At 41.6% G+C, this 127,423-nt stretch overlaps 3 protein-coding genes across 7 annotated transcripts; all 3 read right to left on the bottom strand.

Annotated features, from left to right (window-relative positions):
• Positions 1–5,273: 5,273 nt before the first annotated feature.
• Positions 5,274–25,959, bottom strand: ELK4 (ETS transcription factor ELK4). Its single transcript, XM_072997279.2, has 5 exons — positions 25,819–25,959; positions 17,736–17,951; positions 13,870–14,766; positions 11,946–12,062; positions 5,274–9,630 (listed from the first exon to the last, which is right to left on the bottom strand). Exons 2-5 carry the CDS (start codon positions 17,940–17,942, stop codon positions 9,532–9,534), a joined length of 1,320 nt encoding a protein of 439 aa, XP_072853380.2. The 5' UTR covers positions 17,943–17,951; positions 25,819–25,959; the 3' UTR covers positions 5,274–9,531.
• Positions 25,960–32,903: 6,944 nt separating this feature from the next.
• LOC110081134 (Krueppel-like factor 15) lies at positions 32,904–48,473 on the bottom strand. Of its 3 annotated transcripts, XM_072997277.2 has the most exons (4): positions 48,304–48,473; positions 47,353–47,606; positions 40,786–41,814; positions 32,904–33,642 (listed from the first exon to the last, which is right to left on the bottom strand). In XM_072997277.2, exons 3-4 carry the CDS (start codon positions 41,709–41,711, stop codon positions 33,471–33,473), a joined length of 1,098 nt encoding a protein of 365 aa, XP_072853378.2. In that variant the 5' UTR covers positions 41,712–41,814; positions 47,353–47,606; positions 48,304–48,473; the 3' UTR covers positions 32,904–33,470. The 3 variants fall into 3 exon arrangements, with proteins under 3 accessions (XP_072853378.2, XP_072853377.2, XP_020653253.3); XM_072997276.2 differs by lacking the exon at positions 47,353–47,606 and having other exon boundaries at positions 48,257–48,473; XM_020797594.3 differs by lacking the exon at positions 47,353–47,606.
• Positions 48,474–58,858: 10,385 nt separating this feature from the next.
• Positions 58,859–119,177, bottom strand: SLC45A3 (solute carrier family 45 member 3). Of its 3 annotated transcripts, XM_020797642.3 has the most exons (6): positions 101,310–101,399; positions 93,611–100,661; positions 74,080–74,490; positions 73,063–73,887; positions 70,578–70,843; positions 58,859–64,582 (listed from the first exon to the last, which is right to left on the bottom strand). In XM_020797642.3, the coding sequence occupies exons 3-6, from the start codon at positions 74,297–74,299 to the stop codon at positions 64,151–64,153; spliced, it is 1,743 nt and encodes a 580-aa protein (XP_020653301.1). In that variant the 5' UTR covers positions 74,300–74,490; positions 93,611–100,661; positions 101,310–101,399; the 3' UTR covers positions 58,859–64,150. The 3 variants fall into 3 exon arrangements, with proteins under 3 accessions (XP_020653301.1, XP_020653285.1, XP_020653274.1); XM_020797626.3 differs by lacking the exons at positions 93,611–100,661; positions 101,310–101,399 and adding an exon at positions 118,991–119,177; XM_020797615.3 differs by lacking the exons at positions 93,611–100,661; positions 101,310–101,399 and adding an exon at positions 80,826–87,436.
• Between the last annotated feature and the right edge of the window lie 8,246 nt (positions 119,178–127,423).

The raw sequence follows: 127,423 nt of genomic DNA, 5'->3' as shown, positions 1-127,423 counted from the left end.
TTCACTCACACATAAAGCAGAAGACAGGCTGAATATTGCATGTGTGAGCAGGGTTCTGAGAATCCTTGGTGATTACATAAATGCTGCAATTTGAAATATTCACAGTCAAAGGCTTATAAAATTGTACTGCAATGTTGTTTTCTTCCCACTGTAGAAAAGGATGACTTTCAAGATTGACAAATTTTGTTAAAAATATTTATTTAAAAAAATACACCTGTTTTGGAAGTCAGGTTGCACATACTTATTAACATGATTTGCTACAATATTCAAAGCCAATTTGCATTATTATACAAAGCAAAACCCTCTGTCAGTTCTTAAAATAAAATACTTCCCCCAACCCTTTTTTAAAAAGATTGCCACACCTTTTTTTTGCACAAAAGTCTAAGCAATAGAAAAAAAAGTCACCTGATTTCTCAGGAAAGACCTTCATTATGTTTAGATGAGTAACAGGCACTACACCAACCAAGTCAAGCCACAAAATGGTATCGCTATGCAGTCCCTGAACACCTGAATAACAACTTGATACAATTTTTGGTCAAATCCAAGGCAAGTTCCCTTAATAAAATCATTTCCATTTTTTCCTTAGCTTTCTAATCAACATCTTGACATTATGAAGGTCTCCCTTAAGTTTTGCCCAGAGGTGCTTATAGTCAAAAGAATAACACTGAAAAGTTACTTAAAGCTTTGGCTATTTATGCAACTGCATTTCAGACCACAATTATTTTTACACAATGGTGTTAACATAATGGATATATAAAAGATACAAAGCTTCCTCTTTCTATTTTAAAGAAACATGATTCCAAGAAGCTACTTTTCCCCAGCAAATGTCATACAACTATTATAGCAAGAAGCTCCATGTTTGCCAATTATAAAAAAGTCTTGATTAGTCAGGCAGCCAAATCCTTTTTTTTAAAAAAAAAGCAAATGCTGTATTCTCAGAGAGAGAGAGAGAGAGAGAGAGAGTCTGTTTTCTCTCTTAGTTGCACTAACATGGATATCTGCAGCTGCAAAGACATTGCAGAACACCCATGGCAAACACAAGGCCTGTTCAACCCTCTGCACTGGCATCGGTCCTTGCCCAGATGGGAGGGTGGGGAGGAGTTACAGCTGATTTTCTTTTGTCTTTGAAAAACAGGGTGAAGACAAAGAGGAGACTAGAACAAGAAATTCTTTTCTCTTTTGCAAACCCAGTATGCTACTTACTCTTTGTAATAAATGCAGCCTGACAACCCAAGCATAACTCTTTGTACGAACTGCTCTATATCAGCTACCCTGGAGCAGGATCATAGCCCCAGTGAACAACCACCTTAAAAACAAAGCAGAGATCCTTCTAGGAACAGGAACCAGCCATTAAGAAAAGGAAAGAAATCTTTCCAATTTGAATCGCTGTAAAGCCACTTGAGGTCCATTGCAAGGGCTCTACCTATTGGTATCTATATATTCACTACTCAAAATATTAATTCTGTGGTATTTCAAAACAATAGACTTAACTGTGTTTGATTCTGCTCCTTAAATTTGGCAGTTTCTGAGAACTGCTACACTAATTCTTTTAAGATTTTTAGTACTGTATACATCATGAGATAAAATCGGTGTTCTAGTTTCCCTCACTCCACCGCCATTCACAACCTCTAGCTTTCTCTTACATATTTTTACCCAATGCATGAACATGTAACTACATAATACAGAGAACAAAAGGATTGAGTATGCTACTGTACCTATCACAAGCAATGTGATGTACATAAGGCCATCTGGTAACACTGCAATAAAAATACAAATGACATTTTAAAAAATTACTTAGGACAATTTATATATATATATATATATATATACAGTTTATAAAATACTCGTTTAAAAAATCTAGCATATATTTTAAAATGGTGCAATTGAACAGCAAGACTGATGCTCAACAACTTTAAGCACAGTTCTGAAACAGTCTACCAAAGGAGGGGGGAAACTCACAGCTCAAAACATCTAGTATAAACTGTATATTTACCTCAGGATCCCTTCCTCTACTAATTATACAAGCACACTTTCTAAAGAGCCCCAGATATGAAGACAGCTCAAAAGAAAAAGCTTCCAGTTAATAAACTAGTGCTCAATATATGTTAATGAAATTCATTGCCCCAATATGTTCTGATCGATATTGGCTGAAATGCCTTCAAAAGAGAACAAATCTATTTGTGGAAGAGGTCTAATTCTGAGGTAACAATTTCAGATATTTATTTCTTTTCTGATCCTGTGAAAGAAAGGTGGATCAAATTTAAATTTGGTTGACTATTCAACTAAAAGTATGTTTCCTCATTTACTTTAAGTGCTAGATACTGTGTGATCTACAACAGCAAATTTCAAAAAGCTTACTTTTCAAGCTCGAAAGACCTATTGCAAGTCAAGCAAAGACCTATTGCAGGGTAAAGAACCTTTGACCTTACAGATGTTTAGAACTGAACGTCCCACAATTCCTTATGACTGTCCATGCTAAATGAGGCTGAAGGCAATTACAGGTCAACTCATCTGGAATACCAAAGGTTCTCTTCAGACCCACTGGGATCGTGAACGACAAATGGACAACCCTTTCAGTGACAGAGATGCTAAAATTATAGGTGCAATCATATCAATAACATTAAACATGAACTTAGATTCAGATTATTAGTTTAAGATACTTTGCGAGTAAGTGACATCATATCAAATAGTTTTAAATTTGGTCTTGATACTATATAATGTGGTATAAAAGACAAGAGCCCTATAAATTCTGAAAGTGCAAGGAGTTTTAAAAGCTCAGTTTACAAAGTAGGCTTTGTTTACTATACATAATACACATAATAAGCACACACTCCAGATATGTATCTGGATCCTTTATCAATCGAACAAAACATTGCCTCTTGTGCTAAATTGTTCAAAAACTGAATTAGATTTATCAATTTGATTAACGTTTTTCTATAGTCCTAAAAAAAGAGTGCCTGGGGATGTCCAAGACACAATGCATCATGAAATTAGTTCCATAATCTGAAGGAACTAGGTTGAGTTTGACAAAACTTTAGAGTCTGGATTTTGGCCAGGCTGAATGGAAGATCCTAGAAAATTCACTTTTCCAAGTTCTAGCTTCAGAACTTTTAGAATGCACAGGCAAACCTTTATGCTTTGATAGTATAAGAAAATTTCTTTCAAGACATTATTATTTACTCATTACATTTATTACATTTCTATCCATTCTTTCCACTAAAAGAGAACACTAAAGGCAGCTTACAAACTTTTTGGAAAAAAAATTGGTAAAATCACATTTAGCTAAAAAATAATAAAATGATAAACTAGGAGGGAAGATGTATTCAAAGAAAAAAAAAGATCATTTCCACAGGCTGACATAAGAATACCTAAATAACTACAGTATTTAAATTCTAGTCAAATAGATGTAAATAATGACACACTGATTTACATTTTGACTGTATTTCTCTAGCCAATGAAGGATTATATCCTTGACTCGAAGCAGTTTCTGAAGCAATGGTTCTTAGGTAAAAATTTGAATAGTGAAACACATCATGGGACTGCTCGGCTAACAGGAAAAACTCATTCTGTATAGAAAGGATGGCATTCTTGACTATTCATGGAAATTCTCCCATGCTCCCCCCCTTTCTGCAGCTCTCAGAGGTCTCCCCTGCATGAAAGAGATCCCCAGGGATCCTTGAAAACTGGGAGTGGAACAGAAAACTTTTATTTCTCCTCAACCAGCTGCGGCTGATGATGTCATCAAGTGTACGCAGCATAAAGCTGTGCAAGAAGATTCCACCTGCAGGCTATCAGCTAACAGAGCCCATAACCACTGCATATGAAAAGGGGTAGACAAAATATATAGGAGATTGGAGGCAACAGAAACGTCCTCTGAATGTGCGAACATCCTCCCCTTTCAGTCTTTCAAGACTATAACATTACGCACACTTACTTAGACCTACTAAAATCAGTGGGACTTCTGAGTAAACTCACCACTCAAGCTTCCCCAAAAATGTTATTTTCTCCACTGCCTTCCTTCTCTGGTACAAGATTTACTTAAGACCAAGCAACAGGGGAAGTTTATTTATATAGGAAACTTTGAATGCAGAGTTTGTGTTTTGTTGTACGATTTGCCCAGCCCAGAACTAAAGAAAATATTACATTAATAAAACACAGTAGATAGTGACGCTAGTTCAAATGCTCAACCTTCACATTAGTTATGCTGTAGTTCAGGAGCTGAGATTAATGAGTGCAATCTCCAAACCCCTCAGTCTGCATGGCAACCATCTGCCACCACCACTTCTGCTCCACCACTGCAAGCATGGCAGAATTTGGGGTTGTCAGTTTCTCTGCCCTGGGTCCTTCCTTCAGCACCACCACTGGATGGCTCTGCTACAGCTGGTGTATACTAATCAGGATTTGAAACCAACTTCACACTGTGCTTTTGGATCCTGGTTTGCAAACTGACATTAAGCCAACATTTCTTCTTTCATGCAAAAATGCTAAGTGATTTAAATAAATCAGTGCATAAGCACTGATTTTGTCATTCACAGCTGACTAATCAGAATTATGATTCAGAAAGCCAGGAACTGAGCATTCCAGTCAGGCAACTGACAGTTGTTGATATTTTACTTCAGGTTTCATTTTTGCAAGTTCTGTCCTGAATCCTCATGTCCTTCTTCAGGACCACATTGTACTCACATTGTGAGGACCCTGAATGTAAACAGAAGTTCAGAAGAAGTGGTGAAAGAGAGAGCAGAAAGTCTCACAACCTTCTTCAAAGAGAAAATTTAGCCAAACAGGCATCTGTTAATATTCACTTTTAAAAAGTAGAACTTAAACACAAGACATTTCTCTTGTACAAGGTTGAAAAGTGTTACATGGACATGTTTTCATGTGATTACATATGAAAATGCAATAAAATAGCAACTCAATGTAATTCAGCAAGACTAATGAATGATTTAGAAAACCCCAAAGACTGTCAGTTCTCTAAACGAGGTAACAAATGGCTGGACACCAAGGACCTAGGTATAGAAATCTCAACAAAGCACTTGATTATTTAAGCCGGAAAATTGACAAAGAAAGCATCGGACATTTACACACGGTCAGAATCTATCTTTGCCTGCTTAAAAAAAAGCAAAGCATGCTGCTTATATACCGCCCCATAGTGCTTCAAGCAATCTCTTGGAGGTTTACAAGTTAATTATGCAGGCTACACCCATCCCCAGCAAGCTGGGTACTCCTTTTACTGACCTCAGAAGGATAGAAGGCTGAGTCAACCTTGAGCAGGCTACCTGGGATTGAGCCCCGGGTCGTGAGCACAGTTTTGGCTGCAGTACAGCAGTTTAACCACTGTGCCACGAGGCTCTGGAGAGCATACAAATGTTGGGATATAGCAAGATCCAACATTCTAGCCATTGAGGGTTAAGGTGCTGAAAGACCTCACCTGTCCCTTTTATTCAGTGAGGCTCTCCTATAACGCTTTGCCTCTCACACTTCACTGGTGCTGACTGACTGAGCAAGGCAGAGACTGTATGTGCTTGCCTACGTTGGTGGGCGACAGCCTGAGCTGCCGCTGACCTACTTGCTTTTACTGTTTGGTATGTTTTGTTATGTAGCTTTAGTAGTTTTATTGTTTTCTTAGGATGTCCTGTTTACCTTTTCCTAAGAGAAATAGATAGAGATTATTACTTAAATTTTGTCTCATTGTCTCAAATTTTTCAACAACAAAAACAATTACTATGTAAAGCTGATGTTTCCAACTTTAAGTATGTTGCAAATAAGAAAATAGAGGAAAGTTAATAAAGTATGTCCACATTTGGAGCTGTCTGAAATACAAAGTAGCAGTTACCTGGTTTTGAAACTTTGCAGCACTTACAACTGAAATCTAATACTGCTCTCCTTGGTGAGAGTATAGCTACATTCATTTTCTGCTCATGGGGCTAGCACTTCAATAAAATGGGCTATTGGCTAGTAAATATTTTTAGAAGTCTAAACAAATGGGTTCAATGACACATTCATTATTTTTTAAAAAAATCTTAGAAGTACAGTATGACCCCCTCCCCTCCCCAATTCATGGAGCAGTATCCACAGTTTCATGTGTCTATGGTCTGAAAATATTAAAAATATTAAAACACACACACACCCCAATGTATTTCCATGATGTAATTACCAGAACTGCCAACTAGAGGGAATCAGAGACAATGCTATAGAGAGAGTTCACTATTTCTATGGACTTCGGCATCTATGGGGATCAGGGACTTGGAACCAATTCCCTGTGGATACTGCAGTCCTAATGTACAAAGCTCCCATAGAAGCTCTTTAGGCAACAGTTGCACAATGTAACAAGATCTTCTGAAAACCACACAAAATTCTTTAGTTGTAGAGGCACAGTACAACTCTGCCAAAACAATACCATACAATATCCTTAGGGTGAAGTGAGCTCCCAGCAGTTCCTGATTCTAAAGGGATAGCATCCACCAAGGAAAATGTTTACTGTGATTGACAAGGGATGAAGCAGAAGGACACAGATAAAGCGTATGTGTCAAATCCACACAAAATTATAAAGCCCCCATAGAATGAAGCCAGGCAGCTCTGTAAACTTGCTGGGGGAAAAAGCAATAGTAATACTTTAACCCATAGTGATCAACTAACAATCCATGGTGCATTTTCTTTGAAAAAGGTGGTGCTGCATTATGAAACCAGGTTAAACCAAACTGATACCAAGACGATCCATGTTTCAATTCACCTAAATATATGTACTGCACAAGTGCATCGCAAGTCACATACAGAAGTACAATATTTCAATAAAGAATGCCTGTCCTTTTCCAGTAAGGGAAAAGCAGTTTAATTACCACTTTTTTTAGTACTTAAGAACAAATGTAAAGCAAAAAGCAGACGCGTCCTTAAAAACTGCTGTTAATTTGGCCCTGGAGGCAGCAGACAACCATTAGGTAAACATGAGAATATCCAAGGACTACCTCACCTACCACCTACAGCTGTTTTTCTGCATGTTTACACTAGAAATAATCTATGAAATATTGCACATTCAATTTAGGCGCAACAGGCCTGAGCCTTCCAAAATATCTATCTGATCATGTCTTGGAAAAGGAGCCATCAACATACTGCAAGCAATAGAGCTCACTTGTTTGTTGTCTTTCTTTGGGCTATCTGCTACATTATCTACCCTTTTCTCTCATCAGATTTTTTTAAAGGAGTGCTTTTGGAAGGGCAGCTCAGTAACTTTTGGGGGGCGGGCACTGTTCTCAAGAGAAGTTGTAGAGCTGTATCACAGTTTATAGATTTCAAGGCAGGCAAAATTCCTATCTAGGACATCTTCTCTTGTCAGATACTCAGCCTTGCAGAAGTGTCACAAGTGCACACTTGGAAATGAACCTAGACATGAGGAATTCCCATATGATAGCATATGAGAATCCACTTGTCTTAAAGATGGGATACACGTGGCGCACAGGACTGAAAGTGCTCTTAAATCTACTATTCATCATTTCAAAAAGTTGTGGTTTTTTTTTCAACGTCTCTGCCGCTGAAAATTCTACCAGCCAACACCAGTACAACTGTCAGGGGAGATGTGAATCACATTCTCACTGCAGAAGGTTAATGCTCTCACCACCACCAATAGCCACACGGCATTATCTGGCAAAACTCCTGTGCTTCATCTTAACTTTAGGGAGGGGGGAAGGCTACAAAAGTAAGGGGTGGGCCAAGTGCAGGAGTGAGCAAAACCCTCCAGATGTTCTTGTAATGCAATCCTCAGCATTCCTGAACACTGAAAATGGCTGGGTAAAGTGGAGAAGCACGCTCTACATCTGGATGGCCACACTTAAATCACTCTTTCTACAAGTTCTAAGGTGCTTTTAAAGACATGACAGATGGACGCAGCACCTGCCAAGTGAGAAAGTAACTGTTATATCGCTACAGAAATACTCTAGCTTTTGCATACATCTCTTTCTACTGAGGGGGAACTTCTAGTGGTACACACAGTTATCCAAATTTAACATTATACTTTCCACTTCTTATCATAGATGGCTTGCTACAATGGCTTGCTGATGTACTTCTACATCAGCAAGCCAGCATAGCAAAGCCAACGATTTCCAAAGACTAACAGAATTGCTATATTATGTTGAAGAGATCATTCAGTGCTACCACAAAGTGAAATGCAGCCTGAAATATGATTTTAGCTCTTTCAGACTTCAAGTAGCTGAAGCCAACCTGCCTTTTCCACTCATGCTTTCTTCATCAATGGCAATACTTCCTAGCCGTTACACGATATGTCAGGAGCATCTACACATTCAAACAGTTAGTTCAGTTCTCACTTAGACTAAAAGAAATGGATAATCAAAGACACCCTGGGCCCTGAAAGGCATCTTCTTTGGATATCTCACTTGTTGGGGGAGGGGGAAAGACTAAAATATAAACACTTACTTCCCACAAAACATAATCAAGCAGCACGACAATGTCACACCCAGTACATCCAATGTCATAACACAGCCACTACAAGGTTCCTCAATTACCATTGTTTGCTCATTAAAGTTCTTCTCTATTAGATTTCAGGGGAACTTTTTTTCTAACTAATAATCTTTCACTTAAAGCTTTCAAATATTTATACAAGATTAAAGCAATTCAGTTCTACAACCAGTTCATCTCTGTATTGTCCAATCTTACAGAACAGCACAAGGTTCTTGGGAAATCAAATGACATTTTTGCTGAATGATATATAGCTAAAATATCTATATTGATAATCAATTACTTCAAAAGACTGCCTCATTCTTTTCTGTTATCTGACAGCAACTCACATCTTACTTGTGGCAACCCCAACAGGTAAGATTTTAATCTAATACAGGGTATCCAGAGTATGTGAGATGTTTAAGGACTGGTTTTACCATTGCCATCCATCCCCCAGTGACTTTCCACAGCCGAGCCAAGGACTCAAACTCAGGTTTCTTGAATCCTATTCTGACGTTCACCCCACTACACCATGCTGGCTCTCAATTCTCTTCTATGCTACCATAATATGCACATATAAAGTTTCTCCTTACAGAGACATACAGTTTTCTTGCTATATTCCTGTATTAGATTAAAAGAAAACTTAAAGAAAAACATTTTCCAAGTATTTCTTGGAATGGCAGCTTCCAGTAATGATTAAGAATAAAAAACAAAAGGTGGAGGCATGGACAGTAATCCATCGAAAGGGACGTTGTGTCAGTCATATCCATTACTGCAGATTCAATCGTAGCATTTCCAGAAAATTAGATTCCCTTTACTAACAAAAAGCTTCTTATGCCAAAACCAGCAAGGGAGAGGAGAGACTATGGAGAGCAGTCTCCAATTAAGGCATTTCTGAACAAATTCCCTTATGCCTTGAAGGGATTTTTTTGCAAAGGCATCTGAGCGAGGAATGGCAAAAATCAAGTCAGATTATATTGCCTCTGTGGAATTACAAACCACTCCTTAAAAACTGGGTTACATCACTTCTTTTTAATGACACTTCTTCTTATTTCTTAATCCGTCTTCTTCTCAGAACGTCATACACTATGTCTTCTGCAAGTCTGGGGAGAAAGGCCCAGGAGTAGAGGGCCCATCCATTCCTGACACAGTAAATGGTCCATGAGTATTCAGCACCGATGGAAACTGTAAAAACAGAAACAGGTGTTAAGGCTGCAGTTATGTAAAAGCAATGCATGTATTCTTGTTTACTTTTTGAAACAATTTCTGCTGGATATTCACTAAAAGGCACCAAGCAATTCTAAAGATCTTGAGGGTACTTTGTCTGAGCTTCTGCAGAGCAAAATATTGACCAAAAATATCACATGACAAATTATAAGAAGGAAACAGTTTTGTCTTGCAGCTTAGTACAGTGGTGCCTCACTTGACGATGGTAATTCATTCCAGCGAAATCGCTGTAGAGCGAAAACATCGTCAAATGAAACGAAACAACCCACTGAAATGCACTGAAAACCGTTCAATGCGTTCCAATGAGCTGAATACCTGCTCGTCCAGTGAAGATCCTCCATTTGGCAGCCATTTTCGGTGCCTGTAAAGTGAGGAATCGGTCCTAGAAAACAGCAGGGAGCCATTTTCTTCAGCCCGCAGCCATTTTGAAACCCGAAAATCAGTTCCCGAAGCAGGGAACCAATTGTTGCTAAGTGAAATTACCCCATTTAAACCATCGTTTTGTGATCGCAAAAGCGATCGCAAAAAGTCAACGTAATGTGGATTCATCGTAGAGCGGGGTAATCGTCCAGCGGGGCACGACTGTATTTATATTGTTAAGTGGCCTAATAAAGCAAAGATGGAAGTTACCAAACCTTAACAATACTTCATTTTCCCCAATTTTTTTCATTTAAAAGATGTTTTCTAAAGACCACTTTAAAATGAGATAAGAACTAACAAACAAAAAAACTAAAAATCTATACATACATTTCAATAAGACACAACCAAAGGTCCAAAAAGATATACATTGAACTTGATGTCTATGTTGCATGGTATTGTGATCATATGACACCCCCCCCCAATGCTGAAAACCTGCACTGGTTACCAATTACTTACTGGGCCCCATTCACTGTGTTGGTTTTAACCTTTGACGTCCTAAATGGCTTTGTGGCCTGGCTAATTAAGGCTCTGCCTATTATTTATATGAGCCTGTCCAGACATTAAGATCTTCAGGAGAGACCGTCTTAAAAACACCAACAATTTCAGAGGCCCATCTAACAATCACACAGAAGAGGGGTTCCTTCTATGTAACTCCAAGACGGTGGAATTCATTCCTTTTGCAGCTGTGATCAGTTTCCTCTATGAATCATTTTAAGAAAAGAGTAAAAACACATCTTCTTAGACTGACATGTTCATCCTGCCCTACTGCGCTGTTTTTAATGGTAACCTTTTTGATTTTAATGGTTTTAATGCATTTTAATGCATTTCAATGTTTTATATAGTGAGCTTGATTTTAAGATTTTATACTTGAATTTGGTCTTACTTATTTTTATTCTTGTATAAAGTTTGTAAGCTGCAAGCACTGCCTCATTAATGATCAGCAATTTGCCACTAAGAATTATGCAAGTTCCCTTATCCAACTGTAAATTAGCAAAAGGATTCTGGCCAATGGGTCTACTCTAGTTGGAACTAGCAAGTTGATTTAACCTGTGGCAAATGCTGATATAAGCTTCCAAAATGCAGATTACACGAGCATTTAGCATAACCCTGCATTTGGGAAGTCTGCACAGAACTCTACTGTATTCTTAACCCATTGTTAAAATAACTCCTTCACCTGGAATACATTGTGAGGCTATTATGTCAAAGTGCACAATTACTGCTTATCTGACAAGCCCAACACACTTGGGCTTCACCTACTGACAAAATTATGTGTGATAGATCACAGAGAAACTACTCTGTTAATGTTCATGTTTTATTAAATAATTTTCATTACAACAAAGACAGATGTCACTTTCAAGTCCATTATGAGTTGGAAAGCTTTGAGGAAATCCTGAAAGAGACCCAGGGAACCTTCAGATCTTAATTATGCAGATTATTGTTAGCCTTCCTACCCAAACCTGGATATATATCACAAACAATGATTTGCAGTTATGATTTACTGTACAGGAAGTACTTGCATTTTTTATTCAGATGTCAGAATATCTATGCTCTATATTATGTGTAGAATGGAAAGCAAAAGATCATGTTCAAGAAGTGGGAAAGAAGTCTGTGCCGTATTTCTGGTTCTCCAAACAGTTTGAACAGTCATCCAAATCACGGAGAATTTTTCAGTGAATACAACAGTTCATGATTCAAAGGAAACAATAAGTAATAACTCGAGTTGAGTGTATTTGTGTGGAATTCTCTTGAGTTATAATCCAAAAACACACATCTATAAGCATATTCTATCATATTTTCAAAAGGTCCTGTAGGCTCTTTACCATAACCCTCTGCCATTCTTTTCCAGCACTTACCTGGAACAGGGTATTAGCACCTTGCAGTCTTGCTGGACTGAGAGGAGCAACTGGACTAAGAGTGCTCCAGAAATGGATACTGGACAGCAAGGGGCTTGGAGTCAGCCAAATAGGTGTCTGCAAGACATACAGAACAATATAAAAAAGCCCGTTTCTGAGATCATTCATTATGTAAAGCTTCTACTAACCTCAACATACCTAAGAAGTATTTGTATCAGCACAACTCAAATGGACTCAGACAACCAAATGGAGCTTGTCAAGAATGAAAATAACCAACATTACGAAGCTTTCAACTAATGTCAGCAATACAGAACTTGAGAGAATAGATTTCCAACAAATATTTGCATTTCTAAAATCGACATTTTGTTCATGCTGCAAACAAAAAGAATAATCTCCTACTATAGCCACAGTCCACAAAGACATATAGATCCTGAAATGTCCTAGACCCCTTTATTCTACATACTATAGAAACAGACTTTAGAGAATTATCAGAAGCCACCAAATGCAACAAGGGGAAATACAGAATTTAGATGGTCTTCCATCTAAGAATCTTATGGCACCTGAAAGCTTATTATGGAAACAGTGGCCTAGAAAGGCTCTCTTTAATTGAGAATTTACTGAAGCTACGCCTCAAAAAGCTGGTCTTAAAATAAAACTGGACAAATTTTACATTATGTTGAAAAAAATATAGCTCAAAACTGGAAGTGGCTCTGCATGGCTATTATTTGCTCTTAAATTATTAGATTCTAAGGCCTACATCAGGAAAGGAAACAGTGCTTGTGGAGCACATTGCCACATTATATTTTACACAACCTCCTCAAAGCTGCTATTAATTCTCCTAGGAACAACGTTCCCTTAATGCGTCCAACTACTTACTTGGAAACAGGTTGGGAAATTGCATGTATCCCATCTCCATTCTCTCTTGTGTGCAGTGGGGACTGAACCAAAATGTTTGCAGCAACAATATGTAGTTTCTGTTTTAATCTTTGATATGAACCTAAGCTTTAAACTGATCTTTAAGAGCCTGCGATAAGCAGAGATTCAGATTATGCCTTATTGTTGTTGCATACCTAACAATTAACTTTGGCCAGATAAGACAAGATGAATTGCCCTTTCACATGGGTAAGGTCCTGACATCCTAAGTAATCATAATCATTTAATTACAGTTAAGGAACTATGAGCAATGGATTGGACCAAAGGATCTGTCTTCTATGAATGGAAGGGCTCCAATTTACTGAAGCCACCTCTGTCCAATTTTCAGGGACTGCTCCTCTCCCCTGCCACTATAGCACAGCTGTGGTCCCCTAACTCTCTATGTAGAATTTTCAGAGCACTGTAATGACTGCTGTAGGAGAGGGCATAGAGAAACCTGTGTCCACCAGCCAATTTGCACACACTTGCATGAAGATGCAACCCAATAAGGCCAGGAGTTTAATGGGGCATTGGGTTGACAGAAAAGTCCATCTGCAGATCTCAGAAAAACTTATTTCCTCCACTCAACAGCTGGACTCTCTCCTTTTCAGCCTTCTGAAGCAGGGAAAGGTCTACTCTGGAGGCTTTTCTACCCCTCTGGACCAGATACTGATGGTGTGCAGGATGTGAGGGTGTGGGCAGATCCACCACCTTGGAGACTGTCTGACTGTCTTCTTCCATTAACATAAAGACCAACTAAGATTCTGACCTGTGGCCTTTATTGAGAATAAATAAGGAGCTTGGATTTCTCAAAGGACTTTCATCCTGCCTCCCTCTAAAGTTAAAGCAAATTTAGGCTTTAGATTAGATTTCAATTCATCTTCTATTTTGCTCTCAATTTTCAAAAATATTCATCAGTCTTCTTCAAGAGGGCACCAATCAGCAGATTTTTTCCCCATGTTCTGTACACATACAGGTTTTCATTAAAACAGTTAATAGGAGACAGAATTACCTGTGAGAAAAGTGCTGGTGTAAGAGAAGCAGTAGGGAGAGAAGGGCTTATTATTCCCAATGGACTTGGGTCACTGCCAGTAATTAGCAGAGTGGGAGCAATTTCCAGCCCTTTGGGCTTTCTAGTTCGGCTATGACGGAGCTCCTTTTCTAGTGTGGCAGAACCCTGCTCCTTCACCTCCAGGACTGGATTCTCTGACTGCTGTGACTGCTGGCACGAATCAGTGTCTGTATCTGTATCTATAACCTGATCAGGGTTAGAATTCAAAGGTGGCAAAGGAGACTTAGAAGGAACCTGAAGAGTAGGAGAGACCGAGGTTGAAGGAGGCGTAGGGGTGAAACTGGTGGTCAAATTTGGCAAGGATGCTGTTGTTTCAGTGGGAGCCACTTTTGGTGCTACTAAAGACTCCAAGGCTTGAAGACCTTCATCTGAACCAGAAGGAAGGGTAGAGGCAGCTGAAACACCAGATGTTGGTTGAGTGGTAGAAGGCAGGGGAGATATTGCGGGCTTTTTGGAGGACACAGTCACAAATTTTATAACTGATGGTGTTGGATCCTGAGAGGTTTTTTTCTCTGCCAACTTCTCAATGGGGTTCTCCATCTTGATTGGTTTAAAAAGTTTTATACAAGAGGAGGAATTCAAAGAATTCAAAGTGAATGAAGAATAGAGGCCTGAGTGGATATAATCATTGCGACTAGAGGACTTTGCACAAGACTGATGCTTCTCCTTCCCACCACTCTCTGAGTCCTTGGCACTGCTGGTAGCATCTGTAAAGTGTGCCTGGGTTTCATCATCACCTTCAGTTCTGCCGACTGATAGTGGATCCATATTTAGAATCTCTGGATAAGATACAAACTTGTAAACAAACTTTTGACCATTTACTTTTTTGATGATATTCTGTGAAAACATAAAATAAAACAGAGTGAAAAGACATCAAACATCCCTCCCATTTGAATCCTTGGCATATTATGATCAAGTCTGTCGAGCTAAAGTAGCCCAACTTCAGTAACCAAATTATTTACATTTGAGAGGGAAGACTATGTGAAGCCTTGCAATAAGTTAGGTCTTATTGAAATCAACGTAGAAGTTAGTCTTGGCTAATTAAGTCCCGCTGAATTTCAACAGGAGACTAACTTAATCTGGAACCAAACTAACATTTATCTCCTACTCATCCTTTTGGAAGCTCAGGGATCACCCATCTATGATTAAATGATGTTACAGTTTCCCAATTAGGACACCCTCTCTACAGCCACTCAGCCACACTACTCTTGCTCATCCTGCTCCCTTTCTTACAGTCAAAATCTGCAAAACTCTCAAGGAGGGAAGAGGACTGGTTTCTTTCAAATTAAGAGTCACCATTTAAGAATTAAATTCCTTTTGGAGCTGCTCTGATGTGACCTTTGATAAAAGATAAGCACAGAAGCATCAGTTCCTCTCTCAATCCTTTTCTCTGAAGTATTCAGTAATAGGAGGTAAGCTGAAGATGTGAACTGTCCTTTTATTTGGGGACACAAACTGACCTTTGTTTATTTGGTCAGCTTCCCAGACATTTACAACAGAAGCATTGAAGTACGAGTATCCAGCAATTCCATATTCCCCAGTTTCTCAGTTTTATCTAGCCTGCAGCATTTGGCAATTCTGAAACATTCTCAGCTTAAGGAAGTCATCAGCATTTCCCCTTGTCTAGCCTATCCACAATCAAATAATGTAATGATGATTCCATCAATACACCAACTTGAACATAAGGGGCACAGTTTCGGTCAGTTACCTACATGTTTTATGACCTTGATTCGTAAGGCATAAAGTTTAAGTTCAGATTTTGAAAACAGGCACAAGACTTTCATCAGTGTGTGCTCGATGTTATCACACCAAGGTTAAATATTCCAAACAGGGAACAGGTAGATAACATTTTGATATAGCTGAAGGGAAACGAGCTGCAAAAACATTCAGCGGAACAGCACAGTCACGTCAATGCCTCTAAGCAATATTATGTAGCACTCATTTTCTTCTGTAGTTATTAAAATGGCAAACACGTCAATCTGTGTAGTATAAAGTTACAGGTGGTGCTTAATAACCAAGCCAATGTTATCCCAGGTTAAGTTCTAACCTGCATGTAAGTAGAGTTGACACTAGTTCTGGATTTTTCTTTCTTATTCTATGAAAATAGCACAAGGACAAGTGTAAAATAAGCCATGTATCAAGTGCACATGAAATATCTTTGTCTGCTATTCTGGGGCAGCAGAATAGAAAAATTCTGGTGTGGCTTTCATTTCCAAAACAATGCAGAGAAAAAAGTAATGGGCACACAGAGGAAGGATAGCTTTGCATGACATTCACTCTTCTGAAAAAGTAATATGAATATACTTGAAATAATTGTGGTAAAGGAACGCTGAAAGGTAGTGACCTATTCAACTTCAAACCTACATTAGACTTTTATAACAGAGGTCGTCAACCCCCAGTCCACGGCTGGGTGCTGGTCTGTGGCCTGAGCCATGGACCGGCACCTCCCGCACCCCCGTACACACTCCCCTCCCCACAATTGCTTTGCGTGCGCATGCCAGCGCCAGCGTGAGGGCTCCCCCACCCCTTCACGCATGCGCTCGAGCATCTACGCAAAGGTTTGGGTGGGCGGGCAAGCGCTCTTGCGCATGCATGAAGGGGTGGGGATTGTTTACAATAGGATGGTAGGTTCTCCCTCAACAATTCAGGACTATGTTACTTGGGTGGCAAGTCAAAGCAGTGATATGTCCTTTACTAAAAAAGGAAAAGAACACACCTTTCTCCTGCTGCCCCCTCTCCTTTTTAAACAAACCAGCATAATTTCACTTTGGTGGCAAATCAATGCAGTGTTGTGTCATTTACCAATAAAGAAAAACAACAGCTTTTCCCTGCTCCCCATAGAGGAGAGATAGGAGAAGATGCAGGGGGGTACAGAGGGTAAGATGGAGGAAACAATATGAATGCTATATATAAGGTATGGTATACTTTCCTGTCCCCAAACCACCTGATCCCTGTCTGTAGATGCAAGATCATTCTAAAGTTCTGACTTCACTTTCAAACATCCCTGTTTAGCTTGATACAGTCTGGGACACCTTCACTGTCTAGAAGCACCCCGAGTTGCTTGACTACTTTATTCTATGTCATGAGATAACTGTACTCATACACAAGGCTGGTCCAACATTAGGCCAATTGAAGCAGTGACCTAAGACGATAGCAAGCTACTGCAGGAGAGAGCACCATCTTATTATTTGCATCAGACAGCAAAATGTCTTGGGCCAACCAATGGTGTGGCCAGGGGTCACAGACTTGTGGCTTGTGAATTCTGAGCAGCAAGAATCATGTCATTATTTGCTAACCCCCGACGCCACCCCTTAGGTGTCCTTCTCTCTGAGCTTTGCTGCCATCCTCTTACTAGCTGGGAGACTAATGGATCTTCCCAGGAATAGTAAGCTATCTCTGTTGTAGCGCAAGGTATCTGACGGTGGCCTGGTATCAAATGGACAATTTAGAGTAATCAATCTTACAAAAAAATCTGCTCTTCAGTTGCTGCCATGCTCTAGTTCAGTGGCCTGCATGTTTCAACTCTTGTTATGGGGTGGGATTGCGCTGGGGACTGTAACAATGAGCATCTGCACTTTCAAATGTTCCTACAGTACTAGGGCCAAGCCCTCTCATTCAATACATTGCAACAAAGGCACACAAGCAACATTTTTCTAAACTTCATCCCATTCCACTCAATAAACTCTCCTGGCAAGATGATGAATATATTTGCCCCTGAAGTTAATGTGAATAGCAAAGATGTTTATTCAATAGAGGCTAGACACGAAAAACGTTACAAGTAAGAGGCAAACAAAAGGCCAAGTTACCTTCACGTAGTAATATCGGAGAGCACGACTGAGCTTATCATAGTTCATACTGGGCTTATTCTTACGGATTCCCCAGAGGCGGGCCACCTCTTCTGCCTGCAGAAGCTTGAACTCTCCATCATTGGAGGTCCAAGAAATGATTCCCTTGTTCCGAGGCTCCTGGAGGAGTTGCAAAAGGAACTGCCACAAGGTGATTGCACTGTCCATAGCACTGAGCTGAAATTCAGAAGAAAGGAAGACGGACAGTCAAAGGTCATGCATGCCACTTTGGGGAACACAGACCCATTTAACCTGGCTGGAGGTGAGCAGCAGAGAAAGTACATTCATGGTCATTGTCACTAGACGGGAAAAATAAGTAGCTGACACAAACACTTAGGAGGACCACACATTTTCTATATTCTGTTTCTCCTCAAGGGGCCATATATAGCCTCATTTAGCTAAATCAGGTCAGTTTGTGGAGTCACAATGACTCATTACCTTTCTCTGCAAAAAGCCCCTACAAGCATCACTTCTGCCATGAAAGAAACTATGTCACTCTAGCAGCCAAATAAAACTTCTTCATCTATTCAAGGGAAACACAGCATGCACAAAAACACAACTGCAATGCAGCCACAGTTACATTTTGCCTTTTTTTTCCTTTTCAGAGAAAAAGAACATCACTCTTGATACTGGGAGGGAAAAGTTTTTCTATTTGCGGATTGGCTTCCATGTTGCTTCTCACACTGAAATCCCATTTTTTGATGGAATCTGAATGACAAAATACACCCTTACAGATGAGAGAATGAAAGGAGCTCAGACTAAAGACTACTTCACATATTATGGACTGTCAGAAAGCCTTTGTTTGCAACCGAGTATATATTTCACAACCCAAGAGAAGTCCTGAACCACTCACTGGATGCAATTGGACCAGACCCCTCCGGGCACCACTTGATTTATCTTTTATCCCCATCTTGAATGATTGTTCACTGTTGTGAAACGGTTGTTATATGTTAGTGTTTTTATTCTATTTGATGTGAGCCGCCCAGAGCAGACATCAGACGGGTGGGATATAAGTCAAATAGATAGATAGATAGATAGATAGATAGATAGATAGATAGATAGATAGATAGATAGATAGATAGATAGATAGATAGATAGATAGATAGATAGATAGATAGATAGATAGATAGATAGATAGATAGATAGATAGATAGACAGACAGACAGACAGACAGACAGACAGACAGATAGATAGATAGATAGATAGATAGATAGATAGATAGATAGATAGATAGATAGATAGATAGATAGATAGATAGATAATGAATGAATGAATGAATGAATGAATGAATGAATGAATGAATGAATGAATGAATAAATAAATAAATAAATAAATAAATAAATAAATAAATAAATAAATAAATAAATAAATAAATAAATAAATGTGAAGCAACTGAGGCTCTCTACAGACAAAACAGGCCTCCTGGTAATCAGCAGGTGACCCACCCTGAATTTGGGAGTCCAGCCTGTTGGGGCAGCAGTCTCTCTGAATTATTTGAATTATGGATGCAGTGCTGCTGTTGGGAGATTGTGTGGCATCTGTAGCCAGGAATTTCAGTGCCCAGCAGCCATGCTATTTGCTGTAGAAGGAGGTTCTCTCTCAGGGATAGTTCCTTTAATTACTTCTCCCTTGTACAGACGCTCTCTATTGCGCTGTCCTTGAATTATGTTCTGCAAACTGCAACTAATACAAAGCACACCTTACTGTATTAAATCAATGATAGCATGATATATACAGTCTAAATAGTATGGCACCAAGATAAGTTTCTTTGTACAAACAGCAGCTCCAAAACCTGCAAGACAAGCTGCATTGCCCTGCGCGGGGGCGCATTCACACACACACTGAGAACAAATACAGTTCATGAAATGGTATCTAAACAAACAAACTACAGACCCAAAAAGATTTGAAACATTTGGTTTCCTATTAGCTAAAGCTGAAACCTCTTACATTCCAGGAGCTGCTACCGCAGACACTGGGCAGTTACATGCAAGAGAACTGACAGTACTTCTGGAGGTGTCTTTTAATGTTTCTACTGCAGCTGCACACATGGTTGAATAGTTTTGCTCTTTTCTTCTTATTGAAATAGGTTTGAATGTCCACCTGGTAGTTGCAGAACAAATGTCAAACACCTCCAGCTACATACATGGAACAAGGAGAAGTGTTCTTTCTCACTCGCTCAAATATTCACAATATTCATGGTCTATGGCTAAGATTTTCCATATACACACTGAAGTCTGAAGTTAAATGTGCCATAATTCATCAATTCAACCAAAAATTTTATCCACCCAACTGACAAATGCCCATGCGGTACAATCCAGTGCATCAGAATCAGCATCCATGAACCACTTTACACATGCCAATGGGTTTTCTTAGTTTTTACTTTCTTTTTCATCAGACAGTAGACAACATGAAAATACTTAACAATATCAGCACAAGCCTTAAGGCAGGAAGAGAAGCACTGCTTCCCACCCCAACTGCCATAATGCCATCCCCACATTCACCATGACAACCACAATGGGCAGCACCTCCTTTCCCTTTACTACCCCCCCCAACACCTCAGCATGCCCATTGTTGGGGTGGGCTTCTGTATAATGCCCGGCCCCAAGCTTGTATAGCATAACTCTGCTCTCTACCTCAGGGCTGGCCTTGATGCTGTGGGGCCAGGCATTATGCAGACAGCTGGCAGAGAAGTTGACACACTACCAGGATAGGGAGTCAACAGGAAGATGCTGAAGGTGAGAGCAGCAGGCTCAAGCAGTGGGGAGTGGGAAACGAGCTGGACTGTCATTTTGTTGTTGATACATTCCATTCATTAAGCTGTTTCTGACTCAAGGTGACTCAATGAATTCATAACCTACAAAAGGTGCTACCATTAAAAGCCCTGTTCAGTTCTTGAAATGAAAGGCATTGGCTTCCTTTGCTGAGTTAAAGTATCTCATGTTCTGCCTCCTTCTTTTCCTATTACACTTCGCCCTTGAATTCCACAGGTCTGAACAACATGGTTTTGTTTATACATTTTAATGGATAAATAAATATTCCAATAAATAATCAATAAACAAATATTAAATACATACTGTTCCTCCTGGTCACCCAGAAAAACAGTTCAACACTGAAGGTATCAAAGTGGTCTACTGGTCCAAAACATAACATCTCTAATTCAGCCTCTAAATAAGGGACCTTTAAGGTTCATTACAAATGGTACCTTATGGTAAGGATCATCAACACTATTGAACAGAACTCTGATAGATAGAACTGCTCCCTCTCCCTCTCCCTCCCTCCCTCCGTGTGTGTGTGTGCGCGCACACACACACATGTGCATGCATGCACATGCGTGTGTGTGCATCAACTGTTTTTGCTTGCTTTTTTACTGTTTTTCAGGACATATTAGTTATACATAGAATTTGAACTACATGGAAGTCTAGCTACCCCAACACCGGTGTTGCTGAACTTTCAACTTTCCCTCCTCTTGGATGCACAACTTAAAGAGGTGTGTGTGTACTGGCAACATCCTGCATTACAAGACTAGAGTCCTACCAGGTACATCCAAGGTGAACTGATCACAGCTGAGATACCATAATAAGATGTATCCATCCCCTTCAAAAATTATTGGTTGCATCAGCAAAAGAGCATTGACCATTTCTGTAGTGGTGAGAGCAGTGAAACTCTTAAAGGGCAATTACTGGCAATAATGACAGTGGAAGATAATACTGTTGGAGGATCTGCTATAGACAATAGCCGTAATGATTCAAAGGACCCTTGTCAGTATTATGCTAAAGAAAGCAATGATCAACCATTTCTGAATATTCTGTATGTCAAACATCTCATGATGATGCAATCCAAAATGAAACAATAGTGACATCTTGAAGCTAGTTTAGTAGCTAATCCACAGCCAGTGAAGTACTTTAAAGAATATGGTTATATGTTGCATGATGGAACACACACACCCCAAAGCAGCTTAGCTACTACATCTTACACTACTTGCACTCTCTGAATCTGGTTCTAGGATAGCCAAACGTTAACCACATTGCAACAGCCCAATCATAATATTCTATTTATAGCGTACTCAACATCCCCCAACATATAACAGAAAAACGGAAATCAAGAAGCTACAAATCGGGGGGGGGGGGGGGGGTTGAAACCACAACATACTGCTATCCTTCCACAGTGCTATAGTTCAGAACTGAGGCAAGTACACTCAACCTTCCAATATAATATATTACATCTCCCAGAGCTTTGTGTAAGAAACGGAAGTAACTAGGTATATAGAATGAAGATATGGCTGCAAGTATCTAACAATTCTGATTCCCCTTACACATTAATTTATGACAGCAATGGGGAATCTCTTTCAGCCAGTGGCTTGAATTCAATTTCAGAGAAATTATCAGGCAATGTTCCAGTGCTGGCCAGGGTAAAACAATGAGAACAAAACTACCAGCATATTTTAGATTAAAGCTGCTACTGCTAATAACTGTCCCCAGCGAGGCATTTCCATGTGAAGTGGTGGATACAAAAGCTGAGGAACTGCCAAAAATGCTATCTTCAGGAAACCCAAGCACCAGGGTAGGAACCCAGAATATCGACTTTCACCCTTGGACCTGTGGTTCACAACCTTGGCTTAATGGATGTAAATGATGTAATGAATATTTACAAATGATGTTGGTGTCTCAATGAATGAATTGAGACATTCTATTAAAAAGAGAGGGCATTGCAAGATTTCTTCCATTTCTACATGAGAATCAAAAGATGGTACCTTTTTCATAAGCAACTGCATTTGTCAAAAAACCAACCAACAAAATATTTTTGTATTAAAATCCTCATATACAAAGTCTTTTGAACTAAACACATGGTCTCATGTGCAAAAGTTAACTGTACCAAAAAAAAAACACAAGAAAATTTATGAAATTTCTTACAAAAAATTCTGAAATCCAAAAGCAGCAGAGAAATTCTTGTAATTTCACCAGGAGAAAGCTTTTGTTTTCACTACTGTCTGTGAGAATCAGATTAAGATTTACACCTCTACTCATGGGTTTAAATGGTGGGTTGCAGCATCATGCATCCTCTAATCCAGTGGTTCTTAACCTTTTTGAAAAAAACGCCCCCTTGAGCCATTGAGGAAGATATCATCGACCCTCCCCACGGTGATGAGATCTTATCTTATCTTATCTTATCTTATCTTATCTTATCTTATCTTATCTATCTATCTATCTATCTATCTATCTATCTATCTATCTATCTATCTATCTATCTATCTATCTATCTATCTATTTATTTATTTATGACACTTAAATCTAATGACCCCTGAAAACAAAATTCAATTCCAAGAAAATGAAATGCCCCCCAAAAGTAACATTTAATGATTTAGTTGCAAGCGAATTTTAAGACGGAAAAAGAAATATAAAAAGGGCATAAAAACAAACCACAATGCAGGAACTAAAAATTTCAAGACAAAAACTCTGAAACTAAATTAAGATTGGAGGAAAATATATATTCATGGACACTGTAAAAAGGCTGCAGCCATCTTCACAGGTTTGGCTTGCTCCAGCGCCCCCCTACCGCCCCCCTTCTGCTCCAGCGCCCCCACACCGCCCCTTTTCATTCTACTGCCCCCCTGAAAAATGAAATCGCCCCCTGGGGGGCATTATCGCCCACGTTAAGAACCACTGCTCTAATCCCATTTCCTCTCCCTGCAAACAATAAGCATCACAGCTATCCAGCACACTGAAGGCTGAAGACCCAGAGTATCCCCTTAGTACCAGAAGCATTTTCATCCTCTTTGAGTGGCTCCTTTTCAGTCCCATATTAGTCAGCCTAGGGCCATTCACTCTTCTACTATAGGGAAAATGTTTATACATGTCCCTATACAGCAGTTCAGAAAGCTTTGTTTTAAACAGGATAAAATGTTTATATATGCTTTTATACAAACAAATGCTATGATCTTATAATCATTTCCAATGAAAAAATAAAGAGAAAGAGTACATGCAGAGTTGATTACAAATTGCAACCTTATCCTTTCAAGAGATAAAAGTCCTGAATAGAACTGCAGATTTCAGAGTTTTAGGAATTGCTTTTATCAAAGCTCTTGGCATGCATGTGGATGTGTGCAGACACACAAACACCTACACACACCCCACACATATAAACAGATTTCCCCATCTATTTTGTACCAAAAATGAAATTCTAACTGTTTTCATATACATAATTCATACACTGAAAGAATGTACCACTTTCCTTACTGCTTTAGAACAAATCTCTCAGATGAATGTCTGTGGAGATCTTTAACACATACATACATGCAAGAATTTCTTCTTTCTAGTAATCTGAATCTTTTCAACAATTTTTTTCCAAAAGGTGTGGGCCAGGGATATTCTATTTGAAAAAAAAAGGCTCTATAATAAGAAACCCAAGTGCTGGCAGCTGGCAAACATGAACTCCTCTGCCAGTTTTGGAGCTTTTAAAAATATACATTTGTTTATTTTTCCAGTTAGCTCCAACCAGCCACAAAAACATCCTGCTATGTGTCTCTTTGCTCCAGTTGCCACCCACTACTGGTGTTTCATCTCTTGGCCATGACAGCAGCAAATACAACATAGCACAAAAGCTGAAGAGAAATGTATATAGCAAGCAAAAAAGAGGGCAGGATATTTTAATGCAGTGACAACAGTGAGAAAGAGGGTGACAGCAGATAAAATGCAGCCCCAAAGAAACAAGCACAACAGAAGAGAATCAGGGAAGAGAAACCTCTCTTAGATACATTAAATAAAAGCTGTAACAGATCGTATATCAAAAGCAAGTCTGGGGTTGATGGTAAAAGCCATATGAAAACACTAGCAGTTCTTGAAAAAATTTAGTGAAGCAGAAAAGAGTACACACTCTGTGGGGCAGAAAGCTTAGAAGTAAAAAAAAAAAAAAGCATGGGGAATGGTTTGTGCAGTTTGTGCAACCATTACAAAAGATCTGCCTACTTTTTCTTTACAGTTTGTGTGTTGATCATTAAAATGTGGCTGCTTCAGGCAATACAACTGAGTTAGCCCCCATGACTTCTTGCCGTTACAAAACATACAGGCAACACAGAGGTTTTGTCCTTCCCAACGGAATCTACAAAAGTACACAGCTTGCTGTCATTGATGCAAATGCAACTTTAGGTGCTTCGGAAGAAACTATTCCAAAGGGAGAACAACATAGTGACATGAATCCCAAGGCAGCCCTGATAGAAAGTCCTGAAGGGGAGGCAGCTAAGATTTTTTTTAAATCATTCCTTAAGAGTTACATTTTAAAATGTCAAAGCAAAAAGGAAGGGAGCTGGGAACTTAAATTCCACAGGTTGCAAGTTCAAGAGGTTAGAAAAATACAATAGGAGAGGAGGAAGAACTAGTGAGAGTCCTGCCAGGAACAAACTTAGGGACTCTGACCAAGGCATTTCGAAACGCTTCTCCAGCCACTCTCACACACTTTCTCTCCCTACATCGCTGTTCTTTACAGCTTAAGTGACTAGAGTAGCCTTGATGACGATCCCTCCTGCCGCAAAACTACGAGTGTCTCTGTCGCAGTCTATGAAGTAATAATAGAACAATGATTAACCAAGTGAGGCAGATGGGTCAAAGCACACGCATCTGTCAAGACAAGGAGGAAAGCCGAAGGAGAAACACATAAGAGCAGCAGACGGGGGGGGGGGGGGGGGGCGAAACGGCCAGGGCTCACATCGAACCAGGAAGCACTGGCGGGTGGGTGGAGGTGGGGTTGGGGGGAGAGAAGGAAAGCTAAGCTAGGATTAAACCTCGGCCGGGTCTCAGGCCTAAAACCTTTGAGGACAGCGCCCTGTGTCTTAAAAGATGCATGGCATAAAGACAGTCTCCTGCGCACGTGCAGAGTGCGCTTCTGCAACCCTCTCGGGGCAAAGCATCGCTGGTCCCGGCTCAGAGTCCAAGGAATACACGTCGCCCTGGACGGTCCTGGCCAGATCCGGGGGTGGGGGTGTGTGAGGGGTGTGGCAAGCGGGGTGGGGCAGGCAAGGAGGAGAAAGTCCCGCGGCCGCTCTCACACCCACCTAGGCGGAGCGCTCCCGCACCAAGCGACGGCAGGTGCTGGACTCCCTGCCGAGTCTCGGCCTTTCATGGCCGGCCGCCCCCGAGGACAATCCAAGTGCGCGTCCCCATCTCCTTCGCGGCCAGACCCGAAACGAGGCGCCGCGTTGCAAGAGGCTTCTTCGAAGACCAGCCACTTACTCCGTAACAGGCAGAGGACCCGGTCCCATTACGGCCACCGTACGCTACACTTCCGCCACCCCCTCCGGGAAAGAGACGGGAGAAACTTGCAGAACGAACCAATCATAGCCAACGTAGTGAAAAAGTAGACCAATGGATAGCTTCGTCCCGCCTCCCGTCCGCAGGGGACTCTGGAGACTGGAGTTTTTAACTAAACGGGAAGGGGGCTGTCGCGGCAGACCAATAAGAAGCGGAGCACGTGGTTCTGTAGCAAGCAGGGCTTCTAAAGTCATTTGTAATATTGGTTATATTGACTCAAAGGGAGTCGTCAGCGCTGGTTGAGCACGCCTGTGATTGTGACGCGTGGTTGAAGGCCTCGTTTATTTTCTAACTGTTTTCTTAGCTTGTACTTACCGACGCCGCGATCGGCAGTCCTGAAAGCGAACCATTAATGGAACAAAACCTGTACAAAGCCAGCAGTTTTTAAGTTCAGGAAAATCCCTTTTAGGAGAGATATTGGATAATGATTAGGCTTCTTCACTGTTTAATCTTTTATGGTCTTTAATGTTCTGTGAAAAGCGTCTTTCTCTACAATATGGCATGTATATATTTGACTGTCAAAACGAAAGCTTGTAAGACAAACATTGCTGGATTTTTATTTTTTTGTAAAGTAAGATGTAGGCTCTCAAACAGCTGGCTGGTTCTTAGCCTTTTTGAAAGAATCGCCCCCTTGAGCCACTGAGGAAGTTATCATTGCCCCCCCTCCCAGCGGCGCCGCAGCAGTGCCACCACCAGTGGTGCGGCAGTAGTAAAATCCAATCAAAACAGTAATGAATAGCAAGCTATCTAAAAATCACACATAGGTAGCTGGTTGACTGAGGGAAGGCTTGCCTGAAAAGAAAGATCTTTGCCTGGTCACGGAAGGAGAGCAATGAATGGGGCCAGCTTGTCCTCCAGTGGCAGGGAGTTCCAGAGGCTAGGATGCAGTTTCAATGTTTTTAGATAGAAATAAAGAAAGCAGACCGCCGAAGAATTGATGCCTTTGAATTGTGGTGCTGGAGGAGGCTCTTGAGAATCCCCTGGACTGCAAGGAGAACAAACCTATCAGTTCTAAAGGAAATCAACCCTGAATGCTCACTTGAAGGACAGATCCTGAAGCTGAGGCTCCAGTACTTTGGCCATCTCATGAGAAGAAAAGAGTCCTTGGAAAAAACCTTGATGTTAGGAAGGTGTGATGGCAAGAGGAGAAGGGGACGACCGAGGATGAGATGGCTGGACAGTGTCTGCGAAGCAACCAACATGAACCTGACACAACTCCGGGAGGCAGTGGAAGACAGGAGGGCCTGGCGTGCTCTGGTCCATGGGGTCACGAAGAGTCGGACACGACTAAACGACTAAACACACAAAGGAAGGGACATCTTGGTGCCACTCAGTCCTCATACAAAGAGAGCCTAGAGAAGTAGTGACCCTTTCCGCAAACTTTAATATTGAAGGAAATGGGAATTCCTTGCAGGAAGATGAACGGGGGCAGGGGGGACCGGCTGTTGCTTGAAGGCAGTAGGAGGTCGACAATGAGAAATGGGGTGAGGAAATGGGCTTCTTCTTGCTGACATGGGCAGGAAGAGGAGCTGATCCGCGCAATTCGTGGGATCTAGAATGGGGGAGTTGTAGACGGGAAGCTTCCCAAGAGGAAGCTTCTTCATGAGATAGGGGCAGTGTGGCTTAAAAGTGGGACTGGCTCCAATTTCTGGGCTTCGGGTTTCTCCCCTTGAGCTGGGAAGGTCCTCATTTTCCCAGGAGAGTCATGGGGGCATTGGGAAGGGGAGGGGCAGAAGTCCAGGGAAAAGCCTGGACGGAGCAAGAAGAGCACACAGCTCATGCGAGCGCATGCACACCACCATTGCGGATTGCAGAACTGAGGTGGGATCTTTTCCTGGCCAACTGTACTGTGGCTCAGGGGATGGGTGGGAGAGATGAAGACCCTTTTCCTTGGTTTTTCAGGGTCCCACATTCTCCTCACCAAAGAGCGGTGGATGCAGCAGCATTTGGGGACTCCGATGGGAATCGGGAGGAGGAGTGAGAAAGGATCTGCAAGTCATCAAACTTTCACTACACTTTTTTATGAGCACAGGGTCTCTCCTGGGTCCTCCACTGGTGTCAAAGACCAGCTCTTTTTTCCTTTTTGCTGTAGAGACAGGATGGTGGCAGATGGCAGTGAGGGCTCAGAAGGAAAGCTCTCTCTTCCCCCCCCCACGTGGCGGTGGCAGGGGGTGGTGGCAGGAGGGGGGCGGTGTGAAGGGGGGCAGCAGCGGGAGGGGGCAGCAGGAGGGGCCATGGCGCAGCTGCAGAAGCGGCAGGAGGGGAGCAGCAGTGGCGGGAGGGGACAGCAGTGGGAGCTAGAGGGACACAGTGAGAAAGGGACTTGGAGTGCACAGACACGCGCACACAGCGAAGCCAGCCTCAGTGTGCATCAAATGCCCAAAGAGAAAAGAATGAAAGAACCAACCAAAGCAAGAGGCAGCTCGACAGCCAGCGATGGCTCACTCCATCGCCCCTCTACCGCTCCCCATTGCCCCCCTACCGCCCACCTTCTGTTCCTTCACCCCCCTCGTGTTGCCCCTTTTCTTTCCATCGCCCCCTGAAAAACAAAATCGCCCCCTGGGGGACTATATCACCCAGGTTAAGAACCACTGATCTATTCTACACTGTGCCTCCTGGGAGACAAGCCAACCTGTCTAACCTTGGGCAAACGGCATAGTCCTAGAATGTCCCCAGAAGAAGGGAGTGGTAAGCTACTTCCAAGTACAGTGGTGCCTCGCTTGACGACATAAATTCGTTCCAGCAAAATCGTTGTAGAGTGAAAACGTCAAATGAAATTTAAAAAACCATCGAAACGCATTGAAAACCATTCAATGTGTTCCAATGGGCTGAATACCTGCTCATCCAGCAAAGATCCTCCATACGGCAGCCATTTTCTGGTGCCTGTTAAGCAAAAAATCAGTCCTAAAAACAGCAGGGGGCCATTTTCTTTAGCCGGTGGCCATTTTGAAACCCAACGATCAGCTGTTTGCTGATTGTCATAAAGTGGAAATCGGTTCCCGAAGCAGGGAACTGATCATCGTCAAACGAAAAAAAAAACATTTAAACCATCGTTTTGCGATCGCAAAAACTTCAGTGTTAAGTGGATTTGTCATAGAGCGGGGTAAATGTCCAGCGGGGTACAACTGTACCTAAAAAATGCATGAAAATCCACAACAGAAACTGGATAGGGGATCTGTGTCCATGTTGGTTTTGCTGGACCTCTCAGCAGCTTTCAGTACTATCAACCACAGTATTCCCCTGTCCCATCTCTCTGGAATGGGACCTGGGGGCATTATTTTACAGTGGCTCCAGCCTTCCCTGGAGGAGACACCTCAGAAGGTGGTGCTGGAGGACTCCTGTTCAGAAACCTTGGCCGCTGACCTGTAGAGTCCCTCAGGGTTCTGTTTTGTCTCCTATGTTATTTAACATCTACATGAAACCACTGGGAGAGATTATCCAGAGTTTTGGGGTTCAGTGTCGCCAGTAAGCAGAGGACACCCAACCTTGCCACGTAAACCTGAGGAAGCTACTTCAGCTCTAGATCAGTATTTGGTATCAGTAATAGACTGGATGAGGTTGAATTAATTGAAACTCAATCCAGACAAGACAGAGGCATTCCTGGGCAGTCAAACGGCAAATCAAGGAATAGGGATGCAGCCAGTACTGGATAGGATTACACTCCCATTGAAAAAAACAGATGAACAGCTGGGGGGTGCTCCTGGATTCATTCCAGAACCTGGACACCCAGGTCTCAGGGGTGGCCAGGAGTGCATTTGCACAATTAAAACTAGGGCACCAGCTATGTCCATTTCTCAAGTTATCTGATCTGGCCACTGTTATGCACACCTTAAATTACTTTCCAGCTGGATTACTGTAATGTGCTCTATGTGGTGTTATCAATGGAAAGTGTTCAACGGGTCCAAAATGCAGCATCCAGATTGACTGGAGCTAGTCACAGGGATCTCATAACCCAGTTACAGCAGCTCCACTGGCTGCTGATCAGTTACTGGGTACAATTTAAAGTGCTGGTTTTAACCTACAAAGCCCTGAATGACCTGGTCCCAATTGATCTTAAAGACCATATCTCCCATTGTGAGCTGGCTTGGGTGTTAAGATAATCAGGAGAGGCTGTTCTCTCAGTCCCACCACCTTCACAGGTGCATCTGATGGGGACACATGAGAGACCCTTCTCTGTTGCTGCTCCCAGACTCTGGAACTCCCTCCCACAGGAGGTCAGACAGGCCCCATCTGTCACGGTCCAGGATATCCCAGGCAGTCCTGTACCAGGGGCAAGGGCACCAGGACCCAGTCCACCACGCAGAGTATCAAGTCCTATGCCACTCACTGTGGAGTTGACCGTGACTAAACAGAGGCAGGAACATCCCTGTAGAATTCTGCCAGCTTTGATGGCTGATGCAGTATATTCTTCTTTAGTGTGACATATGCAAATATCTTGCTCTGCATGGCTGGGCATGAATCCTGACTTTCTGCACCTGTGAACACCAAGTTCTTTCTTGGGCTTTAAATAGCTAAAATTGCCATTATATAGTTTTCTGTGGGAGGTAGCTTCTAATCCTCCAGTATAGGCACATTCTGTGGGAGGGATAATGAGGACAGCAGTTCCTCATACTGTACATTCATTGACAGGCCTAGCTGGAGACCCATCAGATGAAACAGTGCAGGATTATGAAGCTAGAGCATAAATAGAATTCCTCTGTATAATATGGAGACAGCATGAATCACTCCAACTGGCACGTACTGAAGAAAGAAGGTGCCCACAGGGCAAGGCGGCTTGAATATCCAAGGCAAGCAACAACAAGACGTATGCTCCAGAACACATCTCTGAATCACAATCTTACTAGTAAACATGTGTACATACAGCCTGCTAGTCTTACACTTGGTAAACTTTTGTTCTTCTGGCACAAACTTGGCTGGCACATCAGGACAGGCTGGAGGCAGAGAAGAAACGAACAAACACGCAAGAGCTTGCCTCTGGGCACAATTTGCCTCACCACTGCACAGCATGTTTTTGCTGTGCAAGTGCAGCTACACAAAGACAACATCTACTTTGCCCAGGTAAAGACTTCTCCTTGTCATACAACAGGGTGTGTACCAGAGGTTAGATAGCTACTTGTAAAATACATAATTGGTGGCAATTATGGAACCAAGCGTTGTTCCCCTAAGTTGTAATTGTTAAAAAGAGTAACTCATTTCGCATTTCTCTGCATTATATAATATACAGTATACACTTCTGAAGTTACTTTTGAGGAGTCAAAGCATCCGAATGCCACAAGCTACTTGCCTGTGCTGTAAAACATTCTCTCCTCCATTCCACCTCACTGTTGCCTCAATACCCACAACAGGAGAGGAGGAAGCAACGGTGCCATGTGAGGCTCCTCTACCACCCCATCTATGGAGTCCCATTCTCATAGTTTTTAAAAAAGTACCTCAGAAGTTACAATTGCACTGCAAAATGAGTGATGTCCCCCCCACTGAGCTACAGTAAATATAAATGTAGTTATATCTTTGTTACCAGCAAAATGAACTAATCACAAGTAAACAGCTACTTACAAACTCGGCCTTAAATCTTCAAGTGCATGTTTACAGCAATCATTTCCATTAAAGATAGCAAAAAGTAAAAAGTATAGCCTATGTTAGGGGTAGGGGAAAAATAGCGTATATACAGTAATGAATTTTTTGACTTTGAAGATGTTATATGATCATTGTTTTATCTTAATTAAGTTCATGTGGAATGTGGCATAAGGCAGTGTAGTGCAACAGCTGCAACACTGGAATTGGGAAGCCTGAGTTCAGGCCCCCACTGAGCCATGAAACTCACCTTGTGGTCTTCTTATGACTCAGCATAGGTTTACTGAATTTCATGGATACAAGGAAAGAAAGAAATAATAAATAAACTAAGCCCATACCCCTGAACATTGGGACCATTTTTAATCCCATAGGCTCAGATGGGCTGACAACTATGAAGTAAACTGCAATGAAAGACACATGAGCCACTTGGCAAGGTGCAGAATGCTAGAGGATGTACCCAGACCTTTGCCTCTTCCATGTGTGTACAACTATATGCATTGTCTACACAGTTGGGTTTCTTCTGACTTGCTGCCTATCGGCTTCCATAGCTTCGCTGCTTCCCTGCCTAGCAAAATACCTTGGCCCTGAGGACCCACATTAACTCTATAGCTTTCCAGGAAGCAGCCATGGTATCGATGTAGACATGTGACAAAGAACAAATAGTGACACCCCTTCTTCCCCACCCCCAAGCATTGCTACTGTATGTAGCATTGAGGATGGCTTCAGGCAGCATGAGGGCTAAGCACTGCACTCTGCCATTGTGAATATGACAATGATCAGTAGATTTTTGCCATGTAACTTTTTTTAAAAAAATAATATGAGGGCAGGTTGTAATTAGATGTAATTCTGGAATTCTCTCAGCCAGAGCTCATAATTTAGCTCATAATTTAGTGATAGGCACAAACTGTTGGTTTGGTTTCCAGCCACTCAGTGGCAGAACCGAGAGAAGGTGGGGCAGGGAAGACAGGGTGCTGTTTCTGAGTGGGCACCCACCAAAGGAGGCGGAGCTTTGAAGTGTCAAACACATTATCACCTGCTAAATGAATCAGCGTAATCCACTGAAATGATGATTCATGCCCATTTCTAACAAGAGCCTAAACTCTCAGTTCAGAAAACAAGCATTTAAATTGGGGCAACAGTCAACACAACAAATCACAGTGATTGAAAATGAAACAGATTTTCCCAAAGACAACTGATAACAATGTAAATTATGCCCAATGCTATGAATGTCATGTTTAGTAATCAATGCCGTGGAAGGTTTAGGAAAATGAAGATTGTATTTTAAAAGAGAGAGCATGAAATAAACACAGAAATATATTTTCCTGAGTTTAGAATCTCCGTTTCTGATCTTAAGACTTGCTTTCACAATTTTAATGAATGTTTATCTGATGGTATTAGTTGAACAGGCTCATTTCAATTTTATAATCAATGACTGAGTGATCATTAGATAGCATGCTGAAAAAGTAGCCCACCTATTTCACTTTTACCTCATACATGCATTATATAGAAACTTTAAAATAATCTAAGATCCATTCTTATCCCAAAATATGGTTATAAAACTTAGAATCTCACTCTGCCATTCCCAGAATATTTAAGCTGTCACCCCCAAATGTAATTACAACTTCTATAATAGTTCAAGAGCAATAAAGTCCTCATGTTGGGGCCAAGCCCTGATTGGAAGGAATCTTCAAGTAATGTTCTTTACAATTATTTTAAACAACTCTATTCTTTATTTCGTCCTCTTCCAAAAGGAGGACCATATTTTATCATTCCATTTGTCTTCTGATGTGACTGGAATTCTCTGAGCAAAGCATCAAAGAGCAAGTTAACTGTCACTTGTCCGACGACGTCCCAAGCTGAATGACCCTTTGTGGATCTTCATATGTTTGGATAAGTGGTCACTGCGGGCAAATTTCTTTTCACACACTTGACACTGGTACGGCTTGAGTCCAGAATGGGAGCGCTTGTGGCGAGAAAGCTCATCTGAACGGGAGAACCTGCCAGACAGAAGACAAGATGTTTACTGCCCATTTGAACTAATCAAGAGAGCTTGCTTTTTCAGTCAGTGTTACCACAGCAAAACTGTAGCTGAGAGAGAACATTCTTGAACATAGAAGAAATGAGCTAGCTCATTATGCTCCAGTCTGAATCTCAAGAATGCAATGTGTCTGCATTCATTTCTGAAACTACATTTCCCATCCATATTTTGAGATCACATATAGAGAAGACCAGACAACAGCTGTAGACATGAGCCTTAGTAATGTGGGAGTGGACAGCTGCAATTCTAAGGGCCTTTTCACACAGTTTGTGCAGTTTTATAGGTGGTGGAGTAGGTGAGCCAGTCTTCAGTTCAAACATATGCACACCTGACCCATGTATGTGAATAGTACCAAGGAGAAAAGGAAAGACAGCACTTCAGAAGTTCAAAAAGATGCATGTGTTCTTGTATACCTCTGACATTCTATTGCCCTCTGGATTATTGTCCATGGCTAACTTTTTCCCCTTTTTATATATGAACCTGGACATGTACACAAGAAAACAGAAGCTGCTGCTCTTCGCACACTTCCCACAGTGTCTTCTGACAAAGGAAACTCCAATACTATGAGAAATATTAACAAAGTCATTGGGTTTTTGTAAAATCCTGTTTTTCTTTATAGAATGAGGAAAACAGATGCAGAAAGAAGCATCAATTGTCCAATGTTACATAACATTTCAAGAACAGAACAGACATGACCTCACGGTCAATCTCAGTGCCACAGCTAAAAAAGGAGAGAGCTCAACCAGATACTTAGCTTCTTAATTCTAAAGGAGCCCTTGTTCAACCCAAACAGATTTGTGAGAGGAAAGACACAGAACTGATTTCAAAAGCCCTCAGCAAGCAAACAGAGACTGGCCCACTGTTTCTCTCACACTGTAGCTATCTCAGGAGGGAGTAGAAAGGAGATAAAGGGGCACAGGAGGGAGGGGGAGAGAGAGAGAGAAGAAGAAGAAGAAGAAGAAGATGGAAGGATTGACAGAAAGAGGGGGGAAAAGAAAGGGGTCCAAGGGGGAGAGTGAAGAGGGGGGCATAAAGAAAGAGAGGAAAAGAAATGTGTGTCAGAAAGAGAAAGAAAAAAACATCACGGGAGGAAGACAGAAAGAAAAAGGTGGCAATAGAAATGAAAGAGGATGCAGACAGAGAGAGTGAAAGAAAAGAGGATGGGAGAAAGAGGGAGACTGAAAAGAAAAAAGGGAAGGACCCTTCCTCTACTGTCTCTGCCCACTGCTGCCCTGAGATCTGACTGGGAGACTGGAACGACATATTGCAGATCGCCTACAGTAAACTTTGTGAGCTGTCTGTAAACTGAAGCAAAACCACTCCAATCACACACCTGTTTTACTATGCCAAAAAGAGGAGCCACTGGCTCTCCCCCCCCCCCCGACAAGAAAAACGCTTTCCCAGACCCAAAATAGCTGGGAAACCTCCCAGCACTGGCCACTCAGCAACATTGCTTTTGCTGAGGGGGGCAGGAATAAGCTTCAGCAGCTCCATTTTCGCTACAAACATGGAGCATATGAAGACTCTGCTGCTGTTCATCCTTCACAAAATGGGATCGTTCAGTGGACAGCTGGACCATGGCAGCCAGAGAGTGCGTCTTGGTGGCGGCGGCATCAGCAGGGGGCTCCCTCGCTGTCAAAGACACCTCCCCTCCTCCTGCTGCCGCTGCGCTCTCAGTCACCACAAGCAAGCCCGCTGGAAGACAAAGAGGCCTCTCCCTCAGCTAAAGCCCTGCTTCGCTTTAAAATGGTGCTCAAGGTACAATATTTTAAAGTGAAGCAAGACAGATGTCAAGGGAAGGGACAGAAGCGGTTTCATATTGAAACCAATTTTGCACAAGCGGGTAGTTCCAGGTGGATCTTTTGGAGGTTATTAATTTATAGAAGTACCATAACTCAGAAGAGATTTGATGGCATATAACTGCAATGGCCTTTAATAAGAAACAACTCAATTAAAAAAAATAAAACAGTAGTCAATATTGAATTGCTCTTAATTGCTATAATTTTTAATTAGCAATTCGTGTCATACTTTCATCCCTAGTTAGAAGACCAGCCCTTGCCGCTCCAGGCCTGCAGAGACTCTTCAAGAGGGCTTGCTTGTCCTAAGCAGAATCCCTTCTTTCCCTCTTCTGCTTCTTCAGTGGGTTTTTGCAGCAAAAGGAGTTACAAATCTGTTGTTTCATCCTATGCTTCTTTTTGTGGTACAAAAATTAAATATAACAACACATTAAATATAACACATAACAATTTTCAAGCTTCAAAACTGATTGCAGTGTAATATCTTCATTAGGCCAACTGAAAGGTTTTCGAAAAAGGGCAAGCTTTATTCCCAGGTTTCTTCAACAGGCAAAATGTTATTAAAAAAAAAAGCCTGGAAGGGGGATGTTATTGATGGAAGTAAAATGGCTGACTTGAGGCCAAAATCATAGCAAATGCCAGCAGATTGGGGAGTGAGCCCTGGCAGCCTGCAGTTTGTTCAGGAGGCACCTCATCCCATCACCACACAAGGTGAAAGGTTCTTTGCACATCTTCAAGCCTCAAAACATGCCTGAGGTTCCACTCTCCGAGGAAAACACGAAAGCTGGCACACTTGGACAAAACCAGCAAATGTAAAATCACAGCCACAAACTTTGCCACATTCTAGTTTCCCTTCTCCGTTTTGGCAGAAGAGAAAATTTTTATTTATTTTATTTATTTATTTATTTATTGGACTTATATACCGCCCCATAGCGCTACAAGCACTCTCCGGGCGGTTTACAATTTTTAATTATACAGGCTACACATTGCCCCCCCCCCCCAGCAAACTGGGTACTCATTTTACCGACCTCGGAAGGATGGAAGGCTGAGTCAACCTTGAGCCGGCTACCTAGGATTTGAACTCCAGGTCGTGAGCACAGTTTTAGCTGCAGTACAGCGTTTTAACCACTGTGCCAAACAGCTATTTAGACAAGCTTCCCAGATGCATTCTGGAACCAAGAAGCAAGATATGAAAGCAACATCCCTATTATGCCTATTAACCACTGACATAGCCAGGATTTTGTCTAACCCTTCTAAGACAGTGCCATGATCATAACTGGTAAAACTCAATTCCATACATTAACTGTATATCATTAAGCAGCATCTTTTCCACCTTCTTCTTCAAGTTGGAACTGATTTATAGTGGCCCTAATAGGGCTGTCAAAGGGAGTGAGATATCTAAGGAGTGCTTTTACCAATTCCATTCCCACAGTGAGTTTTGATGTATAAGGATGGATTTGAATTCAAGCCTCCTGAGTCCTAGTCTGTCACCCTATCCACTACATCCACCTCTGTTTTTTAGATTACAACTCCCAAAATCCCCCAGCCCCTAAGGCCAGTGGCTACCTGGGACATTCGGGAAACCAAGATGGTTGGGGTTTTTTAAATAAATATTTCCTAGTCTCATTGTGCCCTTTCTGTGATCTTAATAGATGGAGAATCTATTCTCTCTCTTTACATTCATCTTAATAATAATAACAGCAGCAGCAGCAACAAGCTGTCAAGTTGATTCCAAATTATGGTGACCTTCCAAGGTTTTCTAGGGATTAAGTGCTAAGAAGTACCACCTTGCTCAAGTTCACACAGGCTGGCTCTTCTCTTGGAAAGTAAGGTAAAGATTTGAACGCCTAAACTCTGGCTCCTCAGCCAGACACCTAACTCATGGTGTGACTACACAGCAAAGGAAATGAGAATTCACTTGCATTCACTTGCTGTGGAGTCACACTAGGGAATTCCTGTCTGTGTGATTTAAGAGGCCACACAGAAAACAGGAGAGAGCTGGGGAGGGGGGCTGTTTTCGTTTTGTTTTTGTTTTTTGCTGTTTGCTTGCAGTTCTGTGTAGCGCCATGCAGGTGGCACCATTACAATGAACTGCCTCACAAACAACAAAAAGGCTTCCTACTTCAATTTCCTCCCATAGTTATAAGTTATACTTATAACTATAGTTATAAGTATACTTAAGTCAAGTTATACTTAACTTTTAAAAAATCTCACCATGGGAGACAAGCTCTGCTTCTTGACCTATCATACATAAACAAACCTCAGGACTGTTGCCCTCAGAGAATAACTGTAAAAAAAATAAGAAGTGTCTTGGAAAATAAGCTTTTCTCCCTATAACTTTGTGTGTGTGTGTGTGTGTGTGTGTGTGTGTGTGTGTGTGTGTGTGTGTGTGTGTGTGCGTGCGTGCGTGCGTGCGTGCGTGCGGTTTATGTGGCAGGAGATGAGGAGGAAGGTGCTCTGTGTATGTGTGCTCCTGTGCTCCATTAGGCTTTCCTTTCTGCATCAGTTCAAAGCGATCACACACTTTGAATTAAAGGGAAATTTTTGACTTTTAAAAAGTAGAAGTCTCTTTGTTAGGGAGGAAAAGCTATGGATTATGGATGCAGAACTGTAGGCTGATTCACGTTTTGCATTTCGTCATGTAATTAAAGGGGAAAAAATATGAATCCGCCTATCCCAACCCATTGTATTTCTCGTTTTTTCCCCAATTAGTTAAGCTATCCAGCCAGCTGCTCATCCTTCTTATACATTTATAAACCTAAATCATCTCCTGCCTCCATGAATTCTATTTTATGAAGCTAAAAAGCACCAGACACTTCAACCTTTCCTCGAAGGAAAGACAGATCCTCAAACCTGTTGATCATTTTAGTAGCTTTTTTCTGTGCATACTTTCCATTTACACATTATCATTTCCAAGATGGGTAGCTCAAACTATCCATCACATTTCAAATGCAACCATACCGTACATTTATGTAAAGGCTGTACATGTTATTTCCAAATCCCTTTCCTAAAGATCACTGGGAAGGAGTTTGCTTTTATTTCTCCACACTAGTGAACTATCTCCAGCACTTCTTAAGATTAGGCCTAAACTGCATATCTGGTCAGGAAATTTTTCCCCTACAGAGTGCATCACTTCAGTACCATAAAGCACACCCTTTGCTAATGAGCTACAGTTGCTCTCAAAGGATCACACACACACACACACTCCCCCCATCTGTTCTCACAGGAAAAGGCTACAGTCTGGACATTATTCCTTGTGGATCCAGGATTCCAGGCAGCTTGAGAGCAGCACGCTCGCAGAAGTCTTCTCTGGAGTCTTTGAGGCAGATAAGATCCAAGGCCTACCCATCTCCTATTTTTCATACTCTTGAAGCATGAATACGCACATCCTACTGTCTAAATCAGAGATTTCACTAGGCTCTTTCCTCTTATCATAAGCAGACACTGAGACTAACAGAGCACAGCTCTGAGAAAGGGTTGCAAAGCTCCCTGGAAACCTGGGCGAATGTGCACTCATCAGCTGCAATCTCTCCACATTTCAAAAGTTTCCACTGATACAATGACCAGCTGGCAGCTTTTAAATTTTGAATAAAACCATCTGCTTGAGAAAGAGATAACATGCACAGTGTGTTATCCCATGAATGCAATTCCTTATGGTTTTGCAACTTCATCCCATAAGATATATCCTGTAGTTTTGTGGAGAGGGGAAAGGAGGGCATAAAAATAATAGTTACATGAAATCATGCCCTAGCCTGTTCTAAAATTAATGGCCAAGCAGGCTTTTATTATAGCCAGCTAAACATATGCAACGTTGTACAGGGCAAAGTTTCAAAATACCCCAAATTCTTCATCAGGCAAAATGCAACAAAGTCCCCATTAGGGGTGGTGAAGGAAAGAAAGGCTGACCTAATGCTGAAATCATGGTTTGCTACATACAGAGCCCATATGTGGAAAATCGATTATATCCCAGGGCACAGAAACTTGTAGCATAGCAGCCAAACTACTAAAAGAAAGAATTCTTGGAAAAGCAGAAACACTGTGGTAAAATTATTCAAGAAGCTATTGAAAAAAAATATATTGGCTACAACTGCATGGAGTGGGGAAGACCAGAGTATCTTTATTTGTCTAGCAAGGTAACGCAGAGCTCATACATCTTTAAAGTCATGGTGGGCAGCATGTGCCCTTCGAATGAAATACAGTCCCACAGAACTCCTGAAGCCCATCTGGATGCCAATGCACAAACCCAAAATAGGTGGCCACTAGAGGGCACAACAGGATTTTTTCAATAAAAAAAAATTTTCTCTGAAGAAATAAAAATGGGAGGGGAGGATTACAAGAGAAAAAATGCGCGCCTACTCCAAGGTCCATGCCTGTTTTCATCCTACCATTATATGATCTGTTTAGCTTAATCAGGCTACAGTCCTAAGCATACTTGCTATGTGTTCTCAAGTCAGAACTGACTTATAGTGACCATCCTTCCATCCTTCCGAGGTCGGTAAAATGAGTACCCAGCTTGCTGGGGGGGCAATGTGTAGCCTGTATAATTAAATTGTAAACCGCCCGGAGAGTGCTTGTAGCGCTATGGGGCGGTATATAAGTCCAATAAATAAATAAATAAATAAATAAATAAATAAATAAATAAATAAATAAATAAATAAATAAATAAATAAATAAATAAATAAATAAATAAATAAATAAAGGAGGTTTTAAGGTAAGTGAGATATTTAAGGAGTGGTTCTACCAGTTCTACACCCCCAGTGAGTTTCCATGGCTGAGCAAGGATTTGAACCCAGACCTCCTGAGTCCCAATCCATTACTCTACACACTGCATCACACTGGGTATCCCCCAAGCACATTTACTTAGCAATAAACTCCACTGAATGCAGGGAGGATTGACATGTGAAAAACTACAGGTTGATTGTTGCTTGGGAGACATTGTTGGTTGGGAGAAAAGCTAAAGTGATTCAGGAAAGCTGAACTAATTTCAGAAGCTTCATTTAAGCACATAATTGTGTTAAAAGTAAGATCGCCCCAGGTCTGAGCTATTAATCATACTGGATGGAGTATTCTGGGAATTGGAGTCTAAAAATGTAATTCAGGAATACAAGAAACTGCCTCTCCAGAAGTTCAAGTAGGAGTTTTGAAGATGCTAGGGATTGGACCTGGGACATCAGCAACAGGCACTCAGCTACTCAGCTTCATCCTTTTCCAAGCTTCTGATAACTAAGCAATCACACAGAATCAAATGACCACACGAAAAAAAAAACCTTATTTTTAAAAGGCACCTTTCATTGTTGCACACTTACCTCCACCCACAGTCAGGCCAATTGCAGGTGTAAGGTTTTTCTCCAGTGTGGCGTCGGAAGTGTGCTTTCAGGTGAGAACTCTTGGTGTACATCTTGGTGCAACCGGGATGTGTGCACTTGTGGACTCGGATGACAGATGCAGAGGCTTTGGAGATTTTGGCTTCCACAGTTTTTGTGATTCCAAACTGGCCCCCAGGCCTCAGTGCTAAGGGCAGAGGGGCAATTCGGACATACTTTTGGTCTGTACTTTTCACAGGACTTTGAACAACCTGTGGAAGAGCAGTCAAGTTCTGGCCCTCCATTTTGATGATCAAGTGGGCCACCCTGACTCCACCAATAACGCTTTGAGCAGATGAGGGACTTTCACTCACTTGAATGGGCTGGATCTGAAGCATTACAGGGACAGTCCCCATGCCTCCTACCATGTTTATTCCATCAGCAACTACTCCAGCCTGAGCAGAGCTTGAAAGATCTTCCTCTGGAGGAGTTCCAGGAACACATTGTTCTCCAGGGTTGCTCAAGTTGATTTCAGATTTTATCTTCAGCTGACTTCCCACCTGCTGTTTCTCATCCTTGAGAGTTGTCTTCTCATTTAGAAATTCTTCAATCTCCTCCAGTGTAGGGATGAAGTCCCTAGAGAGTTCTGTACAAGAATAAGGTAGCTTGAGGTAAGCTTCATAAACCATAGTCTGTGGTTTCTCCCTTTCCTTTTTCACCTTAGATGATGAGATATCCGTCTCTGGTGCACTAATTAGGTTGGATATAACTGCCGGATTAGACACTTGCTCCTCATTGTAGTCCTGCAGCAGATTTAAGGGTGGCATCTCTGGCTCAAGAACATCTGAAGAACTGTCTAGCTGAATAGAAGCTGGGGCAGTCAGTGGTCCTGAAGGAGAAACCAGTTTGCTATGATTTACTGAGACCATTGGTGGGTCTCCCCCCTCATAAAAAGGTGTAGTGATGGATGTATATAAAGCTATTTAAGCAGTTGAGCTGAAAATGATGTTGCTTGGAAAGCTACAGAGCCACCTGCCAAAAGATAACCACAAGCAGGTACCTCGGTTAAAAACAACAACTCAGGGAACACAGAAGACTTGGGTAGGTCTATATTCAGCGGAAGCAAAGGACAGCAGTTTATACAAACAAATTTAGTAGAAATACTCTACTTTATAAATAAATAAAGTAAATAAATAAATTATAAATAACTAAATATAGTATAAAGAGTATATAAATAAATTTAATATAAACAATTTCAACATCCAACAACACTTTACAATCAAGGCCTTCTCTTAAAAGATAACATCCTGCACAAACAGTTGCAATCTATATTGGTAGAAGGATTGCCTGCAGCAATAGAATAACAAATTTTCAAAGTGTCAAGGCATTGGTTAACCCCAAATAGAAAGTCCAAGGTTATAAAACTACAGAATCCAAAAGAGCCTTGCCTGAGAAACATAGCATTTGTCCATTTACTGTAATAGTTTCCCTATCTCTCATGGCTAAGAAATTTCAAGTGCCAAGACATGATTGTCTCTCCAAAAAGTGTATTCTATAGTACAAGTAGTGCCTCGCTTAGCGAGTGCACCGTATAGCGATGTTACCGTATAGCGATCCCTTTTTCGGGATCGCTATACGGAAACATACCCGATCTTCGCAATGGGGAAAACCCGCATTGCAAAGATCGGGTATTGCGGCGGCCATTTTGGAGCCGCCGAACAGCTGTTCGGCGGCTCCAAAATGGCCGCCGGAAGCCCGGAAATGGCTGCCGGCAGCCGTTTTCACGCCCTGCCCTCGCTTAGCGAGGGCGCAAAAATGGCTGCCGGCAAGGGGAATCCTCGCTGAACAGGTAAGTAAGCAAGGTATTGGAACGCATTAAACTAAGTTTAATGCGTTTCAATACGTTTTCCCTACCCGTTTAGCGACGATTCCGCATAGCGAGGGTTAATCCGGAACGGATTAACCTCGCTATGCGGGGCACCACTTGTATATTCTAAATAAAGTTTGCCATGCATTATTCAAAATGTGTACACTGCAAACTTATATCAGTGTAAATTTATTTGTTTTAGATTTCTGTCCCTATTTATTTTAATAATACATTTAAAAGGGCAAGAAAGCAGGCCACATAGAACCACAGGAGGTCCACCGCCTTTTATGAGTGTTTTAGATACATGGAATTCTTTCAGATCTTCCATAACCCTCCTCTCTGTTACTACCTCCCCAAAATGTTGGATGCCCAACTAGAAATTCAAGGAAGCATTCCTCCATAAACACGCCCAGCCTTTAAGGGCAACATTTAAAGTATTGCATGGCCTGCCCACAGCAACATGCAGGTCAAAGATCTAGGATTGCTCAGTACATTTCACAACACCATTCACAACAGTTGGAGAGCATCTCTTTTTGTTCTCATATTAAACCAACACCCACTCAAGTGTTGTAGGGTAAATGGAAAGGATGGGAGAAACCAGCCTCATTCTTGTTTTTGTCCCCCTCTGGGTATAAGGAGCATCTAATGAAATTAAGCATTGGGCTTGTTAAACCTGAAGAATCTCACATTCCTTGCACGTTTTCCCCGACAAGTCTACAGCTTACATTATAGATGACATGGAACTAGAAACCATGATTAGTCTCATTGCATTTCTTATATTTTACAAATTTCAACTGACACTATTTTCCCTTGCAAAAAAATTTGTTTTAAATTATGTGCTGTCTACCTTTTAGTCCTTTAAAAGGCAATTGTTAAAAAATGCACATTATTATATTTTCAGGGGAGAGTACAGTCATATTAGTCAGCAGGAACAACGAAGTGTTGTGCCACTTTGCTTACATAACAATCTCAACATATCTCGATGTGGGGGTGCTCACTACCTTGGTACATGCGCTCGTAATCTCAAGGTTAGACCACTGAAATGCGCTCTACGTGGTGCTACCTTTGAAGTTGATGTGGAAACTCCAAGTGGTGCAGAATGTGGCAGCCAGACTCCTTAGTGGAGCAAGAAAATACCATATTTCTCCTATTCTGGCCACATTGCACTGGCTGCCCATTCGGTTCCGCATTGACTTCAAAGTCTTGATGCTTACGTATAAAGCCCTAAACTGTTTAGGGCCTCGATACTTGGCGGAACGCCTACTCCCACCAAGATCTACCTGTGTCACTCGTGCGAGCCAGGAGGTGAGGTTGAGGAGCCTGACACCGAGGGAGGCCTGGAAGGAAAAAACAAGAAACCGGGCCTTCTCAGCAGTGGCTCCTCTCCTCTGGAACAATCTGCCTCTGGAGATTTGTGCGGCCCCTTTGCTGGGTATTTTTTAAAACCAATTACAGTAAAAACATGGATGTTCAGGCAGGCCTTCCCTCCAGTTAATATTTGATTCTTTGATTTGATTCTTTCCTCTTCTCTTTTTCTTTTTTGGCTTTTGATGTTATGAGAAGTGACAATAGTCATTGAGAAGTAACAATTCCAATTTAACAGCCTTTGGAAGGTAATTTCCCAACATGAATGAGCAATTCACACATATATGTTAAGAAAAGAAAAATATTTGTACATTTCCCACCACCCGCTAGGAAGTCTTGTGTTCTGCTTGTGTTTTCTATGAGTGTCATAACATACAATTTCTCTTTAATGACAATATAAGTAGTGCTATGCTGGATCAGGCCAGAGACCTATATGGTGCAGCCTTCTATTCCCACAATTACCAATCCAATGTGGTTGGCCAGGTGCATTCTGAACCATGACTGCTGAAATCTGCCAGAGCTAGGTTGAGAATATCGTCCTCAGATGTAATCACTGCCACTCAAAGTGAAAGAGAATGTTTCTTTTGTCTGTAAGGAGGTAGTTTTGAGACCTCTTTTAGGAACATTCCCTCTCCCAAACAAATGTTGATCAAGCAAAGTTAGTTATTATCCAATGTGGAATCTTTCATTTTAAAACAAAGTGTTGGAGCCAGTGGTAGCATCTCAAAGTCAGGTGGTTTCTGAATGGCTATTTTTATTTCAATCATTTCCAGTCTACAGTGGTTTGATGCAGAAGCAGCCCTGATCAGCCTAGTGGAGGACTTATGCCAAGGAATGGTGGGTGGGTGGAGTTCTATTTGTTTTGGGTTGCTTGATGACTTTTGATAACATTGGCATGGTATCCTGTTGGATTCCCTGGTTGAATTGGGAGGCTTCAAGCCTACCTGAAGGTATATTATGAGAAAGTGATGACATGGCATTTGTGCTCTATATGCAGCTATTGGTATGTGGGCTTGATATTTCCCCTAATGCTATTTAATATCTGCATGTAATTGCTGATAAGTCATCTGGAGGCTTGGCCCACAATGTGAGTGTAGCGTTCACCCTGCTCATTAATATTTATGTAGAGATTTGCATGCACCAGTGGGAGTTGGTGAGGGGTGGAGTTTAGTGGAAGAAAAGGAAAGAGAGAGAGAGAGTTAAAGTAGGCGGTTGAGAGTGAAGAGAGAAAGTTGTTTAGTTGAGAGATAAAGACATTAACTGGACTGTTATCACCTGTAACGATAAACAATTTCTACTTGGTTCTTAAATGATCATTAATAGTGAATAACACTGATGTAATCAACTGGCGGCAACTGAACAACATATTGCTTGTGCCTTTGCTTGGTGAAAAAACCAAGGGACAGGTGGGAACATGACCAATTGGAGCATAAACAACACAATTTCTTATTAACTTGGACTGGTTCTTTTTCCTCACAAGAGCCAAAAGGAGCTCTTCTTGGGATTCCCCAGACATGGCTTCAGAAGCCCCGAAACTAAGTCTTCCACAAGACTCTAACAAGTAACCACTTCTTATGCCACAGATCCTAACCCCCCTTTCCATCTAGACTCAAGAAAATTCAATTTCACATTGGAGTATCCAAACGCTATGCCACCAATTGGTCATGTTGCCACCTGTCCCTTAGTTGTTTCACCAAGCAAAAACACAAGCAACGTGGTGTTCAGCTGCCACCAGTTGATTACATCAATGTTATTCACAATTAATGATAGAAGTCCGGGCATCATATCATTTAAGAACCAAGTAGAAATTGTATATTATTACAGGTGATAACAGTCCAGTCAATGTCATTAACTCTCAACTAAACAACTTTCTCTCTTCAGTCTCAGCCGCCTTCTCTCTCGCTCTCCCTCCTTTTCTACTCTTCCGCTTAACTCTGCCCCTCGCCAACTCCCATTGATGCATGCAAACCTCCAGATAAATATTAATGAGAAGGATGACTGATACAGTCAGCAATCTGCTGATAACATACAACCTATACTGTATGTTCATCTACAAGTCAGTTGTTGATACTGTTGTTAAAACTACAGATCAAGTACAAATCACCAAAGGATTTAGTAGTACCAGTTGGGGTGGCAACATTGAGAAGAGGCACTTGTCTATGAGGGTTTTCCCATCAGCAAGACAGGCACAATGCTTCTAAGGGGGAAAAGTTGCCTTTGGAAAGCACTTGGAAGCTTCAGGGGAGGCCTTTCTTTTGGACCCACCACCTTCACAGGTGCATTTAGTGGCCCCACAGGAGACAGCCTTCTCCGCCACTGCTCCCAGATTCTGAAACTCCCTCCCACAGGAGACCAAGCTGGCCCCATCTTTGCTGTCCTTCTGCAAGCAGTCTTCGGAGAGGCTTTCCCTTAAGGCAGTGGTCCCCAACCTTGGGGCTCCAGATGTTCTTGGACTACAACTCCCAGAAGCCTCCACTACCACCTTTGCTGGCCAGGATTTCTGGGAGTTGAAGTCCAAGAACATCTGGAGGCCCAAGGTTGGGGATCACTGCCTTAAGTCAGTGGTTCTTAACCTTTGTTACTTGGATGTTTTTGAACTGCAACTCCCAGAAACCCCAGCCAGCACAGTTGGTGGTGAAAGCTTCTGGGAGTTGCAGTCCAAAACTCCTGAGTAACCCAAGGTTAAGAACCAGTGCCTTAAGTGACTGGCTATCTGAGGAGTTTTAAGTGCAGCCTTATGCCTTCTTCCTTTGAATCTCTCTTTCGTTTTTACTGTAGTTATCATTTTTAGTGTGAGGGTTTGATTCCTTTTACTATTTGTATACTTACCATTGCGTGCTTTTAAATATTGTCTTTTACAGATATAAGCCGCGGTGAGTCCTTTTAAGGGGAAAAAAGGCGGGGTAAAAATATTCTAAATAAATAAAGCATGTGAAGGATGGCTGTTCTTTCAAAGGGCCACGGGGGACCAGCCTCTCTTCTCTCGTGGGCGCCTCCTTCCCCTCCCCCTCCTATCCCGGGGAGCGAGCATGACACCGGCCGAAGAAGCGGCTCAGCGACTTATTTTGATCAGGGGTCGAAAGGTTTGAAATAAGAATCGGGCTGGAGAAAAAGGTCACGCGCCTTTTCAGGATCAGCGTGATCTTCAGCTCTTCCACACACTCTCTCAGCTCATGCGGAAAGAATGAGCTTCGGTTCCCGGTCAAAGAGAGCCTCCTAAGCCGAGCGCCAGGCGCCCGCCTCGCAGAACCGCCAACCCGACGACGCCCTCCTTTCCCTTTGGCACACCATTCACGGCACCCTGGGGATCGCGCCCTTCTCTCCGCCCCCCCACACACCCGAGCACCATGGGCCAGCTCTCCTATCAATCAACCAAGCTCCGCGCTTCCCATAGGGCCGAGCCGGGCCGCCTTGCTCCTCTGTTCCCTGCTTGTGGAAGGAGGCGGGCGCTTTGCTGCTGCTGCTCCTCCGCACGATTGCGAAACATCTGCTCTGGAAGCCAAGCCCGCTTGGCTGGATTCCGGCGTGTTCAAGCCCCGATCACGTTGGTCAGCGTGACGGGAAAGATCGGGGCTGCATTTCTGGGTTAACACTTTCGTCGTGGAAAGAAAAGAAGGGGGGGGGGGTTAATTCTTTCGTCATTGCTTCGAAAGCCAAGGGACCGGACCTGAGGTTTGAAGTTAACCGGGCATCAGGGGGTGGTGTGTAGTCGTTGTTGTTTTAATGTTCCAGAATAACTTGGCTGAAATTAGTGAATAGATAAACGAAGGACGCAGCTGCCTCGAAGGCTCTTAGGATTGCACGGAGACACACGTTCACCACGCGTATACAATCACGCCCATCAGGAGAAAAGATCACGAGGTGGGCAACTTGCCTCCCGCCAGATGTTGCTGGATCGCAACTGCCCACCGTTTCTCGCCACTGGTTGCGGGGGCTTAGGGTGGTAGGAGCTCCGATCCGCTGAGGTCTGGCGCACCTCTTGGCGTCTCGGCGTCAGTAGATTGAGGGAGTCTCAATCCCCGACTCCGCCAGCTGGGAAGGGCACAGGTCAGATCCGCCCCGATGGGGGCAAAGGAGGGTTTGTGAAAAAGGATAGGGGGGTGACCTGCTGGTTACTCCCAGCTCCATCGAAGCACCATTCCGTCCCCTCATCGCGGGGAAGGGGTGCCCCCTCCTCACTAGGCTCCCTTTCCAACTCCGACCCCAAAAGACGCCCCCGTGCTCCGTGCCTTCAAAGCGCACCTTCGCGCGCCCGCCCCGCGCCCTCCGCGGCCAGGTCGGCCCCTTACCGGCGCTGTCCAGCGGCTGCCCGGACCCGACGCGCTCGCTGCCTTCCCCGCTGGCGAGCCGACTGCCACTCGGGCGCTCTCCGGTGCTGCTCACATGATTCGGGGGGAAGGTGCCTGCCGGAGCTGCGCAGACCGCCCCCTCGAAGGCTTGCCTCTTGCCGAGCGGCCCCATTGGGCAGCCGGTGGCAGGGGCTCGTCCAGCCCTGCCTGCGTGGGACCACGTGGCGGACAGGCGCTCGCTCGCTCGCTTGGAGAGACACCGGAGCGTAAACAGCCCCGTCGGAAATGCTCTCTTTTAAAATGAAATTCCTATTGCGTTTGTTTCGGTGAGGCTCGCTTCGGGCTGGACCTCCGACACGAGCAAGACGCCGAGGAGGAACTAGGTGTAAATACAACGTAAACGGCAGCATAAATTTCCTTGGACAGCTGTTGAGCGATATCGGTCATGATTAATTAATCTAGAAATAAGAGTGGATCTGTAAGGAATCGCGCATTGTGCATCATGCCGTCTGCACGGAAGAAAGTCCCCATGAAGTCGAGCGGGGCGTGCTTCAGGGAAATGACTTCAAGAGTGCAGGGGAGCCGTTCAGCGTGTTCAGGGCTGGCCCCAGAGACTTTGCTGCCTGAAGCCAAGGACATGGTAGAGCTTCCTTCTCGAAATTATATGACGGAGCTGAAATTCTATAATGATTTATTCCCAGGCAACTCGGTGTAGGATTGCTTTGTTAATGCCTTCCGCCTACTTGAAAGACGATCCAGATTGGAAGTAGAGTTCTCTCTGGTGTGCACCCTCTGCAAAGTTCAGCTCTGCCGTTGGTCATGGGGGAGAGGTGACTCTGTCCGTTCATAGGCTGTGCCAATGGCAGGTGTAGATTAAGCTAGCAAGGCTTTGACTGTGGCCTCCATGGCAGGAATACATATCTGCCCTTGGAGGACCAGCCCAGTGAAGTATGGAGAGGCTTCTCTTCAGGTGTTGGTTGGCCACCAGGTGACACACTGGCCACAGAAACTATGGTCACAGTGACGATGTAAACTACTTGTGATGTGCATTGGTGGAAGGACCACATGTACCAATGAAATCATGGCTCATTAATATATTTGCTCCATCATACGTTAAAGGTCCCCCTTGACAATTTGTCCAACTCTAGGGGGCGGTGCTCATCTCCGTTTCCAACCCACAGAGCTAGCGTTAGTCTGAAGTCAATCTTCTGAGACACGGAACACTGTTACCTTCCCACCGTGGTGGTACCTATTTATTTACTCCCATTTTCATTTTGCATGCTTTCATACCACTAGGTTGGCGGGAGCGGGGATTCGATCTTATGACTGCAGGTCTTCTGACCTTGCAGCACAGAGGCTTCTGTGGTTTAACCTGCAGTGCCACCACATCCTTCCGCAGTGCCACCATGCTCCATCATAGTTCTCTTGAAATATAAATATGAGCATAAACTAATTTTTTATTAGTTTGACTGCCCCTGGACATGCTGGTGCCAATTTTGAAACTTGTGTTAGAGAAGGTTTTGGGAGTCTCAACAAAAGCAATTCTCAAAGTTTCTTGAAAAGAGAAAAGTAAGTCATTCTGTCACAATTTGGAAAAGTTATCCTAAAGTTAATTCTGGAGTTGTGTAATGGAACGTATCATCTGGAACAGGTGCCCTTAAACATGTACAGTGATTTTCTCCTGTGCTTTATTGTCTAATATTCTCTGAGATGGTAGGAAAGCAGGGATTGAATTATGACATGAAACATATGAAGCGCATTGATTAAATCCACAAAAGCCACCCTCTGATCTCTCTTCCTTGGCCAAATTATTATTCCCTTTCCCCCACCTGTGGCCTTTGAAAACAACAGCTGTAGGACTATTATAAAATAAAATAAAATAAAATAAGGGGGCAAGACCTTTCCCTGCCAGAGTCAGCTCTGCCTTCTGTAACCTGAGAGCTTCTAACGAAAGTGCTAGTTTGTCGTTTTGTTATAACTTCTAGACACAGCTGAGCCATAATAGCTCATATTCTGAATGTGAAAGCAGTCTTACTTTATATCTCTATTCTCACATGGTCCTTGATTGATTGATTGATTGATTGATTGATTGTGGTGACAATGGTTTAAGGTGAGAGCTCTGATTTGGAAGTCCTGAAACAGAATGCCCACCCCCTATGAATTCATAAATAATGGAATCCTGATTCTGTACAAGTCTACTTTGAATCAAGTCCCATTGAGCTCTGAGAACATTGCTCTTGAGCAAATGTGTGTGGGATTATAGCTGAAGTCATATTATAACATCCTTGTCATAGTTCCCACTATCCTATAGCATTGTGGAGACCACACATGAATATATTTGATGCTTTCAACACTAAAAATCTATGGAGCAATTATTATTGTTACTGTTGATTTTGTTTTGATAGGCACTTGATCTATGTAGCAAACACATTGTATGAATATATTATTCAATGTAAGCTGTCATAGTTGACAGCAGGATCAAGTTTGTATTTTCAAACACTAAGGAAGTTCTATTAGAAGTTTTGCTTGGGTTCCTAAAGCTCATATAGTATGTTTACTTCCAGTGCTTTCTCCCCAGAAGGCTCTAAATCTTGCATTAACTTGTAGCCAGGTTAATTATCTTACTAGGAATGGTAATGAGAAAAATACCAGCATTAAGTTGTCTTCTGCAGGCTGCCAACACTCTTGATCTTCCTTTGATTGATTGAGGGAACTGCCCAGATTTCTGCCACAGCTAAATAGCATGTTTTAACAGGCAGTACCTCCAAGAGAGAAAACAGCCAGTAGTTTAGGTAGCCAGAATCTTTTGAGCTATTTTCCCAAGTGGTAGGGTTGTAATTTACAACTATGTCAAGAAGTTACTACGTTGGCATCAGTGCAGCTAAAACAGATGCACATAGTTTTTATTGTTGATATTGTTGTGATCAAGTTCTAAACCTTAGTGACATGCTGAAAACAAACTAGGAGGCATCAGTTCAATAATTCTTTGAGAGCTGCAGTGTGATATTGCTGATCTTCTAGCAAAAAAATAGGTAACATGCTGTTAATACAGGCTGAGTACTTGAGGATAGCCAATGTGGCACCAATTTATAAAAAGAGATCTGGTATGATTCAGGAAATTGGTGGAAACTATTCATGATAAATATATCAAGCATATACAGCAGGATGAGCAACACAAGGATGAGCAGACTGCAGATGTCCACATAGTTGCAGCTACTACTACAGGTGTTTCAGTGCACCACACTCTTGGGAATAAATCCTCTTACTTTTACTTTAAAGCAAGGCATGGAGGAACACATAGCTTGTAGTTATGCTAAAACAGAATGGCCATTTTGACTTCATAGTAGCATATTTGGTGGTGCGGTAGGAGCATGCACTGGAAGGATTCTGCTCTGAATTGAGGTGGGTGGAACATCACCAGTGGAAGTTGCTCACCCATGATTTGCAGGATCAGCTTTCAACTCAGCATTTTGTGCCTCACATGTTAATAAATCTTCAGTCCAGATAAAAGTCTCAAATCACAGTGTCATAGGTGTGGAACTGTGTAAAAGACAAATACCTCCTTTTTACTCAACTTTTTCCTATTCCATAAATAGTTTCTGTGATTCTTTCTCTCTGGGCCAAAATCCTGTTGCTTTAGTGTAGAATATCACACTAGGCTAGGCTCACTGAATCAGTGGGGATTTTGTGAATTAGCTCCTCCATAAGTTCCATTGATTCAAATGGGCCTAATTTAATGTGATTTACTTTAACACAGTAAGTCACAATTGGAGTAGGCCCATTTGAATCAATTGAACTTAGAGAATGAGTTGCCTCACCAAATCCCCATTGATTCAACCTAGTGTGAACTACTATGCTAAGCAGCGGGATCTTGGCCATTCTTATGTTAACCAATAAATAAACACATTCCATCTTATGCTGAGTTTCCCCATCTTTCCCATGCTTTGTGTTTATTTTGTTTTCATGTAGAAATATGTACTTTAAAAAAACCCTATAAAATGAAGATGCCCTAGGCCTCTTATCTAAAGTATGGGAAGCCCAAATGACAAAAATGAATGGAACAATTATAACAATTATGATAATTTCAAATAAGCAAATACTGTAGAGTTGTAATAATAAAAACAAACAGAAATACTTGGACACAACAGGCATCCAAACCAAACTTTTCTTGCCTAGTCCTCCCTTCTGACACAGGGCAATAGCTGTTTACAAGGATGAGGTTAAAGCTTGGGGAAAACTCAGATAAAGGGACAGGTGTCTACAGACCCTATCTTTTCAGCTCTGTAGCCTCCTTCACCAGCTCAGCTTCAGACTGCTTCAGTTTAAGTTTTCCACTTTTTATAGGACGCCGCCCCAAAACGATAACAACTTTATTATACCCCTGTATAAGCTATATACACCTTCATTTACTTCTAACCTACTACCTCAAATTCATCTTAATATTAAATGTGTCACATTGAGAAATAGCATTGCTCAAGCTGGATGCTTCCAGATGTTTTGATCTACATGCTGCCTGAACACTGGAGGTAAAAACATCTGTGAAAGTCTAATGTGGAGAAATCTTGTGAGATTTTCTTTCTTCTTAAAGGCACACTTATTTTTCAGGGGCTTGTCTACTTATGACTGAACATAAAGTTGCCAGCTGCTACAACTCTAATAGCAACTTGACCTGCAGACTAACAGCTGAGAATATGTCTACATGCCATGAAAATGCTGCTATGTTCTTAAAGGCACAGGAGCATTCAAGGCTGGGAGGTAGTGGGAAAATCTCTCTTTATGGTCACTTGGCAACCCTAGATAAAACTGAATGAGTTCTCAGGTTTCAGAAGAGCCAGAGAGGGCCCACTCCTTCATCTTATGTTTTCAAAAAGCCCAGTAGGGTGAGGGGCACAATTTGAGTAAAACGGAGGGAAGTCAACAGCAGAGCTTGAAAATTTTGCTTTATGGTGGCTATTATTACCTGTAACACGCCACTTTGTGGGGTAATAAGACCATATCATTAGTTCTGGAAAATAACACCATGACTGGTAATTGTCACATTTTAAGTATAAATAGCATATATTCACTACTTTGAAAATGAGGGGTCTTGAGAGAGGGGCTTTTATAGAAAGTTTGATCGTTTTTAAAAAGTACATTGAAAGGGACATGCTAAAAACAACTCACTATCAACACATCCTCTTTATATAAAAATAATATGCAGTGCCAATGAGTTGATGTTCCTCTTTAAAGTTAATCAGTTACCTTTAAAAATTATATTCCAAACTCTGGGGTGTGCAGCTACCTTTGGAATGTGTTTGGATTTTTCAGGGGGGTTAAAATGCAGTGTCCAAGCTATTGCCTGGATCCAGTTATAATGCAGATTTCTTTTCTCCACAGCTTCCCTGGCTATGTATTAGTCCATTTTGGAGCACAATCTGTATGAACTATACAGCTTATGTCCAGGCTATCTCAAGGACCATTTCACCCTCTATGAACCTGCTCAGGTCTTAAGATCTTCATAAAAGTTATTTCTTTCTGTTCCACCATCCTCACAGCAACATTCAGTGAGGAAACAAGAGGGGGCTTTTTCAGTGGCAACTCCCAAGCTCCCTGCTCTTGAGGGAGACTAGTCTGTCCCCCTCATTTTTGTCATCCTTTCAGAAGATTGAAAACATTTTAATATAAACTGGCCTTTGACCATTGATCAGGACCATTTAACGGCAGCTGTGTTGTCATTGTTGTAAACAGTTTTAAATGGCATTCACTTAGTGTTTGTTTTAATCTGATAATCTATTATCAGTGTTTTAATATGATAATTAACTGTGGTTTTTAATTGGGTGTTTTGGTTAAATTTATATTGTTAGGATACAAATAAAATAAACAGGTAAATATTATGCATTGAGCTAATTGTTAGAAGATGTGCATGAGGTACCATCGCAAACTCAGAAAAGGCAAGTGACAACTTTGAAGCCTTCTCAAGAATGGTTTCCCATTTCTGGGACTTTCTCTCCAGACAGGGGCTTCTGGTACCAACATTGTTAGCCTCTGACGCCCCACAAAGACATTTTAAACTGCTTTGATGTATTTGAATATATTTTGCTTTTAAAATAATGTGTTCTTTATTATATTACACTTCTTATATTGTTTTTAATAAACTAACTTAGAAACTGCTGAAGGGCTGTATTTAAATCTTTGAAATAAGTACATTAATAACCATCCAGAATTGCCAAAAGGAAGTGTAGCTTGCCTGGACTGATAGAAGCCAGGTTTGTTCCTGTACATCAGATAAACATTCCAAGGGATCAACTGAGTGAGTAAAACACAGGTTACATGATCAGCGAGCCTGGTAAACATTTTTTCCAGATGGGTAGGAACGTTGAAGAGTTTTGTCAAGAGAACAAGCTGGTCATCACAAACACTCTTTTCCAACAACACAAGAGGCGACTCTACTTATGGAAATCACCAGATGGGCCATACCGAAATCAGATTGATTATATTCTCTGCGGCCAAAGATGGAGAAGCTCTATACAGTCAGCTAAACAAGACCTGGAGCTGATTGTGGCTCTGATCATCAGCTTCTTATAGTAAAATTCAAGCTTAAACTGAAGAAAGTAGGAAAAACCATGGGGCTAGTCAGGTATAATCTAAACCAAATCCGTTATGAATACACAATGGAAGTGAAGAACAGATTTAAGGAACTCGATTTGGTGGACAGAGTGCCTGAAGAACTATGGATAGACGCTCGTAATATTGTACAGGAGGCAGCGAGAAAAATCATCCCAAAGATAAGGAAATGCAAGAAAGGAAAGTGGCTGTCCAACAAGGCCTTAGAAATAGCAGAGAAGAAAAGGGAAACAAAATGCAAGGGAGATAGGGAAAGTTACAGAAAATTGAATGCAGACTTCCAAAGAATAGCAAGCAGAGACAAGAGGGCTTTCTTAAATGAACAATGCAAAGAAATAGAGGAAAATAATAGAAAAAGAAAAACCAGAGATCTCTTCAGGAAAATTGGAGATATCAAAGGAATATTTTGTGCAAAATATTTTTGATAAAGGACAAAAATGGCAGGGACCTTACAGAAGCAGAAGACATCAAGAAGAGGTGGCAAGAATACACAGAGTAATTATACCAGAAAGATTTGGATATTGCAGACAACCCAGATAATGTGGTTGCTGACCTTGAGCCAGACATCCTGGAGACTGAAGTCAAGTGGGCCTTAGAAAGCTTGGCTAACAAGGCCAGTGGAGGTGATGGCATTCCAGTTGAACTATTTAAAATCTTAAAAGATGATGCTGTTAAAGGTGCTACATTCAATATGCCAGCAAGTTTGGAAAAAACTCAACAGTGGCCAGAGGACTGGAAAAGATCAGTCTACATGTCAATCCCAAAGAAGGGCAGTGCCAAAGAATGCTCCTACTACCATACAATTGCACTCATTTCACACGCTAGCAAGGTTATACTCAAAATCCTACAAGGTAAGCTTCAACAGTATGTGGACCGAGAACTCCCAGAAGTACTGGATTTCAAAGGGGCAGAGGAACTGGAGACCAAATTGCTAACATGCGCTGGATTATGGAGAAAGCCAGAGAGTTCCAGAAAAACATCTGCTTCATTGACTATGCAAAAGCCTTTGTGTGGATCACAGCAAACTATGGCAAGTCCTTAAAGAAATGGGAGTGCCTGACCACCTTATCTATCTCCTGAGAAACCTATACGTGGGACAGGAAGCAACAGTTAGAAGTGGATATGGAACAACTGATTGGTTCAAAATTGGGAAAGGAGTACGGCAAGGCTGTATATTGTCCCCCTGCTTATTTAACTTATATGCAGAATACATCATGTGAAAGGCTGGACTGGAGGAATCCCAAGCCAGAATTAAGATTGCCGGAAGAAATATCAACAACCTCCAATATGCAGATGATACCATCTGATGGCAGAAAGTGAGGAGGAATTAAGGAACCTTGCATTGAGGGTGAAAGAGGAGAGTGCCAAAGAAAAAACCACAACGGTCTGAAGCTCAACATCAAAGAAATTAAGATCATGGCCACTTGTCCCATCACCTCCTGGGAAATAGAAGGGGAAGACATGGAGGCAGTGACAGATTTTACTTTCTTGGGCTCCATGATCACTGCAGATGGTGACAGCAGCCACAAAATTAAAAGACACTTGCTTCTCGGGAGGAAAGCAATGACAAACCTAGACCGCATCTTAAAAAGCAGAGACATCATCTTGCCAACAAAAGTACGCAAAGTCAAAGCTATGGCTTTTCCCATAGTGATGTATGGAGGTGACAGCTGGACCATAAAGAAGGCTGACTGCTGAAGAATTGATGCCTTTGAATTGTGGTGCTGGAGGAGGCTCTTGACAGTCCCCTGGACTGCAAGGAGAACAAACCTATCCATTCTAAAGGAAATCAACCCTGAGTGCTCACTGGAAGGACAGATCCTGAAGCTGAGGCTCCAATACTTTGGCCATCTCATCAGAAGAGAAGACTCCCTGGAAAAGACCTTGATGTTAGGAAAGTGTGAAGGCAAGAGGAGAAGGGGACGACAGAGGATGAGATGGTTGGACAGTGTCTGTGAAGCAACCAACATGAATTTGACCCAACTCTGGGAGGCAGTGGAAGACAGGAGGGCCTGGCGTGCTCTGGTCCATGGGGTCACGAAGAGTCGAACACGACTAAACGACTAAACAACAACAGGGAACTTGACTACCACATAGGGATTCATGCTCCCAAAGTTTAGGGCTACAGAAGAGCTCATATTCAGAGATCAATAGTAAACTATGACCTGGCAAAAATTTTCAAATGCAGCGTCTGCTGCTACAGTGGTGTTATATCCCACCTCACTTCAGTGCTGATGAAATCAGGATGATTCCTGTACCTGTGACATCTTATAGCACCATCTACTGGAAGATGTGAGTAGAATATTGTAAAGATGGCCCCTTGCCTTCCCTAGCTTTAGTTCTTTTAAAACAGCATGGCAGCAATATTGAACAATGGACTAATCACTGTTCCTTCCTGAATAGCTACAGTTTCCACAGTCATTCTAGTGGTGTAAGGATGGAGAACTGTAACAGTCAGCTTTTGTGACCTAAAAGTTACTGGTTGACAAAAGAATTTGATTCAAACAGTTTGATACTTGGCTAATTTGTTGACCCCTTCTTTCCCACCAGATTTATTTTTACAACTGTAACCTTAAACTACAGCTGTTTTGTTCAGTCAACAGTATAATATTCCACATTTTAAGGTATTCATCAATGAGCAATTTCTCAGTATCTTTTCACTGATTTATCTGAATGGCTTTTGCCACAATAATGTTGTGTGTCTCCAGCATGAAGAACCGTATTTATATTTCCCTGAAGAGAATATGTTCCCTTTATTTTTCTTGGCACACAATAATCTGAGGTAAACCCTTCATTTAAAGACCCTGTAGTACTGCTTGATCAATTGGGGTGCTTCACTACTGTTTCTTATTTATTTCAGATAAAGGTATCAGTTCCTCGCAATGTGCGACTATAAGTGAAGTTGGCTTTAAAAATTATCCTGCGTCATCTTGATCTTGTATCAGACACTCTGGAACAGGAGTGGACCATGTTCCCCCAGAGAGAATTTGCTAGAGACCATCTTCACCACCACCCAACAAAAACTGGGCCATCACCACTCCACACTGTTTCTTCCACCGTAGAATCTTAAAGAGAAGCATGAGGTGATCAGATATTTCTGACACACACCTTCCATTCATCCAAGGTGGGTCCTACCTCGAGGCAGACTGGTAGACTGAGAGGCCCGCTTCAGATAATTGGTCTTGCACAGGTGAAATAACATTAGGTAGGTTGTGTAGGTAGGTAGGGCCAGAGAGGGAGAAATATTTGTGAGCGTTTCAGTCTCAAATACCATATAACCAGATCAGCCTTGGGAAATGTTATCAACTGCTTAATATGCAGCAAGCAGCAGGTGAAGCTTTTCATGCATGGACATTCAGTGACAGAGTAAAATTCATCTCCCAACCTCTGCCAATTATAGATTTTAAGGCACAAGTCTCCTGCCTGAGGAGGTAACAATGCTTGCTGATGAGATTCTAGCAGTTTTGCTGCAGAGAAATACTAAGCAAAAAGAGAACTCTTCACTTTTTTATGTAGGTCTTTCAGTCGCTGTCTGAGGAATCTATCTGCACTTCCCAGAAAGTACAAAATTCAAGAGAAGAGACACACAAATGCACTGATTGTAATTTGATCATTGTATATAGCATGCTGTTTCTTCTTGTCTTTGATATCATTAACACCCCTGAAAACTTAAATTTGCACTCAAGACTTGTATTATTTATTACCTTGCAATAACCTGCCATCAGCCTACTGGAATACCACAGAATCCCTGTCCTGAACTGGTAGCTTTCTTGGATTTCTGGAACATTTAGTCTTTGGCTTCACAGATGAACTTGATAATCCTTGTTTCTTCCACGATGTCTTGTTTTAACACATTCAGCAAAGAGTCTGTTTCACAAAACGGGATTAGAAGAGTGACTATAATATAACTGAGTACTGAAAACATATCTCCATTAATGTGGATGCCTTCCACTAGCTTTGTAAGTTCAGGTTTATTAATTTTGACAGAAAATGGATTAATTTGGCACCCATGTCCAAATGCCAAAGAAGTACACATTATGTTCTTAATTTAAAAACATATTTTAAAAGTTTCCATTCCTTAATAGATTTTAATATCCCTTGCACATAAACTGTACAAAATATTTACTCATGTAAATAAATAAACATACAATTTACAGACAGTGTTTTGCAAGATACAATATGGGAGGTATATTTCCCCCTAGAGCAAATATGATTCAAAGGAATCACTTGTTGAGAAATATAGGCACAAACCAATCACTGGCCCAAATAGCATTCAGTAAATTCCCTTTAAATAGGAAAATGGGGGATTTATATCAATAGTGCAGGAGTACAAATAACTGTTTAACAGAACAAAAGTGAAGAAAATTCAGATGCCATCAAAATTTAATATTGGACATTGCAACAGCATTAGAAGAGTTTTGATCCATTACCCAATGGCTGAACACATGGCTGCCATTCTTCACTGGCTCATCTCAAAAATATAAAACATAATGGCTGAAATCCAACGATAAGTCAACTAGTGCAGGACCATTGAATCAGTAGGGGTTTTGAGTCAACTTCTCTATAAATGTCACTGATTCAAAGAACCAATGCTTCTGCATTACCTCTGGATTTCAGCCGATGTTTCTATTACCCACATTACATGTTGCAAATAGATGGTGCTTGTTGATTGATATTGAAGATTACAGTATATTGTGGGGTAGAGTTATAAACAGCAGGTGGAATGGTTCACATATTTGTCTCGATATATCTCAAACTTAACAGAAATAACTACAAGAAGCACCTTGGTTATGGAAATGTTATTTTCTCAATGTTTTCATAGCTCACAAAAAATTGAAAAGGCTCATAACTAGTGTAAGTATGATGGTCACACAGTACTGGGATTCTGAATGATAATTCCCCCCTCTTATGGTTCCAAACAGTGTTATCAGGATCCCTTGAAGGGCTTGCTGAACATCTACATCAGTTGTGTTGGGTTGGTACAGTTTGCAATGGCTGAGAGTCCCTCCTCTTTGCCCAACACCCTAAGCATAACTACTGTACAAAGTAGCAGCTGGAGGAAAAGTTTAGTTACTTCTAATCTGTCAGTTGGCTCCAACAGCAGTGTTCCCAATCTGATGGTCTCCAGATGTTTTGGCCTACAGGTTCCGATGGTCATGGCTAACATGACCAAAGTTGAAGGATTATAGGAGCTGACATCAGGAACATGAGGAGGGCAACAGATCAGAAAAGGATAACTACTTGATTGCTCCCTATGCCAGACTGAAAGTGGAGGGTGTTGGCTTCTTACAAATATTTTAAAACATGCCTTTTACACATTCCTATGTACAGGCTGGGGGCAGGGGGTCCTAGCAGCACTACACATACACCAGAAACAAATAGCTATCCTGGGCTTTTCTTGTGGGGAGACCAGGCTTTGTAAATCACCCACCTCAGCTCCAAAAGCCTGAGAAACACTGACCTAAAACAGCCCTTCCCTTTTAAATATAAGCATTTTCATGAAGCAAGGTCAGCTCATTCTTTTGCAGAAAGTTCCAGATGAGCCATGTCAAACCCTCACATCTACATGTATTTTGAGGGAAAGAAAAGTTCATCTGGAAAACTTCCACTTTATTGCAAGCCACACCTGTATCAGCACCCCACCCACTGGCAAGCATTCTGTGCTTCTAAGTGAGGGTAGAGGGTTCTCAGAGCTATGTAAGAAAATGGAGAGGAGTCTGTGATTTCCAAAGTTTAACAGCTCCACACCCAAGCCAATGTTGAGATAATATCTAGAGTTAGATGCCCGAGAGAAGCAATAAAAATGAGATGGAAGTTGGCTTATCGTGTGTGGTGTGTGAGGACTGCCACCTTCCCAACCTTCAACCTGATTAGCTGCAAACTGGCTTGCCACATATTTCATTGCATTCCAGATGACTACAGCAATGACACAGTAATAACGTTGGGTTCTGAGAGTGGAAGTGCCTTAGGCTTCCTGGAAGATTTACAATCAACGGATACATAATGTGGGAAATGAGGAAAGCCAGTGTGGTGCGGCTGGTTCCATGTCTCAGTTGATGTCTGCACCTGTTAAGGAAAGCAGACAGAAACTGGCAACAGGGCTAAAGGGATTGTAAAATCCCATGTATCCGATTTCACAGTGGAAAAAAGAATTGGGGCTATAGCACCAATCAGCCCCTGCCAGCATGCATGGTCAGGGATTATGAGAATTATAGTCTACAATAATTGAATGGTGTTAGATTCAGAGGGGCTGTTTTACAGCAGCCAACTTTCCATGTTGGTTCTTTCTCCTCTGGCTGAAATCTGCAGCTTCTGTTCTAGAACTTGATTTAAACAAAAGAGCCTGTCACATACATCTGACCAATATTTTTGGAATTTTTTATGTTTCTTCTTCATCATGCCCAATTCTGGGGTGCCGTGCCTAATGAAGAACCATGCCAGGTTGGAAGTTAGCTTATGTTTGTGATATTTAAGTGGTGCAATAAAGGTGTCAGACACCTATACTTTCATTTTGGGAGAATTAATCAATTTCTAGCAGTTTTCGCAGCTCCCTCCCTGCTCCTCCCAGATCAATTTGCTCCTATTTCTAGCCTACAATGTTACTCTTTCCAGCTACCAGAGTGATCCCAGTCAGTCATGCAACTGGAGAGACCACTGCACTAAGACTTGTTAGCTTCTGTTTACTGGAATTAAATCAGCGTGCACCTCTACTACACCTGCCACTGGGTCTCCATTCCTTCTGGATAGATATACAGTGGCTATAGCCACTGTATATCTATCCAGCTATTGTGAACACATGGCAAAAACTTAATCTTTAATCAGATGGGAACACTTAGTGAACAAAATGGCCTTTAAAAGGCTTTTATTGATCTTCCTACTCAGCCTCCAAAAAGTGTTCAAATCTAGGCTCAACTGTACCATTTGGCAGAATAAGGCATCTACCTTAGGAAGCAAATGCTAATGGCAGCACTCTAGCTGTTACTCCTGGGCATCCTAGTCTTTCTCCTCTCTTGGAGGATAGCTCCATGTGTCACACAACCTACTGACACTTACAAAAAAAATAGGCTGCTGCCCTCACGTGTTGGGGGTTGCTGCTACCCAGCTTCCCACTTTGAACTAGAATTCAGCTTCCAGTCCCATCAGCTTGTGTGTGTAGAAGGAGAGTGTCATTGTTGCTTTGCCTTAAGCAACAAAATGTATCTTCTTGGATCTCCCAGTGGCTTTTAAAACTATCTGTCAACTGCAGTGGCCTTCTGGGCCATCTCTCTTGCATGAGGTCTGGAGTCATTGTTTTGCAGCAGCCTTGGTCCTGCTTTGGAACAAATTGACAATGAAATTAAAGATTTGGGGGCTTTGCTAAAGCAGGATGTGTCTCTAGAAATTAAATTATTTTTCCTGCAGGCACCTCGGTTACAGTTCATCTGACCCTGAATAAACCACAGCAACCTCAGAACAGTGGGGGGCGGAGAGAGAAAGTGTTCAGTTTTTCATCCCTTGCACATTCCCCACATAAAGGGCCTCAAAACAGCTATCTGCATTTCAAAGCAGGTAGGGAACCTTCTGCCTCTCAATTGCTTTGGACTTCATTTCCCAGTAGCCTCTCGGAGCTATAGTCCAAGACACCATAAAGCATTATCCACCTTTGCTCTATTGGCAACAATGCAAAAAGTATTGGAGAAAAAACTTTAAAATACGTACAAATAGCTTCTTGGACAACCTTCGTTGGTCATATGATGGAATGGGATGGAGGAAAGACAACATTTCTCGCAGTTCCACCAGTCCTGAAACTGTTTAAGTTTCTTCATGGCTGCTATTTATGTATCATTAAGAACATTTCTAAATTGGCCCTAAGCTAGTTACTTCCAAAGAATAATATTTCCAGTTCTAACTTGTGGAACAGAAAAAAATACATAGGAGCTTACGTTTGGTAAACAGATTTGGGCTTGGCCTTCCAGTGCCCTTTCAGGCAGTCTATTCTATGCATCTTGTACTCTTTCTGTTTTGCATGTTCACGGTGCTATGCTCCTAGAAATAGCTGCATTGCACAGCACTGCGTGAATAGCTGCAAGCTATATAGCACACAGAAAACTGCTTTGTAGGAGAAAAGGAAGGAAAAATTATACATAGGTTTAGAAGAGAGCCGTTTGCTCTGCAAAGCTTTCTTGGCAAAGTGAATGCTTCTGCTCACCCTGGGTGGCAGAATGGCTGGATCACACACTGGAAAAATTCAACTCCATGCCTGCTTTGTGGCTGATTTTTCTATAGCGCCCTTTAGCACAGGCAGGTTGGCCACATCACCTTCTTAGCAGGAAAGGTGGCAAAGACACAAGCATATTTTTTAAAAACTCCGTTGACATACTAAGCCTTCTTTTTAGGACTGCACACAGTAGAAGCCACTGTGATTTATTTCTGCTAGTCCATCACTGAAACTGAAATCTCCAGAGGGGTATGTTCTTTGGCCAATGTTTACATGAACTTTTCTGTTTCCATTCAGTGCAAGCTCTGTTTTAGCACATAGGTAGTGGTGGTGAAGTATCAGATGATGACCAAGATTTTCATTTCCGTCAAGCTACTGCAGAGCCTCTGCCAGTCCAACCACAGCATCCTCTGTTAAACAAGCCCCCACCCTACTCCTACAAAGTTTAGCTCAGATAACACCATCTTGATCTTGAGCCCATCTGGAATAGATGAAGGAAATGGTTTATTCCTGCTTTCCTTTAAGAAACATAAATGTGCTTTACAATCTTCTTCCCACTTATTTCTTGGCTCACGCCAAGGCAGGTAAATTTATATGACATGAGGATGATGACCTGCATCAGCAGCGGTGTTTTAAACTGTACAAGAACTGAGGCTAATGGCAACTTTGAGCCATCTTTGGTCCCTCTGCACTGTGGCTTCCACTCATTGTGGCTCCCACCCAGTCTGATAAAGTTGTTGAAATGGTCCCAATCCTGTTACACTAAAGGATGGCCCTTTACTTTCCAGATCTGTAAGCTGCTTTTATAGGCTTCTCTCTGCAGAGGCACTTTGAGGGAGGCATTATGGAGAAAGAGGCAGCATTATACCACACTCCCTTTCATTAGATACCCTGAGATCAGACCAGCATTCACTTTTCCTTCAACCAGAGTTTTTTTGTATCTCTGATTACAACTTGGGAGGGAGAAACAGGCAGTGCATGCACAATCTGTTCCTCTCCATTACCTGCTTCAATACATGCAGATTTTGCTCCCAAGCCTTTCCTCTCCTACAGTGAATACTTGGCCATATCACTTTTGTCAAAGGTAACTTTGGTTGCAAAGTAAATGGCCACCAACCCAAACCCAGTAGCAGACGCCATATACGCAGTAACAGACTGTGTGAACTGAACAAGCGAACCCATGAGGAGGGATGGGATAACCTGTGAAAGAAGAAATGCACTATCCAGAATGGCCAGGTCTGAACAGATGCCGCGGCTTGCAGATGTGGTATCTGAGTCTCCCACCATCATCATGAGAGGAACCTCACAGGCTGAACCAACACAGAGGGAAGAGCCAGCCCCAGGAGGAGAGAAGAGGATTCCACTGTGTCCATTTTGGTAGGTCAGTTTCTGTCCGGAAATATGGCTTTTGAGGAAGCCATGCTTCTTGTCTAGTTGAGCTGCACTTTCTTCTTTGCTTTTATACTTTGGTAAATATATCTGAAAAGACAGAACTGGATCAAAACACACTGTACCAGAACACAACAAACACAGAACCAGAAGTGAAATATGTGACTAGCTAGAACCAGGCAGAAGTTGGAATAAAATGCAGCTAATTAACAGAAACAGAATTGGTTTCATTTCCAAACAAAGTAAAGTACAACCTGATTAGGGCCAGAGCATGGATTTTAGACTATAGTTCTTAGCATCTTACACTCGGTCCATGATCGCTGTGGAGTACTGGGAGTTACAGTCCAAACATGTAACTGTTTTCAAGCTTTGATTAGAGCTGGGCAGACAAGACTTAGCTCTGGCAAAGATAACATTCATACAGTGGTTCCCAACCTTGAATCTCCAGATGTTCTTAGACTGCAACTCCCCGGCCAACACAGCTAGCAGTGAAGGCTTCTAAGAGTTTTAGTCTAAGAACATCTGAGGACTCAAGGTTGGGAACCACTGGTCTGATGCCTTTCAGACAAAAGAAGATTTATTGGTTGAGCTGGAGAGTAGCACCAGCCTGTAGCAAACTAGAGTCTGTTGTTGGGAGATTGACTACGGGATAATATTTCCACAAGTAAAATGCAACACCTCAAAAGATCTAGGATCAGATGTAAAATGGGAGGTATGGTTTATTTTTCAGGGTGTCATCAAATGAGACAAAGAAGACAGTACCTAAGTCAGCTTAATTTAATTCATTCACTTTAAGGAACAGTTCTGGTTTCAGCCTAGTCAGTACTTCAGTGCGTTGAGTGCACATCTGCACAATAAAAAAAGACTTCCATTTCCTTTTAAGTATTTCACACATGCACGCGCGCGCGTGCACACACACGCATATACAGACAAGTGCACACACACAAACTCACAGAGAGAGCCCCAGAGTCTTTTTGTGGCATTCACATGCCACATTGCCTATCTCAGGAACTGATCACTCAGAGTCTGTGGATTGAGCAAGCTGTCTTAAGTAAGCTTCTGTAGTTTCTTTTTTCCAAATACATTCCATTGTCCACAATGCCAAGCCAAGTTCAGTAACAGAGAACTATAATGTGGAAGCTGAAAATCTGCCTAACATTCCTGCTTACACGGGTATCAATGTAGCTGTTGTATGACTTCATGATTTCAGTGGATGGATATAGTTTTGTTGACTATGGATGATGCTGTGCAAAGGAAAGCACTGGGAAGGAAACACTGGTGCAGGAAGGGCCAAATGGCTAACTGTAGCCAAAGATTACTTGCTCTGCTCAGTGCCTTACATTTTAGGTCTTATTTAGAAAGACCCAGAATCTGGCTAGTAGTTCAGAAACTACTTAAATTCCTCCAAAGAATGCATTTTGCAAATAAGCATTGGTAGCCTGATCCAAACAGCTTAATCCTTTTCTCTCTACTATGGTCTCAGGTAGATCAGACTTCCCTTGCTTACTGATTGCATTGAGAGTAGGGTGCTCCGATTTGCACAAACTGAACCTCACTCTCACCCATGCAAACAGCAGAAGACAAGGGGCCCCCAATCAGTATCAAGATCCCCAAATGGACCAGCTCTTTTCTTTTTTAAAAAAAAATCCTAACAGTTTGAATTGAACTATCATTTTGTTTGGCGCCCATTGTGGCATGGACAAACAGCTAAATATTAACTCTAAGGGGAAAAAATGCAGCAAAAACAAGACCAGAAAAAATGCAGCAAGAATGGCCAAGCACACAATTCTTCAGTAATTCATCTATCCCCATTTTACCACCAGCAGTTTCAATAGAGAGGAAATTACCGGTGCCAATTGCAGGCTATTGTACTCGACTGACCTCACCCTGCATGTTTCCAGGGAACGAATGAGTTTTGAATCCAGATCTAACTCTCAAGGCCCTGGAACACCCTGTTTCAACATGTAGCACTGACAGAAACACCACCAGCAACCATTCAATGCCTGTGGAATTTTCTATTGATGCACAACACTGAAAAATTGAAAGAGAGCTGTGCAGGTTTGGGGCAGGAACAAGAACTGAATGCACTGTACCATGAATAACCACAGAAATTCCTAGCTGCTACTGGAATTAAAATGTAGCATTTAAAATATAGTCCAGTAGAAGAAACTATGTTAGCAGCCAGCTGTGATCAAGAAAATTCAAGGATTGCTGTAAAAGTGTGTGCTCAAAAAGTCCTGGTACTATTATTTGGATACCTACATACAGAACCTAGAAAAGGTATAGATGTAACATATTGGCCTGGGGATTCTGGGAGATACAGTGCAAAAAAAAGGGGGGGGGACTTTTTGAAGCCCTATTAATATGTTTACATCAAAAAAAACCCTAGCCATTTTCTCAGGCTCTTTACTCAGCACAAGATAGGCAGGGAAGCCATTTCATAACAGCAAAATCCCTCAATGGGAAGGCCTTGGCAGAACAGAACAGTTCACGGGCATGCGAGAAATGCAACCGACTTACGCGGCTTGCGAGCGTGAAGCTTCAGACAGGGTTAGTCTCGCAGGCTTTCACAGCACTGGAATGGCAGCTGTTATGGAGAAACTCACTTCAGAAGAGAGAAGCAAAGAAGCTTAGGAAGCAGACAGAAAGGGCTGACAAAAGGCAAAGAAAACAGAAATGGCTTTTAATAGTAACACCCCAAGAAGGACTGTGACAGCTAGGAAGGAAGTACGTAGACTAAGTATTAGTGCAATGAAGGGGGGATGAGGCCAGCATCTAACTGTGACACAACATAAGCAAGATGCAAAACTATCCTATAGTAAACATTATTAAAATACTGGATTATGTAAGTGGTTTCCCCCCTCATTTTAAATAATGAGACATGTGAGACATGATAGATGATAAGCCAGACATGATGTCTTTAATAGTTTAAGAGAGGGCAACTGTACTCTGAAAGATCTATAGAAATGGACTTCCTCAGATTTTCACTACTTTTAAAAAAGGGCTGAGTTAAAATATTCCCTCTCCAACTTTTTAAAAAAATTAACCAATTACATATAATGGCCTTCAGAAATAATTTTAACTTATTGGCCAAAATTGTGATTGCACAGTTATGATGGCAGAAGGGAAATGACATTTTCCTTGCTATGAGTATTCAATGTTTGGATTTCTCATTGCATATCTGTCAGGGGGCTTGGTGAGTGATAGGGACTCATTAATTAGCAGCAATATTTGCCACTAGTGCAACTACATAGCAGAGAAAATACACTTTGATCTGCAGTTTTTAAAATAGAGTCCCTGCTGGTAAAATTGTTGTAGCCATCCATCCAAATGACAATTACTGTTGCAGGAGTCAGCACGGGCGGAGGCAGAGAAAGCTGTCAAATAGGTTTGCATGGCGCTCCAGCAGTGGAAGCTGCTTGATGGGATGTCTACTGGCAATTTCCACTGGGAGCACCCCTTCCCTTTGCTTCTCTCCACTCAAGCTGACATAGTGCTTGAGTTTAAGTACTATGGGGTGGTATATAAGCAGCACACTTTGCTTTATCTGAATTAGCAGTAAATTGACAGATTTTCTTTTTTTTAAAAAAAAAATACTATTTGGAGGCAACAGGCACTCAGCTGAGGTGATCACTCTGCTTCTCTCACAGACAGAGAAAAGGGGCATTAGCCCAGTCAGAGCAAAACAAAACAATGCTCTGCTGGCTGAAGAAATAGAGACGGTTCTTCACCGAAAAGAAATGATTCCTCAGCGGCCTTCCCCACACTGAGCTTTATATTGTGCAGTCATTAGTTTTTAATTCAATTTCGTCTGTGGCAAATCCAATGCAAACTGTGGGGTAAACAGCCAATGTGGTCACCCGCTGAGTTAAGCCATTTCCCTTCCACTAATGAAACTATGCAACAAGATTTTGGCCACTTTATGCCACTAGGTCAGAGGTGGAACTAGCATGAAAGATACAGGCCTGGAAACCTGCCTGCCATCGTGCTTATTTGTTACAGTATATGACATATCCTCTCAGACCTACTTAACTGGCCTGATTTGCTGTACTCAATATTTCATTAGACTCTTGTACCACATCCTTCTAAAAAAATCAGGGAATTCATAATATTGTGCCTTAACATTCTGTAAATCTCCCTGACTTAGCAAGTAGGAATGTAGGTGTGAACAGTTTATTAAAAGCATAGGCGATATTAAAAAAAATTTAATTGTTTCTTTGAAAAATAATGGTTATATTGAAAATACACTGAGAGAACACGCACACACTGGAGAATACAATGACACAACTGTTCTTAGAAGCACCTACAACGAACATTAAAGTCAAAATACCATAGCACCTTTTAAAGACTATGGTTTTATGTATTATGTAAGCTTTTAAAAAGCAATAGATAAAATAGAGGACCAGGCAAGTAACAGATCCCTTATATAAGCTTATACTGTAATAAGCCAGTTTAGTCTTAGATAATCCTGAATGTTGTATCTTGTGTACAAAGGAACCATATCATTTCCTATACCATTGTTCTTTGCTTGTGTGCAAAAACCGATAGGAAATTACTGAAAATGTATATCTGTTAAATATATTTAAAACCTACATTTAATTATTCCAAGAGTTTTAACCCTTGCTATTTCGTTTTATCTCCAGACTTGTCTTAACAAGCAAAAGAAACAGAAAGCAGCCCCTACCTCTGTATCACAAAACAAGATTCATATGGCTTACATCAGCAGTTTTAATTAGTTGTAAGTAGCTTCTCTGAAGTCTTCCAGGGCAATGGTCCTCAACCTTGGGCCTCCAGCTATTCTTGGACTTCAACTCCCAGAAATCCTGGCCTGCAGAGATGGTGGTGAAGGCTTCTGGGAGTTGTGGTCCAAACACATCTGGAGGCCCACAGTTGGGGACCACTGTTCTAGGGAGCCTCAATGCACAGTGGCTAAACTGCAGTACTGCAATCAAGGACTTCACTCGCTACCTGTTTGATCTTGGCAAGCTCAGATTCCTGGGTTAGTAAATGGAGTACTCAGCTCACTGAGGGGCAGGGGGACAATGTGTAGCCTGCATAATTTAAAAATTGTAAACCACCCAGAGGATGCTTTGAGTGCTACGGGGCAGTACATAAGCAGCACACTTTGCTTTCTCCGGCTGAAAATACCAAAGTGACATAGAACTTTCTTCTTCATTATATACCTCCTCTGTCTGGTGGGGCTCATTGGCTGTAAACGCTTATAATGCCTTTGTAGTCTATACACTGTTCTTCTAGAAAAACCCCTTATTCAGATATTTGCTCTTATCTCTGTCCCTCTCTTTAAGACAAGAGTGAGGAAGATCAGGCCCTCCAATTGTGACCAACCTGCAACTCCCATCACTCCCAGCCAGCATAGCCAATGAAACAGGATGGTGGGAGATATAAACCATTAGCAATCTGAAGGTTCCCAGATATATCCTTTAGATTATGCTGGGACTGAGGAAGCTTGGAGTCACTTGTGCCAATAAGAAAACATGGCCTTGGTGGAACAATGATGGGAAGAACCCAGAAATAGCAATTGGGGGGGAAAGGCAGTAGTCTAAGGGACTGGAAAGGAAGAGAAAAGCAGCAAAGTGCTGCTCAGAAATCACAGAGACAGAAGTGCAGAGATGGCTTCCTGAAATATTAAAGTTTAAATAATCAGCTTTGAGAAATGTTGCATCCTGTGCTAATGGGCAGGAACAGCAAGTGCATTCCTTTGGCAGTTTATCTGCTGCAATAATCTTTTATGACTTAAAATTTCCAAAAGAATGTTTAAATTGGATAATGGATGGATGGAGGGGACAGAGATGCATTAATGCAAAAGTTCCTCTGCAACTAAAAATTGTATAAGGCCGTATTTTGAAAGGTATTAAAAAGGACACTTTCCTTAAATCAATGGGCAATGCTTCACCATAGCAACTCATAACAACCTTAGCTATGCTGCACCAATACACCCTCAATTATCTTCTATCCAGTTCTGAGGCTCCTTGAACCAACTTTGGGCTAGACACTTCGTGCTTTCCCCATATAACTTTGAAGAGCTTGCCAAACATCTTCCCTCACCCTCTGCAAAGACACACACCTGTTTTTCATGATGATAAAGAGATGCCAGTGTGTATGGCAGGATCTGCAGCACTGAGAAAGGGAACCCTGTCAGGGCAGCAGAAACAGTGACAATGACAATGCTCTGAGAGAAGCACATGATGAAGGCAGTCAGTGGAAATAAAATCACGCTGGCTAGGTAGACCATGCGCGTCCCAAACTGTTTCACCATCCGGTCCATGATTGTCGAGAAGAAGATGGAGATGATGCACTGAAGAAAAAGGCCCAAACTTCCCATACGAATTCCTGGAAGGAAAAAAAAGGGGGGGGGGACAAGGGATTGGATGAAATAGGGAATAATCAGTGAGCAGACTAGCAAGAAGACAGCCAAGTTTTGTAAAGCTTAGTTTGGTCTTAGTTTGGGTGGCTATTGTGCTTTTAGTAGTTCAAACCTCTATGTACCTGAGCAGAAGTAGGCCCAACTGTTTTCAATGAAGTTATTCCCAGGCAAGTGGGTATAAGACTGCAAACTTTAAATTCTTAATTCTCCCAATTAATGGTTAGGAAGAATTGTTGACTGTTCCATTACAGCAGTTCCACATTTCATAATAAACAAGTGGGCAAGATGGAAGAATAATGAATTTAATATTGATGATGCTTAACTGGCCTGAAAGGATAAACACAGAGTCCAGAAGACTTATTATTTCACTCCTTTCTGTGGAACAACAGATAACGTATGTGCAACGGAGCATCATTCTATATACAGTACTTCACTATTAAGACATTTAAAAGACCTAACAGATACTCATTTAATTCAGAACTTGGAAAGGTTACTTTCTCAGACTGCAGCATCCAGAATTCAGCAGGCAGCATGGCCAAACAGTTTGATCAGAAATGGAGATTCTGCTCATGCCAAGCATTCAAGTATCTTAGCCATAAAATCTTCTGAGGTCTCTGCAGAGGCATGGACATTTCTTCATGTGTTTGTGGGCCATGATTCCTGATTGCTGTGATTGTTTATTATCCTTGTGGGTGGGTACACAAATCAAACCTCAGGTTCTGGCAGGTCTAATAGGCACCAGCAAGGTATAGATGTTAAATATTAATGGGATTCAAGCAGGGTCACCTGGACCTTGAGGTCAACTATTATACTGGGAACAATAGCTAAGAAGCTGTAATGCTCAAGTTACCACTTTTTCTTTTCAGGAAAGAAAGGAGACAACTGCTTAAATTGGAGTGGATGTGTGGCCCTCCAGAAATTATTAGACTACAATGCCCAGCATCCCCTCTACTGGCTATGCCGGCTACGGCTGCTGGGACTTACAGTCCAACAACATCTGGAAGGGCATGTTTTGCTGAAGCCCAGCCAAAACTGACATCAGTCATAAAAGCTCAGTGTTACAAGAAGGGAATCCATACATGTGAAGTGGTGCATGCCCACCCAGGACAGATAAGGAGGGTCTTACAATGACTGGGTGCCACAGTCAATGCAAAAAATGGTGTTTAGGCTATTAAGGTTTCTGACCAAGATTTTAGATAGTGGCTAACAGCTATATGCTAGAGCAGTGGTCCCTAACCTTGGGCCTCCAGATGTTCTTGGACTTCAACTCCCAGAAATCCTGGCCAGCAGAGGTAGTGGAGAAGGCTTCTGGGAGTTGTAGTCCAAAAACATCTGAAGGCCCAAGGTTGGGGACCACTGTGCTAGAGGATTAAGCACAGAACTTGTGTGATCCTACTCTGTAAAAGCAGATCCTCATTCCTTATATCCTTATCTTCTCCAGTCATATAAAAAAATAAATACATGAAAACAGGGATTTTCACAATCCTAACAAGGAAGAGTAGATTTCAGAAAGGCACTCTTAGACCACATGAGACTGGCTGGCTGCCTGCTTCTACAGCTGCTATTCTTCACACCATTTCTATTAATTTTTAAGAACTGCCCCAGGATGTGTATAAATCATCACAAAACACTGAGCTGTAGTCAAAAACATTTTCCAGATGTTTTGGACTACAGCTCTCACAAGGCCTAGCTAGCACCAGCACTGGCTAAAGGCTGGGGGAACTGACATATGAAACATCTGGTGAACACCTACCTACTCCTTGCTATACATGTTGTAGCCTATGGGTCTCCTTGACCTTTAGAAAGTTTTTTTTTAAGGGAGAAAATGTAACCTTAAAGATTATAATACTAAAGCCAAAATAATTCCATGGAGCTATTGCTGAAATAAGTTTTAGAAATCAGTTTCCAGATCCAAGACCAGCACTGTCCTAGGATCACATCAACAGCTAACGGGCTTCATTCTTCCCTCCTCCCAAAATTCCAAGTTTAGCCAGAACTATGCATTTGCAAGAAAAAGCAGCAAAGATAATTTTATGCAAGTATAAGCTATAAGAATAAGCTTTCATATCATATTATTTGATGGGTTTGCTGCTTTTTTATAAAAAAAATATCAGTTTCAAGGGCACCAGATGCAATCTTGCTTCTCATCCCACCCCTCCCCACCCCATAAAAATAATCAAATTACCTTCATCATAATGCCGTCTGGCTTCTGTGCCAGGTTCAGCTCTGGGAACTCCCTGATACAGACCTTCCCCAACAAAGTCTGTGTAGAACAGCATGAACGTCATGAGGCCCATCCAGCTGCATAGTTCAGCCACAAAAAGTCGTCGGATTACTTTAGGGATGCGGCAACAGACTCCATGAAGGCGTGGAGCCAAGGCACAAAGGTTCCTAAAAGCCTGGACCAGATGCCTAGTCCTCAAAAAGCTCTGTGGAAGCCAGAACGAGCAGCAGCTAAGGGGTGGGGACTTGGAGGAATCCTTCATTGCAGAGCCGGCCAGCACTTCTACCTGAGCGGCCACCTCCTCTGTCACAAAGGCAGTGGCCAAGACGCAGCCAAGAAAGATGATGGTGAGGAGGCTGAAGAGGCATTCCTCCTGTCCTCCCAGGTAAGGAGCCAAGAAGCTGCTGTCCCAGTCAATCGCTGGGAGGAGGTACCCAATGCAGCCTCCCAGGCTAACCATGAAGGAGTAGACTGAGAAAGCCTGCCGACAGTTGTCAGGCTCCTGGAAAAGGTCTGAGAGAAGGGCCTCCAGTGGGGTGAAGCAGACCTGGCCACAGAAGTCAAGGAGGCCAATGCCCATAATGAGGAAGGTTAACTCCAGGGAGCGGGTATCCAAGGCAATCAGGCTGGCCAGACGATGAGCATGAGGGATGATCAGAAGGCTCAGGAGAACTCCAAGACACAGGACCCAGATGAAAGGCCGCCGTCGACCATAACTGCTATGCCAGTGATCGCTGGCAGAGCCAATGAGGGGCACAAACACCAGGCCTAGGACTGGCCCAATCCCTAGAATTGAGAAAGGGAGGAAAATATTATCTGATTGGAAGGGATTGGCAAGTGGGTGGTTGTCATTTGAGAGACAGCAAAGCTACAATGTCTGACTAGCTCATTTCCCACACATCCAGAACCAAAGACATCACAAGGACAAAAACAACTTCACCCAGGCCACCTACCCAAAAAAAAAGGAACGCTACCTACCCAAAACCATTGTCATGAACTTTTCTTCCACACCCACTTCCAGCAGCAGAGGTGGCACATAGGTGATGCCCGCAGCCAGACAGACTTCCAAACCAAATGTTAGGGAGTTGACTAACAAGAGTTGCATCCTGCGGTTCTGGAACAGCGTGCTGACCAAGGGCCTCTGAGCCATGCCGCCCTTGTACTTCAGCATCAGACAATTGTTCCACGTCCACGACATTCTCCTCAAGATGATCCACAGCAAGTAATCAGAGTCCTATGTCCTTGTTTGCAGCTCAGCAGCAAAAAGTGGGGAGCCATCTTGTATCCGGCACTGGACACTTCTACTGTGTTGGCTACTGGTGAAAATCAACAGAGAGTCTGGACTGAGGACAGGAAGTTTAATAGTCTGGATTTTCCCCACTTCATATTCTGCATGAGAAGAGAGAGAAAAATTAAGCATTTCAATGGCATATGTGCTCACACAGGCACACTGACTGCAACGAAACCATATTACACATTTCTCTGCTAGGTAATCTCCCTCAATCCAACCTTTTCCAACCTATTAAGCAGGTTGATACCTTCTTCACTCACAACTGGGAAGAATCTTACTCTGCATAGCTAAATTACTTATCTTTTCCTTTCTCTAGCTTCCACCTCTAGTATCCTTTGCTGTGTACATTAGGGACACATTTATCTATCTGTTTACACAATTTCAAAACTGTCACACCTTCTCCAACCAACTTGGGGAGCTGTAGTTTAAGAGAGTGTGCTCAGAATTCTGCCAGAGATACCTGGCTTGTAACAGAAAAGTGGTGGACTTTTTTGACCCAAGGGTTAAATTTTAATTTGGAAAGGGTCTTTCTTAGCAGTAGATGAGGCTAGAGGCACAGGACAAGGCTGGAGTAAAGCTGATGAAGCCAGATGAAATATTTGCCAGTCCAGACATCTGCCACCAATCAGACAGCTCACTTCTACCCATGCCTACTCAAGCATAAGCAGAGCTTGGAAAAGTGACAGCTCTCTGAATCTCAAACCCGGCAGTGATATCGTAGTGACACAGGGATTCTGGGAGCTTTAGTCCAAAAGTATTTTTTTTTTCCAAATGCTAGGCATAAGTCCCAATGCAAACCAGAGTTTTGCTCCATGAAAAAGTTTACCAGGCTTCCAATAGATTCTCATCTAAAATCACTGATGTAGGTTAACAGAAGAAGCAGCCTACAGGAAGAATGAGAAGAACCCTTGGGTTGTTCGTCCAGGGGTCAGAAATTCCCACCAGTGCTCTAACAGCTTCAGAGTAATAAGACTTTCTCTGATTGAGAGTGATCATGTTTACAGAGCAATCCTATTCTTGTCTACTCTTAGACAAGCTCCACCGAGTTCAACAAAACTTACTTCCAGGAAAGCATGCATTGTTTCTGAGCCTTAAACTGGCTTAATTTTATAATATACATGAGTCTTAAAGTGTCAAAGGGGCATACTATCAAATGAACAACTAGCACACTAATGATGTGTTCTGCAAGCTGTTAGCTGACATTCCGTCTTAACGAGGCTGTTCGTAATAAACGGACTCTATTAGCTGCCTGTTCAGAGATTATATGGTACATTAAAATGGCAATTTGCTGGATAAATGGGCAACAAATGCTAAAAGTAGGAAATGTAAATTATTGTAAAACGATGCACATGGTAGGAAAAACAAACAAATAATACCTAAACATTTCTCTTGGGAGAGACAGGACCTGACCTAGTGATAATTAATATGGAAAGAGATTTAAGGATCATTGCAGAGAGCTCAATGAAAATGCCAGCCATGAAAAGGTAAGATAGCTATGAAATAAGCAATTATGTACTACACAAAGGGGTTTAAAAAATAGAACTATTAATTTTGTAATGTATGGTCATACACAGAAAACTACATATAGCTCTGATGACATCAGAAAGGATATGAGTATCTTGGGGGGGATTTAAAAGTCACTGCTTGATCAGTAGACTGAAGCATCCCCATGAATGAGGAAGGGTTACAGCATGAAGGACTTTAGATAATAAGGAACCAATAATAGGACATGACTGAGGTTTACAAAATGTATATTATGGAGAAAGGATAGAGATAAGTATTCCTCCTCCTTTTGTCATACCATAACTGGGTGTTGGAGGCTTTTGTGGTCAAGTTGAATGAATAAGAATCAAACTGAATGAATGAGATTCAAGATGGACAAGAAGAAATATTTCTTTCCACAGCTCTTAATCAAACTACAGTATCAGAACAGCTGGGTATCTCAGTGGTTTAGGTATCTGGTTGTGGAGCCAGAGGTTGGGAGTTTGATTCCACACTGTGCTTCCTTGACTGAGGCTGGACTCGATGATCCATAGGGTCCCTTTGAGCATTGCAGTTCTAACATGATGGTGATGATGATTTGCTGCCTTAAGATGCATGATACTCGCAGGCTTTGACCTTTTCCTTCCAGCTCTGTCCTCTTAAAATAAGGTCACTGGTGAGGCTGTCTTGTGTCATTCAAACACAAGACCTCCTCACGTCTTTCCATGGAAACCCATCACTGTTTTGCAACCATCGTCTCAAATGGGACACACAGCTGGACTGAACAGATGGTATTTCAGTTCTTCTCCCCAATTTAACTGATCAATTTCTACTTTTGCTAGGCAACCACTAACGTAATGATTAACTAGATGCCCAAGTTACTGCCACTGAGTTAACAGTGTTATTTGTCCTTCAAACAACCCCAGTGCTCAGTCACAAATATTAGCCAGAAAAAGTAAGTAAGCATGCAAACAACTGATACTTTTTTTTTAATAAAATAAAATAAAGCTTTAACTATATGTTACTTTTAACACCCTGAACCTAGTAACATAATAGACCTCTGGCAGGTTAATGACATATGAAAATAGACCAGTAGGTGGAGCTATTGTTTCCAAGACTACAGTTTTCTTGTCCTTAACAGAAGTTTACTCCGCTACAGTTCATCCATAAGCCACGGTGCTATTCCTTGCTGCTGTTCAGAGATTAAAACCAACAGTATGCAGGCCCCAAAGGAGTTGATCTTAATATGGAGTCTAACAAGGTCATGTTTTCCATGATAAGCAAATTCAATTACAGGCTAAAATCCCCTCTGAACATTATTTAACCAGCATGTGAAGATGGTGGATCCTTACAGCTTTTGTATTCCTACTTCAAAACCCACTGGAGTCAGACAAACAAAAGCAGATTATTAATGAGAACTGCCTTGCACGTGATTGCTCAGATACAATATATATTGCAGAGGTCTAAGTATTTGGTTAGGAAAAAGGAAAAACAAGGTGACTTTACTGTATTACATAAATAGATAAGATGCCAACTGCAATCACAGTATCTGCTTCAGAAACATTTGGTGCCCAGAAATGGTTCCTCTTATTTTAGCTGAATAGACAATTCTCTAAACAGAAAATTTCCATGTTTAAAGGGTTCTTCTTTTTTTGAACTTTGAATAATAAGACAGAAATATCCAGATGGAAGTACTCTAAATATAGGCAGAAACAGCAACAGTAGCCTTACTTCCAAATAAGCAACATGTTTTGGGAGGGATGCAGAGGCTAACAGGCAAAGGTGTTTTTTCTTCTTCTGAGTAGCAGATTTTCCCTTTCTTTTCACTTCAACTTAGCTGTGTTCTTGAGAAGCCCACAGTAACTGGAACAAGCCTTCTCCCAATATCTCTCTCTGCCTAATAAAATCTCTCTCACTCTCTCATAACCACAGAACTTGTCCAGATCTCATCTATTGTATAGTGAGGAAGGGATGTTCAGCTGAGGGCCAAATACTGTAGTGAGTTTCTTAAGGAGAAATGTTGAAAGATGCAGCACGAGAAACATTCAGGAGGATATGCCTGTAGTTCTGATAGTTTAAAACATTTACACAGAGAGAAAGCAGTGTTGCCATTTCCCTTTATGAAGGACTTATCTCTGTCATATCAAAATTCTTACTCATAATTGATTATAAATCACCTTTTCCAGGCAGAAAGCAATGCTAGATCTATCCCAGTAATATTTATAGTCTGTAGCCACCAAGGCAGAACTGTCACACAATGACTCCAAGTGATTTACAAGGTCCATGTTTCTCTGTGATCTGGGATCATAGTAAATAAGGAGGAATAATAACTTGAGACAGGTCAGCTCCCTTGAACTGACTGATATTTATGCAGCTTTAGAGAAGGCCTACGGGCTGTTTCCCAGGCACATCAAACTCTCCTCAGAGAAGCAATTATGGCCCTTGAGGGAGGAGCTTCTTGGCTTAAAGTTGAGAAGTTCATGGGGCCATCATCTTCATTCTACACATAACTAGTACAGACAGTTTCATGCCCCACATCCTTCCCCCTCCTCTCTCCTAATTCATTCACTCCTCACTCATCTTTGTGGTTTTAATTAATCTGCAGAAGTCTGTGTTCCTTTAGCATACACCAACGTGGAAGGGGAACTATACAGAAATCAGGCCTGGCTCAAGACATCTTGATACCTGATCACAACAGCAAATTGTACCCCATACACACCCGAAGGCACATGTACTCAAAGCCAGCCACGTTATTTTAGCAGTTAAAGCAAAAATAAAACAAAACAAATTTTTAAAAAATTCAGAAACACTTCTTCCCGTACTTGGCAATGAAAATGCAGGAACAAATTGAATACCTAACCATTTGTTGCCCTTTTACAACCATAAAAATACATTGCTTAAGGCAGCTCCTTCGCTCTGCCTGATGGTAGGGCCAGCTTTGTTACAAACTGCCTATCAGGAAGAAAGAAAATGAGTGCATGCTATTTTTAGGATGAGAATTACATGTTGTAGAGGCCCACTGAGTCATTTCCCCTCCGTAGGTGTGGAAACCCAACTGGAAGAAACAAAAGGGGCAGAAATGTGAATAGGTAACTGAAACAGCTTTTAACAAGGCCAATATTTTCCAGTTTTAAAAACAATTGAAAAAAATTCAGTCTAGTATGTGCTTTTCATATTCTAATAATCCAGAACAGAAGTAGAAGATCATTTGACAAATTTATCCCTTAAAACACAGAAGCCGAGAGTGAATTACATCGAAGGGTTTTTCACATCTTCAGTTTCCAGAGGGGTTGATGTGTCAGTCAATCAAAGAACAAAATGCCTATGGCAATTTATGCCTTTGGCTTAATGTTGTTTCCACACTTCTCAGCATTCACATATGAATGGCAAGAGAGTTTCTCTCACCTTCCACTCCATGGATATTTATAAAAGGCACAACATTTTCAACCATGTGTGCTCCAACTTGGTGCTTTTTAGATGTGTTGGGTTACAACTCCTATAATTCCACAGCTAGCTATGGCTTCTTAGTAGACTGTGAAATTATGTGAACTGAAGTCTTAACACATCTGGAGGGCACCATATTTAAGAAAGCTGATTCATAGCATAACCTGGTTCGGTTACATACTTCTATGAGAGTACTAGCCTCACAAAACGCACAGAGAGCTACAAGTATTTTAGATTAACCAGCTCCATATGATCCACTTAGAGATGAAAGCATGTGTCTTAAAGAGTGTGCACTGGAAAGCCATAGGCTCAGCACATTTCAATGTTGTCTTCCTCCTTCCCACTTTTCTTCCTTTAATGCAGTACCCCAGACAACAGGATGCCTGCTTTGGATTTATAGTTCCCAATCTCAGCATATGAGAGGGAGAGGTGACCATCAATTCTCTGGACATACTTGTTGGATTAAATTCCTCTAGCTTTAAACAGTTCCTTTCGATTGCTGTAAAATAAGCTACTCACACATGAGAATTCTACAAAAATAAAATCTAATCAGATAATTTAAAAACATGTCAGGATGAAACCTTTCTTGAGATGTACCATTACCCTAAGCCATGAAACTCACAAAAAAACACCTTAAGTCTTTCTGAAGTATGATCTTAGATGAACTCACATGCATTTTAGACACAAATGTAACAGTATGGGCTATAAAGTACTATCACTCATGTTGATAGTACCTGCTGGTACATCTAGGCAGAACCTGCCACAGTGTGGAAGGCTGAACAAGAGGGTAATCTAGAGCTCTGGAAAAAGAAGATGGAAGATATTTTATAAAATCAATCCTACTATATTGCTTTAGTTCTAGACAGTAAGCAGGTCAAATCTGAGATTCCAAAGTTCACTCACACGCAAACCAAAATTCACACTATTGTAGTCATCTTCTACTGACATGCACCAGACACTGGGACCTGTTAAGTAACCAGACCAAATCTTGGCTGCCACACAATTTATTTCCTTTACTAGTTTACTATAAATTATTTCCACAAATGTATCCCACCCACCCCAGATTCCTAGTTACAATATTTCCACAATAAAACTTGTATTTTATATATATATATATATATATATATATATATATATATATATATACTGTATATATATATATATATATATATACTGTATATATATATATATATACTGTATATATAAAAAGTGTATTTTCAATAGAAACTTCTGGTTACAGTGTTGTTTGGCCTCATTGTGGAAATATTGCAACTAGGAAACTGGGGCGGGGGGGGGGAGAGATACATTTATAAATATATAAAAAAGCAATTCTTTTCCAGGTGGAGGATTCAGCACGAGTGGGGGCTGTGCAAAGAACTATACATCTGAATAATTATTCTGGGATGGAAATAGGAGAACACCGCATACATCTGCAGTGAGATCCTGCTATTCCTGCCCCTGGAAATTTTTGAAAAGTCACCATTTTCCCCAAACTCTGAGAACTCACCTTCTTCTCTGCTAAGATTCTGGGCTAACAGGTGAACTCCAAGCGCACTGGTTTCATCCCAAACACCCAGACAAAGATTCCACCACGAACGGAGTCTGAGCCTGACGAAGGGAGTGTGCCACTCATTGTGGGAGGTAGCACTTTTGTTTGCAGGAAGGAGGAGGAGGGGCAAGGTTAACCTATATACTTAGCACACCTATTCTGTTCGGTTTGGGAGCCCTCCCTGCTGCCGATTTGCAAACGTACTATATCGGGAGCTATGATGTACCACATGCTCCCTGATCTGGTGAATCACTGAACCACAAAGCTGTATGTCCTGTTTAAAAAGACTTGCAGCACTAAAACAGCAAACTTTTTTTTGTTGGCAAGTCTCATAAAGTTTTAGCATTAGCATATCAGATGTCAGGCTTTTTAAAACAGAAAATTTAGCAGTCCAGTGGTATGTGATTATAATTTATGTGTAAAGGACGCACTGGTATAACACACCTGTGTATTTTCCTCGTGTATGCATACTTAACTTTTTGGCTTCAAGTAATTTTCCATGACATTTAGAATTCAGAATCATGCATGAAGTGGAAGAGAATACTTAGAACTGGGAAATTTGATAGCATTAATGCAGAAGAGTGTTACAGTCAAGTGTCACAAAAGAGGTGTTATATACTTCCGCAAAGCTTCATTTTGAGCAAGGGACATTAAATGGCAATTGTAAAAAAGAAAGAGCAAAAGAAAATCACAAAAACACAAAACAATACACCTTCAGGTCTCAACGCACCCTCTTTTTAGTTCACATGGGTAGGACGCATCAGATCCTGGAGCAACCAGGAAGTGAACTCTTAAAGAAATATTGATTTTTCTATCATACATTCCATGAAACCATACAGTATTTCTCACGTTGCTCATTTAACTTGTCTTTTCCTGTTTGTGACAGGTTTATTCACCAGCCACTGGACTAGAGCAGTCAACTGGAAGTAGCAGCTAAACATATGGCAGGGAAATTGGCAGGCTTGAGACATACAAAACAGCCTTCTATAAAGGGGGACAGTTTTTGGTGGTGGACTGCACTGTTGACTTGATGGCAAGAATGAGTGAGATGGAAAAGTACATACACTTGGGAATTAAAGGGGAAATGGACTCTTTATTATTATAAAGGGACCAGTGGTTTGACTTATAAATGGAAACACGCAAGTATATTTCAAAGGAGTCTTCCTAGAACTGTACAGTATTTCAATACAAGTAGAACCAAGAAACAAAGGCCAAAATCCTGTTGCTTAGCATAGTAAACTGAAATAGAGTAGGCCCTCTGAATCAATGGGGATTTAGTGAGTCTGCTTCTCTATATGTTCTCTTGATTCAATGGATCTACTGTAATTGTGACTCACTTTAGCATAGTAAGTTGCAGTTAGAGTAAGCACATTTGAATCAATGAAAATATGGAGGAGCAGACTCACCAAATTCCAGTGATTCAGTATGCCTATTCTAGGGCAATTTCACTATGCTAAGGAACAACATTTTAGCCGATGTGTCAACAAAGAAATGTCGCATCAAAACGTCCAGGTTTTCAAATTCAGTTCCTTGCAAAGCTCTCAAATACAGTGGTGCCTCGCTTGATGATGCTAATCCATTCCGTTAAAATCTCTGTTAAGCGATATCATTGTCAAGCGAAAGAAAAAAACCATTGAAATATATTGAAAACTGGTTCGATGCATTCCAGTGGGTGAAACACCTCATCGTAAAGCTAAGATCCTCCATAGGGGAAGCCATTTTCGATCGCTGTCTTCTGGAAATAGGTCCGGAAAACAGCGGGCGGCTGACGATCAGCTGTTTTTGATCGTCGGGAAGCAAAAAATTGGTTTTCAAAGCAGGGAACCGATTGTCGTGAAGTGGATTTTCCCCATTGAAACATTGTTTTGCAATCACAATAGCGATAGCAAAAACCTCATTGTGAAGCAATTTCGTCGTCTACCGGGGTAATCGTCAAGCAGGGCACCACTGTAGTTGGGAAGAGTTTTGAAATGTGAATTCTGGGATTTGTAATACAAAAATATAAGTCTTATTTGGGTGAGCTGTAGCTGATTTACATTATTTCTCTGTCCACTGGAGGAGGAGTCAGAAGTCCTGCAAATCTTTTGAACTAAAAATTCCATCTCTTACCATTGGCTCTGTTGACTAGGTTTCTGGGATTTAAAGTTCAAAACACCTGAAGCACCACAGATTCCCAACCCCTAATCAAGAGGAATCACAGATCAAGGTGGGAGCAAAGGTGGGGGGGAACTGTTCCTTTCATGTAGTGCTCTTTACTTTGCAGGTGCCAGTTTGACTACAAACAAAGGTCCCCACAGAGTACGTGTATATTAAAAATCACATATCGCCACCACAAAACATTTGCTGGCAGCGTGGTTCTGCCAGACACAGTATCAAACCAGATGCTACAGCAGAATCATCTGGGCCCCAAAAGGTGCATTTAGATCCCACTATGCTTAAAATAAAGCTGCGGTCACGATGAGACTCTAGTGAATCTCTCCTGCTGTACCATGGAATGTACACACCCTCCTTTAAATCTCTAAACACCACATCAAAGAAAATGGAAATCCTGCACTCAAAAAAATCCAGCTATTGGTATGCAAAGTCTGCACATTTTACTCTGAGTTGCTTAGTTGGAATAATTTGGACATTTTGGCAGTGAAGAGTATGATGCTCCAGAAGTTACATATGCACGCCTGAAAAAGGGTTGGCAGCTATTCCTGGAGGCCTCTAGGAGCAGTCCTTGCCCATTTCCCCCAAACCTGTACTTCATGTCCAGACAGTTTCAATATACAGTGGTGCTTCAACTTACAAACTTAATTGGTTCCGGAACTCCGGCCGTAACTCGAAATGGTCGTAAGTCGAAGCACTATTTCCTATAGGAATGCCTTCCAATGCAATTAACCCATTCCAGCTGAAGAAAAAATCACCAAAACAAACAAACAACAACAAAAAACCACTGCAAGACCCATTGGAAACGTGATTAATCTGTTCTGGCCAAAGGGGGGGGGGGGGAGAAAAGCAAACAAACCATGCAAGACCCTTCGGAAATGCAAAAAGAAGCAAAGCAAAAAGCAAACAAAAAGTGCAAGACCCATTGGAAATGCAATTAATCCGTTCCAGCTGAACAAAAAAAGAAAAGTAAACAAACCGTGCAAGACCCTTGGAAATGCAAAAAAAGCAAAGCAAAAAGCAAACAAACCATGCAAGACCCATCGGAAACGCAATTAATCTGTTCTGACTGAAGGAAAAAAGAAAAGAAAAGCAAACAAACTGTGCAAGACCCTTTGGAAATGCAAAAAAAACAAAGCAGAAAGCAAACAAACCCCATAAGACCCATCGGAAATGGGGGGAAACCCAAAAAGGAAATAAACCCCGCAAGACCCATCAGAAATGGGGGGAAACCCCAAAAAGCAAACAAACCCCACAAGACCCATCGGAAATGGGGGGAACCCCGAAAAGCAAACAAACCCCACAAGGCCCATTGGAAATGGGGAGCAAAAAGCAAACAAACCCCACAAGACCCATCAGAAATGGGGGGAAACCCAAAAAGTAAACAAACCCCGCAAGACCCATCGGAAATGGGAAGGAAAAAAAATCTCAAAAAAGAAACAAACCTTTCATCACAGCATAGAAACATAATCCCACCACCCAGCCCAAAACTATGCTGCAAAACCCACCCAGAACAGTTTTTAAAAAGCAGGAAGCAGCACCTTACCTTACCAGACAGTCCAAAGCCTCCTCCAATCGCACTCTCTCTAACCGCTGGTGTGAAAGAACTACAAAGAAGCACCCTCTTCGCCACCAGCAGTTAGCAATTTGAATTCCTTGCCTTTTTTCCCCTGCCTTTTTCTGGTTGTAACTTGAAGCTCCGGCCGCAAGTCGAAGCAAAATTGTGTGGCCGGAGCTGGTCATAACTCGAAATGGTCATATGTCGGGATGTTTGTAAGTTGAGGCACCACTGTATATGTACAGTATATTCTTCTCTTTTCTTTTTCTACATCCACCCACCCACATTTTTCAACATTCCAAACACATGATAGGAGCAGTGGGTGGCAACTGCAAAAATTTAGGCCAGCTAAAGAGGTCCACCCCACCCTATCTAATGTGGAACATTTGTGGGAAGGCCACAGATCAGTGGCTAAGCACAAGTTTTGGATGTGGAACACAGATGCGCTCCTGCCTGACATCTCTGGGAAGCCACACCCGGCCACTTGGAACCGAATGGCCCTCAAGCTGAACTACTCCTCTCATCACCACTCACCATTCTCAGGCTGGCTGTGCATACCACCCAACTGATCAAATAGTTATTCACCCCTTTCAAAATGAAAGGACACACACACATCTTTCTCGGAGGAAGTGCACAGAGTGGGGGCACCCATCAGCCCCACTCTCCCTAAGCAATCTACATTCTTTAGGCTCGTTTTGCTTTTCTGAGAGGCAAGACCTGCACCGTTTCTTGCACATAAAGAGAAGAGTTCCCATAAATGTGCATGAGCCAATAATTATCATTTTTGTTTAAATCTATATTCCACCTCCCCAAACAATCACACCCAGGGTGATGAACCAAAAGAAACAAACAAGCATAAGGTAAAATACAATACAAAACAGTCATGTAAAAGACAAACTGGTCATGTAAGTTAAGCAGGGGGAAAAACACATACACACAATGGACATACAAATAAGCACTGTGCAGTCTAGTAAACACATAAAGCAGCAGTGGCAAAGCATGACCCTCCATATGTTGATGGACGGTTCCTCCTTAGCTTAGTGATACTGGTGAGATAGCCACTTCAAGTGGTAGCATGCAGAAGGTGGCAAAATCATTGCTCTCCACCCTCCACTGCACATCAAGAGGGCCTGTGTTGCTCGGGAAAGCAGCCACTAGTGGCAGCTCTCCAGAGCCCTTGGTTTCTTGAATGTCTTGCTCCAAGGGGGTCACTGGAGACACTAGGGGAGGGGTGACTTGAAAGGTCACTTTGTACTGTGGCACAGAGGGACTTGGCTCCAAGGAGCCAGACATTCAAGAAACATCTGGTTTTATGCAGGGCTGGCCTCTAGAAGGCAGCAGGCAGCTGCTTCCGCTTCAGGCTGTGTGCAGGCGGTGGGGGTATGTGCTTCCTGTCCCACACAAGAGCACTTCATCCAGACCTGGCAACTCCCAACAATCCTAGCTAGCACTGCCAATACTGTGACATAACAGAAGATGCAATCTCACAACATCTGGAAAGCCACATATTCTCCATCCCCATCATAAAGTATTTTGGGAAAAGTTGGTGTCAGTATATTCTATACAGCATCTACCAGAATGTTTGTTGGCAAAATAAATGCTACTTATAACAGAACTTCCACGCTCAAATCTTCTGCTAGGCAAAGAGTTAAGGAACACCTCAGTGAATTTATTTTGCTAACAACTTGCCCCACTGTTTCCAGTCCCCTCCATAGATTTCCATTTTAAAAAATCTGTCAGATGCTATCTTCTTACTTCTGTTAAGCAGTAAATTATGAATTATCACTAAGTTGCAAGCCATCTGCCTTTTTCCACTTCTTCTTATGAAACATATATGCTTAAGAAATAAAATAAGCAGTGCCTACTAGGAATATAGCACAGTTGCTAGAGTCTAAACTGATCTGGCACAGAATCAAGATGGTTTTGTTTTATCCCTCCCAAGTTACTAAAGACTTCTGTTAAACACTATATATATGAGCCCTACCTGATGGACTGAGAACAGCAGTCTTTTTCTAAGAAACAAGAAAGCAACTCATCAAAACTTCCTTACCTGGAACCAGGTAAGCAGGCTGGGCTTCAACATGATTTAAAAAGGGAAAGCCAGACAAAGGGAAGGTTGGTTTAGAGCCCTGTTTTGGAAGCTGCAGCTCTGACAGTGGCTCACCTCAAACAAGTTTGAATGCTTGACATTCCTGCCACTCCAGCACAACTTTTCTCCTATTCCACCTTGAAAGACCCTGGAAAAGAGCTCCTTTTCTTTTGGTATGTCCACTCTTGAAGATGATAACAAAGCAAAAAAAGATAGTAAGGACTCTCCGATAAATCTCAAGACGACAAAGACACCCACTTACATTTATTTTCCTCCCCATTTGTAAATGTCAACTTCCCCTTATGGGATTTTTAAAAACACTTCCCACAATGAATAAGAAAGTACTGAAAAATCAAAAATCCTTCCAAAAGGAGTTACCTACTCCTGCCAAAGCAGATTGGGCAATACGTATAATGTCTCACTGTATAGTAACTTGTACCAGTTTAATACTATCTTAGCTTCAACACTGAGTGAGGACTAGAATACATAGGTATTTGTTCTTTTTTCATTTTGCAGTCTGCAGAATGGCTTGCAACAAACAACTCAGTCATTCCTTCTGTTTCTAAATTGCAAGATGACTGGGGGTTCACATATTGCCGAATCAGCATCATTCATAACACAGCCTGGAAAAGTTACTTTTTTGGACCATATGGGCTGGGGAACTCGTGGTGTTAAGATTCCTTTTTCTAGCCCTTAACCATGCACGAAAGGGAGACAAGAAACAAGAGAAAGCTTGGAGGAATCCTAAACTTTGCAGAAGTCAAAGAAAAAAAAAACTTGTAAGAAAATGCTGGTGGAAGTACAGTGGGGTCTTGACTTAAGAACGGCTCGAGTTAAGAACATTTTGACTTAATAACCACTCTCACAGGTAAATATTGACTTGACTTACATACTTAGATTTGAGTTAGGAACTGAAAAAAACCACGTGGGAGGCAGGGAAAGTGCAAAATTTGAACTTTCAGTTAACTGTTGGCCAGTGAAAAGGGTGCCTGTCTGCTTCCTCACTCCTCCCAGCGTTTAGAGAGTGGATTGGGAGACAGTCTTCAGACTGCCTGGTACTGCCTGGACTGTATTTTCCCTGCCTTCCCTGAACCTTTCTTGACCTAAGAAAAAAAGAAACAAAATATCCCCCTCTAGTGGTCGAAGGCAGAATAGCAGCTTCCCATTAGTTTCTATGGACGGAAAAGAGCAGATACGGATCAAATGGTTTTCAATGCATTCCTATGGGAAATGCAGATTTGACCTGAGAACTTTTTGACTTGGGAACCGCCTTCCAATACGGATTAAGTTCTCAAGTCAAGACCCCACTGTACTTTCAAAAGAAATCTAATAAGGAGAGAACAGATGCAAAAGCCTATAAAATGTTGACCAAAGGCTTTGCAGAAATGATGAGAATCAATGTCCTGAAATGTATCATGGCTGGCTGGCTGGCTGGCTAGCTGTATGGCAGCTCAATTCTATGAATATTTACCGAAAAGTAATTTCTACTACCCCGTTTCCCTGAAAATAAGACCTAACCTGAAAATAAGCCCTAGTGTGATTTTTTCAGGATGTTCATAATATAAGCCTACCCCCAAAATAAGCCCCAGTTAAGTGAAACCCCACCCTCCACCATTGTGCAGCAACCAAAAGAAGATGACCTGACTGTATTTGAGTACACGTAGATTGTTGTAAATGAAAAAAAAAAACATCCCCTGAAAGTAAGCCCTTATGCATTTTTGGAGCAAAAATTAATATAAGACCTTGTCTTATTTTCAGGGAAACACGGTAAGTTTAGGAAGCAGACTATAAAACCTGAATCACTAAGCAACAGCATTTCATGTTACAACATTCTGTTGCAAGCCCCACTTGTTTCTTTAGTTGCTTCTGTCTTACTTTTCTACACCCTCTCTACTCAAGGCAGTTTATTTAAAAGATCAGTACCATTATTATTTTTTGGCAAGCTGCTTTCTCAAATACTGTCAGTGTTAAAAGGCAAGATATTAAATCATTAAACAAACATGTACTGTATATGTATATTAAGGAAAAGAGAAAGGGGAGGCACGCAGAGGAGCAATGACAAAGGCAGTTGCATTTTCAGGCATCAAACTGAAAACAATACAACAGATTATAAAACTCGAAATCATTCCCCTTCCCAGAAAAAAAAATGGGCAAGATGGCAAAAAGCACTTCAGAATAAGACTTAGTAGCCTTGAACTTGTAGGGCCGATGACAGCGCCATAAAGAATCAGTGGTGAGAGCTAGCATAGAGAGGCTAAGTCCTCACTCAGTTATGAAGCTCCTTACAAGATAAATATGAGCCAGTCACTATTTATCAACCTAACTCTTATCTCACAAAGCCATTGGGAAAGTAAAAGGAAGGAGAAGGACCATGTATGCCACCTTGAGTTTGCAGGAGGGATATACTCAACTACTGTACAGTAGTTAAACAACAATTCAATATCTTGCATAAGTACTGAAAGTTACTTCGGCCATAAAAAGATGCCCATGATAGGCACAAAGGATGTTCATGATAAGATACAATACATGGTATCAAGGGCTATGTTCAGACACAGTGTTATTGTTATGCATCTCATAATGAACTTCTGGATTCGTCTCAGAGCCAGGATGCCCAGGTTTCAGCTGTGGCCAGGAGTGCATTTGTAAAACAAGTGGACCATTGGTCCAGATAGGCGGGATAAAAATCAAACAAACAAACAAATAAATAAACAAACAAACAAATGCGCCAGCTGCACCCATTCCTGGGGAGGTCTGATCTGGCCACGATGACACATGCCTTCGTTACCTCCCACTTGGATTGCTGTAACACACTCCACGTGGGGCTGCCTATGAAAAGCCAAGAAACTTCAGTGGGTCCAAATCACAGCAGCCAGCTTGCTGACTGGGGCTGGTTTCAGTGAACATGCAACTCCCAATACTGGCTTCCAATCTGCTTCTGGGCACAACTGAAAGTGCTGGGTCTAACCTATAAAGCCCTAAACAGATTGGGGCCAAGCTCTCTCAAATAGTATTATGAACCTACTCAAGTGTTAGGATCATCAGGACATGCTTTTCTCTCCGGTGCATTTGGTGGGGACTCTGTTACTGGTCCCAGATTTTGGAACTCCCTCCCACAGGAGGCCAGACTGGCCCCATCCTTGCTGGCCTTCCACAAGCAGGCAAAGACCTTTCTCTTCAGGCAAGCTTCCTCTCAGTGACTTGAGTGGGATTTTTATATGGATTATTACGCGTTTCTGTTTTGAATATGTTTTAGTATTGCTTTTGCTTACCATTTCTCAGAGTGGCATTTGTTTGTTCCTTTTTAATATTTGTATACTTATTGTTTTTAGCTTTACATATTGTTTTTAATGATGTAAGCTGCCATTGTAAACTCACTGTTTTTATCTTTAAATATGTAAGGCATGCTTTGTAAGGAGAAAGGTGGGGTAAAATATTTTACATAAAATTGTAAATAAATTGAAGTTGCTTCTTCCACCACCTCCACCACCCTCCTCTGGTACAAATATAAAGATGAGATCAGAAGCCTCTGCTTCCAGTTTCAATTAAACACAGTTTACATTGTCTAAACAATATTAATCCTAATAAGACATCTTCATAAACTATGTCTTGACATTGGCATCTTTCAACTAACCATCATTTATGAAATCAACTGTGGATACTCTGGAATGGTTGCAAAAGCTTCCAAACTCCTTCTACCTGTGTTGCTCACTTATGAGGAGGAGAGAGCCTTTATTCTCAACATGCATGCATACACACACACATCACAATCCCAATACAATGAAGCAGGATTGTATTTACTTACTCTGCAAGTAAACCAGGCCTCTGTCACTGCTAACCAACCAAATAGCTGAAAACTGGGAAGCACAGTTTTAGACTACAACAGGCCTAGGGAATATGTGCCTTCCAGATACAGTGGACCCTTGACTTACAGACAGCTTGACTTACAGACTTTTTGAGTTACAGACTTCTCTGGCAGCAAAATTTAGGTTTGACTTGCAGACTGAGATTTGACTTACAGACCAGAAAAAAACCAAAATGGAACAAAAACGGCCTGTTACGGGATCAATCGGTTTTCAATGCACTGTAGGTCAATGGAGACTTGACTTACAGACTTTTTGACTTGAGAACCGCCTTCCAATACGGATTAAGTTCTCAAGTCAAGACCCCACTATAGTGTTGATCTGCAATATCCATCAGCTCTAAGCTAACCTAACCAACAGTGAAGGCTGATGGTAGCTGTATTTTAAACATATCTGTCCAGTACACAACACAAGGAAGAAAGGATCTCAGTCCCCAAATAGCAAGCCATTCTTGAATTCCACCCCCTCAGTTTAACATAGCTATTTTAGACAAAGGAAGCTAATTAACATCCCACACATATCCCTTCCATTCAAATCCACTTCTGCAATTGATTTACTCCCTATGCCACTAATTCACCTTCCTGATCTTCCCAACAAAATATATCAAGACAAACATAAAAGCAAAAAAACAATTTCTTTAAACATATACTGTATGAATCTGAACATGTCTGAAAAAGTGGAGGTATCGCTGAAAGCTATTGAAATATAACAGTCTTTAAGATGCAGATTTATTTTATTTTATTGTTCGGATATGCTTGCACAGATTACTTCTTTGAAATCCAAATTGTAGTATATTTATCACTTAATTCGTTTAGAATCTCTCCAGTCAAATGCCCCCTCCCAGTAGTGTACCTGCTGAGAAACTCAGAGGTACCTTTCTACTTGCTTATCTTTCAATCCCAGCCGTAGCAGATGATAAAGGGGAGTAGAAAGGATCAAATACTCCCTACCATTCTGAACATACAAATCTAATCTGAACCTTAAACAGAGTTGGGCTTGATTAATTCTAAAATGGAAGAACACCAGGGAATGCCAGGGATCTTTACGTAAGGCTAGGAAAGAATCTTCCCTGGAAGTGTGGAGAGAAGCTGCCAGTCAGAGCTGGCAATACTGGGCTAGATGGACCAATGCTCTTATTCAGTGTAAGGCATGGTCGTATGTTCCTACACTTACCTGCAAGAGTCCTTTGTGAACCCGCCACAAACAGTGACTTTGTAAACACACATAAGTCCCTCTGTACTTACTTATTTTCTTACACACATAAACATGTAATATCTACATGTTGGACCTAAGTCAGAGAGGGAGAAGGGAAATTTTTGTGTTGACCAAACCTTTTCATTTCCAGCTTCTAGCCCACTTCTTCCCACCCTGCCTTCTTTCCAGACTTCTGCTTCTCCATATCCCTCTGCTTGGGGCAGGGGAAGAGGTCCTGTCCCAAGAGAAGAATCAAGATCATGTGTAGATCATTTTTCCCCTTTAAAGCTGATTTGCAGAATTCCCTTGAACCAGCTGGTTAACTATTAAGGACACCATGGAGAATCACTGCTGCTATTTTGTGTGGGATGGAATGCAAAGCTCACCTGACCTCGTTCAACTTCCCCCTCCCCTTTCCCTGAGGTAAATGTTTGTACCAGGGAGGATGGAAGCACAGTTATAATTTATTTAATTTTATCTTCCTGAATTAGCTTCAGGTTTCTGGTCAACTGAAGGTTCTATTACTGTATATGATTGGCCTTTCACCAAAGAACACTGCTAATAACATGCTGCCGGAAGCCTCTTATTATCCAGACTGGAAGTCAGAAATGTTGTTGTGATACAACAGTTTCCCTAGGTACAAAGACAAAAACAAGAAAACCCACAATGTGGAATTTTAGACTCTGAGACTTAGGAATCGGCATTCAACTGCCCAACTGAATTATTCAATAACAATATAATGGTGACTGCAATCCTATGCACAGTTATCAAAGTGTGGTAAGCCTGCCAAAAAACTTACTCAGACTTACCTATGAACAGGCAAAATGTGCTTTGAATATAACATATTCATTGCTTAGTAGGAAAAAAAAGATGATTATCTTAACCTCCCAAAACAAATGTTAAAATGGCAGTAACAACATTATTATGGGAAGTGACAGCAACAGTCATTGGACATGGAGAACTATTTCTGTTCCAGAAAAACACTTATAAATAAAATGACAATATTAAAATAGAAGTAAAGAACAAGTATTCCATGGAATATCTGAAGCTGCCCAGACTAGAGAGAGGGGAGACTTTTTATGGGTTCAGGTTTTTTTTTAAAAGACCAGTCTTCCAGTTTTTCCACTACTCCCTCCTCCATCACAGTCAGTTGCTACAGGTCAAGATCCAGGCCATACATCTGATATCAAGTTAAGCAGATAATAGGCAAGGCCTTACAGGTAAGAGGAGGCAAACATTTCACATAATCTTAATTCTAAAGTAAGAATGGTTAGTTCAGCACGACACCCTGTCTGAAACACATTTTTTCACAGCTACCCTAAAAGTAGGATGGAAAGAGGGAAGGGGTTGTACCACAGTTTCCAAAACCCCTGAGCCAGCATGCCATTTCAATTTAATTTTTCAAAGTTAACTTCCAAGCTCTGCCTTAAAATGCTACCCTGTTTCCCCTAAAATAAGACCTAACCTGAAAATAAGCCCTAGTATGATTTTGCAGGATGCTCATAATATAAGCTCTACCCCAAAAATAAGCCCTAGTTAAGTGAAACCCCGCCCTCCACCATTGTACAGCAACCAGAAGATGACATGACTGTATTTGAATAAAAGTAGATTGTTGTACATGAAAAAAATAAAACAGCCCCTGAAAATAAGCCCTAATGTGTTTTTTGGAGCAAAAATTAATATAAGACCCTGTCTTATTTTGGGGGAAACAGGGTAGTAGCCACACAACATATTAAGGTTATGTCAGCAAGAGACACAGAGAATCAGGACGCAGACTGTGTTTGACATGGGGAGAGATGTGGTTCTGATCCTTGTGCCCAAATAGTTCAAATTCCCATCTCTCAATTTACCGTGCAGGTATTGCATAAAAGGAACCCCCAGACATACTGACCTGTGCTTCATGGAGAAAAGGCAGGATAAAAGTGTGATAACCTCAACCAGTCTTCCCCATACTAGAGCTTTCCAGATGTTCTGGATTATAGTTCTCACTATTCTGATCCAGCAGGGCTATGCTGACTGGGGTGATGACAATTGTAATCTCACACATCTGGAAGATGCCTGGTTCAGGAAAGCTGATTTGGAGCTTTATTTGGGAAGCCCACCCACTACTCTGTGTGTGATCTATCTCATGTGAATAGGGTCTACAGTGGCAGCAACCTTCATACCACCCAGAGCTTAAATGTTTCAAGCTTGTTTGTGAGCAGAACAAAACCTTCGTCTCTTGGAGTATATATCCTCTACTGTGAATACACACAGAGCTGGGAATGTGTTCCGGTCTGGCTATTTCTGAATGACAGCACCTTTGCCAGCTTCCAAGCACAACAGCATTATGTGCCAATGGAAGCCAAGCCAGATTAAGAAATACTGAGGCCCTACAGTATACCAAGTTTAAGAAGCCCAACAAATTACTCGGGACTGTGTATTATTCCAGCCATTAAGTGAAACTTGAAATTTGGAGGAAAATGTATTTAGAATCCCCAAAAAGTCTGAATCCCTAATTGTAGCTTACTTACCATGTTCCTAAATCTATCAAAGAAAGAAAGATTTGCTTGCAAATCACATTGGCTGCTATCTGTGCATCCGTGCTTTGCATCTAATGTCACAATTAGAATAGTTACTTCTAATATGGTAGTATACACTTTTAAAAAGAGAATAAAAGAAGTCAGCATTTGTATCTGTTTTTTTAAATTATATGATTTTTTTTTCTAATTCAGAGTTACCATATATCTCATAGTGTGGCCAGGTGAACTGTCTGTTGAACCTGGTGCCGTTTTGAAAATTCTGGATGGGCAATTTCAAGATCCTTAATCTCCTTCCATATTTTTTAAAAAATTAAATAAGACTTGGGCTGCACAGCCTTTTAAACTGACATCCTTCTTTTGTTAGAGGAGGATATAGAGCTGCCTTCACAACAATGCTGGACACTCTAATTGCATCAACTTGTGTTATAATGATGAGGGGAATGTGAGACTACAATCAGGAACCCTCCAACCAAATGACTGCCTATCCATGAAGTTTAATGTGTGACCTTTGACTCCTCACCATGTCCTGACCTAAGTAACAGCCCTGCAAGGTAGTTTATGTATTAGCTCTATTTCTATCCTGCCTTGCTTTCAAAGAGAGGGAACTGAAGAACAAAGAGGAGAAGGACAGTGAACCATGTACACTGCCTTGTGCTCTTTGGAAGAAGAAAAGTGGGACAGAAGTGTAAAAACAAACAAACAACAAATTATGTTTCCTCAGTTGCGCAGACAAGGTTTCTAGACACATCAGAGTTAAGACAGGGTTGAATTCCACCTTCAACCTATTCCCTGTAACTTCAGCATCTTGTCTCCAACATTTTTGCCCCCTGCCAGAACCTCCTCCCTTCCATGTTTGCAAGTTATTATGAAGAGAAGAATAAAAATGTAAATCAAGCCAAGAGGGAAAAGCATAAAGTAGCCCCCAAACAGGTGCCCTCCTTAACCTCTAGGCCATGGTAGTGGGCAGGGATTAAACCCTGCACCACATGACCACAGCTCTTGTATTTATATGTCAGTGTGTAAAACCCACCCTGCTGAGCAGCCTTTTCTCCGCCTGAGGCTGGGGGCTTTTGCTGAGCTCTCGCCCAACAGATACACAAAGAGGATTAGCTAAGAGCCTCTCGGCCCTGCAGAGTAATCCATCAAATTATCCCCTTGTTGGTGTTACTGTCCTCTTCAGAAAAGGAGCCGGGAGGGGAGAGCCTTCCAAAGGCTTTTGAAGAAGCTGAAATTACACTTGAGCCTGAAACAGTCCACCCAGCTGCTTCCAGCTTGAGAACCACAATAGGATGGTTGTAAACAGAACACTGAGCGTTGCAGGGCAAGTAGACAGACCCACGCTGTTAAAAAGGGCAGCAGCCTCCCCCATGTGTCAAAATCCAACAGGTGGCCCACCAGCTCCCCTCCCTCAGTTCCTTTCTGTCTCCAGTAAGGAACAGCAGCACCAGAAAGGGCAATGGCAATATATACTGACCTTCTCCTTCACACCCCTTGCCTCGTTTAGGGAAGGAAGGGGGTGTACATGTGTGGAAGTTGAATTTATGTTAAATAGCCATGCCTTCAGCATTTATTCTTAGCTATGACACATTCAGGGCCTTTGCATCGCTCCTGTTTCTTGCTATACAGAGAAGGGATACAATCACCAGCCCTGGTCAGGTGCTTCCCTAGTCATCCTAACCTATTTTTGACTATTAGAATGTGCTCATGAACACATCTGAAATCACACACATCTCAAGAGGGAAAAGCCACTATGCCAAGTAATGTCATCTCAAGGATGTAATTTTGCAAACTATTCTCACACAAATTCCTCATATGGTCTGGAAAATTCCTGGAAAGATCCCACTCTTTTGTTTTATATTTGTTTTATTGTTTACAACGCTGGTAAATTAGCCCTTTTCTAATGTTATATCACAGTTCCCAAGTTGCAAAATAGGGAGAAGACAGTTCATTAAAGAGTGATGATTACCTGGGCACAAGCTCTATTCATTTCTATGAAAAAAAGACACGTTGTCCTTTTACGGAGCTTATCATGTAAAAATTTACTTTCAGACTGAGATTGTGTAAAGTCTCTTTACAAAATCTGGAGGTATTTGCAAGATCAAGAGGTTTTATTATATTAAGTAGTATAAAAGTATTGTAAATAAGAATAGATTAATTAACTAAATTATCAAATCCTAGTAATTATAATGTCATAGTTTTTAATCTGAGCAGTTACTTTAAGAAGCAGGCAGGGAGACTGGTATCATTTCCGTTATTTCAGCTTCCTGGTAAAGGAACAGTCAGCTACGCATCACATGCATGGCAGGGGACAACCAACATGTATGTGGTTTGCAATAAAACAGGTGCAGGCAATTCTGGCCTTCCAGAGGCTTTTTAGCATATGGCTCGCATCAACCTCAGCCACCAAAGCAAATGGTGAAGGATAAATGGGAGCTGCAATTTGAAAATCTTTGAAGGGCCAGTTGCCCAACCTTGCTATAGAAACTGCAGAAGATTTAGTATAAGCATGAATTTTGGATCTACTACTATTTTTTCATGCATCTCCCACCTATGCTCCAAGGAGTTAAAAGCAGTGTACATGGTTCTCTCCCACCCTTATTTTATCCCTACAACAAACCTTATGGGTAAGATAGGCCAAGCTACAGATCCACATCTTATTACATTTTTACCTCCTTCTCCCTCAATTTCCCCCCACTCTCAATGGCTGTGTGTAGGGATTCAAACATGGACATCTCAACTCCCAGTCTGATATTAACCATTACATCACCCTGCAGACTCAGTGTGTTGCTACAAGGTGCTTCTTTTCTTGTATTACTTTCCTGTTCCAAATAATAACAGAGTGAAAATGTTCATTCAGGGTGCTTCCTCTCAAGGTTTTTATCATGTAGTCACCCTGTCTTGTTCACAGAATTTTACAATGACACCTTCCATTGGTAAGAGCCCTGTACGTCTATGTCCTCTTAATCTTTTTCCTCCTCCATTAAATCTGCTAAGAAGGGAAAGACACAGTAATTAAGTTGCACAATGTCCTTTGATTAGTAGTCCTAGAAACCATCCATCCAGAAGCACCTCTGTCTTTTTCCAGACATTACAATTACATTCCTAACATTACTGAGGTACAACATCCATCTTATTGTCTTAATGAGAATCAATGACACGATACATTTATCACTTTGTTTGCAGATGTGCTCCCACAAATGGTGAAAGATGTTTGTCATACCAGAAGGATCTTTCTCACCCAAATTTGGCATGCTTGGTTTTGTGATTCATCATTGGAAGGTAAGCAAAGGCTTAATTTGTAGATCTAACTGCTGAGAAATATATCTCTGAGAAAATCCTCTTGTGGGAGGGAAAACAGGTTAATCAGAAGGAACAGATATTCTGCTTAACATCTAGTACAACCCACTTGGTCTTTGGGGAAGCAGATCTGATGATCTCTACAAAACTGGTAATTCAGAAACAGCAGGAGACAGGGCTGTTTTTAGAATGCATCTCTCAAAATACCATGCTAGAATGCCATGCTTACATGTAGGAAGATGTAGTCTAAAAATGTAAGATTTCTAAGCTGTGACTGGAGGCAGGAAAAAAACATACAGGGGTGGGAAAATATTAGCCCTTTGTCCTACACACTTAAAAAGCTCAGGTTTCCCCTCACATTAATTCTATCTTTTTAAATTCAGGTACAAAACAAAAAGCACTTTGAGCTGCAGTACCCCTGATAAACTTCAATTGGATCCTCTTAACTGTGAAACAGAATTGGGGGAAGGAACTGTAGAGAAAGATGAACCAGGATTTGGAAGACTTGTATTCATTATTGGTTATCAGAAACCAAAATGTCCAGGAGAAAAGACAAAAAGCTTGGGTCCTCCTCCAGCTTCCATTATCCTTGAACATTGACCACATTGTTAGAGAACGATAGGACTTAGAATTCAGCATTCAAGGGACACACCCGCAAGGTTCCCATAAAGCAGAATCTGGAAAATTAAGACTCTCTGAGATTTTAGCAAGCAGCAAGCCTCAGAGTTCAGCTGTAATCACTCATTACATCCATAACATGGGGACCAGGGTTAGAGGACTCTGGCCTTCCAGATGTTGCTGAATTCTAAATCCTAGCAGCCTCTGACAGTATGACCAATGTTCAGGGGCAACGAAAGCTAGAGTTGAAAACATCTGGAGGACCCAGGCTTTCTGTCTTTTGTCCTGGACATCTTGGTTTCTGATATCCAATAATAAAAATTAGTCTTCCAAATGCCACTTCACCTTCTTTCTTCACAGTTTCTTGCCCTATGCTTGTTTCAGAGTTAGAAGGTTCAGTTCAAAGTGATAAAGGCAAAAGGGTGCGGGGTGGAGGGGGCAGAGAATCAGTTTCTCTGCCACATTTTCATAACTGGAAACTCTGACACTAAGTTAGCAGTGGAGGCTCTGAAGAGTTTCAGGCTCAGTCCCAGACAGATTTTGTCAGCTTAACATCACTCCATGGAGTCAAGAATCTGAAAAATGCAGTGGGCTTTAGGAAGGTCAGATTGAAGAGAGCTGCTTCAAACACTTTCTCTCTTCTTACGAACCATGGTCATGCCATGAAAGTCAATTTACATTTTTTTATTTCACCTTCTGATCTCAACCAGCACTACACAGAAGCCTTTAGCAGGATGTATAGCCAAAAACTGAAAAACCCAAAACTGAAATAGCTAATTGATGCAAGCAGTATCTCAGCCTTCCTTAAATCCAGAAGGTTCTAGTGGAAAAGTCAACAAATGATTATTGAGAACAATCTGTGTCAACTGCAATGTCTCCTCTTCAATGGAGTGGATCTCTCTGGGTTCTCTGTTCCATTTCTCCTATACCATAACCCAATTTAGATAGCATTCCTTAGCTGATTCCTTAGATCATGCTCAGTCCCTACTTAATACACTGTTTCAAGTGAGTGGCAGTTGCCACATCATATGTTTTATTCCCCAAAATGTTTGTTCTACCTCTGCAAACTTCAAGCAAAGTGTGCTGCTTATATACTGCCCAATAGCACTTAAAACATTATCTGGGCAGTCTTATAATTTAATTAGGCAGGCTACATATAACCCCACCACAGCAAGCTGGGTACTCAATTTACCGACCTCAGAAGGACAGAAGGCTGAGTCAACCTTGAGCTGGTTACCTGAGCCCAGCACTCAGGTCATGAACAGAGTCTTGACTGCAGTACTGCACTGTAACCACTGCACCTCAAGGCTTTTGCCCAAACAGGACTACTCTTCAGTAGTCCTGTTTGAGCAGCATAACCATCAGCTCTCGCCGCCTGGTCAGAAATACACAACACGTGATTTGCATGTGCCTCCCTATATGTTTTTTTTTTCAGATCCCATTCTCCCTCCCCTTGCAATTTTCAGTTGCACAGCAATGCAGGAGAAAGCAGCATTTTCACTTTTTGACAAGTTGCACAGGGAGTGCACGCCTGTTTTTTAAGCCAATTTATGCCTTCCAAGTCAGCATGGAAAGAAAATGAGTGCTACTCACAGAACATCCTTCAAAAGGGAAATACAAAAATGAAACCTGTTGTCCAAGCACTTGGCAACATACTTTGTTTTTGTACCTTTTTTTTTTTATTTGGGGGCTGAGTTGGCAATACATTACACATTACATGAGTCTGCTTTAACCAAGAGAAATCTTTCCAAATATTCATAGCATATGGAAAGATTACAGGAAATTAGCTCATTTTAGTGCTTATTGAACTTAGGTGACCTTTACAGTAACTCACATTATCAGAATTTATTTAGCACTACATGCAAATAAGCAGGGGGATAACAGAGAAGAGCAATGAAAGGAAGGAGAAAAGTCTCAATGGACAGTCATTACAAAAAGGAACTGAAATATGAACTTATCTAATACAGAAATCTAATACTGCACAGTTTAGTGAAATTTATGTTCTTTAGGATTATAAAATGCTAATCCAGTAGTAGAATATTCAAGTCACACTAATTCAGGAAGTGCTCAACAAATTCAATTTGCTTACAGCCTCTTCACACAAGGTTTACATTTCCTGCATGAATATGACTGCAGTGGAAGAAAGTGTATATGCAGGCACACCATAAAAGAACAGCATATCTCAACCACACACAAACATCACAGCCACACAGCAACTTCAGGATCTCCCAAATCTCACTGTATGTGTACACGTTCATGGAAGTCAAGCAATGGTACACACAATAATATATGAACACAGCTTGGAGAAATATCTTTTTTTAATTACTAGATGAGTGATTGGTTAATTGTAGTATTAAAAATGTTTAATTTAACTTTGTGAGGGATGCTGTAGATGGTGGTCCACATCTGGAATGCTGCAGCATGACAAGTTTTAATCAGGAACCAGATAGCACAAAGTTGAGAGCATGTTTTCAAATTCTCCTGGATGTTTATTCAGGCTGGACACTGAACAAAACAAGATGTGAAGAAAAAAGGTGAGGCAGAATGTTATTTTTTCCCCCAGATCTGACATTTGTCATTGCCTTAGCAGGGAACAGAGGAAGAGTTATATGGACATGACTGGAATACCCTTATTAGGTGCAAAACAACTATAGTAAATTATAGAAGATGCAACCACAGCCATAGGAGTAAACAGCAATATTTCCTTATTTCTGAAAATAAAATCTAGGAGGGACCTGGTTTCCCCAAATGGGCAAATGTGCTGTACCAAACGAGCATGGTAGGCATAGCTCATCCTGAAGGAGACCAGGACTTAGCAATTTTGGTGTCTATAATTCACTGGAAAAAAACACTTCTTTAGGGAAAAAGCTACAAATTCCTTCCTTGCTGCAGCTTTTCCTTTATAAGTCCCCCCACCTCCAATTTTTAAAGCCAAATAAAGAGTTAATTAAAGGCTTCTAAACTGGGAGCCTTTAACCAAAATGAACTTTGCATAGGAAGTACTATAGCAACTCTGATTCTAAGTAATGCAAACCTCTCAGGGAGATTTTTAAAAGAAAGATAGGAGGAAAGGCATGGATCTCAACAAAAAATTCAGGCTTGTGTTGTCTGGTCAGTAGGAAACAAAAATAATTAAAATGAACAATACTTAACCAGGCATTTCTGCCTCCATGTGAACAAGTCTTTTATCCTGTTTTGAGCCCTAATCTGAACATACAGATTTCTATAACAGAAAACAGAAGAGAAATTAGCAAGACTGGAGACTGCTTTGATCAAGAAATGGGAAACAAAAATTTCAGATTGTTTTATAAAAGGTTAAATGAATGAGGAAAGACGTTGAAGAGAGGAATACAATCTGAAATCAGAACAGTTTATGATGGCATCCAAACATCAGCAGGAGGGGAACAAAGAAAATTAGTAGGTGGTGGTTGATGTAGATGGTGAGCTAGATAAAAGAGTCAACAGAACCCAAACTGGTTGGCAGTATCCAGCATCAGTAGAGTATATAACCTTGTCTTCCAAAACAAAGTCCTCCATCCAATTGTTACTGAATGATCATTTCCTTCAGTTTAAAGATATTTCCTTTGGTAAGACAAGCATAGCTCTCTCCACAGAACACATACATTGCAGGCAGCTTATACTGTATAGTGTTGCTATATCACAACACTCCTCTCTCGTGGATCAACAGTGCTACTTATAATTTTAGCATAATGAATGGAGTTCTGCATATCACTCTAAACTTTGTTTCTAACTGCATAATTGTCTTCCAGACTTGCATGCATGTGCATACAAAGGGAGCCCTGCACCCACCTACAACTGTAACTGCAACCAGCAGGGTGCAGTACGAGGGCTGACTGATGGATCTTGTAGTCCAGACATTTGACGTGCTGCAGGCTGGGGACGGCAGGTGTAGAATATGAAATATTCCCCAGAACAGTAAATTATAATCTTCTCCAGCCAAATAGAGGTGCACCACTGGCTTGACAAGTAGGGCCTAATCTGGGAACAGATCTTCAGCAATTAATCTAAACCCTGTGTCCAAAGTGTACAATATTACAGTCTGGTTCTGTGAATCCATAAGATTTGGAATAATACAGATACTGTGTATCTGAATATTATAAAGAATGATACTTAAAGTGTATACTGTTGCTTCTTTCAAACAGGCTTCTAGCAGCCCTCTCTCTAGGTACTGTATTTCAGTACAGTGGTGCCTCGCTAGACAATGATAATCCGTTCCACTGAAATCACTGTTTAGCGAAATCATAGCGATCGCAAATAGTCAATGTCTAGTGAAAAAACTGTCATGCGGGGTAACTCTCTAGCGAGGCACCACTGTACTAGCATTAACTAGGCAAAATGAAGAACTTGTATTAAAAATTGTGTTTGATGCACAGATTAGAACATTAGCAGAAAAAACTTAACTCATTTAACACTCAATTGTTCATAGGTTTTTGTTAACTAATAGTTCATGTTGGCTATGGAAAAACTTTAATCGTAAATACATTGAGTTCCACTTGTGTTAATTGTTAACATTAATGTTGGAAATTGTAGGACTGACAAAGGAAAATATATATATATTGGTTGACTCCACTACCTGCTGCAAGGACTTCATTCTATTGTTAGCTCAGAAGTGATCCTTTAGGAGTTTAAGCTGCCTTCCTTAACCTGGTACATGTTCTAATCACCCCACCACCACCACAGGGGGAATCCCACTACTACAGATTTCGTGAACAAAATGTGTTCTTGTTCACAGAAGCTCACATTAAAATATAGCAGTTAGTTTTTAAGGTATCGTATTTTTTTTTACTATCACAGATGAATATAAAATGTGAAAAAAAATACTGTTGATATGCTTCTAAAAATAACTAGAATAAGACACTTGGTATATTCACCTGTTATCAGTTCTTACATTTTGATCCTTTAAAAAAAAAAAAGTTACTTTGTTACAGGTGATTTACTTTAGCCCTTTACCTTCAGTCTCTGGTTTGATGCCAAGAGGGAAGCCTTGTCTAGCAGGCACCGGGGAGCCACACTAGTCAACATTTCAACCATAAGAAGCTTTGAAGAGATTAAGACACAATGTTCCAAGTTTTATTACTCTTCCCTGATTGAAGTTAAGATCATGACCTTGGGCTTTTCACTGAAGAAGAATACACTTTGAATCCCAGACACACAACACTAATGGACCCTTTTGTAATCACATGGTAGCTAATGCCTTTTTTCCCCATGGCATTTTTCTGGTCTGCAATTCCAGCTATTTATATATCTGTCACAGCATTTTAAAATGCTATCATCCCTCTATTCAATCTCTGACCCTCCTGAACCAGCGCCCTCTTTGTAATTTCCAGAATAAGAAGTGAATGTGGCTTGAAAACTTGAGAATCTTCATTGACTCTTTAATGCAATACTTGGGAAAAATGTTATCTCTCTTTTTTTTGAGAGGGGGGGCTATCAGATTCCCCTCCCATACATTTTTCCAGCTATTGTATTTCAGCTGTTAATTATGTGCAGTGAAGTTGCTTCTGACTTATGATGACCCTATAAATTAATGACTTCCAAAAGGTCCTCTCATTAATAGCCTTTCTTGTATCTTGCAAACTACAGTCTGTGGCTTCCTTTATTGATCCAATTCACCTCACATTTGATCTGTCTCTATTCCTACTGCCTTCCACTTTTCCTAGCATTATTGTCTCTTCCAATGAGTCTTGTTTTCTCATGTTCTGCCAAAGTACAACAGGTTCAGACTAGTCATGCTTATCAACCACTGGTGGATGAAAGTGCCATTGCACATGGGACTTTTGCTTATTGGCATGATAAACAAATATTCAGATCTGAAAAATCAATAACTATACATAAAAATGAAGGATTAGGAACCCTTTATGGCAAAGATTGAGATCTCCCCAAAACCAGCCACAAAGGTCAGAATGCCCAGGTATTGCCTCAATAATTCCCAGAGCCTAGGACTAGTTCCTTTTTACCCAGTAACAACATTACATTAGAATTGTAACTAAAAGGATTGTATCATTTCTTTTTCAGTGTGACGTTCTTATATCGTTCTTATTTTTAGAATGACTGCACTGTGGTCTCACTAAATGATGGGGCAGGAACATCATATGGTTCAAATATCAAAGCAATGACAATATGGAAGAAAAAAAAGTGTTTTGCACCACTAAGGCCTGTAGTTTTTAACATTCAGATGGTTTTCAAAGTAACTGAAAGTGACATTTTAGTTACTTTTGAGAAATAGGAGAATATATTATTATCTTCCCCTCCAAAAGGGGAATTAGCTAACTAAATGTTTTCAAATGGGCTTTGTTTTTTCTTTTTTTAAAATTGTCATTTATTTTATTCATTAAAACCTAACAAAGGAACACAACAACTGAGAAGGAAATACAATGGAAAAACAACATCCCAGCTATAGCAGGCTTCCAAATAACTACATATCCATATGTAGTTGTTGTTTACATGCCATACATTCATATGCCAATAGCCCTGTAAGATCCTCTTATCATTGAATTACATGGCCATGTATCTTTTCAGTGTTGTAATACAAGTCTTTTGGTGACAGTAGGGAACAGAGTCCATTTCTGCTGACCAGTAGTTAAGCTCCAGGAAGCAAGCAGCTAATGTAGGAACACATAAGCATTAAAAAAAATCAAAGTATGGTCTGATACACAATTAATTTACACAATTATGTCCCCCCCTTTAAAAAAAACAAGCCTATGACTGGGCATGACCATAGCATATGTTTGAGAGGGATGCATCAGGCAAACTGCAGTTCTAGGACTTAAACTCTTTACTTAGGCATTTCCTAAAAAGCTGTTGAGGTGTCCACTGTATCCTGAACATGATTTTTTGCTGGATAAGCCGAAGTCCATAGATACATCAGGTATAGTGGCTAACACAGCATTCGTTTGGTGAAGCAAGACTGAGCAATCCATTTTCCTGTCCTATTAATCCCTAAAAGCTTGAATATCATATTTATTAACTGACATCAGATATTTAGAGAAAAATAATATGGGTGCATCTTCCTGAACTGACTCAGGAAGAGACACTTATTCATTTCCAATTGTGCAGAAGACTCTGAGGCACTCAGTGTGGCTGGGTCATATTCAAAAGGGGGCCTTGGTGATATACCTGTAGCTAGCTAGATTTAAAAGACACATTCCAAGTTCTGACCATGCTTGTCACGTGCCACATTCTTTGGGTACAACTTTGGCCTTCTAAGGGGACGTGGTGGCGCTGCGGGCTAAACCGCAGAAGCCTGTGCTGCAGGGTCAGAAGACCAAGCAGTCGTAAGATCGAATCCACGCAACGGAGTGAGCTCCCGTCACTTGTCCCAGCTCCCGCCAACCTAGTGGTTCAAAAGCATGCAAATGCAAGTAGATAAATAGGGACCACTTCGGTGGGAAGGTAACAGCGTTCCGTGTCTAAGTCGCACTGGCCATGTGACCACGGAAGATTGTCTTCGGACAAAACGCTGGCTCTATGGCTTGGAAACAGGGATGAGCACCGCCTCCTAGAGTCGAACACGACTGGACAAAAATTGTCAAGGGGAACCTTTACCTTTACCTTGGCGTTCTAAGCTCTCAGTCATCTCCTTTTGTAGAAAGCTTAGTCTCATAGTAGAACTGGGATAAGAACTGATTTATAATCAGATTCTGTTATCAGGAGAATCTGCAAGATCTCAGAAAAAAGTTAAGAGTTTAGTTTGCCAGTAGAGAACCAGTTCAGAGGTCTCTGTGTGGGCATATCTTTCCTGCTGTACTTAATGCAAACGCTCCAGTGTTAATACACATCATTACTAGGAAGAATAAATAAAACTGCTTATAAACATGAATGCCGTTATTTACTTGTCTTAATTCTCACCCTGTCCATGTGATGCACAAGTCTTTCAGACAGTCTCTGGAAATTGCAGAGTACACTTTCTCCTCCCAGCAGCCCTTTATGTTTAATGTCTTCAGATGTTTGCCCACCTCTAGCTGTGTTTACCTGATCAAAGTTCATGAGGAACACATATGAAATGGAAATGTACCTGGGAAACACAGTAGGCTCCTCTGCCCACCATGCACACACAGACTACAAGGCTCACGTGTCAACTTTTAAGACAGGTCTACTTTTAAAATGATTTTAGAAAGCTGGGCTCCTATTCTTTATAAATTGCATTACGTTTGAGCACTGAAGTTCATTTTGCAGACGACAATACATTTCACCAGCCTGAATCCTATTGGTATTCATGTAAAGTTTCCATTTCATTATCACTAATTATGAATAACGATGAAGTATTGGGATCTATTTTAGTCATATATGCAATCACACACCTGCTTGCACAACCAAGATGTGGCCTGGCACCTTGTCAATTAGTCAAAACAAGTTACGCAAGGTTGGGTGGTTGTGGGATTCTGAGAAATGGAGTCCAGAAGAATGTTGTTCCTAACTCTGGCAGAAATATAAATGTATTGGGCTCACAAAATCCTTAGACTGGCCATCATTTCAACACACAATATATTTCAATTTTGATATGTGCCAGCTTTGCAAGTCATCCATTTTCTAGGGAGAATCAAGCTCCATCTGACAGATCATTTATGAGTAGACCTCAGATGTAAAAAGGCAACTACCAGATCAGCTGGCAGATATAAGGCTTTGGAATGAAATGCTAGCCCATTCTTTTGACTAGTCTACTGTTAGTAGAGGAGAATGATGAATAGCTATTGAGGCGAGGGACAGAGACATTGTTCACAGAAATCAAAAAGAGATGAAAAGAGCCCTGTTACTGCATCATCTTCCCCCTCCGGGAACATAGCTAGCCCATGCTGCTCTGTCCAATTCTGTTGTCCACACTGCAGCTTGAATGCCTGCTGTTCACATTTCAGATATGCTTTCATCAAGTAATGTTCATAATTTTATCCTGGTGGGGGAAAAACTCCTCATGCCTTCAATACCTCTCTAAAATGGCTTGGCCTTGAGTGTCCTTCTCCTACAAGGGGTAGATCTTTGTCCTCCACCAGGCAGTAATCAGTCCAGCGGATTATCTATTTTTGCCAAAGATATCTTAAAAGTCTTTACTTATGGTTATGCAACACACAAGCCTTATTTTGTATGATGTTACAATAAAAGTGACATCTTAAAAACTGACAACTTTGCCCCAGTCTGAGTATTTGAAGACTGTAGCCCACTTCATCAGATGCATAAAATGTTGTCCAGAATTTCAGATATATATGCAGGGGTGAAACTGAATACTGTGATGTCAGAGTGAAATTGTAGTTGATTATAATGGTTTCTTACCTATATCCATTAATTTGCTCACCTAGTGCCAGGATGTCAGGTGCTCTCAGTAATATTTGTGAAAACGAAGTGCTAATAATGTAATGGCCATTGCCAGTATTTTCCATATTGACAATCTCTTACTTTTCCATCTACAATACCCCTAACTATCTATACTGTAATTCTGGATAATACTACATGCATCTGACAGAACAGGCTACTAAAAGAAGCTAACATTGTAATGAATGTTCAGAGTTTAAGGTACTGTCAAAGAACATGTCCAAAGAGCCCAAAAAACCTACAACAACCATCAGATCCCAGCCACAAAAGCCTTCAAGAATACTGTCAAAGATTCTGCTATTTCTACTTTATTTTATTCACCTCAAAATGTGTAAAGCCAGGCCTGCAGCATCTGGCAGGATACCCTCTTGCCACAAACCCCTCTGCTTTCCTGCCCTGCAATTCTATCTGGACTGTACCTTTTGCTAAGAAGGACACCAAGAGTCCCACTGGCAAGCAGCAGACTAAATTAGCAATATGTGAAACTCTAATGCACGGGGAACTTTCTTGTCTCAAAAAGATGACTGCAAGATATCTCTGCCTACCAAAGCAGCAAATATGGTCTTTCCACCAAACAGAATTACAAACCTTTGTCTCTAGCAGTTCTCAAAAATGGCACATTGACAGAATTAGGACACAGTGATATAGCAATATTTACCTGCTTCTTAGGAGGAAAGCGATGACAAACCTCGATAGCATCTTAAAAAGCACAGACATCACCTTGCCAACAAAAGTCCAAATAGTCAAAGCTATGGTTTTTCCTGTAGTGATGTACAGAAGTGAGAGCTGGACCATAAAGAAAGCTGACCACCGAAGAAGAGATGCTTTTGAATTGTGGTGCTGGAGCATCTCTTCTGCAAGGAGAACAAACCTATCCATTCTAAAGGAAATCAACCCTGAGTGCTCACTGGAAGGACAGATCCTGAAGCTGAGGCTCCAATACTTTGGCCAATACTTTGGCCATCTCATGAGAAGAGAAGACTCCCTGGAAAAAACCCTGAGGTTAGAAAAGTGTGAAGGCAGGAGGAGAAGGGGATGCCAGAGGATGAGATGGTTGGACAGTGTCACTGAAGCTACCAACATGAATTTGACCCAACTCCGGGAGGCACTGGAAGACAGGAGGGCTTGGCGTGCTCTGGTCCATGGGGTCATGAAGAGTCGGACACGACTAAATGACTAAACAGCAACAACAACCAACTGCAAAGACAGCAGCAACCGAGATAGTTTAAAGCTATCTTAGTATAACAATAGCAAGAGTTGATGTTGTTTTCAAGTCAGACATTCAAGTCTGAAATTAAATCTGCAGGCTTTGGGGGAAGAGAAACATTAAAATCCAAGCTATCAGTTATACACATTAACTTGATAACTGCTATCAGATGGCAGCAGCAACACAGAAGAGCTGCTTTCTTTCTTAGAGAGGGAGAGAGAAAGAAGTAAAAAAAGAATCCACATTCAGGTTCCTATGCATTCTCATATTTTGATAAATTTCTAATAATTTCAATTATAAATTTTATTTTTGAACATTACCATAACATTTTTAGAAATGCAGAATTCCAGATTCTGCTGCAGACAGTCTGCACCAGAATTCTGTCAAGATATCATGGCAGCCTTCTAGGTTATCAGATCACACCATAAATCATCAAAGCTCTGCACTGCAAAAACTCTCCTTTCGTTCACTGAAGACTACATGACTAACCTCATGGCTTGTTCAGGTCAGGCCCAGAGCAGGTGATTATGACTGTAAACAGTTGGAAGAGAGATTGTTTCCAGACCAAGGAAGGTCACTGCTAAATCTCATGAAAGATGCAGCTTCTCCTCCATGCTCTTCATTTTGAGAAAGAGATTTTTATAACCAGAATGTAACCACATCACAGGGATTAAGACATGTTTTTATGAAGTGCTGCAGACCCTGGCACCTGCTTGCTGAGAACATATTCCAGTCCCCGTTCTGTCTTCCAACTGAAGCAAAAATAACAACTGAAAGTTATTTGAGCTGTGTTCCTTCTGCTCCAAGTCTGATTTTCCCGAGGCTGCTTTCCCTTACACTCAGACTGGCAATATGTTAAAACAAATATTTTCAAACTGAGCAGAGGAGCTCCTTTCTGTTTGAAGAGAGGAAAAACAAAAACAGAAGTTCCACAAGTTCAAAAATCATCCTAAGAACCAGCAGAGAAGAAATGAACAAGTTCAACAATACAGCAACGACAATAATTTCTTCTGTATTTCCACAGAACCAGGAATTTAGATCATCATCAAGAGGTCCAAGGTTTCAAACTTATAACTTCAAACTTTTGTTCCAGCCCCAAACTATGTTCCATATAAAGAAAGCCACTTCGCACTGTGCTGGAGTTCCTAATTATAATATCACAACCATCTTGCTGACATATTCTCCCACTAAGCTATGGGTGGACAATGTTTGGCTTTCCAGATGTTGCAGGACTGCACCTCTCATGATTCCTCAGCATTAACTATGCTGGCTAGGGCTGATGAGGGTTGCAGTCCAATCACATCTGGAAGGCCACAAGTTTCCCACCCCTATACTATGCAATATCTATATATGTAGTTGTTGTGTGTTCCAGTTTAAATAAAAGCAGGTGTAAAGCAACTTTCCATTTCTCATGTCATTCTCCCCCACAATGTTTTCCCCCACAATATTGGGGGCACTCATTTTACAGCCTCATTGTTGAACGCATCCATCTAATCCACCTCTGACTAGTGCAAGATCTAATCCTAAAAGATACTAAGACCCATTTTACTTTTATTCCACTGCAGCTAATGCAAACCTATATCTACCTTGCCTTAGGAGTGAGGAAGAACATGAATACAATACAAGTAACAGTTCAGGAACAGGTACTGTGTATCTTGTACAAAAAGCTCTTTCAGGTGGGAAAAATGATACAGAGAAGAAGCCATAGTAAATAACAGCTCATGTGTGTTAACTCTTTTAAGGCAGAAACAGAGCCAAGCAGTACCTTAAAGACTTAAACAAATGTTTTATGACACAAGCTTTTGGAGACTAGAATCTGCTTTGAAATTTTATACAGAGGATGTAGTGTGTATATGTGAGGGTAGGGTGTGAAACACTGGGATGAAATGGCCATTAAATACAAGCATCATGATCTGTAACATTTTAGTGAAATATGTATGCAGTCTTAATCCTAGTTAATTTGAAGCAATTGAGCTAAATGAAAACTAGTGTATTCCATTGTATCACTACAGTTTAAATAGATGCATAGTAAGCCCATCCAAAAAAACCCAAGATATAAAAATATGAAACATTGTGGCACCTTAAAGACTGTCTTTATAAAATTTAACTTCATATAATTTAAAAATTAACTATTACATATTATATGTACAGAAGCTACTGACAGCAGCAATTGATGGTTGCTAACGCTGTGAATGGGCATCATACTTGTCTGGTTTAAATTCAGCCCCCACCCCCAAGATGGTGTTCTCCAAATGTGCTGTGTTATAACTCCCACCACGCTCCACCAGCATGCTTTCTTGTAGTCCAAAGGAGCTTTATTTAGATTGCACCAAGAAGCATGTTTGCAGTTCACCGCCATGTGACCTCACAGTTTACAATTTTCCCTTTGCACTCATGTAGACACACATTTCCACTTGCCAACTGAGGTTAACATTTCACATACCTGAGGAAGCAAATTCCAGTTCATAAACTTCCAGGCCATTGCTAATTTGCTAGCTCTGAAGATGTCACGGGACTCTAATCCCCACTGCAACAAACTACTGTAATACAGACACACACACACACACACACACACACACACACACACAAACACACACACACACACAAACACACACACACACACACACGTACATACATACATACACAAAAATATGCGGTTGTTTTTTATCAAGCCCAGAAGAGAAAATCATGGGGACTTGAACTAAAAGAATCCATCAAGGGATTAGATTCCCAGGAAGAATTCAAGGAGTAATATCAGCCCCTGCTCATCTCTAGGGTAGTGAAACAATATGGGAAGGAAATTGAAATTTCTAGTGGTTTGGTAATCTTTTCATCTTCCGAATGAAGACTTTATCTTAGGAAGCCTTAACAGCATTATTTGCATAAAACCAGCAGAACTAAGCAACATATGCAACTGTATCATTAACTCAGGCATTAGTAAGCAAACAAATAATTTTTATTTTCTGCTGTTGATTCTGACTTTGTAGGATTTTCTAGGGACAGACTACTGTATACAGAAGTGGTTTACCATTCCTTTTACCTGGGGGCTCTCTGGGACCACATATAGCTTGCCCAAAACCACTCAGGCTGGCTCTTCTCCTACAAGGCATGGGGTAATCCAACATCCAGCTCTGGCATCAGGTTCTTCAAATCAGTAAGTTATCCAAGACTTGATCTGTATATAAAGAATTCTAAGGGGTGATACATGGAGGCAGGGACCACTGTTCCTTCAGGATCATCCCCACACATGACTCAGAAGAAGAGGTCTTCTTGTCTGATTTTATGCCATGATAGTGTAATTTCAAGCCCAAGGTTTAAGTGTACATTATAGAATAAATGTATGAGGGTGGTGCAATGTTCCCTATAATTTTCCAGAGCGCTACATGGAGGCTCTACCCACTGCGGGGAGGATTTTGGCCGCAACCAAAATCAAATGGCTGAAGGCACCAGCTCGGCTATGCTTGCCTGATGCAGAGCTTCATGCCCACATGGCTTAGAGGGAACACTGGGATGGTGAAATCCAGTTTAAATGCTTTTGACAGCAGGTTGGTCATCAGCTAGAGCAGCGATGGTGAACATATGGTATGTGTGCCACAGCAGCTCTCTCTGCGGGCATGTGAGCCATAAGTTGCCAGATCACTACCCCTGGCAGCCAAACCTGAGGAGGCAGCTGCAGCCATGATGCTAGCCCTCCGACAGGTGGTGGGCCAGGATCAGGAGCAGCTGGTGCTGGCAGGGGTTGGGCATGATTGGAGGTGGATCTGGAGTGGGGTCTGGAGGCACCTCTGTGCCCGGGATTTCCCCTTCCACTGCCACTTCTGCTTCTTCCGCTGTTAACCGCTGCCCAATGGGTTTTCTTTTTCTTTCACTTTGGGCATTCGGGATCAAAAAGGTTCGCTATCACTGAGGTAGAGTGACACAGCCAGTTCAGGTGGCGGACCCTTTGGGGCAGCAGCAGAGCTGCCACTGCCCCCCCCGCCACTACCTCCCAGCTGAGCCCACCACTGCCAGTGACCATTTCCTCTTGCCTTCTTCCTCTTGCTACTGCCTTTTCACCTATTCAGAATGGCCTCTTCTCAGCACCCATGTCCACAATGCCTTGTTCCTGAAGATCCTCAGAGCCAGGCACTGAGCATACAATCAGCTGTAAAGCAGCCACGCTGCAGAACTAGGGAGGTGACTAGGATAAAGAAGGCTGTTGTGGAGCCACCTCTCCTTATCATGGTGAGTGGAAGGATGGTGTTATGGCAGTGAGTTGGGGAAATAGTAGTTGGGCAGCAGCTGCCCCTCTCTTCCTGCCTCATGCAGTGGCAGGGCTTGTGCCAGCACTGATTGCAAACTTTTTTAGAAACACCTGCAGTTAAGGCCTTTGTCATTACAGTATCATAAGACAAATGCAGACGACCAGAAATCTCAAATTATGTAACAGAGGTCAATTGTTCATAGGTTTATGAATATGCTTATGCAGCATATATTCTCCAAAGTGCAAGATGTAAAATAGGACCATTGGTACAGAAAAGTACTGACTCAGTGAGAAAATGAGGAAGGGCTGCCTGAACAGCAAAGGAGAAAAGGACTCAGTAAGGCAGAAAGGAAGCGGAGAGATCTAGATCATGAAATGGAAATAGCATTGGCCACTACTTTTCTGTTTATTGTTAATGGAAATTACAACAAGCATGACACCAGGAATCTTGCCTTTTGCATTTTAAGGTGAATTACAAGGTTTTCCCAAGGAATGATGAACATGCAGCTTTACACATTACACGGCTATTTCCTGATACTTTCTAACCTGGAAAAGCTATGTATGATGCCTTGAGCTTCTTGAGGGAATGGTGGGATAGACCTATAACAAATAAATAAAAATATATAGATTTTCTGGCCCTTGCTTCTCATTTATTTTAAATATTCTGTGTACCCATATCAGTAGCTGAGCTGCTGGATAGCTCAGTGGTTTAGGCATCTGGCTGGCATCTCAGTTGGCCCTTTCCAACTCTACAGGTCCAAGATTATTAAATTTCAAAAATTTAAATTATACATAATCACCAACACCATTATTTTTTTCAAAGCCAATTTTGTAGGGTTTTCTAGGGACAGAGTAACTGCACAGCAAATAAAACAATCCAAATAAAGGGAGGAAGTTTTATGACAGAAGGTAAAAACAGAAAGAAAACTAAGCATCAGTTAGCCCTCAAGCCTGCTGATATAAAAAGGCCTCCCGATCACCATCAGTGTAGGAGCTAAGCTTCTCCTAATGCAGGGATGAGGAACAGGTGGTCCTGCAGATGCTGCCAGACAGCAATTCCCATGATCTCTCCTCATTAGCTATACTGCTGAGGCTGAGGGAAGCTGCAGTCCAAATAACATCTGGAAGACCAAATCCGCTGCCTTAGGGACCCAGGTGCTTCAAGGGAGGTTTTCTTTCACATCACCACAAGCTCAGCCTTTGATGGTGACTGGACACAGAGGAGGCATACTCTCAACGATCAGGGTACTCGGGTAGCTTATGCATGAAGCACTAGCAGTTAGCCTGGCCAACTACAAAATTTTTTAGTAAGGATTGGGTGGAACAGGCTCAGTCAACATGATCTTCCGTGTACAGTCTTCTGGTCTTTTCCCGCCATTCCTTCCATGTGTGTGGTTTTTTTAATTACCATAAAAAATCTGTTAAGCAGGAAAAGATGCTACACAATGGTTGTTGAGTGGTAGTACAGAGGGCTACCTATCTGGAAACACCTTAGGTCCCATATATGTACAGAAATGATAGCCATCACCTTAAAGAAGGCTGGGAAACAGATTACAGGCAGTCTGGTTGGTACAGAGCACATCCTTGGACAACCTCAACTAAAAAAATCTCTTGCTGCTGAATTTTGTGTCAGCTTAGTTTTATATACTCTTTAAAGACAGAAGCACCATCTAGATAAAACTAGAGTAGCTAAAGATGTTTATTATGCAGTCTGGAATCAAAATGTTTTTTGACTACTGTACAACTCCGAGCATCCCCCAACTTCCAGCTGGAGGCCATTCCAACTGGGCCTTAAGTAAGACTTCTAAACAATGAGAATGTTGTCCAGAACTATTTTATATATCTGTATTCTGTAAATGCCATACTGGAATGATGCCAATAACAACAACTATAAACAACTGATATTCCAGAGCAACAATATGTCCAAACTCTTCCACTTTTACACACCAGCTATTACAGAACTTCAGACTTTCCTCAACAGAAAAGACTCATGAACATATCATAAATCTGCCCACCATTACAATAGTTAATGTGCAAGAACAGTACGGGCCTTTTTTTTAATTGGAAGCAAGATAGGATCTACAGCATGTTAACTGAAATCCTGTTGTGCAATTATGTAAATAGCATAACCTTTGGAAGCAAACTGCCCTACACTGAGAAACCTCCACAGACAATATCTGGTGCATACTGAGTTGCCCGATATGGAATGCAACCCATGTTTGCAGAGATAAGTTATGGCAATTTGTCTCTAAAAGGTACATTGTTTGTGTAACTGCCCAACAGAATTTCAGTAAGTGCAAGACACCACACTGCTGAGAGGCAAGTGCTCTTTCAACACCACACCACCCTAGAGGACTGCATGACCTTTATGGGCCTGGTTGGGAATTAAGATCACCAGGGGAGACCTTTTTTTCAGTCCCACCACCTTCACAGACATGCTGAGTGGATACACAGGAGAGAGGCTTCTCTGGCGCTGTTCCCTGACTCTGGAACTCCCTTCCATGGGAAGCTGGGCTGGCCCCATCTCTGCTGTCCTTCCACAAGCAGGCAAAAAATTTTCTCTTCAGGAAGCCTTTCCTTAGTGACTGGCAGTCTGTGGGTTTTTTTTTTAATTGATTGTTGTGCTCTGTTGTTTTAAAATGTGTTTAGCATTGATTTTACTGACCATTTCAAATATAGGAATCCTAAACACCACATAACACAGTGGTTCTGAGCTGTACTTGAGAGCATTTAAGCTTACTCATTACTCAAATATTTGCACTTTCCATTATCATTGCACTAATTTACTTCTGCATGCTTGTGTTAGCAGGTGCTCCGTATCTCGGATAATCCCAACTAAAACAGTGGGGTTATATCCTACTCTGTCATAATGGCTTACTGCTACTTAGAAGCCATTATTCAGGCTCTCAAAAGATAGAAAACGGAGAATACCAAAGCAATAGCTTTTATTGGATTAACTTCTGCCAATACAGGAGTGTGCAAACTTGATTTAACACAGGCCCATTCCGTGAACAGAGTTGACAGAATATGTGAAACAAACCCTTATACAATACTTGCACACTATTCATTAATGCATTCTTACAAAGCCTAACTAAATTATTACTTGTTCTCTGTAGCCCAAAATTAGCCTATCAGCAAAATGTTAGGGAAGAAAGAATTTTTTTATTGCCTGTGTGTGGAGGAGGAGTTTCAAAATGATAACTCTGGATTAGTTGTAAAGAAAAGAATCTTCACAGCAGGACAAGTTGAGCAATCTGAGTTACATTTTGACTTTGGTGGGTATATTTTGAAATTCTCATACAAGTTCTATATTTGAAAAAGAAATATTGGTAAACACCAGAGAGACAGGCAAAAGTCAATGCCATGTTCCCAACCCATAGCAAGATTTCAGCTCTTGGAAAATTTACTCTTTTGGACTACAACTCAAAGAAATACACAGCAGCATCGCCATCACTCATGCTAGCTCGACATACTTGGAATTGTAGTCCAAAAAGGATATTTTTCATGATCTTTGAGATTTCACTTCTTCTATGTGACAGAATGTTCACATAACTTATATTTCTGAAATAGTGATGGGAGGTCTTGAGCGGAAAATTTATTAAACATATCTACTTTCTTCTTCAAGAATAAAGAGAGAGGGGCTCTGTGCAAAGCACAACTGATTTCACGTGCCATGCTAAAGCTGCCACAAAGCAGGTTCCAAGAAACACAACATGAAAATCAGCCTGTAATAGCCTGAAATAGACAGTGATGTTACTTCATTTATACAGGAGGTTGGCATTAGCAACTGACATCTTCAGGCAGCTGTCAAGGTCCCAGAATACTGACCTGGCCAACAACTCACATCTACCCTCAGCCCTTGTTAATAAAAACAAGGGCCAGCGCAACACTTCAATGAATATCAGGTGCCTGGATCTAGTGGCTGTTTCAGTTTCTCATACATTTGTGTATTTCTGTATTTATACAGATGTATTAAAAAAAGCCACAGCCTTGAATTTACAAGAGCTGAGAAGGGCTGTTGAGGAAAGGACATTCTGGAGATCACTCTTTCATAGGATTGCCTATGGAGGCAACTTGACAGCATGGAACAAAAAAATAAATGCATCACAATTGCACATAACTCGATAGACTAGGAAGATATATTAAAATCAATATTGGCTCTTTGTCAGCCCAAAATCTAGGGGTAACTAACTGCCCCTCTGCTGCAGTCACAAAGCATCTAGGATTAAAATGTAACATCAAAACAATAAGATCCCAAACCACATTTTTAAACAACAAACGGTAAACAGTTAGCTCTTCCTAACATGAAAGAACTTGGTAATCAAAACAGTGTTTACTGGGTGCTGAAGGGACCATGAAAGGCAGCCACAGGACACCTTCTCATGTGATGCTATTATGTAACCAGAATGCCACTACCAAAAGTTCCCTTCCCCCTCATGGCTACCCACCTCATGCCATCTGACAGAAGCCTTATGGCACAGCAGCCTCTGATGGAGACTTTAAGGTTTGAGAGAAGGCCAGTGTTTCAGGCAATATGCTTGCATTACAAATTGGTCTCAGAAATAGCACAGGAGCTAATACAATGGACAAAGCATGAGAAAATAAATACATAAAGACTGTGTACAACACTCAGTAGAAGATCCCTTCTACTGTTTAATAGATGGCCAGTTATCTTCTGTGTTTAAGAGCAACACTATGCAGTACAGTAGGATGAAAAGGATAATTTTGCCAAGAAATAAGAAAACACCAGGACCATGGTGACACATAAAAGCATCTTAAAAGCATTTTGTTTGTTCCTTCCAAGACAGCCTGCTACTGGCTTGCATCAAAATCTGAGTCGACCTTCTGGATATATAGCAATGGATAATCTTCAGCAGCCTTATCGTTACTAGGGATAATTAACTGAGAACCCAGAGTTTTGTTTGGATTAGTACAGCGGAAAGCAGCACATGGATCCCAGAAAGACGGGGAAAATTAGAAGAGGCGTGGAAGGGAAAGAGATGCGTAGAAGTTAGCTTTTCCAAGAAAGGTTCAAATTATGTCACCCATCCCTGCTGCTTTCTAAAGCGCTCAGGAGAAGAGCTTAGAAAAATTACTTCTTTGGACTACAACTCCCAAAATCCCCCAAGTAGCGGGGCCACTAGGATTTTGCGAGTCGTCAAAAAAGAGAGAGGTGACTTTCTTTCCTTCGTTAGGGCAACACGGAGTGTATTGTTTGTTCATTTAGTTCTAGTAAGTGCACGCCACGTTTTCCCTCGCAAGCAACGTCCCGCGCTCCCAGCCGGATTTTCCGAAGCGCCCTCGCGCCGCCCCACCTGGCCCAGGTTAAAAAGGCAGCCCGGAAACTGGCGCAGCCAAGCGGGAACTCTTGCCCAGGTCGGTCAAGAGTGAAGAGGCGAGCGCCGTGAGTTCAACCAAAATAAACACCAGCTATTAAATCTGTGACTCATCCCTCACCCCACCCCGCCACCTCCACCGCTCCCACCTCGCCTCCCCCCCCCCCCGCTTTCCGGAGACGAAAAACCCTCAAGAAGCAAGCCTAAGATTTTCCACCCGAGAGAGCTGCGGGATGAGGGAACCCAGGAGTTTTCTGGCTGGGGCTGAGGAGGAGGAGGAGGAGGAGGAGGAGGTGGTGGTGGTGGGGCGGGCGGGCGTTCGGGGTCTGCAACGGAGGCGGCAGCTGAGGTGCTCCAGCCCGCTTCGCCCGCGCCTCCTCTGACCGAGCAGCGAGCCAGCCACCCAACCACCCAGACAAGAGCGGCGGAGCCGAAGCAGAAAGCGCGGAAGGGTCCGCCCCCCCTTGCACCTCACCCCACCCCAGTCACCTGGGAGGACCTCCCTCTCAGCCAAGCCTCCAAGGGCGGCCTGTCGGGGGAAGAAAGTCAGGGTCGAGCCTTTCGGAAGCCGACCCCCCCCCCGGCAGCCCCGCAGCCCCATCGCCACGGGAAGCCTCTTTGCCATTCAAGAGGGGGACCGCAACTCCAGAGAAGGGGAAAAGCTCGCTCCTTTCCCAGAAGGCGGCTCGCGCAGGCAGGCCAGGCGCACGTGTTCCGGGAGTACCTGAAGAAGTGGCGCCGCCGCCGCCGCCGGCAGGTCCCTTCCTGACACGCAGCTCCTTTTTGCCCGGGACGCGCGGACTCCGGGACAGAGCGGGCGCTCCCTCTACCGCCTTTTAAATCGCCAGGTCGCACAGCGCATGCGCTGAGGTCGCGTTGGGAGGCGTGGAGCGGCATCAAGTTGATCTGATCCGATCCCGAAGAAGCGTGTGGGGTTTTTTTTTCCCGTCCCCTCCCTTTTCTCTCTCCCCCCCCCCCCCGCCTGGCCTGACCCCGCCAGCCCCGAGGGAGCGCCCAGGAACAGGCGGGATTGGACACGTTTACCTTTCCCTCCGGTCTCACCGGCGACGCTTCCAGGCTACGGCTCTCTTTGAACAGAAGCCACGGATGAAAGTAGCCTGGTGGAAGTCAGAGCGGCGGGGGGGGGTCGTTTTGCCGGGGGGGGGGAGGAACACCAACAGCAGCAACAATAACAACACTCGCGCAAACGCCGTGTTGGGTCGTCTTAAAACGTTAACTGCTCAATTACTATCCATGAGGAATTCCCGGTTTTTTACGAGAGGCTTGAATGGGGGGGGGGGGGTTAGTGTCCGGAGAGCTCAGCGATTCGGTAGTCGGAGTGGTTGGAGAGTTCAGAGCAGAATTCGGCATTTGGCTGAAGTTGGGAGTTCAGTCCCCCGTTGCGCATCCTAGAAGAACCAGCCTGGGTGGCCTTGGGTGAATTGCCCAGTCCCAGGACACCTCCCAGAAGATGGAAGTGGTAAAACACTTCTGTGTACGTAGTCTCTACCTAGAAAAAAGTCAAGAAAAGGGTCACTGTATCTCAGAATTGATTTGATGGTACAGGATTATTTGGGATACCCAATGTGGAGGGTATTCAGGAGGCCAGGGTGCAAACGCCCTTTCAGCTATGGAAACTCACTGGGAGTATGGAACTGGTAAAACCACTCCTTGAATATTTCATTTACTGTACCTTGAAAGCTCCCTTAGGCTCACTATAAGTGGGTTCCTACTTGAAAGCGCATAACAACTGACAATGAATTCTTAACACACCTGCTAATTGGCTGTAATGCCAGGATCTCTGTCTTACCAGCAAGACACATTTGTGAATGGCTGGTATTTATAATGTTTGTATAATTGTTGGTAATTTTTGCATTTAGTTCTTCATTGAACTCTTCAGCCTATGGCTACCATTGAATTAGCTGAGTATGCACCTGTAAATGCAATTGATTCAATAGATCTATCCATGGGGTTCTGGCCATTGTGTACGACCCTTTCCCCCAACCATGCTGGGAAATTCTAGATAAGATTTCATCCATCTTGCTGAAACTATTCACAAAAGGTGGTGCTTTTTGTTATATGCTGTCAATTTGCATCCAACTTGTAGAGGCGTTCATAAGGTTTTCAAGATATGTGAGACATTTAAGTCGTCTTAAGTTTTTACCAGTGCCATCACCCTCTCCCTGTGAGTTTTTGTGACCAAGCAAGAAAATGAACCCAGGTCGTCTGATTTGAAACCAGTTCTGTCACTCTATCCACTCTACAACTGTCAGAAGACTCTAGTTTTTGCAGCAAAATAAATACATTGTGAAATAAGTTTTCATAGTTCACAATCCACTTCATCAAGTACTAGAAACTAGAAAACACAATTTATTGTCTATTTGTTTAAAATATACCCTGACTTCTTCCTCAAGACCCAAAGTTGCTCAGAATATTAAAAACAATCTTGAAAACTGGAAAGAGAAGGGGAAAACAAACCAAAACAAACACAGCATCCCAACTCTTAGGCAACTAGTCACAGGAGAGGATATATTTAGTGGTAAGTTTACAAGGAAGTAAAAAGTAAAAAATTCATGGTGAGTACGTTAAAGCTTAAATATATTTCTATTGACTTTAGGTGCTTCTAGATGGCCAGTTCCTAGCAATTTCAGTATTCAGTTCCAAATGAAGCATGGCTATTGTGCAATTTGTACATCTTTATGTCTCTAAAAGAAACAGGTGGAAGATGACAGTGTCTGAATGCCCTGTAGAATTCTCTAAAGGAGGTAGGGCAATTACAGGAAAATTGGAAGAGACAGTCATATAACAAGAATCGCACCACAAATATTGTCAGCCCTCCCATGTAATTTGCAGATAGCACATCTGTGTTCTAAAATTTGATCAACAATCTGAACTAACAAATAATGAGCCATAATATTCCTTTGGATACACAGAATTTTAAGACTAGGAAGCAGTATAAAATACTCATGGAGTATTTTCAAAAGCTTAATAATGACATTAAGCTTTTGAAAACTCCATGATCTTACTTCAAAATAGTTCCTGATGAATGTAGGGTTTCTGTTTTGTTTCAACAATTGTATTGGCTTTATCAAACTTATACAAATAAGTTAATCATGATTTATTTATTTATTAAATTTATACCCCGCCCCTCTAGACCATGTCTACTCGGGGCGGCTTACAACATAAAAATCAATATAAAATATATATAATCATTAAAAATACAGTTACTATATTAATTAAAACAATTAATTTAAGAAAAAAATTACCAAGATGGGTAAGAGAAGAAGAAATAAAAAGACTTAGCTGACTGGAGGGAAGGCCTGCCTAAATAGCCAAGTTTTTAATTGTCTTTTAAAAACACCCAGCGAGGGTGCCAGCCGAATTTCTGTTGGGAGGGTGTTCCACAGTCGAGGGGCCACCGCTGAGAAGGCCCGGTTTCTAGTTTTTTCCTTCCGAGCCTCTCTCGGCGTCAGGCCCCTCAGCAATCCCTGCTGGCTATGGCAGGTGATTCGGGTAGATCTGGGTGGGAGAAGACGATCTGCCAAATATTGAGGTCCCAAACCGTTTAGGGCTTTATAAGTGATCATTAGCACTTTGAAGTCGACGCGGAAATGGATGGGCAACCAGTGCAAAGCAGCCAGAGTGGGGGAGATGTGTTGGTGTTTTCTCACCCCACTAAGTAGCCTGATTGCCGCATTCTGGACCATCTGAAATTTCCGCATCAGCCTCAAAGGCAGCCCCACGTAGAGTGTGTTAAAATGGTCTAATCTCGAGATTACGAGCGCATGTACTAGAGTAGTGAGGGCCCCCCGATCAAGATATGGACGCAGCTGGGCAATCCGCCATAGATGAAAATAGGCGGAGCAGACCACGGACGTCACCTGGGTTTCCATGGTAAGCGCCGGGTCCAGATGTACCCCCAAGCTGCGAACCTCATTCTTTGCGGCAAGGGTCATCCCCCTGAAAGAAAGGGAGTTACCTAAACCACTGACGGGAGGACCACCCACTCTTAAGACCTCAGTCTTGTCCGGGTTCAGCCTCAACCCATTCGACTGATAATGATGCATTATAAGTTGTACCAGATAGCTTTTAACAGTGTCATATAAAAATATCAAACATTTAAAGGCAAGCTTCTAGAAATGGTGTCACGGTAAGACTCATAAATGTACTTTAATAAATATTATTAATATATTCCTGGAATGAGTTAGGGGGAGAAACTCTATTACTGTAGTTTGGGTGTGTGCTCCCAGTAATAATAATAAATGTTATTGGGGCAGTGGGGGAAAGACTTGTTCAAATTATAGACTTGAATACTATTGGTGTTCATGCAAGTTTTGTGTAACTTGCTATAGCTGTGATGAGGTCCTGGGAAGCATCTCAGAGCATTTTTGGGCATGTAACCAGGTACACAACAGAGACATGCCCCAACACCACATAATTTAGCCAATTAAATGTGGCAAGTTATGCAGACCTTACATGAACAGTAACAAGATTCTGGCTGTAGAAAATAATGTTGATAAAGAAGCATTGACTGCTGGAGATTTCGTTTCATTGATTGGTGGTTTCAGCTCAAATGGACAAGTTAAATTTATTTATTTACTTAAAATATTTTTACTCCACCTTTCTCTTTCAAAAGTAACCAAGGTGGCTTACATTATTAAAATGCACTATTAAAGCTAACAATAGTAAGTATACAAATACTAAAAAGGATCCAACAAATACTATGCTAAAAAACATAAGCAACACCAAAACATATTCAAAGTAGTAAGTTGCAACAATCAATTTTAAAATGTTAATAATCAGACAGCATTTATCCAATGAGAGGTGAAATTAAAAGTAGAAAAATGCTAATAGACATTTGTCATAATTATGTTTCAGTGGGTAGAGGCCATAATCCCTTTGCAGTTAAAAAAAACCTCAAGTATTTAAAGAAAGGCAAGAGTAGTCAATACCTTTATTAGGCCATTGAAAAAACTGAAAAAACAGCAAGCTTTCATGGATGACACCCACTTTTTCAGGCTTAAGCACTGATATTTTATGGACAGTGCAGAGAAATGGTAAATGAAAGAAAAGAAAAGTCATGGCAGATGTCTGTGCCAGGTCTGTATGAAGTGAGTTCAAATGCTGACTGCTGGTAGGGGTCCCTGTCTGAAGCCCCACCTCTGGCAGCATGGTCAGAATTTTCCACCCAGGTCTTCAGATGCCAATTACCCTATAATTGCCCCCCACACACGTGCACACACAAACATAGCCCCCTTTTGAAAAGTAAAGTTCCTTTTTGGCCATGGGGCAGGGGGTAAGAGAACACAAAGCATAGCAGCCTCCATCAGAAGGTTGGAGATAAAATATTGTTTACTCACCATAGAAGCAGCCAATTAAAGCCAAGTTAATAGTGTTGCCTGGTGAGCATCAGAAGTCTGAAAGCTTTAAAAAACTGGAAATGCTCGACCTAGTTTACATTTTGGATGTGAAAGCACAAGGAGATTTTGGAAGATTTTTTTAAATTAAAAATTGGGTGTGGGCACTGGTGGTTCCAGTTTGAACCCCAAGAAGGGCAATGTCCCCAGGTATAGAAACAAAAATTAATAATAACATATCCATTATTGGTCTGCCAGGAGTAGAATTGTCTTTAAACACTTTAACATTGGCTTTGCCAAAGATCTTCCATGAAGCAACATCCATCTTGGGGAGCCATCTTGAATACAAGAATGACTTGCACTCAACGGTTTCCTCCTCTAGCCTATCCCTTAGCAGCCACTTAGTCCTCCAATTCTAGACCACCAACAGGCAGGCAAAATGTAAAACAGCTGACAGACTGGACAAGAAGAATAAGGAGTGAAAGGAGCAAGTGAAAAAAGGAATGTTTTGGATGAGCCTAGATGAGCAATAATAGTATTTTTTACCAGTCCTGCATGGTATTATTTTATGTAGACCTATCAGCATGGATGCAAGTTGTCTTCTGTCTTCATAGCTTACAGAGGGCTCTCTTTAATTTTGGTCTTGCTGCCTGCCAAGCTTGTAGTGGGTCAGGCAACTATGGCAGAAAGACCTCACAGATTTGAGTCCATGTTTCCCACCATCCAGTTGCCAGTTACGAAGGATAAACAAGTTACATGGAAATTAATTTTACACACTGGCCAATTTAAATCTTCTTGCAGTGTAAGGTTGTGTCAATCCTTTATCTGCACATGAATGTGCACATTCCCTGACCATCTGTGTGACCAAACAGTTATTTGCACAAATCCTTATAAACAAAGGCTCAAATGAGGGGGGGGGGGCAAGTTGGAAACATCTGTTCTCTAGTTAGAGAGGCATTTACTGATACACAAATTAATGGAGTTTGGCCAATTTATGTTAGCTCATGACTGGACCCGGATTTCAGCCAAAAGCACCTACTTCATAAAGTGCAGCTTAAACTTCTGGAATGCCACATGTTATTGGTCTCTTCCCTTCTCTTAGCATTTAATCCGTTGCACTTTTCATTTTTCATTGGGGCAGTGGCTCAAGTACTGCCTTTTTTTTCCATGTTGGGCAGCTGCTTTGCTCAAATTGCTGGGCGAATGGAACCCACACTGCATGGGAAAACCATGTGAAACATCTGCACTTGTAGTTGCACAAACTGATGGCAACAAATCATTTGGCAGAGCTCCATGAGCAAGCTGAAGAGTGCAAAAAAAAACCCCAGCTTCTGTTTCCTGTAGAAGCTCCATATGTTTTCCAGTATATTTTGCAAGTGCACTGAGTTCAGTGCTATTTACATTTGTAAAAATAGCAAGAGTTCAAAATTGTGTACAGCAAGAATTCTAGCCAGGAAACATAATTTATTTAGCATCTATGGGAGGTAACTGTATAAATGTCAATGTTAGTTGCTTTCATTGGGCCCTGAGTGGCAGATAAAACTTTTCAATGAGCCAAATCCAAGGGGTGCCTGCCTGCAGCAAGGACTAACATGACATCATCCTCACAAGATTAAAAAAGTCAGCAATGGAGTGGAAATAAGGCATGAATATGAACTACATGTTTAGAACTGGCTGTTGTTGATTAATTGACTTGTTTTTAAATTATAGCTACTTTTTTTTAAAAAAAGATGCTAAGCAAGGCTGTGTTCCAGAGCAGTCAGCAGCTAAACTAACTTGTTCAGCCCTGCAAATTAGAAAAGTTAGCAAGGCCACTGAGGAAAGTCGTGTTTGGAAGAGCCTGAGATTTGCATAAGTATTTTTAAAACAAACAAACCAAAGGACCTCCTCAAAAGTCCAAATTAAATAAATTTGGCAACGACATGATATTGAGGGTTGGGCAAGATGAACCTTGAACAGAAGCCTTGATGTTAGGTATCAAACAGTGCTTGTTACAGGTCCTACTTGTAAGGCAAGGATGGGAATCTTCTGGCCTGCAGGCCAAATGTGGCCCATTCAACTCCCTAGGCCTCATTATAAAATGTCTTCCAAGAGCCTGATTGCCTAAAAAGGGAGAAGGGGTGGAAAACTGACTTAGGGCCTTATCACACCAGTGAACGGTATCTCAGTTATACCCCAGTTATATCCCAGTAAATTTGCATAAATTTCCAGTCACATGATGCATAGCCATGACTGAATGATTTTCCCAGCCAGCAGTGTGTCTGTGGTTTATTTTCTCCTTGCTGGGAAAGTTGTGTTATTTGTTTCGATGACATAATGGATAATTCCTTACCAGTATTGCATGTATGAATGTCCCTGTCAGTTCTTTTCCAATGACAAGTCCCTAGGGAAGGTGGCTGCCATTATTGCCATGCAGCTGCTCTGCAATTAATTTTCTTTTAAAAAATTTTGAGGCTGGTATATTGATACATAGGTAAATGTATGTCGATGGCTTTACAGCTGAGGAAATCCCCCAACTCCACCAAGTATTCCAGGGCATTGGTAGGTGTTGCATCACTCCATCTACTATCTGGCATGCATGGGGGAATTGTGTGCAATGCATTTATTCAAGAGCCATTGGTGCCACAGATAAAATGTTCCCAATGGGGAACCCTTTCCCAACATATCAATGTATCAGTAAAATATGAAGGAGGAGGAGAAAATAAAGTAAGGGGCTTCACTGCCCCAGGAAATGAGAGAAAATAATCAGTTCCACAGTGTAGCTAGCTATAACATTTCAAATAGGAAGAAATGAATCAGTAGTATTGAAACAAACAGGAACATTCACCCCAGTATATATATATATACCACGTGATTGTAATTCAGTACAACAGAGGTATGAAAAGAATTGTTAGAACTGGGGAACATTTAGCTGGTGTTGAGGCCCTGTGCTCAGTTACTTTTGCTCTTCCTTGACCTTCCACATGGAGCAGGTAAAGGCAGCTGCACACTCAGTCAATGGTCTGAGGCACCATCTGAGACCTAAAGTCAATACGTATTTCTGTAGTTCCTTGAAGTGTTGGCTCAGTCTGTTTTACTTCTGCTTCATCTTTCTCATGCAGAGAAGGTGAAGGATAAGAGAAACTGCCTCAAGAGCCACTTTACTTCCACACAGACTTTCCCCAGTTAATGTACCAGTAGAAGAGCTTTAACTAGTGCTCAACAGTGCAAATGGAGTTTCCACCAGGGACATGAGGGGGCCTGACATCAGGATAATAGCCCTGCCCTCCAATGTCATCTAGCCTTTAAAGGAATCTAGGGAATTGGAATCCAGCCTCTGCCCCTCAAAGGTTCCCCATTCTGTTACAATATATGATGTACAGGTATCACAGCAAAGTCACACATTTCACATTACAATGGAATCTAACAGCAGACATTTTAGTCACTTAATTCAGACACATCAACCACAACCCAATATACTGGTATGCCTCAACCCAGTTATATGCAATATTTCATTGCATCACACTGAACGGTAATAGATCGTGGTTACCGACTTCCTAACCGACTGCAAGATTTAACCAGCATTAAAATGTGTGTTAAAGGATAATACAGTTAGGCCCCTGTACTGACTTCCAGAGACTTAGCAGAGGCAGAAAAACATCATGTTTTTTCCAATTCCTGTGTCCGTTTGTGGTTGGAAATAATACAGTTATGTATAAGAAGTGAGGAAAGAAGCAGTTGTAACTATCTCATCAGCTGCCCCTTCCAGATTAGATGCCTTCACAGATGCCTGTAGAGATTTTCACCATTATCTAAAATGG

The sequence above is a fragment of the Pogona vitticeps genome, chromosome 4 (genome assembly GCF_051106095.1).
Source record: "Pogona vitticeps strain Pit_001003342236 chromosome 4, PviZW2.1, whole genome shotgun sequence".
Lineage (NCBI taxonomy): Eukaryota > Metazoa > Chordata > Lepidosauria > Squamata > Agamidae > Pogona > Pogona vitticeps.
Note: the sequence above shows the minus strand (reverse complement) of the source record. Positions and strands in the feature narration are given on the sequence as shown.

Bases quoted from the DNA above. Each gene is read 5' to 3' on its own strand.
- SLC45A3 (XM_020797626.3), bottom strand. From the start codon at position 74,299: ATGTCGTGGACGTGGAACAATTGTCTGATGCTGAAGTACAAGGGCGGC. The intron at 73,888-74,079 runs GTAGGTAGCGTT...TCTCAATTCTAG, and splicing joins GTTCATGACAATGGTTTTGG to GGATTGGGCCAGTCCTAGGC. The intron at 70,844-73,062 runs GTAATTTGATTA...TTTTCCTTCCAG, and splicing joins CAGACGGCATTATGATGAAG to GAATTCGTATGGGAAGTTTG.
- LOC110081134 (XM_072997276.2), bottom strand. From the start codon at position 41,711: ATGGTCTCAGTAAATCATAGCAAACTGGTTTCTCCTTCAGGACCACTG. The intron at 33,643-40,785 runs GTAAGTGTGCAA...TCTGTCTGGCAG, and splicing joins TGGCCTGACTGTGGGTGGAG to GTTCTCCCGTTCAGATGAGC.
- ELK4 (XM_072997279.2), bottom strand. From the start codon at position 17,942: ATGGACAGTGCAATCACCTTGTGGCAGTTCCTTTTGCAACTCCTCCAG. The intron at 14,767-17,735 runs GTAACTTGGCCT...ATGTTTTCACAG, and splicing joins TCCGATATTACTACGTGAAG to AATATCATCAAAAAAGTAAA. The intron at 12,063-13,869 runs GTAATTCTGTCT...TATGTCTTGCAG, and splicing joins CACCAGCACTTTTCTCACAG to ACACCTATTTGGCTGACTCC.